Source organism: Ochotona princeps, chromosome 2 (assembly GCF_030435755.1).
Source record: "Ochotona princeps isolate mOchPri1 chromosome 2, mOchPri1.hap1, whole genome shotgun sequence".
Classification (NCBI taxonomy): Eukaryota; Metazoa; Chordata; class Mammalia; order Lagomorpha; family Ochotonidae; genus Ochotona; species Ochotona princeps.
The window spans coordinates 24,626,816-24,744,654 of record NC_080833.1 but is presented as its reverse complement, the minus strand read 5'-3'; the positions used below and the strand labels follow the sequence as shown (position 1 = coordinate 24,744,654).

The window sequence follows — 117,839 nt, the reverse complement described above, 5'->3', positions numbered from 1 at the left end:
ATGCAGACACCATCCAAGGCGCTGAGGTGTCATTCTTGGTGTAGAGTAAGGACTACACACTGGGAACACAGAAAACAGCTGCCACTGACCTTGCTGGAGGGCACTGGGGAAGGTGGCCTGGAAGAGCTGGTATCTGACACTTGCTGGTAAGACAAAAAAGAGATGAGGGCAGGCATGGCTGCGAGGGCCAGGTGGGCTGGAGAAGCTGATCAAACATAGGGCCAAAGTGGAACCTCCATATGGACAAAGTTTGAGGGCAGATGGAAGAAGCAGGCAGGTCCCCCAGTCCTGCCCAGGGCACAGCTGGGCCTCCTGGAGGTGGAGGAGGCAGGTGGGTGGAGCTGGGCATGGGAGAAGGCTGAGAAGAGCAGGCAGCTCCAGGGGCTGCACTGCCTTCAGGCCACCACTGTCCTCTGGGCAGAATGTCTGACAGGGAAGCCTTCTCAGCTTCCCTTGTGCTGTTTTCAGGTCACCTCCAGTTCTGGCCTGGCCCCAGTGAACTGGGAGGCTGGGATACTGCAACTTTGGCCCGAAAAATCACCAGGCCTATTTCTCCTCCGCTCCAGGCTGGATTTCCATGATACCTTTAGAGAAAAGGTTCCCAAGCACTGGGTACCAGTGCTGGATCCAAGCGGTGGCTGCCTTCTTTCTGAACAGTCCAGCAGGACCTGGGCTGCTGCAGGTGACCAGGACCCTGGTCACTGCCAGAGGATGCCACCACATCCAGAGTTTGCATCCTTGATGCTTGTCTTTCTGCAAATGGCAAGCTCAGACTTGGGGCTACAGCAGACAGTGTGGAGGCTACCTAAGTGCCTGACGCGGCGGTGTTCCTTTTCCCAACCATCAGCCAGCAACAGGCCCGTGGTAACATTATAGAGGAAGGAAATGGGGAAGGAAGAATGCCGCCCCCCTCAGCCCTCTACACCCATATTCTGCTCATGAAGATCAAGTGCAGACAAATGCACCGACCCCCAAAGGGACGTGGCAACTTGCACAGGCTCTCTTCACTGGATGCTCCTCCCACATCAGAAGTGTGTGGTATGATTCTGAAGAAGCCCAGGACATGGAGGCTTCTCCAGACCAATTTTCCACCTGCACCTCAGGCAGCCTAGGCATCTGACTAGGAAGCATGTGTTCATGGGTCTCGGCTCTTAATCCAGATGGGCATGTGCTTGCAAAGACACTGAAACTCGAGTGTGTTCTGAGACAAGCAGGGATGTTTGCATCAGGAGGAGGAGGAGGACAGTGGGTGCCAAGTGAGGGCAATGTGAGAACTCCTGAGCTTGTCACACAGAGATGATGATCCCAGTAAGGCAGTACCAGCTCCTTCCCAGTCACATTCTGAGGTTTCAACAGGCTCTGTATCCATGTGAGCTCATGCAGTCCTCCAGCCGCCCTGGGAGGTGGCGCTGTTATTCCCACTTCCATTCCACAGAAAGGAGGCTCAAAGAGCCTAAGAGACAGGGTCTGCAACCTGGTATCAGGGCCAGGAACTTGCTCAGAGCCCATCCTTACAAGTGGCTGTTGTTTCTACAGTAGAAGTATCAAGGTCAGGGATGGTCAAAGATAAGACTGGGGTGGCAGGGAACAGGCAAGGGTCCTGTCATACTGAAGAGATAGGATGTTCACCTGTATTTGAGAAAGCTACAAATAAATTAATGGGCAGGATTCAGGAATGCTTTCTTTAAACATTTATTTTATTTGGAAGGCAATGTCACACAGAGAAAGAGGGGGGAGGGGAAGAGTAGAGGAGAGAGAAGATAGACCATCTGCTGATTCACTCCCCAAATGACTGCAATGACCTGGAGCCAAGAACTGCATCCATGTCTCCTACATGACTGACAAAAACCCAAGTATTTGGGATATCCTCTGGCTGCTTGCCCCAGTGCATTAGCAAGGAGCAGGCTCGGAAGTAGAGCAGCTGGGATGCAAACTGATGCTCTGATATGGAATGCTGGTGCTGGAGGCAGCGGCTGAACCTCGCGCCAGGACACCAACCTGTGCTTTGTAGAGCATGGAAAGAAGGAAGTACACCCCCAGGCCACCACAGCCATCCAGGCAATGAACTGCAAGAGTCTGAACTCAGGCAGCAAGATGGGAAGGAGAGAAGAGGGGACTGGAGTGTTTGAGAAGAAGGTCTGAGTGGCAGATTTGGGAAAGAAGGGGGAAGGCAGAAAACAGCTGATTCCCAGTCTGCCCATGTCCTTCCTCAAGATCAGAGCTTCCCCCTCTACTTCTCATAGGCCTCATGGCCAGAAACACACAGCCTTCTTTCCCATATTATTTGCATTGAAATTTTCTCTGTACCTACTTGGCTGGGACCTTTCCAGGAGCATGGGCGATAGGTAGGTGGCTCCATATATTTAGTGCTTGGTATGACAGTTGGTGCAGTTTCCCCACGGTAAACATGAGCTAGACTGATGCATTAAGTCATGTTCTCTATGCTCCAGACACAGTGCCGAGTGCTGGGGTACACGGTAGCAGCAATAGCCTACATTTGTAAGTCTTGCATTCAAGGGATGTGAAGGAAAGAAACAAGGAGGCCCACCTCGTAGCTGACTGGGAGCACGGGGAAGTGCTGGCGGTGCCCAAGCTCATGGTCAACTGTGGGCAGGCAATGTGTACCCTGAGAGCCCCCTGCTCTGCCTCCAGTGTCTAGAAGAATATCCAATCAGACACCTGTTGAATGAATGAATGTGAATGAATAGTTTCAAGGGGCAATCAGTAGAATGAAGAAAAAGAATGGGATGTCAAGAGACAGAAGGAATATAGAACTGAGATGTGCAACCAGGGAACACACTTTGGAGGAGGTGATGTTTTAAGCTAAAATCTGTTAGCTTTAGGCATGGAGCCTGGGAAAGGCTCTGGCTGAAGGAAGGGTAAGTGAGGGGACAAGTGAAGCCTCACCCCAGGTGGAAAGGCACCCCAGCTTGGATCCCATCTTCTTCCTAATATTGTCCCCCTTCTTGAAGCACGCAGAATAGTCAGCAGATTTCTTTTTCTATAAAGCTGTTTTTATTTATTTGAAAGTTAGAGTTATGATAGGTGGGGAGAAGGAGTTAGAGATCTTCCATCCACTGGTTCATTCCCCATACAGCTGCAACAGCCAGGGTTGAGCTGGGCCAAAAGCAGGCAGGAGCCAAGTGCTTCATCCAGCTCTCCCGTGTGGGTACAGGGCCATCTTCTGCTGCTTCCCCAGGCTGTTAGCAGCGAGCTGGGTTGGACATAGAGCAGCCGGAACTCGAGACGGTGCCTGTATATGGAATGCCATCATGTCAGGCAACTGCTTTACCTGCTGGGAGTATACGGCCCCAGTCAGTTAATTTCTAAAGACACATGATGCAATCCCTGCTGCTCAAATGTTGTTATAAAGGAGAATTCCAACTTTGTATCAGAAATAGAAAAGCCAGGGAAGACAGAGCGGCTGATCACAGCTAGTGAGGATGACACTGGCAGAGGATGAGGAAGGCAGACATGCTGAGTGGTAGAGCCCGAGCCTGATGGAGTTCTGAGGAGCCCTGGATGCTGTTGTCTCATGTTTCCTAGCTTGCCACTTGTAGCACAAGAAGGCAGCGAACAAGCCAGTGAGAGAGAAACACTTGCAGAATAGAATTACATTAAACCAGATAACAGAAAATTGCATGCAAGATTTTTCTCATTATCTATTGGCCTTGCTGCTTGCTCGCATCAAACTTGATCATCCCCTGACCAGAAGAACCAAGACCAGGGCAGTGGAGCCCAGACATTGCTCTGCAATAGCCAGGGGCCTGTCAATGGTTGATGCTGGATGAGCAGTGAAGATCCTGACCAGCACAGAAGGCAGCCATCAGCCCTGTGTACCTCTCTGAAAGGTTCCTCCAAAACTCTCAACAGATCCTGCTCTGTTCCCCCACCCCACCCAATCCTGGGTTTCCAGCCACTTTGTCTCTTGAGGCCTGCTACTACTTTGCCAACTACTTGGCCGAGTGCTCCCTTGAACTTGAGTCACCACTGAGGTCACTCCCAGCAGCTCTCTCCACACCTAGAGGAGTGGCTCATGTGCTCACTCGTATGCTTCCTTCCCTCCTGGTTGTCCCTGTCCCTTTGACACTGTGCTGCCTCTATCCTGCTTCTGTCTTCCTCTCCTTGGTCTTTTGCTCTTTACCCCTATTCTTGCAGTCACCTTGACCTTCTTACTTCCTTTCCACACACCAGTGTCTGACTGTAACAGGTCCTTGTCATCTAGCACCTTGAATTCTATAGCTGCTGTTCAACAGCCCACTGTCCTTTCTGCTCCATCACTCTTCACTGCCTCCCCTACTTCATCATCCTCTTCCTTGGCCTCTCTGATGCTCCATCGCCTTCTATCATTTTCACTCCATCCCTTCTTCCGTCTCAACCCCTTGGATGACAACTGTACCTGCAACCCCTGTCATCCCATATCCCCAAACTCAACCCCACTCCTAAAGTCATCCCAATGGCCCCTTTCTCCACTTTCCTGTGAACCAAGGGACCAAGGGCTGCTGGGATATTACAAGTTCATGGCTGGCTGTCTAGCCAGAGTTTCCACTTGTCCATCCATACATGGCACCTCACTTTCAACCAGCTAGAATGCAGAGGCTGTGTCACCATAGGATGTTCCTTAGCTTCCCATCACCTAATCTGAAAACTCATTGCTACCACCTCTTCACCATTGTCACAAGGGAAGGAGGGTCCCTCCTGGTCTCCAAGGTAGACCCCCTCTAGGAGGCTCCGGGGCTCCTGACCTCTGCCTTCCTGGAGCTACTTGCTGTCATTCCCCATCTCTTCCCTATGTCTGCAGTGAACAGCTCACTCACTCTCCTGACTCTCCCCATCCCTCCCTTGGTCCTTCTCTAGCATTTAAACACAATCATGTTTCTCCCTTCCCAAGCTACCTACTTTCAATTCCTTCACTGCCAAGCAGTGCTTTCTGCGAAAGTTGTTTCCTCATCCTGGAATCCTCTTCTTCCACTGCTTGTGCTCATTCTCTCCTACCAGCCACAGCAGTGGCCTCCTGTAAGCTTCCCTGCAGCATTCAAGGCTGTCGGGGCTGTAGATCTCCTGAGAACTCCTCCTTCTCTAAACTCCTGGGAGCCCCTTGGCCCAGGACTTCCAGCTTGCATTCTGCTTGTCATTCCCTGTTGCATTCTGCAACGTCATTCCCTGTTCACTTCTCCCTCCCCACCTTGCGTGATCTCACATCCCTCTGAGTTTCTTTTCCCATCTATTTCTAGGCTAGATTTTTCTCTCAACCTAGGACCCATGAAGCTACTTTCTAATAGATGAATCCTCCTCAGAGTCTCATGGGTACCTTAGGGATGAGCTTGCATTCAGGCCTGCTCTTCCTGTTGCATTTGGTTTTGCAATGAAAGCACCCTTTAGACATTATGCCCCACCTCTCTTCTGTGACATTTATCCTCAGTTCTGGCATGGTCTGTGATTTCTTTGTGCTGACGAACTCCCAATCTTCCTCCCCTCTACCTGTGCCCAGTCCAGGATACCACCAAACGCCTCCCACCAGGATAGAGTCTCCGTGGAGCCAGGCATGCACCTGCCTTTGTCTCCACTGTGCTCTCCATACCCTGTACTGTGGCTCACACTAAGTAGATATTCAAATGCTTATTGAGTGAATGAATGCTATCTCTACTCCCAGGTTTGTTTGTGGGTTTTTGTTGTTGTTGTTTGTTTGTTTGCCTCACACTATTCTCTATAGACAGTGGTCAGAGGGGCCTCTCTCAAGTACAGGTAGATTATCATCTAGGAAACACTACTGTGATGTTTTGGGTTAATCAGCTGCCTACTGTGCTGGCAGCCCATAAGGGTGCCAGTTTAAGTTCTGGCCATTCCATTTCCAGTCCAGCTCCCTGCTAATGCACCAAGGAAATCAGTAGGGGATGACCCAAGTGCTTGGATTCCTTCACCCGTGTGAGAGACCTGAAAGAAGCTCCTGGCTTTGGCCTGGCTGAGTCCCAGGTGTTGCAACCATTTGGGGAGTATATCAACAGAAAGAAGGTCTCTCTTTGTAACTCTACCTTTCAAAAAGCTAGGATAAATCTCTCTTTAAAAACAACTCTTATCTGATCCCTATCACCTTCTCTCTAAAATCCAGCCTTCTTAGTAGACTTCCCAGGACCTTCCACAGGTAGACCTGGTCCATGGTTGCTTTGTCCAGCCTCCATTGGCATCACCCTGTAGAAAGCACCTGTGCCTGCAGAAAGTCGTGTGGTCCTAGGGCTAAGAGCCTGAGATTTGGAACTGAGACCTTCCATTAACCCCGTGGTTCGGGAGCATTGCATGATGTCTCTACCATGGTCATTTTACCTTTAAAATGGAGGACATTGATAGCTGGCCTACAGGATAATGGTATGAGTGAAATTAGTCAATACCTGTCAAGTTGCTCAGAGCGTCCACCCACAGACTCAGTGTGATGGTCACTGGCTCTAAATAGAAGCTGCTTCTGGTCATAACTCCAGGGCATTTACGGTCACTTCTGTTTGCAGTCCATGGGCTGCCCTGAAGGACTTGGCAGAGAGCCTTCCCATCTTGGGGAGGACCTTTCCTCCCAGATACCCCCTGGCTATTCCTCTCACCTTTGACTCTTCCACACCCTCTAACCTCCTCCACGAAGTGTTCCTTCAACCAGGGCTGAGACTAGAGTAAGATGTGGGAGATGATAATCTCAGGCACAAAAGATAAGGGAAGAGAGCTAAAGACTTGGGAATTAAGTAAGAGTTTCAGGCAGTATTTTACAATAAAGATACAAGAGGGCCCAGCAGCGTGGCCTAGCAGCTAAAGTCCTCACCTTGAAAGCCCCGGGATCCCATATGGGCACCAGTTCTAATCCCAGCAGCTCCACTTCCCATCCAGCTCCCTGCTTGTGGCCTGGGAAAGCAGTTGAGGATGGCCCAATGCATTGGGACCCTGCACCCGCGTGGGAGACCCAGAAGAGGTTCCAGGTTCCCGGCATCGGATCGGCGCGCATCAGCCCGTTGCGGCTCACTTGGGGAGTGAATCATCGGACGGAAGATCTTCCTCTCTGTCTCTCCTCCTCTCTCTGTATATCTGGCTGTAATAAAATGAATAAATCTTTATAAAAAAAACAATAAATAAAGATACAAGTAAAATATTCATGATAGAAAATATTAACATTTTAAGTAAAGATAAACAAACAAACAAAAAAACAAAAACAAGCTGTGACAGGGCCAGGACTAGGAAGAGGGGGCTGAAATCAGTCTTGCACGTGCCAGCTGGGATCCAGTCTTCTTTTTTTAATGTAGGTACTGTTTTGCGTTACTTTATGGATTGGATGTATAGGCATGGATTGTGATTATGGTATAAACATATCTAATGGAACAAGTATTTATCCTGATATCTGAGTTGGTGGTGCCCACTGGAGTTGGTGGCTTAGCCCCTGCATTCTGTTTGCAGCCCAGCACCCAACTTGGAGTTGGGGGCTTCTGCTGTGCATAGCATGCTTATGCAGCATCATAAATGCCTGTGTCCCTATCCATTCACTCTCTACATACAGGGGCTGTGTGCGGATCACCAGTGCACAGCACACACCCTGGTGTGCAGGGCTCACTGCTGTTTGCTGGTGATTCCCCTTGGAGCTCAGCAAGCACCTTGGAGGAGGAGGGACAGTCCTGCCGCTTGCTCCTCCAGGCTGACTAGTCACAGGGGCCCTTCTTCCTTTCCTTCAGATACCTGGAACTCCAAGACCAGAAGCAAAGTGGCCATCTCCCCCAGAATGCCCCGGGGTATCCCCTCTTCCAATCCTGTGTTGGGGCAAAGTCAGCTTCTGAGGCAAACTCAGGTGCTTTCTGCAGGTGTGTGTGTAGAGAGGGCAAGGCCGTGGGATGGGGGGGGGGAGTGGTGGTGCAGCAACAAGCCCTTGAGAGTCCTCTGACCTGGGTCATGGTTGCAAAGACCCTCACCCCCGCGAACTATCGGGATCTGCCTTAGACACACACATCCTGCCATTCCTCAGCAGAGAGCTGGAGGCCAAGATTCTCAAGCTGCCACAATGGGACAGCCAACAAGAGCCCAACTGGATGGGGCAGCCCCTGGGGTCAGGGCAGCGTCACCAGTGTGCCCACAAAAGCCCACCGCTGTGCTCAAAAACACTATTGCAGACTTGTTTCTCTCAGGAAGCTTCCAGGACTGTGGTTTCTGAATACCCTTCATGGCATCCGCAGAAAAGTGAAGGTCCCCTTAACCCAAGACTCCGGGAAGGTATCCAAAAACTGCCCCAGTGACTCCAAGCCGCATACCATTTGGCACCTCTTATGCCACCCTGGGACTCAGTGCCTCCTCCTCCTCCTCCCGTACTCACTTCCTCCTTCATCCCTCACAACACAAGCACAGCACCAAGTGGGGTTGAGGGGGTACCGAAGCATCAGGGCCTGGCTGCCTCTCCGGCAAGGTGGCCATCCTGGCACACCACCAGGTCCAGGCCCCTGGAGCCATCTGCCTGACATCACCACTGTGGGCTCCGAAGCATACGCGTACTTAATGAGTCATTTGTTTCATTTTACCTGCTGCCATCTCAAATTGCATCAAGCCCTATCTTCAGAAAAGTGCGTCCCTATCAGAAGCAGAGAGAATTGATTTTCACTCAAGTGCTGTTTAGTGACCAGCACAATGCCAGCTGCCTTCTCTCGGGCTTGCCTCTGCTGCTCAGGAAGGGACTGGACTTAAGATTTGTCAAGGGACATAGACAGATGCAGGGTCCAGATCTGAGCCGGGTCCATTTCCGTCAGGAGGTCTGAGACATGATGGGAGGTGGAGGCTGGGGGGGAGGACCTTCTGGGGAAGCAACCCTCAGAGAACATAGACCCCAAGAAAATATTCCTGCAGCCAGCCTGGGAGGTTGGGCCCTTGGAGTTCACCCCATGGCACTCAGGATTGTTCAAGAATGCTGCTATCCCTTGACTCACCTGTTCCTCTGAAGAACAGCAGAGTAGGACATGTGGACGTTTAGTTCCCCGAGAGGTACCAAGTCACCGTGTGTCTCTGTTTGTGCATCTTCCTGTCTTTCAGAGATCGAGCAAGGCAGCTGCGGTGACCCTGGGATCCCTGCCTATGGCCGGAGGGAAGGCTCTCGGTTCCGCCACGGCGACACGCTCACGTTTGAGTGCCAGCCTGCCTTTGAGCTGGTGGGGCAGAAGGCAATCACGTGCCAAAAGAATAACCAGTGGTCGGCTAAGAAGCCAGGCTGCGTGTGTAAGTGAGCTGGGAGGGGGGCCGCTGCCCAGTGGGCACCCAGAAGCAGGGGACCCCATCCTCTGGAAACCTCAAGGATCCTACCGTGGGTCCCGCTCCAGTGGGTTCCTCCAAGTCTGCAGAAGCTTGCTGCCTGGGTCCTTGATGTGGACGGTAGCCCTGAAGATAGCCGCTCTTGACACATGGGGCCCCTCTCCTTTGCCATCTCATCCTCCCCAGTGGCCCTTCACAGAGAGGTAGAATCCCTCAGCACTTGACCAACCAAATTTAAACCCCAGCATTTCCTTCTTACCTCCATTCACACCCTGCAACCTAGCAACATGAAAGGGACATCTATGAGCCTGTAGGATCCACCCCCACCTCTGTCTACCGGGGATGGGAACCAGGGCCTTGCCTGGGCAAGCCAAGCATCCTACTATTGCCTCCTTGTGTGTTGGATTGAGGACAGGGTGAGGACTCGAACTGTCTTGCCTCGTTGGTAGTCGGGGAAGGAGCTAAGTGTGTTGCTGTATACTGTGTAGTCATCAAGAAACTCTTCTCTCCGCTTAAGCAATGGCCATACATCTGTGACACAAGTCAGCTCTTGTCTTCAGCCATAGAGGGACTGGGAGCATGAGGGCTGTGCATACCAGTGGGAGGCCAGGTACTGGCTCTGTCGGCAAGTTCCAGGTCCCAGCTGCTTTGGGCTGTCCCCTCTTCTTCTCCCAACCCTTGCCATACCACCTCATTGATCTCTTTCAATTCACTCCTCTGGGGAAGGGCAAAAAGCCTGACCCTGCCCTCCTTCACCCTTGGCGTGGACCTCCTGGAGCTTGGAAAGTCTCCCCTAAGAGAGCATGGTGGTCCCTGGGGATGGGGAATGGGACCCTGGGGGGACAGTTCCTTCTCCATCATGATGAAGAGCTTGCCGTATGACTTGGGCTATACCATAGCAGTTTTATTTCTCATGTGGGAAAGAAAGTTCAGTTTAATGGAATATTTTTGATGATTTGGGAGTTTATTTATGTGAAAACTTAGGAGAACTTAAGGATCACATTACTCTTAAATACACGTTGAACAGATGGCCCTCCCAGTAAAGGAAAAACAAAGTTGCTTCACAGCTGCTCGTCACTGCTTCCTCACATTGTGGTGATTCCATGCTTAACAGCAGCGTCAACCTTGTGGTCCCTTGGGAGCCACTGGGACAGCAGGTGCAGGAAAGGCTACTGAGTCACAGCTCAGGCATGGTGAAAGTGACCAGAGAGGAAAAGCTCTGGCCCAGCAGACAGAGGCAGGCGGCGGATGGGTGAAGGTGTTGGCTGTGGGGATCCTGGTTACTGTGGGGACTCGAGCTGTAAAATTCATCAGGTGAAACAGGGCAGGGAACACTGGGAAAGGGGGACGGGCTTCTGGGGCAGAGAGCTGTGGGAGTGAGTGGGAAGCCAAGCAGCTGGCTACCTCACAAGTCCGGGGATGTAGGTAGCAGGATGCTGGCCGAGGGCTTGGGGGAGCCATCACTCAAGCCCTCCAAGAGTGGCGTTTAGTTCTTGGCTTTCCAGAGTAATCAGCACATCCTTCTAGAAGCTTCAGTGAGGGTGAGGGTAGGAGAACTTGTGGTGCACTTGGCAGACCTTGCATTTGCAGGAGCAGGGCTGGCAGCTTCCAGAGGGCTGGACGATGCTGGCCAGCAGCTGAGAAAGAAAGAGGACTGCAGAGGTGGGCTGAGGCTGGCTGGGGCTTAAAAGAAAGCGTGGGGAGCTGAGGTTTGTTGATGAGAGCTGCGGACCACAGATTCTGGCCGGGGAGGGTGGGAATGATTTAATTATGGACTCTGGGGAGAGAGGAGGATGGCATCCCCAGGCATTTTCATCACTCAAGTCAGTGTGTGGATGTTGGGGCGTAGCAATACCCAGCTGGAATCCCAGAGAAGTGGGCTTCCATTCAGGAGGCCAGGGAGAGCCACAGGCTGCATGCCTGTGTACCCTGTGTAGGCGAGGGAGTGTCAGCTGTGCACCCTCTGCCTAGCACACAGCCCCTGCATGGATGCTTCCAGGAGTGCTGGGCTTCGCAAGGTCTCATTGGGAGTGAAAAAAAATAAAATGGTGATAAGAAAGGCCTATGTACTGTGATCCCTTTGAATTCAAAATATGAAGACCTGTTTCTTAGTCTTGGCTCTGTTTCTTGCCTGCAGCCAGGATGCCCCCTGTCTGGCTGTGAGTTTTCTCATCTTTCTTAGGCAGTCCTCCATTCTGGTTGTATCTATTCTAAGCCTATAGGATCATACTTAGAGCAAAGGGTAATGATGACATGGGCGGCCCCAACATTCTCTACAGTGAAATCTTGGAGACTACCTCTAAAGTGCACCGTTCTGGGGCTGGGTCATACTTTGATGGCAGGAAAGCATTCAGCTGTGGTGTTCTGCTCCTGACCGTGTGATCCACAGAAACTTCTGTGCATGTCCATAAAAAATAGAAAATAGCATGTGTTTTCATATTGTATAAAGTGTTCATAAATTAGTGTCCTAAATCTTGCCAGACATTAGTCACAATAAATACTGCCACAATGCTTAGCAGACAGTGCTGCCTTTTCTGTCTTAGCAGTTGGAGGGGAATGGGGAAACAATTTTAATGGCTCCGATTTCTTTGAATAACCGTCCACAGAACTGCAAAACAGTGCATTGTTCAAAACTAGTGCTTGCTGGGGAGTTGCTGTGTGAGACTGCACAGCTACACTCTTGCTTCATGTTCTGACACGTTTTCTGCAGCAAACGGGAACTTTAGAATTGTGCCTTGGCCTCTGATCTGCCCTCACAGTGGTAGATACTCAATGGATGGTCTTTTTCATCTTCGATTTCAGGACATTGATGTCTCTCACCATGAAAACCGTTTTGAAAGATAAGATGGAGCCAGCTTCTTTCCTCTTACCCTCTTGTCGTCCTTGGTGAATTCTTATCTCCAGGCATGAATCAAAGAGCACCAAATTTCCATCCATCCAACCGTATTTCCGGAGCATCTGCCATGTGCCAAGTGCCATGTGTTGCCATCAGAGCTGTTCATTCTCTGCCTAGGAAATGTGTTCATCCTAACGGTGCTGGTGAGAAAGCTGTGGCCAGGTTGCAGGTCCTATGCCTTGCAAAAGCTCCATGCATCTCCCCTGCTTTCTTACAACAGAATAGAGAGCCTTTTCCACACAGTCCTGTCCAGTCACTGCTCCACCAGGGGCTTTAGAATTGGAAAGAAAGATGACTTGGGTGGTGGTGTGCACAGGACTTAATGCTTTGCTGACAGGCAAGCGCAGCACTTCACACTTCCTAAGGAAGCCAGGAAACCAATTATCAGCCCATTAGCAGCCACTTTTCAAAAGAAGTTTCAAAGCAGTTTTCACCAGAGATAAGCCAAGACAGCACAAAGCACACTCCCCTTCACCATTTCATAAACTACCATGAGGAGGTGTGACTCCTAATTGCTCCATTCTTGATGTCTGTGGCATGTATGGGAAAATGGGAATGCAGGCACTCCCAGGATGAATACAGTTCTAAGTTACAGATCAGCACTTGAAGCCGGAGAGGTCAAGGGAAGGAGAATCGGGAGCTGAAAGCCAGTACTGCAGGCAACAAAGAAACTGATTACCGGGGTTTGGAGAATTGGGAGGGAAAAGGATAAGATTCTACACAGGGATGAGCAAAGGCCCCCTGCTCTGCATCCTCCTCCGAATCCCGCCCATATTTCCCATCTCTTGCTCTGGACACATATGCATGTACCTGTTTACACACAAGGAAGTGGGTCAGTTCATAGACTCCTCAGGAAGGTGATTTCTCATTGGACCATTACCCTGGGGAGGAGTTTCTCAGTCTCAACCCTGTTGAAATTTTAGCCCAGATCTTTCTTTCTGTGGAATGCGGTCTTATGCACTGTAGACTATTTTCGTGGCATTCCTGTCTTCTATCCACTAAATGTCAATAACACCCACCCCACACGACAGCTGTGATGATCAAAATGCCTCTAGATATCACCAAATATTCCCCGCACAGGGAAACCATCCCAGAAGGAACTACTGGTCCAGGAGATCTAAGGAAGGCTGTAGATTTGCCTCTGACACGAAGCTTCAGTTAAAATCTGTGGCAGATGTCACAGTGAGAAAGCATGGGACAGGGAGGGAGGTGATGTTAAGCATTTTACGTCATCAGGAAGATGTCAGTCTTCCCCCAAGATTTTATGGACTACTTGTCTGGATTTATAGATGAAAATAAAGTTCAAGGAGATATCCCAACTAACTCAAAGGCTAAAGGACAGCCTCTCAGTGATGGAGCAATGGTTTGAAGCCAGGCTTCTGCTCCAGTGCCTGCACTCTCTCCATCGCCCACGTGCTCAGAATTCTTTCAGGGTTACCTGTAGAAGTAAGGACAAGGCAAGTCTTAGCATGGAGTCAGAGTAGGAACCAGGGCAAGCTGCTAGTGGAGTTATCTTTACGATGTGACTGACTTACAGAAGCTGAAACAAAAATCGTGCTGAATAGATCCATGGCCTGGATTGGAACTTTACTGATGCCATGCACCAACATGTCACATGCTCATATTGAGACAATTCCCCAGTCTTCAGTGTTCTCTCCTCCCCTGTCCATCCACATATGTATCTATCTTGATTTGTTGAATGCCAGTCATGTACAAATTGAGAGGCCTGGGAAGGTGTGTCTGTGCCTGCGTATCTCTTCAGCTGGAGGGCTTCAGGGCATACTCGTCTCAGGTAGAAGGGTGAATTTTTGGCTCTGTACCACATATGGCATGCCGAAACTAAGAATTTTCTGAAACTCAAGGGTTAACATACAAAGCAGGTCTTTGATATTATTTTAGTACCTTAAATTATAGTTTATGTACATTTAAACGTTTAAGTGAATAAATGTTTCTTTGTCCACCTCTGATCAGTGAAAATCATTTTCAAATTTAGCATTCTTCTTGGATTCTTCAGGCAGCGTTACCATTTCGCATCCACATTATGTCGACTGTCTTGCCGCATTGTCACATGTCTTTCACAGTTGTTATTCTCAACATCTCTGGAGAATTCTGTCTCCTGGTTAGCCCATGACTTTATCAATCAGCTCTGTTCAGTTATTTCATGAAAGGCTGGATGAACACGCTCACATATATAAATTGGATTTTCTTCGCTTAAATTATTTCCTTAGGATAAATTTCTAGGAGTGACACCATTGGGTTAGGATCTGTTTGTAACTCCTTGATATATATTGTCCCGTGACTCCCCCAAATGCTGCACTGTTTCATGCTGCTGATAGCAAAAGCTGTAAGATTAAGAATAAAATGCATGAGTTAGGCACTCAGCACAGGGGTTAAGCTGCCACTCGGGGTGTCCATGTCTCGTATCCAAGTGCCTGGGTTTGAGCGCTGGTTCTGTTTTCTGCTAATGTACACTGTGGGAGGCAGCAGGTGATGGCTCAGGTACCTGGACCCCTGCCACCCCCATGAGGGAGCCCAATGGAGTTCCATGCTCTTGGCTTTGGTCCAGTCCAGACATGCTGGCCATTGAGAGTATTCAAGGAGTAAGTCAGTGGACTGAATCAATCTCTCTGTCTCTCTTAAAATGATGCATCATTAATTTTAAAAGAATGAGGTCTATTTCATGCACAACTTTGCCATCAGGAAACATGGCATCTCTCTTTTATATTCACCTACTTTGCTTTCAAAAGAGAACTTTGTGCTTCTATGTTTCGCCCGTAACCTTTGTGAGCTCTGCTCAAGTCTGTGCCTGGCCTTTCAGGAGCTGCTAATTTAATAAGCATGAGTTGAGCGCACCCCCTCAGCACACCCTTGACGACTGCTGCAAAGTGCCAGATGTTATGAGAAGTGCTACGGACGCTGAGATGAATTGGGCACGGTCCTTGACCTCGAAGAGCTCTCTGGATGCGGAGAGAGAAACAATTATGGAAATCAAAACAATCCCTTGTGGTTTCAAGTTTAGTTTTTCAATGAGAAAGCATCGATGATACAGATACGTGTCTCTGTTACTTCACACATCTCTATGAAGTGCCTGAACCATAGCAGGCATCACAGCAGGTGCTGAGCTCAGGACCAATGGCCTCTCTTCCCCGGGCACAGACCTGACATCGTCTCTGCTAGAACAGTGAGGCCAGATGCATGGTGGAGCAGAGAAGGACCCTGTCTGAAAGGGAGGCAGGAGCATGGCAGTAATGGGTTCTGAGAGGAGCCATAAGCAAAAGGGAAGTGTCCCATGGATTCACGGATACCCAGTGAGTGTGTGTGTGTGCTGGCCAGTCTGGGTCTGAGGTTGAAAGTGGCTCCTCGAGAGGTAGGCTACTGCCAAAGGCATGGGGATGAAGCAAGAAGGCAGTGTCTGTGGGAGCAGTCTGAGCAGATACTGCTGGGTGTCCAGGGGAGGGACTCAACAGATCCCCTATTGGGGCATCAGGTACAAAGGCAGAGTCAGGAGGAATCCAGCATAGCCACAACAGGCCACTGGATGGGAACTTCCATGCTGGTTTTTCTCCAGCCGGCCTGGGTCCTCTGTGCAAGCAAGGACATGGTGCATTAGCTGTATTTGCTGTGTTGTGGCCATCTGTCCCTCTCCATGGTCATCCAGGGGCTGTGTTCCCTTCCAGTTGGAAGGCACTCTTTGTATACTGTGGGTAAGAGTTATTCATGGCATTGATGCATGCATTTCCTAGCTTTAATTTTCTTTCTTGGGTTATTTTGTTTTTCTTTTGTGCTGTGCAGTTATTTTATATTTTTATCCAGACCAATCCCTCAGCATTGGTAATTTCTTTTCAAAGCTGACAAAGTTATCATTCTGCCACAGACCCGAGAAGCAGTAATGTTCTATTTTGGGTTACTTGTCAGTAATTTGATTTTTTAAAATATAATTTGTTAATGCATCCGGAGTTTATTTAGATGAATGCATAATATTGTCCAAACTCTTATATAGTTTTCCCGCATAATTTAATAAGTAATTCATTTCCCTTTTGATTTGAGGGAAATGAATTGTTTTACCACAGCCCGAATCCTCAAATGTAGTTAAGTCTGCTCCTTGAGTCACCCCTTTGTTCTGCTCTTCTGTTTCTCTTCTAGCCTCCGTGTTGACTAATTTTAATTGTTGTTTTATAATATGTTCTAATATCTGGCAGAGCTAGAAACAATTCCTTCCTCCCTTAATTATTTTCTCTCTCAGAATATTCATTGTTATTCTCATCTGTTTGTTGTTCAAGATTAATTTTAGAATTGTTTTTGCCAGAATAAAAATAAAAATCCTATGGGGATTTTTGCGTGTGCACTCCTGTTAAATTATAAATTAACTTGAAGAAAATAGACGTTTCTGTGCTGTTCAGCTTTCCCATCCCCATGCTTCTCTTTGTGTCCATCTGCTTGCAGTTTTCTAAATATAGCAGCTCTCTGGTCAGCTTCACATAGGTCACAAGTGTGGCCCATCACCTCTCTTCTGTAGACACTCCGTTCTCCCTGGATCTCAGTGTCCCATGCGTGGGGGAAACTTGCCTCCATTTTTGCTCTTTTCCACGGCAGAAACCTGATGTTCCCTGTAATCATATAATCCTGGATTTTCCAGAACAAGTGTGCTTTCAAACACCCTTTCCTTTGGCCCAGAAAATACGATCATAATCGCCAAAAATTGCCTTTTTTTCAAATGCTCAGAGCCGGAGTTGGGATCAGCCAAGATTTGAAAGCATCAGCCCGCCGGTGTGGGATTGTATGAAGTTCATGGAGCATGTCTGTTATGGATAAACTATGTGTGGTTAAAAAAAAAAAACACCCAAGTAAGCATAGTTGAATTCTGCTTTTCCTGAGCGTCTGACATCTTGCCCGATTCCTGGGATCTGTTGTGATTGGGGCCAGGGCCATGACAAGGGTTGTGGCATTCCCTCCTCTTGCTGCAGCATTGTTGCTTCTCTAGGCTTCCTTCAAGACCTCATGGACCCCCTAGTGGGCCCTAGGAAATGAGAAGGGGATTTGGAAGGTTCCAGGATGCCCCTCCTCTGTTACCGCAGCTCCCACATTCTGGACAGTGAAGACCTGTGGTCTTGTCTGGCCTAGCAGAGCTGGGGACAGGCTGCCCTGCACAAGCATCCACTGATGCCCAAGGGTCATGGCCTAAAGCAGAGTCTGTGGCCATAGCCAGAGGTAGGCAAGGTCTGACCCTGGTCTTGCCCTGGAAAATTGGCATCATGGTCATGGTTGTGAAGCTCCCCTGAACGGAATAAGCCAGAATAGAGTCTGGGGTTGGGAAAGCTGAGGCCTGGAAGAAGGCATGACTCACGGGAGCTTTCTGCCTGTCAGACCATCCAGGGGTATAGGTGATACTTGTCCCACAAGGACCATCTGGGTAACCTTATGTGACTCATCAGCTTTGGTTTTTGCATTGGAAGACACTTGAAAGTGAAAAGACTTGTCTGAGTAGAAAGAAATTTTAATCAGGGAAATAGGGCCTTCCCCCACCCTGAAAAGGTATACCTGCCCAGCATTTTTTCAAAGCAAGGATGAGAGAGGGAATCAGGAACCAGAGGAAAGGCCAGTGTGAGGAGAGGGGCCCCAAGCTCAGGGGCCCTGTGAGTATGCTGGGCTCCCAAGGCCCACTGCACAGCAGCTCTGTGGAGTCTCGTCATACCTCACCCCACAGTTTTAGGGGAGGAAGGCGCACTTGGTTGGATATGGGTGGAGATCTGGCTGAATTAATTATGAAACAAAGGTCTTCAGTGCACCTGCCCAGGGGTCCCTGCAGGGATGGCTCACCAAGGAGACCGCCCCATGTTTTCCATCAGATTATCTAAGGCAGCAGAGTCAGCTCCTAGGAGGCCAATGTGAGCCTTTCTGTTTAAAGAGGCAAACGTGCTGTGGACTCAAAACCAGACGCTTGCTACAAGATACTTAAAAATCTTGTAAAACATAGAATTTTAGGGGCCAGTGTTGTGGCACAGTGGGTCAAGTCCACTGTGTGCGATGCCAACATTCATGAGGGTACCAGTTCGAGCCCCACCTGTAGGAGGCGCCTATCTCCTGGCTTCAGCCTGGCCCAGTCCTGGGGAGTGAACTAGCATTGGGAGATCTCATTCTCTTGCTCTCCCTCTCTCTGTCTCTTTAACTGTGGCTTTAAATAAATAAATTTTTATTTTTGTTGTTTTTAAATTAGTGTTATTATTTTTCATGGTACGGTTCCATAGACACAAGGGCTCCCTCTTCCTGGCGCCTTTCTCCCCATACCCCATAATTTTTTAAATATGCAAAATTTCATTGCTAGAAATTCCCCTTGAGTAGGTCCAGGAGGGAGCAGGGGAACTGGGCTTGAAAACCTTCTTGGTGATGTAGGAGTCAGATTTATTTTTTTTGTTGTTTAATTAATTAATTTTTTAGAGACCATGTTTTTAATTTACTTTAGATTCAAAAGCTTAATGGTGTTCGTCAAATGCAAAATAAAGAGAGCTAACCCAGCAGGAAAACAGGCCAGGGCTACAAACAATAATCAAATGGAAAAAAAATATTCAACTTTATTCATAGGAAGTAAATTTTTAAAAGTATTTATTTATCTGAAATTCAAAGCTAAAGGCATAAAGATGGAAATAGAGATCTTCCTTCTGCTGGCTTACTCCACATATTTGCAGCAAGACAGATATACATAGGCATCTCTGTCCCCTTGTCCCTCTCTCCTTCTCTATCTCCTCCCACTCTCCCTTTCCCTCTCTTTCCTCCCTTCCTTCATTCCTTTCTTAATTTTAGTCCCCACATTTAAGGGGGAACATATAGCATTTGTATTTCTGTGTATGTCTTATTTCTCTCAACATGCTGTCCTCTAATTCCAGCTATGTTGGTGCAACTGGTAGAATTTTGTTCTTTTTTGATAGCTGATGATATTCCAGCATGTATATGTATCACATTTTTCTTTCTGCATTCTTCTGAGGCCCATATGGATACCTGAGCCCCTGCTATGGAACACCTGCTCCGCGTCAGTCACCCTGGGGTTCATCCTGAGGGGCATCTGGTTGGCACGGGGTTGTCACTCAGGGGGAGATGTGTCGTGGTCCTGAGCTGCCCCTCGGAGGCTGCAGTAACTTGGTGATTATGATCACTGTCCATGGTCTCCTGGGGTTCATGGAATGGTGACCTCTGTGTTGATATTGCAGCAAGGAGTAGGATGCATGCCCCAATGCCTTGGCATCAGCTTTTGGCATCGTGAGTGCCCGCCATTCGGCTGACTGTACTGGCAGCCAAATGCAGAGGGGAAGAGCTACTGTGGATGGGACTTTGTGTTCACAACTGGGCAAGTAACGGGGCGAGTCTCAGATGGTTCTTTCCCACTTAGAATACACTATCTAGTGTGTGAGATAAGCACAAGCTGTCTCTGGATTATTGTTGTAACAGATTTGGTCACGGAATCTACCAGAATGTAGAGGAAGAAAAACAGCTGCAGCTGGCTGGTGCTCAGACCTTTTCCTGGAGGAGTGCAGCACAGGCTGCATTTGGTCCAACATGGAAATCTCTGCAGACCCAGCCTGACCCAAGGCCAAGCCAAGGACCTCAAGTGTCTTGGGCTCAGGTCTGTTAGGACCATGGCTACCTGGGTGGCATATGGACTAGGAAAACTGACCATGCTTTAGGAATCTACTCCGGGGCTGTGACCACTCTTTGGGGCAGGGAGGGGTGAGTAGTGGAATGTCTCTGTGGGTTTCCCTTCTACTTTAACCTTTGAAATGGAGCCGACAGTCATTCTCTGTAGCATGTTGGGATTTGTGTGTGTGCCATCTGTCCTGTGCAGCACGGTGTTCAACTCAGTTTTCAGGTGCAACCCAAAGCTTCACCAACCAGGGTTTTTCATATTGGCTGGCCGTGGAGCTGGAGGTTAACATTCTGTCTGGACCCCTCTGCTATTCTTTGAGCCTCTTGACAACCCTTCATTGCATGTGGACATGAGTGTACCACCGACCCCCCTGGGTGTTACAGGTGTCTGTGGGTGTTGTAGCTCTCAGGGGAGGCACTGCTCTTCTTGTTCTGGACTTGCTTTCTAGGAGAGCCCTGGGTCCCCATCTGAGGCTTGTTGTTCCTTCCTTCAGCCCTTGTGGGTACTGGGTGCTGGCCCTAGGCTTTAGTTTTGTTTCCTCTTGCTTTGGGACTCACATGGGGCTCCCCGTGGTTCTTGAGTTATCCCTGCCAGACTAACTGTGAACTGCCAACTCCTCCAGAAATCCCATGTAGTGAAACCCAAACACTCTTCCCTATTGGTGTGGTGAGCAGCCACTAAGTGCTTTTTTCCTGTGTTCAGTGGTTGCTGTTTTGACATGCCTGGCTTGGGGTTGGTTCTAGACTGCAAGTGATGATGTGTTCGTGCTACTGCAGGAAGTGGAACTCCCTGACAGGGTTTAGGGACTCACAGGAGAGACAGGCCAAAGGGCCTCAAAGGTCTGATTCATAGTCCTGGAGTGATCTCAGAGCCACTGGGAGAGAGAGTCCATGGCCACTGACTCTCAGAGCCACTAGAGGGGGAGTCCATGACCACAGACCCTCAGAGCTGCTGGAGAGGGAGTCCATGGCCACTGCCCCTCAGAACTGCTGGATAGTCCATGGCCATGGCCCCTCAGAGCTGCTGAATGGCCATGGCCCTCAGAGCCGCTATATAGTCCATGGCCATGGCCCCTCAGAGCTGCTGAATGGCCATAGCCCTCAGAGCCGCTATATAGTCCATGGCCATGGCTCCTCAGAGCCGCTGGATAGCCCATGACCACGGACCCTCAGAGCTGCTGGATAGTCCCTGGCCACGGCTCCTCAGAGCCGCTGGAGAGACCATGGCCACGGCCTCTCAGCACCACTGGATAGCCCATGACCACGGACCCTCAGAGTTGCTGGATAGTCCATGGCCACGGCTCCTCAGAGCTACTGGATAGCCCATGACCACGTCTCCTCAGAGCCGCTGGAGAGACCATGGCCACGGCCTCTCAGCACCACTGGATAGCCCATGACCACGGACCCTCAGAGCTGCTGGATAGTCCATGGCCATGTCCCCTCAGAGCCACTGGATAGCCCATGGCCACAGCCCCTCAGAGCCACTGGATAGCCCATGGCCACGGCCCTTCAGAGTCACTGGAGAATCCACGGTCATGGCCCTCAGAGCTGCTGGAGAGGGAGTCAAAGCCGTGGCCCCTCTGGAATTTCTCTGCTTGGCTTTAGGCTTTTAGGTTACACCCACACCCAGCCACCTTCTGCCCGGTTAATGCTTGTACCTGGTTGAACACATCAATGTAAGTGGCTGAAGCTATACCTGTCTAAGCATGCAAGTTGATCAGGAGCTTCCCCTGTGCTAAGCACAGAATCTTCTAGAAGGCCCCATGGCTGGAGTTAGGCCAAGTTGAAGTTAAGAACTCCATCTGGGTCTTCCCCATGAGTGCAGGTACCCAATTACTTGAGCCATCTTCTGCTTTCCCAGGTGTATTAGCAGGGAGCTGAATTTAGAAGTATAACATACCCACACCCCTACAGAGTGCTGCCACCACAATTGTGAGCTTTACTGTGCTGTAATGTTGGCCCCTGGCAACCATCCTTGACCCAGTATATCCCAGGCCATCCAAATCCCAACTGGCATACTATGCATGCCTCCAGGGCAAAGCTGTTTAGCACGAGTGGCCCCTTGCACTGCTAGTGTCTTCCAACCAAGGTGTTATAGCAAATCACCATGGGTAGACAAGCAATCAGTCATCCCTGCGAAGGAAGAATATGCAAGGGTACCCTGGGTTTGGTGCTACTTGTTCATGCCTGGAAGAGAGGGGCTAAGAACCAACAGGCAAACCTTCTGGCCTGGAAAGTTGCCTGGTAGAGACTGTGCTAGGGGAGGAAAGACAGATGCTCTCTGGCTTCCCACTCCAGCCAGCTGATTCTGGGAGACACAGAGAGCAGAAGCCAGAGTGGAGGCACAGCCACCAGCTGCAGGACTGGGACTGGGTTGTTTTTCAGGCTCAGCAAAGATAACCCGTGCCCCTCCCATGTATTGGGCACAGTGCTACATTCCCTGCCTGCCCAAGATTCATGGCACAGAGTCTTTGTGACAAAGCTGCAGCTTAGAAGTCACTCGTCTGATTTTTTTAAGTACATGAGAAAAGACCTGGGGAGCTGATACCACTGGCTGCCCCTAAAAGCGACCACTTACTAAGTGAAAAGTGACATGCCATGGCCTGCAAACACAGAGATTTTGCAAGGATTCATTTTCGTGATGTTTGTGGTGCAACAGCTGAGTCCATATGAGGATGGACTCAGATGCATCCCAGGAGTGCAGATCCAGGTTTGCTTTGCCCTAAGGGTTCTGGATCTCTCCTGTGACCCAGTGACATGAGACATGAGAGCCTCCACTGAGGAATCCATGAGTATCCCAGTTTAGAGCCTGACCTTAACAAGGACCTAGAAGCATGAAGAGCATCTATCTGGGATCTGATGTGAGACCCATGAATGGCTTGGGTGCAGTCGTCATTGTAAAGATGTTGCAGGAATCCACCATGGCTGCAGGATAAGTGCAGGCAGAGAGCATCATTCCCAGAGCTTGGGCTGCCAAGCAGCCAGGTGGGTTATGTCAGGAACCCAACCAGACTCTGCAAGCAGCAAAGCACAGTCTTACCATTGAGGGAAACCTAATGGCACATGTGGGCTTCAGTTTAAGACTCCAGCTCCAAGACAGGATTGGGTTGTTTGAATGAGGACCTGCAGAAGATGGATAAAAACTGCTGTCATGGGAAGGGACTGAAATGGCCACAGGGAAGGGGACCATGTAGTCTTCATTATTGGGGACCACCAACTTTTGTTCTAGGTTATGTAGTGCCACCTTGCAATTTCAAATGCCCCCAGTTGGAGCAATACATTATGTAACCGCACTAACTACTGTGCAGTAGACTTCATGCCAAGAAGGGTATCAGCTGTCAGCTGAATCAGTTGGATGCCAAGTGAGATACTTGACCAACTGGTCTACAAGGCTCTGCATGATCCACTCCTGCTTATGTCCCTCCTTTCATCCCAAGGCACTCTGCCCCTCCACACCCTTTCCTACCTCTACCTTTGCAGTTACAGTCTGCCACATTGGTATATTCCTCACAAGGCTGGCTCCTTCTCATCCCTCGACTGTCAGCTTCCCAGAGAGGACTTCTCTCTCCAGAAGACTCATCCTTCACTTCTTATTTCCTTTACCCCCAGTTCCTATGTGTATTTGTCAACGTCTGCATGGTATCCATCTCAATGCATTGCAACAATGCACATTATTCCTCACTCATATTCCATGAGGGCTGGATATCCACATGGATTAGATGGACTCAAGGAAGCATCCCATTCTGGGACAAAGGGCAAGGATCCAGCTTGTTCCTAGGACGTGCTGCTCTTCTGGCAGAAGGCAAATGAGCCAAACCCCCTAGGTTATATAAAATCTCTGCTTGGAGCCATTTGTGTCAGGTCCACTCTGATCCTAGGGGATCACACCAATCACGAGAGCGAGTTCAAAGTCAATATGGGTAGGGAAGAGGGCTCCACCTCCAGGGATGCATGAAAAAGGCATGGAAGGAACAGGTGCTTGTGAACAAATAATACAATCAAACATAATATGCAGTACTGCTTTTATTCCTTGAATGTTTGGCACCCTCCCTAGACTGTAAGCTCCCCGAGGACAGAGCTATGTACATCTTGTTCAGTATCATCTCCAGTACTGATCACATAACAGATTCTTAGTAAGTATTGGTTTCCTGTATTTGCCATAATTTTTAGCAGCATTAGCGTTGGTGTTATTAAATTGACAGCATCAACAAGTTAGAAGTTGGAGAGGGCTTATTTTGGAATATATTTGGCCACCCCAGGCTAATTAATAGCACAGTATTATTCCATGACCATCAAGGTGAGCTGAGCCTGATGCACATGACTAGGATTTGGAAGGAAAAAGTGAAGGGTGGGAATGACCCACAGCACTCACCAGGAATGATGCTTAGCAGAGTTTTGCTGGTAATAAGGGGAGCAAAACATAGAAAAAAAAGCCCAGACAAAAGCACAGACATGAGGCTGGCCTTGCACATTTGTAGAGCTGCAGGTGATCAAACTGGCTGAGATATAGGGCACAGTGAGGGGAGGGAGAGGAAATAACGATGAAAGAACTTGACAGAGGCCTTAGGTTGTTGAGAGTCTTTTGTGCCCCTTTTGATAGGTCCAGACTGTATCCTGTGTACAGTGGGGAGTCCACAAAGAGTTACAAGCAAAGATGTAGCAGCACAGGGATTTGTGATGCCCAAAATTGACCCTGACACCAGGGTGGAAGATAGAAGGAGCAAGATTTAATATGGGAGACCAGGGAGACTCTTGCCGTAGGAGAAGGGCCTTCACTTAGTAGGCAGTGATGAAGTACAAGAAATATTGAAGAGATAGAATCAACAGAAGTTAGTTACTGATGGGATATGGGAGTGAGGAAGGAGTTGGTATGCTTAAGCAACTGGGCATTGTCATTTTCATGGAGGTAAGGAATGAAGGAGGTTGAGGAAAACAGGTGAAAATTTCAATTTGGGACATTCATCGAAAGTGCTGGGGGCTGTCCAGTGAGGATATACATCAGTCAGAATGGTGTCAGATCTGCAGTGTGGCAGGGGACCTAAAGAAAGCCCCTCTGCTGGGCTGATGCCGGACAAACTCCTAGGTCCTGCAATCTAAGAGGACCTCATTTGGGGAAGAAGATCAAAAGTATAGTTTTGTATATGTTTAGTTTAATTCACTATAATAAAAACTCAAGCTCCCCCTGAAAAAAAGACTGTTGCCTTCTTCTACATGTCATTTTGTGTCATTGCTTCATCAATCACCATGTTTTTTTTAATCTTTTTTTTTTATTTTTTTTTATTCATTAATTACATTGTATTATGTGACACAGTTTCATAGGTACTGGGATTCTCCCCACCCCTCCCCAAACTCTCCCACCATGGTGGATTCCTCCACCTTGTTGCATAACCACAGCTCAAGTTCAGTTGAGATTCCCCCATTGCAAGCATATACCAAACATAGAGTCCAGCATCTTATTGTCCAGTCAAGTTCAACGGCTTCTTAGGTATACCCTCTCTGGTCTGAAGGCAGAGCCAGCAGAGTATCATCCTGATCAATTAAAAGCTCCAACATACCGTCAGCAAAAATTTACATCATTATGGAATTAATTGACATAGTAATGAGTAACCAATATGTTAAAAGTAAATGCAAGTTCTTAACCACCTTCTGTGACCACCTCATTGATATTTCAATTTTAGTTTATACACAACATATAACATACCTAACATGTTATACATAACATCATATCATCTTAAATTAAGGCAAACATGTGGTATCTAACCTTTTGGGATTGGCTCATTTCCCTTAGCATTATGGTTTCCAGTTTGGCCCATTTGGCCACAAAGAACTGCATTTTGTTTTTTTTAATAGCTGAGTAGTATTCCATGGAGTAGATGTACCATAGCTTTCTTATCCAATCCTCTGCTGATGGGCATTTTGGCTGCTTCCATGTTTTTGCAATTACTGATTGTGCTGCTATGAACATAGGAGTGCATGTTGGTTTCTCATAAAACAAGTGTTCTGGATATATTCCTAGGAGTGCTATTGCTGGATCATACGGTATGTTGATTTTGAGTTGTTTGAATGTTCTCCATACTGATTTCCATAGAGGCTGTACCAGCCTGCAGCCCCACCAGCAGTGGAGTAGGGTTCCCTTTTCCCCACAACCTCGCCAACAAGTGTTGTTGGTGCTTTTATTCATGTGGGCTAGTCTTACTGGCGTTACGTGGTACCTCATTGATGTTTTAATTTGGATTTTCCTTATTGCCAGGGAACTTGAGCATTTTTTCATATGTTTATTTGCCATTTGGGTTTGTTCCTTTGTGAAGTGTCTGCCCATTTCCCGTGCCGATTTCTTGAGTGGCTTGTTTGTTTTGACATTTTGGTTGTTTTGTAGCTCTTTGTGTATTCTGAAGATTAGCCCTCTATCACCTACGTAGTGCTCGAAGATCTTCTCCCATTCTGTGGGTTGCTTTTTTACTTTGTTGATTATTTCCCTTGCTGTACAGAAGCTTCTTAGTTTGATGAGGTCCCATTTGTTTATTCTGGTCTTGATTTCTATTGCTTTTGGAGTCCTTTTTAGGAAGTAGGGACCTACCCCTAGATCTTGCAGAGTATTTCCAACATTTTCTTCCAAAAGTTTAAAGGTTTCTGGATGTAGGTTTAGATCTGTTATCCATTTAGATTTGATCTTGGTGTATGGTGAGAGATTTGGGTCTATCTTTTTGTTTCTACAGGCTATCAACCAGTTGTCCCAACAACATTTATTGAACAGACCTTCCCATTTTCCTGGATTGTCGTTTGTCTTTTTGTCAAAGATTATTTGGCTGTATCTGTGTGGGTTTCCTTCTGGTGTTTCTATTCTGCTGCATTGATCTTCCTCTCTATCTTTGTGCCAAACCAGGCAGTTTTGATAACTAAACAATAGCAAACAAAAAATCATCAAAACAAGGGAGGAAATTAATCAGATAGAAATAAAAAAACTATACACAAAATCAATGAATCAAAAAGCTGGTTTTTTGAGAAGATAAACAAAATAGACACCCCACTAGCCCGACTGACAAAGAAATCACCATGTTTCTGACACACTATCCTCTCTCTGTCCCTCATATAGACCACAATCGCTCCCTTTTCAGGTCCTATGCACTCTCAATTCTGAAATTTTGTCCCCTTAGGCTGGCTGGCTCCTTTTCGTCAGACCCCTAGCCAGAGTCACCTGCTCAGGTAGTCCATCTCTGACCCCGTTGTTGAAGGCTGCCCACCCTTGCTTCTTTCTCTTCTCTCACACTCTTTCCCTTGCCCAATTTTCTTTCTTGTTCATTTATTAAAATGAGGACTGGGGACTGGTTTATTCATCTTAGTGACTGCTAATCCCATACCTGGAGCAGTGATGGGCACACAGCAGGTGCTCCATCCCTCCGCCAATACTCGAGCTAGGTGGAGACACTTCAGGGTCCACCTCTCTGGTGGGAACGAATACAATGAGGACACAACCCTGAAACACATCCTTTCATAACCGTGATGCAGAAGAGGAGAGCTGTTCAGTGACTGCACAGGTGTATCCAGGGTGAAAGGTTGGTGCTGGGGTGGGTGTCCTGGGAGGCCGAAGAAAGTGTTTCAGAAAGGAGGAAGGGATAAGCTCTGCTGAATGCCCTGCTAACTGGACTCGGGACACTAGTGCCCAAATTCTGCCTGCCCAAGAGATGGGATTGCACAGAACACAAGCAAATGAAGGCTCAACCACAGCGTGTGTCTTGGGGTCAGATAATTTAAAATGTGCATTTAAGAGATCCTACTAGGGACTTAGGAATACAACCACTGTTGTCCACTGAGGCTTGAAGCTCATTTTTGAATGCACCTGCATTTCGTGAAGGCATCCTCAGTCTCCCTGAGCCCCAATTTGTGCTCAGGATGAGCCCCGCCAGGTGACTGATTCTGCCCCCTGATGCATGTAACCTTGAGAGCTTCCTAGAGTTTCTGTGGTACCCAGGAACTGAAAAGTTAACTTCCACTGAGCCCCATTGCCAAAGATGGCACTCAAGTAACTGACATCAGAGCAGACAAGCTGATGGATGGGTTTGTAAAGCCTCTGCCTGAAGCTCAGCTGTGGTTTCATCAGCAGGGCTACCTCAGTTTACTGATCCAGAGGTAGACTGTGCGGCAAGAACCATATGGCTGGGCCGCTCCTGCTTGAGTGAGTTGAGTGAGCATTGCTCAAGAAAAAAAAAAACATTCAACAGGGAGAATTGGCACTGCTATAAATTCATGGTCGCCAGTCACCGGTCACTGGTCTGCAGTGGGACCTAACGATCCATCAAGTCAGCCTGCCCTCCACTTCTCCATGGAAACCACCCCAGTAGTCATCCACAGCCCCTCCTCTTGACCTTGGCTGGAGAAAAACCAACTCACCCCTACTTCACAGGCAACACCGTAACTTCCAAACACTAAGGACTCCATACCTGTAAATCTGTTCTCAGCTTTACCCTTCTTCTCCTGTTCTCTTCACCTTCAGCAACAGAGAGATGTTCATTCTTTCTCCCATCAGAAGCTAATCCCCCTATAACTCATGCAAAAAGACAAACGTGAAAATTTCCCACATAGGGTTTAAATCGGGCATCTTGGAGCATGGTTAACCTCACAGTGAGACATGCATATTTATGTTGCAGCTTGGCACACACTTGACAGAATTGAACTATACCTGTCACACATAATACTTTATCACCAGTAACAGACTCAGATGTGTCCCGTTCTACTCCTTTTGTTTGTTTTGCTTTTTCCTATCTGACTTAGTACCAATCTTCTACATTGGTCACTTCGTTGGATTGCAATCTACTGATTCACTCATTTTTCTGCAAATTTTTCCTGTGTGTCACTTGCTCAGGACCTCTGCCTCCCAAAACACCTCTTCCTCCTTCTCCTCCTGCCAGCCCATTCCCATCAGCATTTAAGTTCTCTCAGATTGCTTTCAGCATGCAACACAGAAGCATCTTCCTGTGTATCTGCTTCTCCTTGCAACTCCCCTTCTTATTCAGACTTCTTAGACAGGTGTCTGTCCTGGCCACATCCATTCCTCATTGCTCAATGCCCTGGGACCAGCTCCCACATCTCTGAAGCTGCCCTCATTGGGTCATTACTCTGTGTGGCTGACACCCGCTGGAGGCGTTCCAACCCGGATGATACACGAGGCTCAGCAGCCTTCCTGCCCAGGAGACTGCTTCCCATGACTGTATGACACCTGCTGCAGTCTCTCCTCCTCCTTCCTCACCATCTTGGGCTGCCCTGCCAACTCTCTCCTTCTTCTCACAGAGTTTCATGTTCTTCCTTTCCTTAAAGCTCTGTTGTTTTAAGTTTCTGTTTTATAATAGTGTACTTTTAAAAAGCTTATCTGTGAAAGGCAGTGGGACAGAACGAAAGAGACAAAAGCAGAGGGAGATGTTTCACCTACTGGTTGACTCCCCAAGTACCCGCAATAGCCAGTTGTAGATCAGACCCAAGCCAGGATATTGGAACTCAAGCCAGGTCTCTCAGTTGAGGGGCAGGGAACCAACTGTTTGAGCTATGGTTTGCTGCCTCTGTGGGTGCACATGAGCAGGAAGCTGGAATCTGTTCCCTAGCGGGGTCTTGAAGCCGGGCACTCTGACATGGATTGCATCCCAAGTAATGGCTTAACTGCCGAATCAAACCCCTGCCCCCGTGGTGTTCATTTTCCCACATCTTTGTCAGCCAACCTTATTATTTTTTTTGTTTGCTCCCTCTTAATTTTCTTGACCAATATTTCCATTTTAAAAGCTTATGCTTGTACTGAATTACAGTTCTGGAGAGTTATGTTAGGGAGAGTAAGCATTTAACTGTAGTAAACTACAAACTTTTTCCACATTTGCTCCTCACTGTTCAATTTTTGTTTAATAATTTCCCATTGCTTTCATCTAGAATACTGTTTCCCTTATGATTTCTGACGATGGAATTGTGGTTTGACCTTCCTTCTTGTGAAATTATGCAGGTTCTCCTTACATTGTCTTCTAGCATTTCTGTCACACTGTGGAGTAAGATATGGATATAACTGGTTCAATGACCAATGATCCACTGGGCCTGGCATTACGTCTTGGTGAACCAACACTTTTCCTTCTGATGTGAAAAGCCTCCTTCCTGAGTCATATTCCACACTGTGATGATCTCCGGTGTCTGTTTCTTGACTTTTGCAGTCTCATTGATCTCTTATCTGAAGCCAATCCAATATATATTACTACGTTTCAGTGTTTGCTGTCTGAATTAGCCAACTTGAAAGTAGCTGATAGATTGGGTTCAGTATCTCAGCTCCACACTCACAGGCTGTGTCGCTGTAGACCAGGGACTTGAATCTACCTTGGAGGATTGCTGCAAGAGTTAATGAGTTAAGACACTTGACCCTCTTACAGTACAAACTAGCACTTCATGAACTATTATTCTTTGTTGTCTCCCAAGAGCCTGGCTGTTTTCAACAGCTGCATCTTAAAACTGTTTTAGGCTCCATCCAGAAAAAAAAAAAAAAACCGTGCCGGGAATTGTATTAAATTTAGACAATGATTTAAGAATAATTATCAACTCTGAAACATGAACTCTTTTAGGCAACAAGATAGTTTATCTTCCGTTTTAAAATTTCCTTTTTTGCCTGTGTCCCTGAAGTTCTGTTGTTTCTGTTGTGTGGGTTCTCTTAGGGCGGACTTTGTGTACAGGATTGTCCTGTATAAAATGTAGGAGTGTCATGTATGGTGTGGGTAGGTATGAGTATGAGAGCCATATATATACAACCATTAGAAGAGTATTCACATCAAGATGAATTTAACTAGCTTGACTGTTACAAATTTGGTTAAAATTTTAAAACACAGCTCATGAAATCACCTGCCCTCTAAGTATCTTCCGTTTCCCTTGGGTTTTCTCTTTCACATTAAGTTTGGTCATTCAAATTTGTTTGGGAAATCCCTTTAGTCAGGATTCCAGTTTTTATCGGTATGTTGTATTTACTGCTTCTTTTGTAATTGGATTGTTAGCTTCATTTTACTGTAACTTCACATCTCTGTCTCTCATCCGTACTGTTATTTCTAGAGTATGCCGATCAGAGGTTTCTTTTTTACTGGTCTCATGAGAATCCAGTTGTTTTCTACTTTAGTCTTTTCTCAGTGTATTCTTTTCTTAATTCTTCTTGGTTGTTCTTGTAATTTTCTGAACTGTAGCACTCATTTCACTATTTATCTTTAATTACTTAATAATGAGTGAAACTATGAATTTTCTCCTTGCTACAGCCTTGGCTTCTCATCTAACACATGTCTATTGACAATATGTATTTCGTCTTTGAACTCAAGAACTTATTTAAGCAAAGAGTTTTTATAAGTTTTCACTGATTATAGGTTTCTCTTTTCTTTTGCTGTGAATTTTTAATTATTTGCGCTGTGAACAGATAATGAGACCCACCATTTTTTTTCTTTCCGGCAGAATGTATGGCGATTTCCTTGTAACCTAATGTAAGGTCCGTTTTTGTCAAATTCCGTGGGTGCCTGTTAAAAAGACTGTGGTCCTTATTTAAAAGCCACAGGATTTCATATAACATACAATCTCAAAGCATTTTTCAGATTCTATATTTTTAATTACTTTTTTATTCCAATTTAACATATTTTATTTTGTCTGCTCCTGTGCTTTGAGGTATAATGTATCAAAACTGTCATGTATTCATTCTGAAATGTTCTCATCATACTTGTTTTAAATATCATTTTGGGGGGATTTTGTTTTAGATCTTTGTCAGAATTAATGAATACTCTCAAACAATTGAGTTATCACTTTGAAAGCATTGAATCTAGCAGTGACAACACAGAAGAAAAACATAGTGAAAGTGGGGTTTTCAACAAATCCCTATTATTTTCTGCTCAACATCATATTAAACAATGATCTGGTATTAAGCATGGTAACTATAGTTGGTAATGAGTTTCCCACCTTTATTATTTTTCAAGGAAGAGCCAGGTGAAAGCTCTCTGACTCGGCACTTCATCCAAGGTCAAGATCCACGAGCACCGTCTGGGAACGATTTCTGGAGGGGAAAGACACCTGTTCTCCCTCCTTGAGCCTGCATGATTGGTATTGATGAGATCCAATCGCAACTCTCTCTGTGCTCCTCACTTGGGACACTGAGCAACAGCTCTTCTTACTCCCTAATAGAAGCATTACAGTGTGACAGGCATAGGGAATCTTCCAAGGACAGAAAGATTAGTCCTTTGTAGGGCAAGGCACGACTTGTTGTAACAGGTCTGTAGAGCCTCATTCTTCCAGCAGTGTTGGTTTGTTAGCCCATCTCTTTCCAGGTGCGAGAGGAAGTATCTTTGGGCAGCTGTCCAAAAAGCTCCAGGACCATTCAAGAGTCCATTATGAATATTAAAACCCGCTTTAATGCCATTCACCTTTCTTTCTTCTCGTTGTTCTCAAACCCTGGCTACAGTTAAGGGTCACTTGGGGAGTTTTACAATCTCTGAAGCCTTGGGTCCACTCCACCTATTAAATAGGGATCTTGAAAACCCAGGTATTGGTGGATTTTAGCAATCTGCTAATGTGATGTCTGAGCTGCTTGGCCCAATCCTTTCCTTTGGATGATTTAGAGTCACTTTACTTGAAGTCTGTCTTGTTTCAAAGGGAGCATTGTATTTTCTTAGGAGATTAATCTGCGTACATTGATTATCATAATAACATTCTGTCTTTTTTTTACTCTAGCATCGTACAGTTACTCTCTTTATGCTTCTTTGATTTTTTCCTTTGAATTCAATTTTCCTCCTAAACTGACTGCTTTACTTTTTTCCCTTTGGTGATTTTGAAGATAAGCTATTTTATATTCTATTACTAATTACACTTAACATCTTTAAAAACATGCTCTAACCTATATTTCTCTAATTAACCACAGAAACTGAAGAACAGAATTTCTTGCAAAATGAGGAAATTAGCATATCTCTTTGCTCCAACTTTACTCTTTCTATCAGTATAATCTAGAATATTTTACCCTGGGGTTTACACCGGAGTGATATCTTATATGTTCTCTTCCAAAAAATATTTGTTACACTTGCATTTAATTTCCTATGTTAATAGCAACTATTGAGATTGCTTGTGGTATTTATTTACTCATTGTGAATGTTTTCTCTATTAACCACAACTTTCCAAAATTGAAATCTTCATTTTGATTCATCTCTTGATTGGAAAGAAAAATCTTTGATGAACATTACCCAAATATTCTTTCAGATCTTTGGTGTTGGATAGCAATTTTCTGTTGTCTTTGTGGCTTAACAACTGGGCCACACTGTTTTCTGCTGCAAATGCTTTAGGGGAACATATCCACTGTGTCTAAGACAAGAGTGTTAAGGGTCATACTTTCCAGAACAGATGGACATTTGCCCCTATCCTTATAAACTTTGGCTCATCACGTTGGTTGAGGCTTGGAAGAGGATGGGGCTGTGAGAACCACCTATTCATGTTTTCAGGTGATATCAACTCTTAGACACTCAGTGGTTCAATGACCAAATATTGATGGAGCATCTACAAAGTGCCAGGCATTGTGGGAACCAGTAGAAATTCAATAGAATCAAACACACCAGACCACTACTCTCATGAAATACCTGGATATATTTCAGGGAGAGGAACAGCAAGGCAGTGAACAAAAAAATGTTGGGAAATGGTAAGCAGAGTCATCCAATTTAGCTGCTTGCATTCCAAAATGGCTCTCCCTATAAAGGAATCACATGATGAAGTGACAGAGTTGGGGATGGAGACTTGGGCGTTGTTCACTGGCATCTCTCTACAGCAAGTCCCTTTGTTCGTGTTTGCAGTGCCCCTGATCATCTTCCCTCTGAGGCTGTAGACCCATCCTTGTCTTCCTTCTGCTTTGATCTTGTTTGGGAGGCCATGCCACTTATCTGCTTCTGTCTTCAAGGCTGCTGGCTCGGGATTATCACTTGCAGTATCTACCATCTGGACTGTCACAAAGCTAACAATAAGATGGCTATAGATGGGCCTCCCCGTTCAGGACTGAGAAAAAGTTTGTAATTGACAGGTCGATCTCTAATGGGTTGGAGGAACACTCTCAGGCACTCCACTGTCACACATGGCCCGGTGGACAGCACTGTTTTGGTATCAGAAGCTCTTAGCTTACTCCATGGCTATCATCCCACACATATTTGAATCCAGTGTTCCCATTTTCTGCCCATGCAACTCTGACAGGTGACTGAACTTCTCTGTGCCTCACCTTTAAGTGGGGTTAATAACTGAACTGCCTTGCAGTGTTATGATGACAGTCAAATTGAGTAATTAATGCAAGTTTTTTGAATGCTACCTTACTAAATCTTCAATAGCATGTAATAATCATTATTATTAACTATGTCTCGCATTTCCTAAAAGCTTTATCATACCCTTCTCTCCCCTTGATTTGAATTCCTGCTATACCAAACGGTTACAGGGAAGAGACTGAATATGTCTTAGGGCAATAATTTTGCTGGATTTAATGGAGGTCTTTTGGGCAAGAAACTGTCTTGTGCAGAAAGCAGAATATGGGTGAGGTAAAAATTGGCAAGAAACTCACCGTAAGGCATCCCCAAGTCATTTGTTTTGTGGTGCTTTTCTTTGACAAATATGATTTTATTATTTTCCATCTAGGCTTCATTATACTAAGTAAAATATATTCCCTAAAGTACCAATATTATTAACACCAAACGCCAATGGGAATATTACGAAAGGATTTAAAATTTTTATCCTCAATTTGTTCTCAACCTTCTTTATCCTTTGTATATTTTTTTCGGATATTTAAAATGAGTCCCTTTTTCTGTGAGAATTTTTGCAATCACCCAAATACCTTCTACCCTAAAGCAATTTTTATTTTGGGGTTCATGTCTAGTATTTATCCATACATAAACAAGCATTTAATAGCTATAATCAAAAGTACACATATAATTTTATGATCCACTGTTTTACTTAAAATGATGTTTAACACTCTTTCGACAGGGTCATATTTATCACTTTAATGACTGCATTCAAACTGCATCCCATTAAAAGCTATAATTTACCTCACATTATTGGGCTGACAGAGAGGTTCCTCACATGTTTTCTTCTCTGTAATAAAATCATGTCACTATAAACATCTTTGTCCATGTGGCATTTTTTGCCTTTGAATTCATTCCCAGAGATGACTGAGTCCACTGAGTGTTTGAAGAGGTCAGTGGCTAAAAATGAGAATTCATAAACTCTCTTCCAAAGGGGATCTTCCACCTTACTCCATCTGCAACCTGCAATCAATGCACGTACGTGGGAGTTTCCACGAAGCCTCGGCAATATTGGGTTTAGGTGTTTGTCTTCATTTTTCCCCTAGGGAAATGAATGATACTTTTTTGCTTCCTCCATGTTTCTCCCCTCTGAATCCTCTGAGCATTTGCTTTGCTTATCTTGATAATGGTCATGTGCAATTGTAGGAACTTTCATTCAATACTGGTTTTTTCCCCTGTGTTGTGATTGCTGCCATCTTTTTCATCTTGCTATTTTCTCTAGTGAGTTTGGCTGAGTGTCTGTGTGTTTTTCTATTGATAGTGCTCTGCTTGCCTCATGCTTGTTCCAGGGTCTGTTAATTGGCATAAAAAGGCTTTAAATTATAGAAGAGTGTGTCGGTAGCATGCAGTGGGGGAGATGGAATAAGAAGTGGGCAGATGACGTTGGGGAGAAGGAACAGGAAGTGGGCAAGGCCATCAGTCACCTCCCTACCCCCGTCTCTTCATGTCTTTGATCTCTGAACAATGTTGCTCACCTGACGCCTAATCTTAGTGTGGTGTTGTCAGGGTTCCCAAGGCTGCCTGTCATTTCTCCATCAAAAACATTAAGAGAGAAATGGACTACTCACCTTTATTACCAACGGAGGACACACCCTCAGTGTCCTTAAGCAGTGTACTTTCCAACTGCTACAAACCAAACCAGTGGGGAGCAGGGACTATAAGTCAACACTGAGCTAGAGTGATGGGGTTTTACCTGCTCCAGAGGGCCAGGAGCAAAGAGACGCTGCCTGGAATGAGCTTGCTGAATGGGGAAGAGGGGCCAAGAAAACACCAGCTCCACTGTGTCTGCTATTTGCTACGGGGAACCTTGCAGTGTTGGCCTAGCATGGAACCCAACATGTCTCCCGCCTAGAGCTCTGAGCCCAGCCAGTCCAGCCCAACCCTCATGCCAAGCTTCATTTCCAGTACTCTTTAGAATTAAGAAAATGTTCTCCATTCCAGTCCATGGTGATCCGGGCACAGTGTTAGAGACACCTACTGACCTTCACCACTCTTCTCTTGCAGTTTCCTGCTTCTTCAACTTCACCAGCCCTTCCGGTATTGTCCTGTCTCCCAACTACCCAGAGGACTATGGCAACCACCTCCACTGTGTCTGGCTTATCCTGGCTAGACCCGAAAGCCGCATTCACCTGGCGTTCAACGACATTGATGTGGAGCCTCAGTTTGATTTCTTGGTCATCAAGGATGGTGCCACCGCTGAGTCTCCAGTCCTGGGCACCTTCTCAGGAAACCAGCTCCCCTCCTCTATCACCAGCAGTGGCCATGTGGCCCGTCTCGAATTCCAGACCGACCACTCCACAGGGAAGAGGGGTTTCAACATCACTTTTACCAGTGAGTTTTTCCTCTGAGTATCTGCTTCTGAAGATGCTCCCATGGGGATGGTGGGCAGGTTTCAAGGACATTACTGGGTACAGGGCCGGGGCACAGAGTTCCCAGCATGACCAGGAAGAAGCATCAGGTGCTGGCCCCAGAGCAGGTGCCATGGAACTGCTCTTGTTAAAGCAGCCGTTCCATATGTGTGATTTATAATGTAAAAAGAGCCTGGAGCTCTTTCCTCATATTCTCTCTCTCCTAGAAGGCCTAGCAGCAAGCAGAAAGGGCCCAAGGAAAATAAACTCTGATATTCTCATTAGTTCCTCCCTGATATGTACCAGTCAAATCATGAACACCTTTCTCTTGACCTCAGGTAGCTACTGTTCTGTTGAGCTCTGCAGATAATGGGCTGCTCTCAACCAGCTTTGCCTTGCTCCCCTTCCATAGTCCAATTGGAAACCAAGACTTGGAACGGTGTTCCTCTTTGAGGAACATTTGAGAGCCCACTGCTAGTGGTACAGTATCTCTGAGCCATGATTTGAACATGGTCACCTCCTGTTTCACTGCTGAGGCCTTCTCTGGAAGCCCCCTGAAACAGCCATGAGTGTGTTCATTTTTGTGTCTCATGGTTACACTGGAGGTAGGATGGAGCAGAAGCTTGGATATGGAAAATAACAAGCCCCCAAAGATATTTTAAAGTGGGCATCACATCACAACAAGCTATAAAACTGATGAGCTTGGCTAATGACAGAAAGTCGAGTGAGGCTCAAGTTGGGCGTACCTCAGCTGTTCCCAGGGGCAACCTGTAAAATGTTAAGATATCAGTTCAAACCCACCCCTAAACACAAACACAGAGCTCATCTCTCTGGTGCTTTTTTACAGAATTAATCTGCAAAAGCCCACACCTACCCTTGGCAGAGAGGTCTTATTCCCACATCCCACCCATCCTTGAAGCCCAGTTGAGCTGTAGATATTAAATACTATGTGATGGGCCATCTGGGACCACAATTCCAAGGGACAAGCCAGAAAAAAGGCTTGGTCCCTTCAACACCCTTCTTCCAGACACCTAGATTGGAAACCACCCACTTCCTCCAGTTTGTGCTTTGTCCAAGGAACTTCCATTCCCATTACAGATGAGAAGAAAGTGGAGCCCAATTTCGTGTTTGTTAAGCTTGCAGTCTGGTATTGACAGTGATGGTTGTTAACATGTCTGTCGTCATGGTTGCTCTCCCTGTGCAATCCTGAGTTCTAGAAAGGATCAGGTGTAGATTGCCTCTACCCAGCACAGGGCCTTCTGTGTGGTAGGAGTCAGTACGTGCTTGTAGAATGGAAGGATTCACACATCCCTGCACTTTCTCATCTCACAGGGAGTGGGAAGACTGAAGCTAATAAGCACCCCAGGGAGGCTTCCTCAGGGAGGTGAGGACTCAGAACTCCGCAGGTTCAAAGTCAGTGAGGACACCCAGGAGGGACTTGGGGTAGGAGCAGACACTGGTAGTCTCCCAGGAAGCTTCAAGTCTAGTAAGTCTCATTTTCTGAGAAAGGAGTCCTTAGGATGAAGCAGAAAGCAGCCCAGGCCTAGGCAACATACTGACCTATGCATTTCTTTCCAGGATTTCTCCCACTGTTGTAAACATAATAGGCTTTCAATGTGTAAATACACTAAAAATGTCACAGGTCAAAGAATAAATGGTAGCTGCCAAGCAGAAACTATGGCCAAAAATGTTTTTTATGTTCACACAGCACAATTATAGAGCTCACACACTTCATTGTGCATTGATGCTGACAGACAATCGCATGCATAGATGAAGGTATTTTTTAAAAACCTAGACCCCATCCTAGGCCCACGGAGTCAGCCTCTAGAGGGATGAGGCCCCAGAATGTAGCTTTAAAGATGTCTTAGTTAATTTGGATGCAGTTTGTGAAACAAGAATCCAAGTCCAGGGATTTGAGAATGAGGGTGTCTCCCCCAGAAAGATATTAATCTCCATCATCGCAGGGGATGGCTGAGTAGCTCACCTTACCGCAGTTGTCCCCATAGCTGGCAAGCTCTGACTGTTTGCCTTCATCCCTATAACAAGAACCATCAATCCCTCCACGCTGCTGGAGCTCCTGGGAATAAATTTAATGCTTCCCCCATACACAGTGAACAAAGACAGTGTGCTGTTTATTGAGTATATAGTGTGTGCAAGACCTAGCACTGAGCAATGTTCCATCATCACTGGTAGCCTCATGACACAGCAACGCATATGCCAAGATCTGTTCTGTCACACACACAGACCAGGAAGACTGGAGCCTGAAAAAGTACCCAGGAAGAAGTGGGCCTTATTGAAATCTTTGACTTGGAGCTTTTGTTGTCAGACATTGGAAATAGTCCATGCCACCCATGTATGCATGTTTGCATGTCTGTGTGCATGAATGAGTACATGGCCATGTGCAAGTAACATGTGTGAGTGTGTGTATGCATACATGTGGATTGGGGGGCATATATGTGCACATCCAGAATTATGCAAGTATGTGTGTGCATAGGTGTGAGCATGCATATGTATTTACAGACCTGGATTGTGTGTGTGTGTTTGTGTATAGATACATGTGTTAATGGATATGTGTACTTCTGCCTAGACTGTACGTATATGAAGGCATGTTAGTACGTATGTGTCAATGAGTGTGCATATGTGTTTATGGATGTCTGTTGGTGTGTGCATGCATGTGTGTGCCTGCAAGTATGCATGTCTTATATGTGGACCTGTATGTGTACATGCATATGTGTGTACATGAACATGTGTGCATGGACATGTGGGTGCATATGTGTGTGGGTGTGTGCATGTTCATTTGTGCATCCATTTGTATACGTGTGTGTGACTGATAGGGTTTCCTATAGAAACAGCCTTGACTTTTGGGTACCAAACACCACAGGAAACTGAAGTCTGGGCTGATCTAGCCTTTCTACCTCAGAGGGAGGGTTGCTGGGGACTCAGCCAAGGCCCCATGTGGGAGTATCACAGTCTCCCTGGGTCACGCTCCTGCAGCTCCTCTGCAATGGGAAGGAAGACCGGGCTTACAAGCAAGATTCCACAGCCTCCAGGGTCCCTTCCATTTCAGTGTGCATGGGCTTTTATCACTGGAGGCCTGTAAACTGGGTTCTTTACAGTGGCACATGCCCATGTCCTTACGGAGCCTGTCTCCACTAGAAAGGGGACATCCCTTAAAATGGCATGGATGCTATAGGGTCTGGTGCCAGAGACAGTCAGTGCAGGCACTGTGGCACTTCCAGTGGAGGAAGGCTTGGCCTTGTACCTGGTGCCGATGGCACAGGAAAGGAGAGAAGAAGGAGAACTCATACTTAACTGCCCCAAACCCTGGCCACTTTCCTATTCACCCCAACGTTCATGCTATCTCAGCCTCAGAATCACCCTGCTAGGGGAGTGCAATCTCCATCTGATGGCTCAGGAAACCGAGAGCACAGCAGATTACACAAGTTCCCCAGAACTGGCTAACTAAAGAGAGGCAGAGCTCGATGAAACCTGCAGGGCTCTGCCTCTCTGCATTATCAGTTTCCTGCACAGAGAGCAGCAGATCTGACAAGAAGCATGGAAATGAAGGCAATGGCTTCAGACAGGGTTAATTCCAGGGCGCCTACTTTATGGTGCTTAGTGTCTATTAGTGTCACAGGGTTTAGAGCCCAGCTCCCTTGCAGCATAAACGATCCACTGTCTGAAGTTAAGGAAGCCTGGAATGGATTTGACATGGAGGAGACAGATCTTCTTAGCTACACCTAGCCTCAGTTTCCTCAGTTGTCAACTAGGACAATAATAGCCACTTGGTAGACATAAGAAATCCATAGCTCATATGCCTGATATATAAATGTCCAGTGGTCAGAAATCAGGTTAGTTGCTCTGAAAAGCTGGAGATGAAGTTCAAGAAGCACCTGCTCTGTGCTCAAGGTGGCCTTAAGGCAAAGTCTGAGCTCTTGGGTTCTGGGGTGACTAGCTGGCCCTCCCACATGGCAGGTACTGGGGGACATGGACCAGTCCAGGATTTTCCATCCTAAGGCTGTTTGCTTCCTTCGGCACTCCATCTGCCCATCAGCTCTGTCTAATCATGACCTTGACTCCTACCTCCACAGCCTTCCGACACAATGAGTGCCCCGATCCTGGTGTCCCAGTGAATGGCAAACGGTTTGGGGACAGTCTCCAGCTGGGCAGCTCCATCTCCTTCCTGTGTGATGAAGGCTTCCTCGGGACGCAGGGCTCCGAGACCATCACCTGCATCCTGAAGGAAGGTAGCGTGGTCTGGAACAGCGCCGTGCTGCGGTGTGAAGGTACTGGCCCTTGGGCTGGGGGTGGCAGCTCTCTGTTGGAGAGTAAGGGGGCAGGGGACCAAGCAGTCCTAACCATGGTGCTCTATTCTGATTTTTACATTTTGAAATTTATATTGGTATGCATTGTTTCCTTGAAAATTGGTGGACAAGGATTCAGAGAGACAAGGTTAATGCCCTCCCCAAATGCCCTCCCCAAATGCCTGCAACAACCGGGGTTGAGTCAGACCAAAGCTAGGAGACTAGAACTCACTCCAGGTCTCCCCTGTGGGTGACAGGAACCTATTCACCCCAACCTATTCACCCCAGCCATCACCTGCTCCCTTCCAGGGCAAGCATTAGCTGGAAGCTAGACTACAGAGTGGATTCAAGACTGAAGCCCAAGCATTCCAATAAGTGACATAGGTATCCCAGCAGTTTGAACAACCACACAAAACACCCAACTCGAGGGTCCTTTTCTGTGTCCATCTTCTGTCTTCTCCCAGGACCCAGGAACACCCTTTACCCTTGCATGGGATTTTGTAGGACCAACTGGTATAGGACTTGGAATTGCAGGCAGAGATTAAAATGGAGAATTGCTGACTCTGGACTGTCAGGCATCAAAAATGTCTTCTTTGGCCCAGGCCCTCTGTCACTGTCACAGCCATTAGGAGCTCTGCTTCCAGCTCCTGCCCAGGGGCACTCTGCCAGCCCAAAGCGTGTTGTGAGCTTTCAATTCTTGCAGCCTGCCTGCCACTCTTCCCTTCTCCACCTGCTCCCCTAGCTTCAGCCTTTGTGCCCCTGTTAAGTGCTGCCTTGATGTCTTTGTGGCCCATGTCGGGGAGATTCGAGGAGACCACACTTGCAGCAATTGCAAGGCTCACTGATTCCCTGCCTCCCCAGACAGGGCAGCTTTTGACTTGATTTCAGAGCCCAGTCATTCTGTTTCGTCAAACTGTAAATTTCAGACACAGAATGTGGACTCACAGGCCCTGTGAAGGGACAGAGACAGCATCTGGGGAGGCTATGGTTCTCTCCTCCTGGGAGCTTCCCCCTCACTGCCTATGATGGAAACAGAGGTTGGAAACTCACAAGGCTTCGCTGCATAACCCAATCCCCAAGTTCGAATCTGAGCACACTGGCCACCCCAGGAGGAACAGGAGCATGAAGAGAGAAGCATGCCTTAGAGTACTGCCCCCATGCCGATAGGTTGGTGGGAGAGGACACACAGCTGAGAACAACAATGCAACTCACATGAGAGTACTTCCAGGAATTTTTGGGAAATAGAATGGAGAGATACAGTTCTTTGGTACAAAGAGTTTTTGAAAGCGATGTCTAGGTTTTGCCTAATGTGTGTTTTTCTTGAACTTCTAAAAATTCCATAAGCGCTGGGTGTGTGGGTTCTGTGAGGTAAGGGAAGTTTCCCGGCCTCACATTCCACACTGGGCATGTTCTTTGAGATGTGGCAGGTGCTGCCTGATGAATAACTGAATTGCTGGATGAAAGAATGAACTAGGCCAGAGACTCCCTTATGAGAAACATGTGCTTGAAAGGCCCCCAGAGCCTAGCCCTGATGTCTCCACTCTGCATCGCCTACCAGCCATGTCACCTGGGCAGGCAACAAGGACCCTCTGTGTTTCCACTGTCTTATTATAGCGTGGCTCTGAGCCTTCACTGGAGCACAGCCCAACAGACAGGTCTCACTCAGTAATAATGGACTGTCAGTATGATTGGAACTTGGTTCCCACTATTTCTTCATCAGAGCAATCCCACCAGGATGGGGGCTCCACTTTGTAGGATCAGAAAGGCGGTTTCCATCTTTTGAGGCACCTGCCCACACCCTCACATAATTGGATGTTTCTTTCTAACATCTGAGATCCCCAACAGTTCATCTGTTTTTCTACCCAAGTGCAACCAGCACTTGTGGCAGGAATACACACTTTGCAGTGAGAGGAACAACGTGAAACTTAGAGTTCCACTGTCCCTGCTGGGTTAGGTAACTCCCTTGGCCATGGTTCCCCTCACCAGGTTGTGCTCCTGTGCATCTGATGGAGTTGCTTGCAGGTACTCACACAGCCCAGTCTGGAGATAGGCAGGCAGTGGGCATCCACCTTTCCAGCCAGCACTTTAATCCTCCCAGCACTTGTCGCTATCCACTGAGTTCTTTGTTCTTTCTCCTGCTGAACACTCTTGTCCTGAACATCTCTCTGCTATCTCTACCACTCTCCTGGTCTCTTCCTTCTCCTCATTCCCATCATTTATAGGCCATTGAGCTATTCTCTTGGACATTTGATCTTGCTATTCCATTTCTCTTTAAGGGTTCCATGGGACTTGACCTTATCTCCCTACCAAGCTTGTGGGCTGTCCCAGGCCAGAAGGCTAGAACCCCAGGGTCCCTAAACTCACAGGGGCTCTTGTGAGATGACCTCTCTGGGAAAGTCTTGGGACTTAGTACCTGCAGGATCCTCCTCTGTTCTCCACACTCTTCCCTTTTGAATCAGAGCTCCTAGAGCCAAGGTCTGCAAGTGCAAGGAAATGGTAGCGAGCAGGTGTGGACCATGAGGTATTGAGTTTTCGTGCAGCTCAGGACCACATAGGCAGAGTCCTCATTTTGAAATTAAAATGGTCTGACTCGTTCTGTCCCTGGGGGGAAGTGGTGGGAGTTTGGAGGAAATGGGCACCTGAAGCAAGGAGCCACCCATTAGCGACCCAAAAACTTGGTACAAGGGATAGCCAGCTTGGTTCCCTCATGGTGCTGGGGCTTTGGCGCCAGCCTGCTTGGAGTGATCTAGGATATGGGGGGGCAGCATGTCAAAGAACAGAGGAGAGGGCAAGCCAAACTCCACCAAGAACAGCCGAACCCAGCATTAAAACCTCCAAGTGGATGGGCTGGAGCAGTCCCTGGGCCCCCACCTCTCCTCAGCCCTTTGCCCCGCTTCCATCTGCGCCTTGGGAGCACCCTGCGTGATCACCAGCATCTTTGACTTTTCCATGTTTTCCAGTTTTGTTTTTGATTAAGTATCCCCACCTTGTGGACAATTAAATGCAGACGCTAATGGTCTTTTGGAAAATCTTTTAATATATGCTAAGAGCCACTTAGCATTTGAGAGGCTGTAACAGGACAAGGGAGAAAATGGCTTCTCCTAAATATAGAAAGAAGGATGAGCACCTGCCAGAACAAAAGCCAGGGTTGGCAAGCTTCTCCTTAAAGGGCCAGGCAGAAAGTGCCTTGGACTTGGCAATCCCTGTGGCCTCCACCCAACTCTCCAATGCCCAGGGAACTTTAGACGTGGTGTGGATGAATGGGCCAACCCCTGTTCTAAAGATGTGGGAGATCCATAGATTTAAAATCAGGAATGTCTTAGGCAAGCCTTCCAGAGAGTGAAGGCAGCTTTAGAGGAGTACCTGGCTTGCTCCCGCCCATGCTTGCCTGTCTCCTTTTCGTCTCTTTTAAGAATAAAATAGCCTTATCCACCCACCACCCAGGCTAAGGGTCACCTCATTTCAACCTGGTGTAGTTCTGCGAGATTGGAAAGGTTACCATCCCCAGTGAGCACAGAGAGGCCCGGGTTGGTGTGTGAAATGGAGCCAGAATTCACACCCAGGCACTTACCTGCCCTGTCCCTGCAGGCTGCCTGGATGATCTCACTAGGAGGAATATAATATCAGACGTGTTTGCCAAAACATCTACAAATAGGATGAGAAGCAGGTTTGCCTCCTTTGCACATCTCAGTAGAAAATTAAAACAACAGGAAACATATTGCCCTTTTGAAACACAAAGGAAACAGGGCGGCAGGTAGAAATCTCTGCAATTGACAGCATAAAGCAAACTGGCAGAGGCAAGACAAATATAGCAGTTACGATGGTAAAGTCACGAAACTCCCCATTAAATACAAAGACTCTCCAACAATGTTGAAAAAAAAATGAAGATAATTTCTCTGCAATCAGGGTTCACTCATGACCATGACTTGACCATCAGACGAGATCTGAGCTCAGATTCAGTCTACTCTTGCTTGGCTGCAAATCCCTGAGGGATAGCCAATAGTGAGGGTGCAGCTGGGTGGTGGGAAGTGGGCTGGAGAGCACGGGCCACTGTCAGGTTGAGTCACTCTCACGGGAGAGGAATGGGCTTCTGCTGCTTCTGATCACTCTCAGCAGACGGCACCGGCCCACTGGAAGCAGATCATGTCCATTGCAGAAGTGTTAGCATAGGTGCTCTGACACCCACCTGCAGTGGTTAGAACCTCAGGACCTGGAGTCAGACTACCCCAGCTTCAGTCCTGGCCCTGTTGCATGCTTTTTGTGTGCTCCTGGGCCAGACAGCTCACCTTTTTGCACATCCGCTGTGTGTGCTCAGCTATGCACAGACTGGGATCTGTCCTCTCCTTGCAGGTTGCTGTGAGGAGGGACAGGACAGATAAGGTACAGCATATGGCACATCGTGAGGGCTCTAGGAATAGTTCTAGCTTTATTTTCTCTTGTTTTTTGTCCCAATTCCTCATTGCCATGAACAACCTTAGTATCAGTGATCAGGTGTGCTGGCTCAACCAGGACAGGGGCCACCAGCCTTCATGGGAGTCCCAGTGCCACAGTCAGCATGGGATGCCATTACAACACACCACAGGCTGGCTGCCTGCAACAACACAGGTTGTTTTCTCACAGCTCAGGAGGTTGCAACGCCAAGAGGGAGGTACCTGCAGGCCTCCTCTGGGATCCCCCTGGGATCTTACCTGGTCTTTTCCTCCATGCAGGCGGACCCTGGCTGGCTCTTTTAACAAGGGCACCACTGTGGGACCAGGCATCCAACCTGTGACCTCAACCCATGGAAAGTTCCGTCTCCACATGTAGTCATATACCAGGGGTTAGTGCCAACCTATCGGGTGAGGGAAGCCACAGTTCAGTCCCAGACACCTAATATTCCCACTTTTCAGCTGTTTCAATCCCATCACAAACATACAATGAGCACCTACTGTGCACCAGGTCATGGGATAGACACCAGGCCCCTCTTTGGTCTCAGTGGTTTATTCCTGGCTCTATTCAAGGCAGGACATGCTCTTCTTTTGGTGTGTGTGTGTGTGTGTGTGTGTGTGTGTGTGTGCATTTATTACTCCTTTTTTTTTTCTTTCTCTACCATTTTCTGAATATCATTTCAGAGCCATACCAAAGCAGAGAACAAAGTATGCTGAGCCCCTCTGAACTTATCTCCAGGTTTGAATTGAAACCACACCACCGCCCTGCTTGCTCTGGAGTTATTTTGAAGCAACTTTCAGCCTTCGTGCTTCATCCATGACCTTTGAGCACACTGTCTCTAACTGACAAAAACAACTCTCTAAGCCATAACCACAATACTGTTTTTGCAGATTAAAAGTAGTTAAAGCAGCTAAATTTTCACGATCAACTAAGGCTTTGCTTTTGCAATTAGGAAACAATCAGACTCCTTCATAGGAACTATGAGGCTGAGAGGTCTCGAGTCTTTCTGTATCTAAAGCTGTTAACCCCTACATCTTGCAGGGTTTTTGTAGAGGAAGGGAGGATGACCCTTCTGCAGGGTCTCGTGCCTTCTGAGTATTTCTCGTGGCTTCCCTGCAAGGCTGTTTAACATGAGCTCTCCTCTCCCATAATCCCTTTAGTTGGCAGTGCGATCTATACACATAATCAGATCTGGGTCCCATTTTTTTTCACCAGAATAGTTTATGAGCAGAGCTCTGTGTCTTCATCAGAGACACATAACATCTGGCTATCTCTCTCTTTGGGGGACATTAGGCATCACTGATGATCACAGCTTGGGGAATTACAAAGTGGTCATATTCTGTTGTCTCTTCTGGAATACTTACAGAGAGCTTATGCTCATCAACCCTTGGTTCACACTGGAGTACATAACACTTACAAAGAATTGTTTTCCTTTATTTGCCAGTGAGTTACGTGTTAATGAATTGATGCCCTAACTTCTGCCAAAGGTAAACATTTTTAATGCCATTTCAAACCAGTGGATTGAAACATGTGTCCGGCGTCCCTGACTGCTGCCCAGAGGGTCCCATTGACCGGGTAGAGACTTTTCAAAGTGGTAGCTCATCTTGTCCATTTTCTATCCCTGATGTAGAGCCGTTTCCCCAACTCATATAGTGATTTACTGATTGCTTTGGGGATTTAGTGACCCCTCTCATGCCATTTAGAGTCTGCGTACTGAGAGGGGTTGTTATCATTGAGTTGATCCTGTATCTAAGCCTTTCGAGGAACACAGCTGAATTTTTTAAGAAAACGCACCATTTCAAATGTCAGAAGACTGGTTTCTTTTTTATTTAGTTTCCTTGCTATCATGTCTGTATCTTCTTTCACTCTTGCTAAAATCCCAGTTCCCAACACACCCTCGTAACTTTCCATTTCATAAGAGACTGTTTCCAAAAGTCTGCCGAAAATATCTATTATGAAAACACTAGGCAAGGATTGTTTTTTCCTTCAAAATAAGGTTTTAATTTCATTTTCCACAAGCTTTTGAAGTACCCTAATGCATACTCAAGAACCCCTGAATAGTCACAGCAATACTACCAAAAACAATCTGATTGCTGAAAGTAATTTGGGATTTTTCCTTCCAGTTCTTTTTGTCCTTATCTCCTACTTGGAGATGCTCTGTCAGTTGCCAGCATTTTAAAAATCTCTTTAACTGGCTTCTTCATGTGTGATTATACCATCAAGCAGTGGAGTATTGTATTCATTTATTTTATTCTGCTCTTGAGTTTTCAGAAATTATTTATCAAACTTAATCTTTTAATTACATAAAATGTTATTGCTGAATATTAAAATTAAATCCAAAGCACCGAGTATATTCAGAGAAATTATAGTTTTTCTTCCTCTCTTCTCTACCCTACTACTCCCCTCTTTGCTTGAGAAATTCTTTTTTCCACGTTTGTCGTACCCTTGCATTGATTGCTAGTATGAGTGAATACGGCATATGTTGGTACCTAGTGCATCACTTTCTTAGCTAGACAGAATCATACTGTATCTACTATTCTCTGCTTTGCCTTTAATCACTTAACAGTATATTCTTGGACCACCCCATGGCTTTATACAACATACTCGTATTACTGTGCTGTAGCTGCATAAATACTCTCTTTTGTTAGTTACCCTAATTTATTCAGTCACCTCCCTGTTGCTGAACACTTGGCCTCTTTCCATGCTTTTGCCGTGATAAATAATGATGCCTCATATAGCCTTGCATGTATCTGTGTTTTCTCACATTTTTGCTACTGTATCTTCTAAATAGGGTTCTGGAAATAGAATTTCTGGGTCAGAGAGCAAGCACACATGAATTTTGCTGGATATTATCAAATTCCTCTCCCCAGGGGTGATGTGCTGTTTTGCATTTCCACCAGCAAATTATGAAAGCTCCTGCTTTCTTATGACTTCACATGTCATCAGACTTTGAGTTTTGCCAATCTGATGGCTGAGAGATAACACCTCGTTGCAGTTTTAATGTGTGTTTTTCTGATTAAGAGTGAGGTTGAGCATCTTTTAAAATGTCAAACAGACCGTACGCTTAGGAATGTTCCTTCCAAGTCCCTGCCAGGTGATTCCCACTCTGGAATGTGAAAGTGAACAAAAGATAAAGAGAATGGTGAGTGCGGAGGTCGTTTGGCCATCACATGAACACTAGAAGACATTGAGGCAATGTTGGAGCAGATAGAGGAAGCGCAAAGGTGACCACTTCTTCTCTAGGTAGAGACTGGGCATCCCTCCCTGGAGGATTTAGGTAAGGTGTGGTTGATGTGACTGCACTGAGTGCAAAGAGGGTTGGGCAAGCAATGATAACTGAAATCTGTGACTTCCTGGAAATAAGCAGCTCTCAGTCCAGCCACCAAGGAGACTGGGGTTCAGCTTGCTCTGCAGCTAAGAGTTCCCACTCACTGCTGAGACACTTGGCCTGCACAGGAGCCCTGGGACAAAGCTATGGTCACATTAGTGTCATGTATCCATTGAAGAAGCATTGGTTGCTTCACTGAGAGGGACAGAAGAGGTGTGGGAGCCGAGGTTCCCACAAAAGGGAGACTGTTTACACAGTGGACTCATTGGATGTTTGATTCAAGTCCTGTGTAATCACATCATTTCTCTAAGCCTCCACTCACCGAGAACAGGGTACTAACACCTGCCTCTAAAGTGAGCAGAATAATAGGATGTGCCTCACCCTGTTGCTATTGTTGCGCGAATAATCCACACTAAGCCCTAACTGGTTGTAAGGTGCTCTGTGTGTGCCACAGAGGATTTGGAGACAAAGGTCTGGAAGTCCAATCCCAGCTCTCACTCTCTTAGCTCTTGCTTGGATCTAGTTCCTTCAGCTACTCAGCCTTCATTTTTCTCCTCTTATAAAATAGGGACAACAGCTTCATCGATATGTGTCTTTGGGTGATATCATGCATGTAAAGCCACTGGCGTGTAAAGTCATCAGTGCGGGCTCAGCACTAACATTATTTCAATCCTCTGCTTTGATAGATGTCCTTGTGTCATTTCCCATCAAGAATACTTGACCACCACCCTGTGAACTCCAGAAGGTTAGGGAATTGTGAGAAGAAAGGTGGGATATATTTAACTGCAGCTTTTGGAGCTGATTCTCAGGAGAAATCTCCAGAACTCTGCAAAGAAAGACAGGCTGCATAGCTGTTTATCTCTAGTACTGTGCAAGGTGATGAGGGGTAGCTGGTACCTCCATGCTGGGAGACCCAAAGGAAACAGAAGTCTTTGAAAAAATGAGCAGCTGCTTAGCTTCAGATTTATGGATTTGTACTGTCTTGTCAGCTCCAGGATTTGCTAATCCAGAGCTCATTTCTAAACCTCCACAACCCCACATGTGCTTAGGGGGTAGTAACATCACCTTCCTCACCTGAGCATGGTGACATTACCTGAAGTCCAGTCTCTGCCCTGGTCCCTGCGTGGTATGCTCGAGGCAGTATTGATGGTGACAACTGCATTAACAGCATTGGTGGTGGTGATGGGCACTTGGAGGAGCATCATAAGTCATGTGGAAATAGTTATTTAAGGTGGGCTAGGTTAAATCATATTAACAAGCCACCCCCATAGCTCTGTGACTCAGAAGCAGGTCTTAAACCCCACACAGAGCACAAGCCTACATGTTTATCTTGGGTCATCAGGGGCCTGCTCTTCAGTGTCACTTGGAGGCCCAGAAGGCTGAGACTTCCATCAGGACAGCACCCACATGGGTATGTAGCTCACTCCCATTGCCATGCCAGGGCTGCAGCTTGCAGGAAGAAGCGGGAGGGAAAAGGTAGAAGGAGATATAGGTGAAAACGGGAGAAATGCATTGGCAGAGGGTGATCTAGGGGCCGACATGAGGCTTTGCAAGGTCAGCAACAGCAGGAAATGTGCCTCCACCACCCCAGGGTCTTGTGGGGTCATCGACCACAAGGTGCCATCTGTCTACCCCATACCTCTTTCATCATCTACCTGTCCAACAATAAGCAGTGGGAGCCAAGCGTATGCCAAGTGCGATGCTGAATACAGAGGAGGCAGGGCTGTGTACAAGTTGCATAACCCAGGCCCACGTGGAAATGCTCGTGGAACAAGCAGCAGTGCGCTGTGTACCAAGAACACTGGTCTCAGGACCCCTGCTTCTCCAGGGCTGGAGCCAAGGAGCTGGGCTGGGCTTAGGTCTCTGCCTCAGGCCTGACATAGAGTGAGGAACAAAGGAGCCAACCAGTATGACCCACGTATGAACTGTGCTGCAACATTTCGCAGATGGCAAAAGGGCTTTGTTCAAAACATTCTTTTCATTTCTCCCCTCTGGCCTTTAATAAAATTTCCAATGATGTAACTGACTGGATTTGTCCCATAATGGCCCCAGTAAACAAAGCACACATTTGCGTTTTATGTCATTTTCCATGAAAGCAGACTCAATACCTTTCACAGAGAGGGTTTGTTGTTTATTAATTTACCGCACTCCACCATCCCACCCTGCCAAGAAAACAACTTCTTTCTCCTCTTTCCCCAGCTCCCTGTGGTGGTCACCTGACTGCACCCAGTGGCACCATCCTGTCTCCAGGCTGGCCTGGCTTCTACAAGGATGCTTTGAGCTGTGCCTGGGTGATTGAAGCCCAGCCAGGCTACCCCATCAAAATCACCTTTGACAGGTGCGCCTGTAGCCATAGTCTCTGGGAAATGCATGATAAGGGGTAATGTCCTTGGAGCCATGTTGGAGGGAATGTAGGGTGGGGGAGAAAACAGCCATGAAGCTGGACTGTCAGCAACGACTATAGGACACTGGAGCAGACTTGTAAAGGAGTAGAGCCAGACCTCACCAGCTTGGCCTCTGTACTTGGTCAATGCTGTATGGGGAACCATGACTGGGATAGGCTGGGATATTACTTGGGATGTGAGGATCCTTCTTGGGGGAGAATGGGCAGAGATCCTTAGGTGTTTAGGCATTCAAGGGTTCATGAACCAGATATTAATTTCCTGCATGGGAAGGTGGCCTTGCTGACCTCTGACCCTGGTACTGCTCAGATTTCCCACCTCTAGCTTCTACCTTGCTTGTGCCCCTTGGGAGGGGAATGCAACTCCTCCTACCCCCTAGTACAAACACATACTGCTTCCTGACAGGTTGCCTGTGGCCTGCTGCAGCAGGAATTTGTACACTTCTCTGTGAGCTGTCAGATGATTCATATTTAGGGTTTTATGGGTGACTTGCTCTCTTGCAAGTTCTATAATCTTCCTTGCTTCTAATTTTTTAAGACCCCTTGAACAATGTGAAAATCATTCTGAGCTCTCAGGCCATAGGCCAGATTTGGCCTCCAACATTAGTTTATTGTACCCTGGTCATCCCATAAGGTGAGTCTTGGTGCCTGGCCAAATTAAAATGGGTCATGGTGCAGACCCTGGAGAGGATGTGGAGAGCTCTGACCATCCCCAGAAGGAAGAAGGGTCCATTGAGTAATGGAGCAGGTCCCATTGTTTAGCTGGTGAACATGTATAAACTGGGTACAAAGATTCACCACCTGCCCAGTTCTGGTTATGAAGCCCCAGATCTCCCAGGGCTTTCTGTCATTTGCAAATTAATAAGCCATAGATGGCTTGAGACCATTTCCACCATTTGGCAGATTCAAAACCGAAGTCAACTATGATACTTTGGAAGTGCGAGATGGACGGACATACTCGGCACCCTTGATTGGGGTATACCATGGGACGCAGGTCCCCCAGTTCCTCATCAGCACCAGCAACTTCCTCTACCTCCTGTTCTCTACTGACAAGAGCCACTCAGACATCGGCTTCCAGCTCCGCTATGAAAGTGAGTCTCAGTGGGCCAGGGTAGGGAGGTAATGGGGACCAGGCTCAGGTGGCTGGGAAAACCCAGCACTGCTCCATAGTGGAGCCTAGCTCTACACTATCTCATGGGGCTCTGTGTTAGACTGTGCTCTTAAACAGCCTCAGCATCCCTCAAGTGTCGTGAAAGCATTGGACTGCCCATGACCTTCACACTGGGTTCTTGTGTGCTTACCACATGTCCTCCTGTGTGTGCAGTTAAGGGAGTACCACCACCCCATTGGGCACTCTGGGCACAGAGAATTTGGGCAGCGACTATGAACTTGAAGTCAGATGCTATCTCCCTTCACATCCACTCTCTCATGAGCTTCTGCATTTTTCTCCTCAATTTAAAAAGCCAATGTCACTTCAGGTCTTTGAAGACCAATGCAAAAAGTTAGAGTTGAGAGCACCATGGCAACTGGACCATTTTCTTACTTGTGTTTGCTTCTCTAAGCCTTCGAATAGCACCTAAGCCGCACCAGAGACCCAATTAAAGTTTGTTGAATGAATGAAGGAACAAATGATTGAGCCAACTTGTTTTCTCAGCTCTCTAAGCATCCTTTCTGCTACTGATGACAGCTTCATTTCATTGATCAGTAAAGGGTGACTTCAGTTTTGCAAATCACTCTCTGTTTGTGCGTCAGCTGGGGTCACTGTGTGGGCACAGGGATCTCTGTTCCATCTCTGGCCTCTCCTTCCCAGCTATAACCCTACAGTCAGACCACTGCCTGGACCCAGGGATCCCTGTAAATGGGCAGCGTCATGGGAATGACTTCTATGTGGGTGCCCTGGTGACCTTCAGCTGTGACTCAGGCTACACACTGAGTGACGGGGAACCCCTGGAATGTGAGCCCAACTTCCAGTGGAGTCGAGCTCTGCCCAGCTGTGAAGGTGAGTGACACCACAGAAGACCCTTCCCTGCCTCACAAGGGCCACTGGCTCTGTCCACCCCATCAGTGAAACTTGGGGTGCTGGGAGGGGGTGAGGGGAAGGGATCTATGGAAGAACCAAGCCATGGAGGTCTTTACTTTCTCTTCACTCCTCCTGTAGCTCTCTGTGGGGGATTCATACAAGGCTCCAGTGGGACCATCTTATCACCAGGTTTCCCTGACTTCTACCCCAACAACTTGAACTGCACCTGGATTATTGAAACCTCTCATGGCAAGGGTAAGTTTTTAGGGCCAGAACAGGTATGTGACCTGGTTAGGATGCCAAACTCTCCAGGTCAAGGTACTCTTAATGGGGCTCTTCCCTTAAGAGTTGACTACTACATGGGTTGTACATGAACTTTCCCCACCAACTAGAACATTCTCATCTCTGAATTACAGAACTCATCCGTTCAATGTTAAGAATCTCAGATCATCAGCTGCGTGAGATTGTACTGGTTTACCACTTCTCAGATTGTCCCGAAGTCTCCCCCTACTCAATACACACACACACACACACACACACACACACACACACACACACATACACACACACACACACACACAATGATGGCACAGCCTCTGTCTAAACAACTCACTGATGGAGAAGTCAACAACTCACCCACATGTCATTTTTCAACAGATCTGTTCCCTTCTGGCAGTCTTCCTTGTACTGTGTCCTGGAGGAACACAAGCTACACCTACTCTGTCTTCGTCCCATCTTCCCTGTGGATACTACGACATAGCAATCCCCTTCTCACCTGACTCGGCTCTCCATCTCCTTTGCTTTCCTTCCCAGTTTGTGCTGTTGCCTCGACTTCCCTAGCCTAAGTGATCCTTGGGGGCCCCATGTCAAAGTCAGGATGATGGTTACAAATAAGCACTCCTCAGTCTACTTTTTCATTCACCTAATGTTCAGTAAATGACACCCCTGTGACAGATACAAGAGCCGGGGATCCAGGAGTGAGAGGCAGATACAGCCTTGACCCTCAGATGTTCACAGTAAAGTATTCTGAGTTGTGGTGCTTACACCCTGCAGTTGGGCAAGCACACCCATGCTGAGATCCCACCCAGAGAGTTTGGGTTGGCAATGTTGGCTACAAAGACCAGGCCTGTGAGGTTTTCTGGACATTTCACTAACCCTTCTGCTGCATGTCCTTAATTAAGAACCTCTGACCAAGAATTAATGTGTCGAAGAGCCAAGAAAACACTCTTAAGAGGAAAAGTCACTCTTCCAGGGTGTTGTTCTAGGCTCAAATAATGTGAACAAGGTGTTGTGAGTACAGAAAGGGATAAACAAATCAGTGTGGGAGACTCAAGATCCAGAAAGAGATTCCTCGGCATCCTGTGTGCATGTGTGCCTGCACGTGTGTGCGTGCATGTGTGTATCATATGTGTGAATATATTCACTTGCCTGTGGACAAGAGACAGACTAACATATGATTGACATGATATATCTAGATCTATCAAAAAGAGGAAGGGTTATTTATTAAACAGTGTTCACTTAATGGACTTACCAACTGGGATCATCCCCCACTCTATCTGCTTAACAGGTGATTTCAGTGCAGGAAGAGCACAGCCGTCCAACTTCAGGTGGATGTGTGCTTTCAGGAGTCACATGAAAAGCAGAATCCATCAAGGGAAAGACTGTTTGATTCAATTAAATGCAACTTTGAAAGAATTGATGTCTCAGAGAGACTTCACACATAGCTCAGAGCCAAACAGTAAATAGATAAAAATGCTTGTAGTGTCTATGATTGACTAAGCATTCCCGGCCTAACCCATAAAGAGCTCGGAAGAAAAATCATTAGGAGAATCATCCCTGGCCTGCAAAGCTATAGCCTAAGGTTTTGTGGGAGGGAAAATGCAAATGAAAAAAAAAGACACATCAACCCCTCTGATAATGAAAGAAATGCAATTTCCATTGGCGATGAAATGCCGTTTCCCTGTTCAAGTGGCAAACACGGGAGCAGTGCCCTGCTGACCATGTAGGAAGTGGGTCAGACTTCCCAGGGAGTGACTTGAGGATGGCAGTCCAAAACCTTTCAGGCACGCAAGGAAACTTCACAGCTTTCCTGAGAACATGGAACGCAAGTCTTAGTTTCCTTTAGTGCAAAAAAAAGGGTTTCTTTTAATATTTATTTTATTTTTACTTGAAAATTAGATTTACAGAGAGAGAAGGAGAATCCTAGAGATATTTCCCATCCACTGGTTTCACTCCCCAAATGGCCACAATGGCCAAAGCTGGGCCAGTCTGAGGCCAGGAGCCAAGAGCTCCTGCATCTCCCACGGGGGTGTGGGGACTCAGGACATGAGCCATCCTCCACTACTTTACCAGGCACACCAGCAGGGAGCTAAGTCAGAAGTAGAGCAGCCAGGACTTGAACTGCCACCTCTACAGGATGCTGGTGCTGAAGTCAGAGTCTTAGCCAACTATGCCTTGACACAGCCCCAGTGCAAAAAAGTTTTGAAATCGATGCATAGTCTTCACTATACACATTTTCCAAGGATGTTTTGAAAATTGCAAAGGCATGCCTTTGGATGTAGCCATCTCCCCTCCTGGATTTTCCTAAAGAAAAGAAGGAAAACTGCAGCAAGATTTAGATGCAAGGATGTCCTCTGAAATATTTATTGATCATACTGAAACTTAGCAGCTCCTCAAATGCCCATCAATGAGAAATTGTCAAATAGAGCTGTGTCATGATACAGCCATAACATGCAATCCTAGGCAGCTACTGAAAGGAATAATGGGGAGAAAATAAGTTAAGACCTTACAGAGGTAATCCCAGTGCACTGATATAGAACCAACAAATTTGCCAGAATATGTTCTTGTCATAAACAAGAATGTACAGAGAAAAGTCTGAATGGCTAGCATTTGCACTATTATTTTAAGCAATGAATGTCTACATGATATAAATTATGCTGTATAAAAAGGTAAAAGGTGTAAGAAAAGTCATTAATGCCTTACCACGTGCATGCAAGTTCCTCGCATTGACCTGCACCAGGCTACCCAAGCCACAGCTAGAATGGCCTTAAGCTTTGCAGAACAAGGCCTGAGGTTGCCCCTTCCTCCCACAGTATTGTTCCTGGGGTTTGATAAGGATTGGGTCGATGTCCTTATCCATTCCACAGGAGCATTTCTACCAAGGCTGCTGGAAGGAGGCTGCTGGAGGGAGCAGGAAGCTGATCTGTGGCACCAAGCAGGAAAGCTAGGCCTTCCCATGTGACCCTAAGAGGACAGGCTCTTTGGCCTGCATCTTAGTGTGTGTAGTTTTAGGGCTGTGTGTGTGTGTGTGTGTGTGTGGCCTAGAAGTCAACACAGCTTAATAGCTGTTTAACAAAGTCATATTTTACACAAATGTTACTGGTAGGATGCATCTGAGCAAGCCACTGTGCAGTGGCCTGCCCTGGAGAAGTGTGCAGTCTAGGAGTGGGCTAGACAGCCCTACTGGGATCTGCAGTTCAAACAGAGGTGGGGCAGAATTGGTTAGGCAGATGGCATAAGCTGGGAGGAATTTGCTGAGATGAAAGGTGCTCAGAGAACTGACCTGACATCATGGGACATGTCCAGACGCCTTCACCCTAAGAACCTTCTCAAGGCTTCCTGCTTCCTGAACTCTTAGCACAGAGCTCCCAAGTGCATGCTACCCAGTATGGCCTTACAGCCGTTGCTCACTTTCTTAGCCCCATTCTGCACTCTCTGAACAAGGTCTGGCTACGCCAATCTCAGTTCTTAAAACCGGCCAGGCATTCTGCTCAGCAGCTTTGCACATGGTGGGATCACATCTCTCAAGGCTGCCCCCTCTTCCTATGCAGGGGTTAGGAATTCCCACCATTCCCCTCTCTCCTCCAACTCTTGATCCCTCTGCTCTCACCCCCTCTCTTGTGTCTTCCCTGATCCCTTCCTCCCAACATCGCCCCCCTGGTCCCAATCCTGCACTCAAGGCTGCCAAGCAGCCTGTTCCTCTCCAGTGCTAGCCTCCATCCCGCTGCACAGGGCTTGCTTGCGTTTTTGTCATCTGTGCCTGTGACAAGCCTGAGAGAGACAGATGTGTCTTATTTCCCCAACTTCTGGCTGTGTGCCGGACACTCAGCTGGAGAAGTATGTGGTGATAGGAACCGAATTGCACTCAGCACAGAACCTTGTTCAGGGGGCTTAGCTAGGGCTCTGCTTATAACAGTATCTCAGGCTAACAGACCACTAGTGCTTTGGGCTCTGCTGGCTCTGACACAGGCTAGAAAAAGACAAAACTTCATAAAATCTAGAATTACTCAACTTGTCAACATGCCCAGCCCAAAGGAATGGCCAGTTCAGGAGCAGAGACTGGGCCCTGACCATGACCCTGCACTAGCATCTTTGAACCCAGTAGGCTGAGATTTGCTATTACACACCCACTGTGTGCCAGCTGCCCTGCTGTGTGATTCATGCTATTGCAGTTGTTCATGCCTTTGAACATCAGCTGCCACCTGTGAGTGGGATCTTGCCACATGTTAATCTGAGGAAACTGGAACCTTAGGGTGCCAAGCACTTTGACCGTGGCCTCCAACAAGTACAAGGGCTTTGGATCAAGGCCTCCCTCACTCCCAAAGCATCAGTGCCTTTTCCAGGGCCCTGCTCCTGCAGCCCCTGTGTGAATTCATTCGTGCAGTTCTGCACAGCTTACTCCAGTGCAGCACTCATTTGTGTGTGCATCTGTCACTCCAAATGTGGATTCAGACTCCAACGTGGGGCCTCTCTATTTCTGTGACAACGTCTTCATTTTCTCACAATGGCCCAAAAAGCCCCAAGCAATCAGCACAGCTGGGAAACCCAGGATTTTATCTCAGTTGTTTGCTCATCCTTAGACTCCCAGCCAAATGTTGACTCCTCGGGAGGGGCTGTGTTTGCATGCCAGGAGAATAGAGTGCAAAGCATGGTGTTTAATCAACATGTTTCCACCTGTTACTGTGTCTGCCCCACTCGCTACTCAATATGGCATCTTAGGGAAAGGGCGAGGAGATGTGTTTGCCTAGCTCTGTAGACTGAGAACCGTGGGTTTTATGCGTTGGACAAGTTTGTGTCATGTACTTATGCCCACATGTCGCCTCCATGTTTGATTATTCCCTCTGGCCAAGTATCATGTCCCTTGTGAACTTTCCCAACCCTTGAGGCTTAGTCACTTACTCTTCCTCTAGGCATCACTCCAGATCCTTACTACTGTTATATCTGTCTCCTCCGTGATACAAGAAGACCTTCCTCTGGGCTTAAAACAAAGCCTAGCACTTAGTAGTTGCTTCCAGCCTGTGTCTGTAAGCAAATAAGTGCATGGATGCCTTGTAGCTGCCAGGGTATGGGCCCTTGACAAGCCACACACCAAGTCCCAATGCCTCTGCTTGGTTCTATCTTTCCCCTGCCCATACTTGGGAATTCACTTTCCTATCAACAGGGAGGCAAGGGCATAATAGCTTTTTAAAAGGGATAAGATTAGGAGCTTGGGTCCAACCATTGTTTATCAAAAATATATCCGTGATTATCCAAAGAGGTATCTCTCCAACTTCTGTGTGTCTACCAATCTCTCGGGGACCTAGTTAGCATGCAGATTTGGATTAAAAGCTGTAGTAAAAGCTCAGAGTCTGCATTTTTAACAAGTGATGTCCATGGCTCGCACTTTGAGTAGCAGATGGGTCTGGCACTCAAGTCTACCCATGTACCTGCCCTGGCATGACCCACACAATTCCCACGGCCACACTCCCATGTGGGTACTTGCACACCCTGCCCCTTTACCAAACACACCTGCCACCCAGACAGGGTCAGGGGTTGCATTACATGGCCCCACCAGTCACTCCACAGCCCTCCTCACCAGCTGGTCTAAAACCCTGCGGCTGCTCTGAGCTCCTGTGTTTGTTCTGCAGCCTGAGAGGCAACATCCTGGAACTGTCCAGAGCACAGCCTCTGCAGTCACATTGCCTTGGTCCGGATCCCGGCTCCTCACCTGCCAGCTAGGTGCCCTTGGACAAATGCCTTCCTCTCTCTGTGCCTCAGTTTCCTCTGCCACAAACTGGAGCTGATGATCACAGTCGCCGTGACCTGGGGTTGCTTGCAGGATTAGAGAAGTAGAGGAGGTGCCATCTGTTTCCTTCCGATGCCTCGGGGCTGGTGGCAGAGCAGGCGAAACAGGACAGTGGCATCAAACATGGAATTCTTGGTGCCAATGAGTGTTGCTTCATTTTTTTCTAGTTTGTGCAGAGCGCTCTGCTCCTGCTTCCCACCTCCCTGTTAACGCCTGCCCCATCTCCCCTGCCTCCTCTTTCCTCGCCTTTCTGTCATCCCTTCTCTGACACTGCCTCTGCTTTCTCTTCATCTTTGCTATGCTTGTGGCTTCAACAATCACTTCCCCTCTGGCCACTCCCAGACCTGCCTCTGACATCCCCTCCCCCCCCCCCCCCCGCCGCATTCTGATCTTTAACATCCACACATTCAGTTGCCCACAGGTGTCCTTGCTGCGCTGAGCAAACAGGTGCCTGGGGCTTACGTCCATAGCCTCTCCCTCCTGTGCTTCTCCAGGTAACAAAAGCTGCCATTGTCCTTGAGGGCCAGTATCCCCTGCCCACTGACGTCCTTTCACATCTGTTCCCACTGGCAGCTGTCCACCCTACCTCCCTGAGGTCTTGTGTCCATCTGCCAAGCCCCATGCTTGCTCACCCAGGGCACAGCTTTCACCATTGTAACAGATTTCTCTGCCTCTTCTCTGTCTACTCTGTCCTCATTGCCACCACCAAAGTCTGGCTAAATCTGAAATCTTCTCCCTTCAGGATAGGATGGCTTCTGATTGCTTTCAGCAAAATCTGGGGGATGGCCCCAGCCCCCGCTTTCTCACTTCTGTGCAGCCACAGCAAGCCTCCCTGAGCCTCTACTACTTTACACAAGCAGGCCCCCAGCTGTGACTGTCTTGTCTTACCTGGCTTATTCTCGTGCATTCTTTGAGAACCCAGATCCAATGTTCACTCCTTAAAGAAGCCAGCTTCACTCTCCACCTCCCACCGCCATCTGCCCCCTCTTGGGCCCTGTGGCACACAGATCTGTATTTCTGCTCGTGCCCATGGCTCAGTGTGGCAGAGATTTCTTTCATGCCTTGCAGATCCCTTGCACCTCCCCTGGCTCCTAGCCCATAGGAAGCACTCAGCACATACACAGGTGCTTCCTGAAGAAATTAGAGAAAAGCTATGAAGGCTTCTCACAGCCCGAGCCAGACTCCTCCCCTTCCAGGGTTGCTACTGTATAAAGGTGCTCCTTGCCCCACCTGCATCTTCGGGCAATGGGGCGTCCAAGTATCTTCACTGAGACTCACCTGTATGCGTGGAGCCATACCCCTGGGTGGAGCAAGGACGCGTGTGCAGACTGCTCCCTGCAGGCAGGCTGCTCCCTGCAGCCAGGCTGCTCCCTGCAGGCAGGCTGCCTGCATCCTCTCCCCATGCCAGCCTCACCGGTGTGGTCTCTCGGCAGGTGTCTTCTTCACATTCCACACCTTCCACCTGGAGAGTGGCCACGATTACCTCCTCATCACCGAGAATGGCAGCTTCACGCAACCCCTGCGCCAGCTGACGGGCTCACGCCTGCCAGCACCCATCAGTGCTGGCCTCTACGGCAACTTCACCGCCCAGGTGCGCTTCATCTCCGATTTCTCCATGTCCTACGAAGGCTTCAACATCACCTTCTCAGGTAAAGAGCCTGAGGGACCCCGTGGGGAGGAGACTAGAAAGCCACCGTGAGTCTCCTTCTCCCACCAGTCTCGGAACTTCCCAGAAGATGGATATCCATCTACTCCATAATCTGGGACAATCACTTCAGTGTTGCAGCAAGAGATAGTTGGGGTAGACACAAGGAAGAACTTTCCTGCCATGATCTGGGAAGGAGTTAGTAGGTGCGTTGGGGAACTCCTTAGTATTTGTTCTGGCTAGGGCCTACTCAACTTGGTGGGACTAGAGGATTGCCCACAAGCCCCCTCCTGCCCTATTAATCCAACCTTCTCCTGATTCCACTATTTCATAACCCAGGACATTTAAAAAGAAGAGGGGGAGTCTGGAGTTCATGTATCAGAACACTTCAGTCTCATTTGAGACCTTTCTCAACCATGCTGACGCGGTAGTAACTGACATTTATCCTAAAAAGAAAGCTCCTTCCCTGCTCTAGTGTCAAATCATCCTCCACTTCCATCCCCTGAACCTCAGTCTCCTGCCCACCCTAGCCATCAGCCAGGTGCAGGCACACTAGAAAATTTCCCCCAGAAGGCAAGAGGTACCTGGCCTCTAGGAACACAGACAGGGCTCAGCATCAGCCCTACCATTGCCTGGGTTGGGCTGGCCTGGCACGTGAGGAGTTCCTTAGACCCTCATCACTTCTGTGATATCCCCAGAGGCACAAGCAGATCCCACCTTCCAGTGAATGCCGTGCTCCCTGCTGGCCAGCTGTCTGAGTACTGGCTTTGCTGAGACCTGGCCTCAGGCTGCCTAGTTGGAATCTTGTCCTGCAGTAAGAGTCACCCAAGGCTGGGTCAGCAAAGGTGACCCTCTAGATGCAGAGATTGCATGGAGCTGGCTCAGTACACACAGAGGAGGAGGCAGGACTCAGAGCTCAGAAGAAGGGACCAAATGGGCAAGGGTCAAATTCTACGGCACCTCCTGAGTCCCCCCAGCATGTGGTTCTCAGGAACAGGCTGTTCACAGTGGTCAAGCCTCTGACACCAGCTTGGCTTCCCTGCATCTCTCTCGTGGTCTCTTCCTCTTGGCTTCATGCGTCTTTCCACCTTACTGTCTGTGGGCCAGCATGTGTTTCCCAGACCTTCCTCCCCAGCATCCATTTGCTTTCTCTGCCTCGCCTCCACATGACCCTGAGCACACTCCTTCTGGGCTGCCCTTGCAGAGTATGACCTGGAGCCCTGCGAGGAACCCGAAGTCCCAGCCTACAGCATCCGGAAGGGCCTGCAGTTTGGCGTGGGTGACACCTTGACCTTCTCCTGCTTCCCCGGGTACCGTCTGGAGGGCACCGCCCGCATCACGTGCCTGGGGGGCAGACGGCGCCTCTGGAGCTCGCCTCTGCCAAGGTGTGTTGGTAGGTGGTCACGTGCTTTCATTTTGCTTCACTAATGGGGTGGGCCCAATGTTAGTCAGTTGATACAAGGTAGTAGACCCACACATGGGCCTGGGCTTGTGGACAGATGGAACCCCAGAGAGGTGACCTAACCTCCTTCCGCTCCAGCATCCTTATCAGTGAAAGAAAATGACAACAGATGCTCCATGGGGCTGTTTTGTAGGCTACCCTGGCCAGTGTAAAAAGGATGGACAGTGTGCATGCAAATGAAGCAGACATCAGCATTCTCACCTCCTCTTCCCCACCAGGCCCCTGGTTTCAGGATGCCACTTGTGCAGAATTCTGGCTGGGCCCATAGGAAGGAGGTGGGACCCTTGCCCAAGGGGAGTCCCCATCCTGTAGGGTAGGTGATTGTTCCTGCTACCCAGTTGGGTGCTCACTCTTGGAGAATCCCTGAGTAAAACCTCATGCATTCAGCTGGGGAGCAAAGAGGGGATCCAGAGTTGGGTTTATAGATGGAGTATCCTCTACCTGTCAGGCATTCTTCTAGGTCTTGCAAATACACAAACCTGGGCAAGTCTCTCCTTTCATGGCCTCGCTTCCAACAAGGGGACACAGCCGTAAACACATGAGAATGTAATGTGTTGAGCCGATAAAGGGGTTTGGAGGAAAGTCTGCTTCAGGGAAGACTCCACTTGGATCAAGAGTGACCAGGGAAGTCTTTCTCATAAGTGTACATTTCACAAGAAGTAGGAAGGAATACAAGGCACCCAACAGATATCAGAGAAAAGAGAGAAGGAAGTAGAAGGAAGCACCTAGGCCCCGAGCCCCGAGGATACTTGGGAATAGTGAGGGTTTGAGGTAGAGCTTGGAGCCAGCGCTGGGAAGAACAGGTGTTGAGGGGAATGGCGGGTGTTGAATCCAGTCCCCTGCTTGTCTTCTTGCCAGGCCTCCAAAGAATGCTGCCCAGACTCTGAGCCAGAGGGTGGGGCAGATAGGGTGAGAGTCCAGGGAACAGGGCCTGGACTTGCTGCTGTCACTAAGCTGTGAGGTCAGTGGCACTGCTGGCTCCATGCTCACCATGCAGGACTGGGTGCACTACACAATGAATAGATGGGATAGGATGCTCACCCACCTCACTGTCACCCATGGAACTAACTCCATAAAGTATTCCCAGGCAATCAAAGCAGTGCTGCCCTGACCAAAGCCTGAAGCAGCATCTCCAAGCCAGGGAGGCCCGCCTTGTTGGGGACAGCTCCACATGCTGTCCCAATGCACTCAGCTGGACCTTGTTCCCGTGGATGGGGCTGGGACAGACCACTGAACCTCCCACACCAACTTCCTCACCTGTACCACAGAGACAGCACCCCCAGTACTCAGGTTCAATCCCAGATTAGGTGACCACTGCTAAGTCCGTAGCATTGTCATTTTCCCATATGTCTTTTATTCATTATTCACTGATAGCCAAGAAAGAAAGCATGGAGACAAGAGTTGCAGAATTCCATTGTCGACCTGACCCAGGAAATAACCTCAGTTTATCCCTAAAGCACCCCCCTCCACAGCCCTCAAGGGCAGTCCTTTTCTAACCAACCTGCAATAGCTCTTTCTGTCTCCAGAAAATGACCCCCAGCTAAGTGGTTGGGAGGGTTGGGGAGGGGGTCAGGTTTCTTGCATAAGCTCCCGCCTCATTGTTCTCATTACACAAACTCATTCTTATTATTCCAATTACTGTTTATTCATGACACCTCACAATATTTTCATTATTGCATTTGTCTTCCATTTCACATGTTATTAATAACGCACAGCAATTACAATCACCTCTAATTACCACCAGCCCCGCTGCAGAGGCCGAGGCCAGACGCATCACGGAAGTGCCCAGCCAAGGGATGGTCCCGGTCACCACACTCACCCGCACCCACACACCGTAGATGTCAGTGGGATGACCTAGCCCCACACGATGTTACCAGGAACACTCCCAGCTGAGCAGGAGATGGACAGCCTCGAGCTCTAATTCCTGGTGTAGCTCGAGAGGGGTGGCAAAACCTCTGACCTCAGAGGTCCCTGAATTGGATGTGGAAGAGACAACCCTGACCCCCGAAGACCCTCCATCTGCAGCAAAAAGGCACGCTGTTGTCCTCGGGCGCACCAGTGTGACAGAGAAGCCCTAACCCCTGGCCTCGGGAGTCCCAGACTGATGGCTAGGAGCCAGCCCCTGCTCTTTAATAGCCCTCTTCCCATGGGGATGACAGAAGTCACAGACATCTGAATCAGCGGCAGCACTTTCTGGTGCTTGCCACTGTTTGTTTCTCTGGAGCATTTATTTGTTTCCATTTACGCCCGTGTTTGGTTTCTCGGTGCATCTGCTCCTCACTCCTGTTCATTTGGAATCTCTCCCAGAAGTGAGCACCATGTCCCTCCACCTTCCTGCGCCCTCCCTGGTACCCAGGACAAAGGCCCTGGCAGGGAATCAGGACCTGGGGACCAGCCAAGGACTGGCCACATCTGAAGCTGTTGGCCCCAAGCTGTTGAGCAGGTGGGAAAGCTGAGAAGGTCACTTGGGGGCACAGGTGGGGCCTATGGCTCTAACGTGAGAAGTCAGGGCTGGGAAGGAAAAACAGAAATATGCTCCAGCCCAGTGTTTGGGAGAAGTCGCCTGATAGGGACTAAGCCGAGAGCAAGAGGCATCAGGAATGACCAGGGAGTTGTGAACCCCAGGGAACTACTAGATCAGCACCTGGCTTCCTGCCAGTCCCAGAGCCCCAGGCAGTCGGGCTCATATAGAAGCAGAGGAGTCAGGAAGATTCATCCAGACAGATTAAAAGAAGAGGCGTGTACTGATTGAAGACCTACTGTGCGCTACCCCTTCACCATCTGTTTCTCTGTTTTACACCTAAAACCACACCCAGTGATTCTCTGTGGTCTCATGAGGCCGATGTTGGTGTCCAGCTGAAGGCAGATTGAAGAACCTGAAGTTCAGAGAGTTGCAATAACTTGTCCATCTGGCTCCAGAGTCCACACTTAGATCCCACTGTAACATACCTCTTCCTCATCAGAGAGGAAAGGTACGTGAGCCCAGAGATAGTAGAGAGATGCTCCTCAGAGCTGCCCAGGTGCCACTGAGAAGCAGGTATTTAAATGTGCACAACTCTCAGCTGCACCCTCCACACCCCCACCTTCATCTGAGGGTGCACAGGAGACACACAACCTCTGGAGGCCTATGTCAGTGGCCAGTGCCCCATGCACCTATCGACCGCTGTCCTGTGAACCCCAACACAGCACGTTCAGTGTGACACTTGGTTGTTATGCAAAGGATCACCAAGCTATGTCTCTTCCAAGATGAATGAATGAGGGTTCTATAAAGACTTATGAAGCAAAACTGGCCAGGCCAGGGACTAGGGTCTCTGAAGAGTGGGGACCTAAGGGGGACATGTGGTCACCATCTTGGAAGGACCGAAAGTAGCCATGAAGGTGAGAGAACATGCAAGTAGACAGCCCCTGGGACGTCTGGTTCCCAGAGTTTCCACAGGCAACATCTGCATGGGCCTGGGACACCATGGCTTCAGGCAGTTGGGTAGACTACACAGTCCTAACAATGATTCCTCCATGAATTTCAGGGTTCATCTAGGACTGTGCCAGGCATAAAGAATGTTTCAGGGAAAGCAGATTTCCTTCCACTAACCTCAAAGATGGAAGGCATGCTGCAGCCTCCCCACGCTCCAGACAAATCACAGGCCTGCCATCTGGACGAGTGTTCCATCCTCCCAGAACCTAATTATTTTGGGGACTGTACATCTTCTGAGGTCACTGTATGCCACAGCCATTCATTCTTTCACATGGCAAATATTTATTCTGCAGACCGTCTGGGCAACATCTTGGAAATTCATAGATTCAACAGGCAGGATGCTGGCCCTGCACTCCCAACATGGATGTGGGATCCAGGCAAGAAGCAGACAATGGAGGTACATGCTGGTAGGCACTCTTCAAGGGACTTCATGACCCTAGAGAGCCCACTAGGGACCCAGTTCTCCCCTGCCTGGTCCAGCACTGAGTAGGTGATGCAGGGGAAGGAGTGTGTCCAAGCCCCAAGGGATCCTGGGTACAGGGAACTTGGTAATCGTAACAAGTAACAAGTAAAGCAGGATGTCATGCCTACAGCAAATGCAGAAAGGCAGAAATCCTGCAGAGCATAAACCTGTCCCAAGAACGGTGTGATCTCACGGGGCCTGGACTGAGCAGAGTTCCAGTAAGAGTATACCAGAACCTTCACCAGAACCTCAGGAACCATACCCTCCCAGAGGAAGGAGAGGCCGCTCAGGGCCCCCTGTTCTTTATGAAACAGGAAGCTTGGGCTGAAGGTCCGATCACCAAGTTCCTCATCTTTAAACCAAGAACGATTATTATGCCAGCTATTACAGGGACTCTTACGAGGACTGAACAGATTGATCCTTGTCAAGGTTTTAGCATGTCTTCTGTGTAGGAATTGGTGGTTGCTATTCCATTCTGTCTCCTCTTCGTTCCCTGGTACTCAAGGCTGTGTTCTCCTCACTTAGCTGTCTCCTCCCCTGACACCCTCGCAAATCCTTTCTGTTGCTTTGAGCCCTACATGAACAGGCATGAGGAAGGGCTGCTTTATAACACAGGGAAAGCCTAAAGTGCCAGAGTTTGTGAGGAGAGATAGTTATTTCTGTTTCTGCAGAAGAGAACCACAAACAGAAAGAAGAGAGGTAATATACAGTACTATAATCCAGTGGTTTTGAGTTGGACAGATGGATGGATGGACAGGTAGGCAGGCTTTGGCCACTAAGTGGGCCAAGACCTTGCCATCCTTATAAGGTGCTCCCGAGCTGTGAGCTATGTTCTGGATGCAGCTGATGGGGGTTAACCGGGGATTATTGTGATTCTCTTTGCAGCCGAGTGTGGGAACTCAGTGACGGGCACCCAGGGCACTCTTCTGTCCCCCAACTTCCCTGTGAACTACAGCAACAATCATGAGTGCATCTACTCCATCCAGACCCAGCCAGGGAAGGGGATTCAGCTGAAGGCCAAGGCGTTCGAGCTGGCCGAAGGAGATCTGCTTAAGGTGAGATGATAGGCTTCATAGGGTATGTGTGTTACCGTGTGCAAAAGTGGGGTGAGCACACTTGTGATCATTTCTGGGTAAGTAGCTCCAACTTTCTCCTTCCCTCTTGAGTCCTAAACCATTGCCCTTACTCTTCTGGGAGAAGCATGTGTGTGTACCCAAGAATATGGTTCTAGAGTTTGCTTAGGAACTGCATGCTGTCAAGTGCAGGTGTGACTGAAGATGGGCTTATGTACTAAAAAATAGCAATGAATTCACTTAGAGCTGCCCATGGATCAGATTCTCCATTTTGAACTGGGACTGTCAACATGAACAATGTAGAGCTCCTAAGATGTGTGCATGTGTGTAGCCATGTTGTCTGTGAATATACTTTTATATGTGCAGTGCCACATGTGTGTGAATGTATGTCTACGTCTACATATTTATTTGGTTTGGGGAATCTTTTTACTGCGTGCTGGGTCAGTATGTTTGGTGTTGAGTCTGTGTTTCAGGTTTCAACTGGATAGTCGGCCATGGTAGTAGTTGCGGTGTGCTGTGATAGTGGTCTCTGGGAGGCAGCAGGGTTAAAGGAAGTGAATTCACTATGTGCACAAGAGAAAGAATCACGGGGTTTGGATTAGACAAAGGGTTAAGGAGAAGAAGTTGTTAAGACAATGTGTATGCAAATATCTCATATTTTTTCATGCGTGATTAAGTGGATATTTCCAATGATATGTATGTTTGTGTGATCAAAGAACTGACTTGAGATAGTCTGTTAAAAAGCTGCCTTAGAGATCCAGGTCCAGCATGATGACTTAATGGCTAAATCCTCACCTTACAAGCACTGGCACCCCGTATGGGGTGCCAGTTCCTGTCTCAGCTGCTCCACTTCCCATCTCAGCTGCTCCACTTCCCATCTCAGACCCTGATTATGGCCTGAAAAGCAATAGAGGATGACCTAAGGCCTTGGATCCCTGCACCTGTGTGGGAGACATGCAATAACTCCTGGCTTCAGACCAGTTCAGTTCCAGCTGTTGTGGCCATTTGAGCAGTGAACCAGTGGATGGACAATCATTCTCTGTCTCTCCTCTGGATAAATCTGATCTGCCTTTCCAATAAAAATAAATAAATCTTAAGAGCTGCCATGAATCAAATGGGTCATAAGGGAAACCTCATCCAGGTTATAACCATTTTCATCATAGCCCAAAGAGCTTTTACCTTATCCAAATACAGTTGTCTTCCCTGTAGCCAAAGGAGGCCTGAGGTTAGAAAACAGAAAGTTTGATGAAGAAAGAAGAGGAAAGTTGAAATAACCTGAAACCAAGGAACCATTAAATCCTCATCCTGTAGGATCCTTTCTGGGCATGACTGCACTGTCCCTTTTAAGGACAGATGACACCTTGGACATGCTCCCTGGGGCATGTGCCCTCCAGGGTATGCACTGAAAGTGTTTCTCACTCTCCCGTAGGAGGACGCACCTATAAGATGACTGATTCTGGGAGTTCTGTCAATGGGATAGATACCCCAGCTGGGACTGGAGACCTGTCCCTAGCTTCTTGAGCTCTGCTTTTCAACCCCACATAGAGCACTTGTGCATTTGTCCACAAAAGAACCCAAGACAAGGGCTTTCTGAGGATTGTGTCTTCAGATGTAGCCCTTGACTCACTTCCCTATCCACTTACTCATTTTGAAGGATATAACCAGGAAGCAAGCCCAGAGAGGGACTGCCCCCTTCTCCATGGAGGGACAAATGGAAGGAATGTGAGCCAGACAGGCACAGGCCTTCTATGATGATGGCTGTTGGCAGCCAAGGGCAGTTTTGTGGCATAGGTTAATTTGGGGGTTTTAAGGGGAGCATGTGCAGGGTGTCTGTAAACATGTTATGACAGAGCAGGCAGAAATGGCTCCCAGGTTGCTGGAGACCATGAAGAGTCTATCAGCTTCCAAGCTTCCCTGCCAGGATGGTATAGATTCAGATCAGCTAAGACAGAGTCAGCAGGTGTGGGCATACAACTCCACCGTTGAGAGTCTACTCAGGAGGGGAGTTCTGTAGGTAGAGAGAGACTCCGAGGAAGTCAGGTGGTAGAAAGCCTAGATTAGAGATCAGAGGGTCTGACACCGGGTACAGGACCCAGGTAATCCTACAGGTTGGGGAGGGTGGACATTCCTGCCTTCCCTAGGAGGACTCCTCAGGATGCAGACTTTGTCTCTGCAGCGCTGTACCCTGTAGAACAACCTTCTGATATCAGGTCTGACCTTGTTGAGAAGACCCTTCTGCTGCATCCAGGCCTCCTCAGCATCCTCGTTGGCAGATCAGGCTGTGCCTACTGAGCTGACTGAAATGGCCAAGCAAGCGGCCCCATGTTCCAGAACATCTGGAATAAGGGGCTAAAGTGGGGTCAAGGAGCAAAGGGAGGTTGGGATGAAATGGTACATTCCCTCCCTATTCTATCCCCTCCCTCCTGAGAAGGAGCCTGGGGTATGTGTAGCTACCAGACCTGCTTCCCAGCTGGGGCTTTCCAGATGAGCTGCAGAACCTGTCTGCACCTGCAGTTGGTTGTAGAGGCCCTGCTGTTTAAAACTGTTTAAGACTCAGATCCACCTCAATGCAGGTATGTGCAAAAGGAGCCCAGAGCACCTCAAAGAACATCTTTCTCTTTCTCTGGCTACTGGACTATATCCTAGAACCTGCCATATCCCTAATCCCAAGGATTTGCCCATCCCACCAAAGAAACCCTGATATTCTCCTGGACCAAGGAAGACTGTCCCTTCCACTACACCTCACATCTCCCAAGACACAGGACTTAATGATTTAATGCACCAAGCCTTCTAGAGTCTTGCATTCTGACCCTTGAAATGCCTCTTTGCTCACATTTTTATGTAATTTTAAAAATTTATTTATTTTTATTAGAAAGACCCACAGAGAGAAGGAGAGACAGAAAGATCTTCCATCCACTGGTTCACTGCCCAAGTGACCCCAACAGCCACAGCTGAGCTGATCTGAAGCCAGGAGCCAGAAACCTCTTCTGGGCCTCCCAAGCAAGTGCAGGGTCCCAGGACTTTAGACCATCCTCTGCTACTTTCCCAGGCCACAAGCAAGGCCAGGGATGGGAAGTGGAGCAGCCAGGACATGAACCGGTGCCCATTGTTTGCTCACATTTGTAACCCTTGAGCTCTTCCTTAACTACCCAGTAGCCCATCCTCCCTCCCAGAACCACCTGACCTTTGCATCCCTGCCAGGTAGCTCTTGCTGCTACGTTGGCATAAGCAACACAGGAAAGGCTTCTATGTGCAATGGAAACATGGCTTCTAGCTCCAATTGGCAAGGAAGGGCATCTAACCACATCCTCTGCAGATTCCCATTAGAATGGCCAAAAGGACAGCAACATGAGGAAAGGTGGCCTCGGCCCTGGAAATAAGGCAAGGTTGCTTCTCATATACAACTTTAAAAAAATATGTGTTTCTTTGTTTTTTATTTGATATACAGATTTACGAGAGATGAGAGACAGAGAGAGATCGTCCATCTACTAGTTCACTCCCCAAATGACCGTAGTGGCCTGAGCTGGGCTGGCCCAAAGCCAGGAGCCTAGAGCTTATTCTGGGTTTCCTGTATGGGAAAAAAAGAATACCAAGGGCTTGAACCACCCTCTGCTGCTTTCTCAGGCCATAAGAAGGAGCTGGATGGGAAGTGTAGCAGCCAGGTCTCGAACCAGCACCACTATGGCATGCTGGCATTACAGGCAGAGGCTTAACCTACTGTGTACTCTATGGTTCCAACAAATCATGTACAACTGAAAGACATGTCTTCAGATGAATTCCTAAGACAAAGAAAAGGCATAATCAAATTACAGTTGCCACAAGGAAGTAGAATCCTGCCTGTGGGTTAAGTGCCGGAAATCTGCAGGTGTAAGAGGCCACAGACTCATCATTTCCCCACTCAACACAACACTGGGCCTCGTTTTTGCTTTTCTGGTGAGCAAGGAATGTAGCATCCTGCAGTGGTTGATACCTGCAAGAGTGGGCAGATTCAACCCACACACACACACACACACACACACACACACACACACACACACAGGAATAACCAGTGCTCCTGCTGTGACCTCTGCTGGCTTTCCTCTTCTGCCCTCTGTTAGAGATGGTTAGTATCTCCACTCTCCATTTTGGCTCTGTCTCCATGGTGGTGTGCCAACAAGGAAATCAGCAAGACAGATGGAATGTCCAGTAGATGAGAAGACAGGGACCTCTGTGAGAAATTAGGGCTAATTCCCCCCTCTGTCAACAGCAGAGAAAAGAAGCATGCTTTAAAAGCTCCCAATTTGTATTCATAACAAGATTTGAGGGAATATTATATTGGTGGCACAAAACGGGCAGCTATGGAGGGATATCTGAGATGGCGAAAGATTGAATAGAGATGAAAAACACAATCATCCAATTAAAACAGGGGTCGAGGCAACGAGCAGAAGGCAGAACAGCATAGAGAAATGAAATCGGTTTATTGTAAGATGAATTCTAAGAACTCCCACATCTCACAAGGAAATTAAAAAGAAGATTCTTTTATATTAATAAAATGTACAATCAATCCAGAGTATAATTTTATGGGCCAAATAACATAGCATGAATAAATTAAATAAAAACTGCTGGAAATGTAAAAAAAAAAACATTTAATAAAGTTTCAGTCATTGTAGAAGATTTTAATATACTTCTGTTAGTCTCTGACATATCACCTAGGTTAAAGATAAATAAGAATTTTGGTGGTTCAAGTAATATAACAGAATAAATCCCAAGAAAGTAGGAAAATGATCATTTCAAAAACAAAGAGAAAAGGAAGATAATAAACAACAGAAATTATCAACAAAATCAACTCATTCTTTGAGAGTAGTTCATACAATAGATATATCTGGTAGGCCTAATCAAAGCCTAAAGATGCCACACTGTGTAATGTGAAGAATGAAAATAGGAAGATAATTATAGTTGACATTACAAAAATAAGAAAATGATTAACTATCAGAAAATGTTTTTTGAAAGAGACCATCAGATGGAGAGTGTCCTTCTGTTTGTTCATTCTCCAAATGTCTGCCTTGGTCAGGGCTGGGCCAGGACAAAATCAAGAGCTGGGACCTCAACCATGTCTCACCTATGGGGGACGGGAATCCCATAACATGAGCCATGGCCTGTGGATCCAAAGGTTTTAATTAGTAGGAAACTGGAACTGGGATCAGAGCTGGAAGTTGGACCCAAGCATTCTTATGTGAGAATCTGAAGGCCCAGCCAGTGTTGGGAGGTAGGGAGCCTTTTCCGATGGAGAACCAAGTGGATGTTTATGGTGTCATTTCCAAGCCATACAAAACTATCAGCCTAAACATCAGCCTGCTTTAGGTTTCTTGAATTTTGAGTTCCACCTGTGATTGCGTTGGCAAGGTTTGATCAAATGATTTTGTGGACTTTATATGACCCAGGGGCCAGACATTTCCCACTCAAAATGTAAATTTTTACAGATAAAAGATACTGATATTTAAAAAATGAAAATCTGTATAAATCCCTAGCCACTAAAATATTAAAATTCTCCCAGCCTCTCCCTAAAGCCCCAGGCCTAGACTATGTTACAGGTAAAGTTTAGTCTCGGAGAAGTACTTCATTCTCACAATAATCAAACTGTTTCAGAAAAGAGAAAAATAAAGACCCATCTCCAACTCATTGTCTTAAATGAGGTAAAATAGAAAATTTGTTATCAATGAACAGGACAGTGGTTACTAAGGCCAGGGAAGGGAGAGAGGATGGCCACGGGGTGCAAAGCTTCAATTGGACAGGAAGTGTTTTTTTTTCCTTAAGCTCTAGTGCACAACCTGGTAAATGTAGTAACAACATGTTGTGTATTTCATAATCATTAGGAGAGTAAATTTCAAATGTTCTCACTACCAAAGGTGATAGAATTTGAGATGATGATAATAATTAGCTTGGTTAATTATTTCTCATAACATTCATAAACCATCATGTCACTTTGCACCCAATAAATATATGCAACTATAATTTCACAATTTGTAATTAAAACAAGAATTTTAATAGTAGCAGAAAGTAGTAAGCTGGCTGTTCATCTGAGCATTGATCCTGTACAGAATATCAGCTTGAATCTGTCATGCATTGAAAACGAAGATGACAAAGCAGGCTTGAGTCCAGGAGAATAAAAATGTGTCAGCATTAGGAAATTCACAATGGTGTTGGCCTTGAGGTGCAGTAGATCAAAATGCCTCTGGGATGCCTACATCCCATCTCAGAGTGCCCAGGTCCAGGCTCAGCTACACGACTTCTGATCCAACATCCTGCTAGTGTAACTGGGAGGGCAAAAGATGGTGTCTCAAGCACTTGAGTCCCTGTTACCTGTGTGGGAGACCCTGGTGACCCACACAGCAGACCTATGATGAGGTTCCTGGCTCCTAGTTTTAGCCTGCCTTAAGCCCTCCTGATGTGAATCAGTAAATGGAAAATTGCTCTTTCTCTCACTCCCTTTCTCTCTCTCCCCCCATCCTTTCGTGTCCTTTTCTTTTTCTGTGTCATTCTGCCTTTCAAATAATAAATAAATCTTTTAAAATGAAAAAGTCATAATATTGTTGGACAGCCCATATGAAATTGCCATTCTTGTGGAAAAAAAAACAGCTCAAATATTGACAGTTTCATGTGGTTCCAACTCATATCCAGATTGGAATAGATCACATGATCCTACCAGTACAACCAAAACATCATAGAATGAAACCCAGTGTTCATTCATGACTTTCTTGAATCTCATAAATTATGAATGGAACATTCTGTGATTTGATTTTAAAAATCAGTTGCCACCAACAGCTTATGACAATTCTCATACTTAACAACAAAACTGCCTTAAGAAGGTCCAGGAAAGTCAACCATCTCCAGTAGTATTCAGAGTACTGGTACAGAAGACTCAAGCCAGTACAATTATACCTCTTCAACTCCTATACAAACCAGTAAGCAATAGAGAGAATTATTCAGAAAATAAAAAAGAATACGCTAATGAGCTACCAGAACCAGTACCACTTAACACATGTAGTGAAGGAAAAAAAATTAGGTCAAACCTTGAGACACCTAGAAATGAGCTCTGCCAGATGTATGGAATCTTGACTGAGAGAATTACACAAATTTATTCTGAAGCTGTTTCAGTAAAATAAGTGCCAGGAGATTGTGTGCACACGCTGCCGACAGAGAGAGAATAAACAGGAAAGGAGGCTTGCTGATAAATACAGGAAATGAGGCTCAACCCCAGTGGTAATCAAGGAAATGTGAATTAAAATGAGATCCCATTTCACACCCATCAAATTGGAAAACACAGCAATGCCTGCATGTACCGATATTGGCAGAGAGCAATGAAAACTGGCGTGGGTTGTTCTGAGAGAGCATTTGGTGTTGCGTGTGGGAGAGCAGTCTGGTCATAGCCAAGCTTCCCCATACCCAGCTTCTCCCGCTAGACGTGTGCCAGCCACCCTACAGGAACATACCTGTGTGCACAGTCCGTGATTGCATGTGAAGGGCTGCAGTTGCCTTGCTGGCTTTGAGGCCAGTGTCCCATGGACCCGTCTCATTAGGGGCAATGGCTGTGCATGGGAGCTCCTGGGATCCTCGAGGAGACCTCCCCTTCACCTGCAGACAGCAATGAACTGGACGATCAGGCAATATCCTGTTGGTACACGAATATACGCAAAGGTCCACTTCCCAATAGCAAGCAAAAGTCTAAAAATATCTAGGAACAAACACAGAATTTCCCTGAGACTTACTCTTGAAATATAATTTGATTAAATGAAACCAGACACTGTGTGTGGGTAAGAAGACTCCGTGTCCCACAGTTAATTTCTTTTCTGAGATCAATCCATACATTGGATGGAACTCAGAATTGCACAGGCTTTGTTTTCATGGGGTGTGGGTGATTTTGCTTCATTTTTAATTTTTAAAGCTTTTTCTCAAGTTTATTTAGAGGAGTAAATGTGGGAGATAATTAAAGTTATTTTAAATTAATTCTTAAATAATCATTAAATAATTAATAGTTAATTTAATAACAATTTTAAAGAACTTATCTTACTAAATATTAATGTATGGCGAGGGTATAATAGCTAAAACATTGGTGATAACAGTGACTCAACTAGTTTATCGCATACCTGCAAGAACTGAGATCTCATATGAGCATCGGTTCATGTCCTGGCTTCTCCATTTCTGATCTGACCCCCTATCATGACCTTGGAAAGCAGTGAAGGTTGGCCCAAAGCCTTGGGACCCTCTACCCACATGGGAGATCCAGAAGAAGCTCTTGGCTTCAGATCAGCTCAACTCCGGCCATTGTGGCCATTTGGGGAGTGAATCCCCAGATAAAAGATCTTTCTGTCTCTCCTTCTCTCTGTAAATCTGCCTTTCTTATAAAAAAATAAAATTTGAAAAAGAAATTGCTAAAAAAACATTGCTGGTCATGAACAAGAATAGGTAATTGTGATAACCTGACAAAAGCAAATATACACCATGATACATACATTATATCCATACGGGTGTGTGTTTACCCTTGGGACTCCTGCATCTCCTGTTGGAACACCTGGGTTTGAGTCCTAACCCACAGCAAGCCCAGCTTGCCGCTGATGTGTGTACCCTAGGAAGCAGCAGGTGCAGGCTTGGGTGGTTACATCCCTGGCTTAGCCTGAGAGCATCTGGAGTATAAAACAGTAGAAGGCAGGGTGCTTAATCTCTCTCCATCTGTTTTTCTCTCTACTTCTGAAATAAATGAAATAAATAAGTACATTAAATTATGTATATGATTAAAATGGATCTAAAATTGGTGGTGGATGAAATATTTGTAAACAAGTTTTGTTGAAATGACTCATCAGGGAGAAATGGTAACATTTTCTAGATCATATACCATAATAAACTCCAGGTGCATTAAAGGACAAAAATACTAGAAGAAAACATTGATTTATTTGTATCATACATTTACTCAGTGCCTCATATGTGCTAGGGCACAATTCTTGAACACTGATATAGGCAATTATATTATTGATTGTGTTAAAATGCTGTTACATAAATATATGTATACACACACACACACATATATTTGATGACTGTGGTCTTGGTGTAGCAAACCAAGCCTCTACTTGTAGTACCAGCACTCCATATAAGTGTCGATTCCAATCCTGGCAGCTCTACTTCCAATCCAACTTACTGCTAATGACCTGGGAAGGCAGCAAGAGAGAGCCCAAGTCCTTGAATCAGCCCGCCTTCGGCCACTGTGACCATTTGAGGAATGAACCAGCAGATGAAAGATCTCTCTGTGTCTCTCCTCTCTCCTTCTCTCTCTGTAATTCTGCCTTTCAAATAAAAATAAAATGAATCTTTAGAAAAATATTTCATGGCTTCAAAAATATAGATACCCTATTTAGTGAAAGAATATGTTGCTACGTAGTATCTGTACTTAATCTTCTATTTTAAAGGAAAAAAAAACATAGAATCATCTACACAAGAAAAGAAGACATAGCAGAACGAGTGATGAGTGGTGAAGGTTGTTCTCCCTTGTTTGCCCCTTTCTATTTGATAAGTTCTTCTGCAAGGGAGATTCTATGGTAATGACACAAATAACATTTTTATTCTTAAGAAATTAAAATGAATTATGCTTGGAAATTGAAGAAAAATTACGTTCCCATTATACTATGCATTAATTAGCAGTAATTTGTGGGTGCCAACATATATCCAGTGACTCTGAATTTCCAGTTATTCCTTAAATGTCATGGTGTTTTTGAAAATTTTCAGTTTATTTGACTCAGCATCCAAATACCCATGATCTCAGATGTTTTTTACTCTGAATCTCTCTCTTCCATCTCTCTTTTTTTTCCCTTCTTTTTTCTCCCTTCTTTGTGGTTTATTTGTGGATTTTTTTTTTCCCTACACTTCTGTAGTTTGCCTTCTCCCAGGGTATCATTTAGTTTGTTCCTCGGCCTTCAGTTTCTCCTGTGAGTCAGAAATTAGAATCCAGTGTCTTGATCAGATCCAGTTTGAGTTAGCTGCGTATGTGATGGTCTGTCTTCCACTAAAAGGGCACCTGATGCCCGGCGGTCAGCATCCACAGTTGAATAATGCCTCAATCCATCAATTCCAGCCCAGGTTTTAATGGATAAGAATATTGGTGTAACAATGTGTATACAGCACTGGTCTAAACTCCTTGAACCGATGTCATGGCAGTGTCAGTTGGGACCCTAGACTTCTCTCAAACTATTAATGATACACAGCAATTGCACATTGAATCTGGAAACAGACTTGAGGCTCCCAGGAGCCTTCACAAATCTCTGTAATATACAGCACTGTTAGCTTGAAGGATGGCTGCTTTTAGAAAGCTGTGCTTCATAAATGGCGGGATGGAAATATTGTTCCAATTTGCTGGCAGCTGGCACCACATTGTGTGTCATGCACAAATATTCATCACCCACCCATAGATCCTGTCTTTGATATTTACCAAAGCGCCAGGGGTCTTTCACTCAATCACAACTTCTGTTGGTATTTGTACAATTATCTGGAAAGGAGCAGTAACCTCAAAACCTGGGGAGCCAGTTCATTATTTCAATGATTGTTGTGTTTCCTGGTGCGCAGACGTTCAGGGGACAGATGGGAATCAGGGGAACCAGATGCCTGCACGATCCCATCATTGGCAAGCCCAGCATGCCCTCACTGGAGCCTTTATTTGGGGAGCAAAGTGACAAGACTGGGCTTAGGGAAGGGGAAGTTCTGGTCATTTTAACTCCCTCCTTCCTGGGTCTCAGAGGGGCCAGGACAGGCCAGTGCCTCTCAGGGACAGGGATGGGGCCAGGTAGGAGCATCACTGCCTTTCCCTCCTGGAAGGACAGAATGTTTCTAGCGATGAACAAAGCCAAATACGCTCAGCCTGCCTGTCTGCAGAAACAGATGGTCTGGGGCATCAGGCAACCCCCTCCAGGCTTTCCTAGGCTGCAGAGAGTAAGCTAGCACCATATTGGGGTTGAAGGAACAAGTTCAGATCTCCACTAGAAAGGTTCGGCGAGTAGCCAGCTCCCAAGACTAGTGTCACACTAGCTATGACCTGGGCACACATTGCACGCCAAGGGGAAACTTTCCTCTGCCACCCTGCTCCCATCCGACAACTCATTGCTCCCCTAACAGTTGTCACCACTGCTGGGATCTTGGGGGTAGAAGGGATTCCAAATAAGGCCATGCTGATGACATCTTGTTGGGGGCTCTGTCCTGTGTTTAGGTTTATGACGGCAGCAACAACTCCGCCCGTTTGCTGGGGGTCTTCAGCCGCTCAGAGATGTTGGGAGTGACTTTGAACAGCACGTCCAGCAGTCTGTGGCTTGATTTCATCACGGATGCGGAAAACACCAGCAAGGGCTTTGAGCTTCACTTTTCTAGTAAGTCGTCTTTGCATCCGAATAGGCCACCAAGTCCAGCTTACCCATTGTAATCCTGTATTTGAGCTTCTGCTTTTCCACTAGATCCAAAGAATGGATTCTCTTATGACTTTCTTTTCCTTTTTTTTTTTTTTCAAATCCAGTAAGTCTCCATTTACTGATGAATGGTAGGAACATGTGATATCGCCCTATGGTGCAATGCCCAGTTGCCATGGGAAGGAATGAAGGGCCGAGATTTGCAAAGGCAATACCATCAGGCTTGTACACATTACACTAAAGGAGAGATCAGACTACAAAGGTCTGTCTGAGCTGTCCAGAGCAGGCGCATCATAAAGTCAGAAAGTAAACAGGCACCTGCCTGGGATGCAGGGAGTGAGTGTGCATGGTGCTTCCATGCGTGTGATGGGGAGGTTCTACAACTGACGGCAGTCACAGCTGCCCAACTCTGGGAACAGACTGCATGCCCTTGGATTAACTGTACACTCTAAGTGGGTGAATCACATCTCAACACATCTGCTAGGGAGAGCAATCCAGTGAGCATACTAAAGATCCCCCTCACCTGGCCTTGGGGCTACCCAGCGGAGAGGGGTCTCTACTTATCAATGAGCTGGTTCCGTGGAGAGGATTAAATAGAGCCACACTTGAATTCCATTTCCATTACCTGAAAAGTGTGTGAGTTTGGAACAATTTATTTAACCTTCTTGAGTCCACGCTCTCAGTTGTAAAATACAGATAATTAATACCTCTCTGTAAGACTCCTGTGAATAACCAATGAGAGGATGCAGGCAAGGCTCATGGAGCAGGAGCCTGGTAGCAGTCTGCTTCCTTCCCCATCCTGTTTCAACAGGACATAATTGAGCTTTTAAGCACGCATTCAGAGTGACATTTCCATATTACCCTACCCCATCCATGAGCAAAATGGAGGGAACAGCTCCTGCTAGCAAAATGCTCTGGGGTCAGCAAAACAAATGGAAAATCTAGCCCCTAGACCTGAAAAGCTATTAAACGCCTAAGTGATTTACATATATCAACAGGGGATCACGGGCTCCTCAACACGGTCTCAGCTTAGCATAGATGCGTGGAGGGAATCCCCTGAGAAACATGGAGGTGTTCCTAAGCGGTGAGCCCATCAGCACTCAGGGACATGACTGGGGGCATCTTCCTGGAGATGTGGGCTCCAAGGGAGCAGAGGACACAGCCCTTCCACCACCATCGGTTTTGCTCATGCAACCTCTTCTCTCATTCCCAGGTTTTGAACTCATCAAGTGTGAGGATCCAGGAACTCCCCAGTTTGGTTACAAGGTTCATGACGGGGGTCATTTTGCAGGAAGCTCTGTGACCTTCAGCTGTGACCCTGGCTACAGCCTGCGAGGCAGTGAGGAGCTGCTGTGTCTGAGTGGAGAGCGCAGGACCTGGGACCGGCCACTGCCCACCTGTGTCGGTAGGAGGCTTCTTGCTCTTCAGATCCCTCCTCCCCAGCTTCAGCTCTCTTCAAGGCTCTCTAGGGCCTGGGGCCAAAAGGGTAAATTCCCTGGGCTGAATCCCCTTATCAACAGGCAGGGTGGATCACCTGCCTCCTTCCTCCATTTGCTCACTCTCATCCCTCGTTGCACCTGTGCAATAGCACAGTCAGGAGGTGGCCTGCCACTGTACCAAGTCAGCCAGTGGGACCAGAACCAGGCCATGTCCTCAGAACTATAATGAAGGTGATGGAGAAGAGGGACCTCACCACTGGAGGTGACGAAGGGAAGCTTTTGCCTGTGTTCCAGGTTGACTGAGGCACCAAGAATCCAGCTCACTCTGTATCTCAGGCTCCTATGGGAGGGCAGGGTGGGAGAGGACGGGCCTCATGTTCTTCTTCCTGGGGGAGCATTAGAACAAAATAGAAGAGAAGGAATTAGCCTTGGTCTCACACTTTGAAATGAATACAATCATGAACATTGCTCTCCCAAAGCCTGCTGCGGTTCTTGAATGTCAGCAATAAAGTCATCCAGGGACTTTGTGCATGCATCACAGGGCAAGAGACAGAGGCCATGGCAGTCATGGGAAATAGGCAGAATCAGTGGGCCTTGACTGCCTGGACTTCCTACATCCCTACGGCTGAGGACTCACACCACACTGCTTACACCAGGCCCTGTCCTTTCTCCATCCTCTTCTCCACCTCCCACAACCTCAGTGAGTCCATGTAAACCCTGGCTAACCTTAGTAGAGCAGAAACATCTACTGGCAAACTTTTTAAGTGCCTACCAAGTCCCATGTGCCGGAATGGGCACAGGTGTATGTACAATATATGCAGGACAAATACATACGGGAAAAAAAATAAAGCCTGCTCCATGTCCTTGGACAGCCCATATTCGAGCAAGGAGAATAGACAGGGCAGCAGATTATTCTCTTATAAGACAAGTGCTGTGACAAGAGTTATGTGGAATGCGCAGAGCCTGAGCACATGCAGGGATGCAGGTGCCGAGGGCTCATGACCATCCCTGGTCCTTTCCGCCCAGAGGCCAACATGGGAGCAGCCGTTTCAACACTGATATTCTGCAGAGGGTCTCAGGCCAAGAACCTCATGGCCTGAGAGTAGAAAGACTAGAGCAGTGACCTTCAAGTGGCCCCTAGTCTTTTCCTCTGCCCTTGCCCTTAAGGTTCACCCAGGCTGCTGGAACATCTTTTCCCTTTCTCCTTCCACTTCTTTCCTGCCTGTGTCAGGCTCCCTGTCAGGTGCCAGGAAAGCAGAGGGAGAGCATCCAGGCAGACTTCTGCATCAGGAGACCACTGTGCAATGCCACAGGCATACCCACCAGAGCAGGGTGAGCTTCATGTGGTAAGATAATGATTTGCCCTGCAGAAGGAATCACTGTAAGCTGGCTTTGCATAGCAAATGTGCCAGTTGGCCTGGATTTAGAGGACCCACTCAAGCAATGGTTGTAAGAATATATAGACTCTGAATCTTGGAGGCCTTCCCCAGGGAGACTCCCCACTCGCCCCACTGCTGTTTGGGTAGTGAGGCTGTGTATATTTTTACACACGCCATGTGGTGGCATATTTCACCATGGACTACTAGAAGTGCCTGCCATGGCCAAAATATTCAGATACTGCCACCCATGCACAGCAGCCAAAGCTCCAGGATGGGAAGGAGGGAGAAGATCTGAAAGAGCAGCATCTTCCAGTCTTGCACCTTGCCCAGGTTGCTCCTACCCACCTACCAGACAGAGGGACTGCATGGGGAGAGAAAAGGAGGTGTCCCGGTCAAAGAACTCCCAGGGCTGCTGCTTAGGAACACATTCTGGGAATGTGGAAGGAAGTTCTAGCCAAGGACATGCCCCTCCTCAGCCACCTGCTGCATTTGTGGGGCCAGAATCTGTGTAGCTCACAGTCTCACACCCTACTCCATGCCATAGACCATTTCAGCCTGCTGTCTTTCAATCAGATTGACATCCATTCCTAGAAGCAGCAGATAGGAAGGCTCACGGTAAGGAATGAACAAGGAAACTGGTTTCCTGAGCACCCTGGCTGGTAGGGGGCTCTCTCCCCAGCACCTCTTACTATCCCATGAGATGCTTCAGGAGTCTGTGAGTTTGTTCTCTTCTTTAATTTCCCCCCAGAATCTTGCTTCACCACTCATGCCCTTTCCTAAATAGTTGTACAGTACATCTCCTCTTCACTGGCACTTATGCCCCTTAATTCGGGCCCATGTAAGTCACTGTCTTAGGAAGCAACAAACTTCATTCACTCATCCATTCATTCCAGAAAATATATTAGGCATCTGTAACATGCGAACGCTGTGCTAAACAATGTGCAATATGAGAAAGACAAGGTCTGATGTAAGGCAACGCCCATACATAGAATCTTACGGAGGAAGACAAGCATGATTTTGATACCATGTCACTCATATGATAAAAAAATCTGTTCATGTTATAATGGAGGAACAACAACCCAAAAGGACAGTGTCAGCTCACCTGGGTGAGGAAAGAGTGTCACAAAAGCACCCACAAGAAGGATATATGACAAGTTTTCGATCCAGGCAGAGGCCTGAAGAAAGCCAGTTGCCCGGGCTTGTGGAATTCATCAGACTCGGCTGGACCAAGGGGAGGAACCAGGGACAGCACAGGGAGGCCCTCTGGAGGGCTCCGTGGCTCCATGTAGAGTTTGGACTTCACTGCAGCAGATGGTGGCTCTTCCATGTTCCATACACACCTCTCCAGTGACACTGCTGAGAATAGGGAACTGCGTCAGCCTAAAGTAAATGAGGGCCAGAGCCAAGACTCTAGCAGAGTGGATGTGGGAGAAGGTGAAGGCAGCTGGAGGAGCCACCAGCCACACTTGTGTGCTCCACCCTGATGGGGCATGTAGATCTTGTCACTGTTTTCCCTGTCCCCAGAGTCACCCCTTTTGTACCCTTCAAACACTGCCATGGTGATCATCCCAGCACGCAACATTCACCACTATAAAAGAGTTCGTTCACGACTGTAAACCCTGCAGCTCTTTCTTGTAACAAAGGAGCTGTCCAGCAGCCTGATGGACATGCCTCCTCAACGTACAATGCTTACCCCCCTTTCTAACCCTCTCCATAGCTCATGCTCTGTCCCCTAGCCTGCCATGCTGTCCCACACCTCCAGGAGTTTTGCACATCCTCTTTTCTCTGTCTGCAATGCCCTCTGCCTCCTGTCCTCCCTCTAGCCTGGTCAGCTCTTGGTCCTCCCTTGAGGTTCATTTGAAACCTGATTCAATCTGGACTTCCCCATGCTTTGTGCTGGGGGAAGTTTGTCCCTTGTGCCTCTGGCTGCGACTTTCCATGGCTGTGCACCCCCTGTGCAGTCTCCTCCACTGGACAGTGAATCCTTCCAGAGAGGGGGATCTCCTTGACCTCTGTTCTCCTGGCTGTTGGTGAACAACTTACATCGTCTTCCCTGTGAGGCTTTGGGGAGGTCAGTAACAGAACAGGAAGTCAGATCTGAACTCAGAAACTTTTAACTCTTAACTGTCACTCCCAGTGTTTGCTCCCACAGGTCCTGGCAACCACTAATTTACATTCTTTTTCTGCGTTTGCCTGTTTTGGCTATTTCATATGGATGAAATCCCACCACATAGCCTGTTTCGTTCATTTACTACTGAGTTTTCAAAATCCTAGTATGCTGTATCATGTATCAGACCCACATTTCTTCCTGTGGCTGATTAATATTCCATGGTGTCGACAGCACCACATTCCTCAGATGATGGACATTTGGGTCATTGCCACTGGTCGATTATTATGAGCAACAGTGCCATGAATAAACACGATCAAGTTTGGACATGGGCATATGTTTTCATCTGTCTTTTGGTATAGACCCAAGAGAGGGATTGCTGGTCATATGTTAGCTATGTGCAATGCTTCCAGGTACTACCAAATTATAGCCAAGCTATTTTCCAAGGCAGTTGCATCATTTTGCATTTCCAACCATAATGGAGAGATTTCTGCCTTCCCTGTGTCCTCACCTGCACCTGTTCCTGCCTTCTTTATCACAGCCGTCTGAGTGACTGTGACATTGTCATCTCATTGCTGCTTTGATGCACATCTCCTGCACAGCTGATGATAGGAAGCACTTTCTCACGGGCCTGTTGGCCACTCATACGTCTTCTTTTCAGAAGTGTCTATTTAGTTTCTCTGTTCATGTTTTAATTGGGTCATTTATCTTTTTATTGTAAAATTGTAGAAAGTCTTTCTAGGTTCTGGAGCCAAGTTTCATCAGACATGTCTTCACACCCTGTGCTCCATCACGTGGAATGGACAGGAGGGACTCAGGAGCATTCAGGCGAGAGGAGCAACTAACTGGCTGCTGGCAGCTCAGGTCACCCCACCAAGCTCACTCTTTTGGGATTTCTTTCAGCTGAGTGTGGAGGGACAGTGAAAGGAGAGGCATCAGGACAAGTGCTATCACCCGGCTACCCAGCTCCCTACGAACACAATCTCAACTGCATCTGGATCATCGAGGCAGACGCCGGCTGTACCATCGGGTAAGTGTCAGCAGTAGCAGCATTGCCAGGCATGGTGGCTAATGCCCCACCTCGCCCACCTCCCATGGAGGCCTTCAGGGTGTGACCTCAGGCCTGGGCTGGTCCCATAGAAAAGCTGGAAAAGCTCTCAGCCTCACAGAGCTGCAGCCCCAAGCCGGATGGCTCCCAGCCTATACAGGCTGTTATAGCCGAGTCACTGATGGCTTGGGTCTGAACCCCAGCTCTTGTGTTTACTGTTGGTAGGACATTGGGCATCTCACTTCATGCAGTGTGACTCTTGGACTTAAGCACAGAGATGAATCACTGCGTGTAGTGTGCCTAGCATGGTGCTTGGAAAGCATTAAATATTTAATTGTGGTTACGACTTATTACTCAGATGGTAGAAAACCTGTGCCAATTGCTTCCATTTCTCAGTCTGAGTTTCCTCGTCTGTTAAATGAGGACAAAAATGCCTGTGTTTTGGATAACGGAAGGATAGGAAAGAAAATACCTGCAGTGCCTGTAAAGTGATTGTTCCTTCAGAATACAACTTTCTTCCCATAGAAGCACCTGCTTAATAGGAATTTCTTAAAGACTCAGGAAAAAAATTGTCATCTTCTGTTGAGCACAGGGTCTATCCAACTAACTTCACAATGTCCCTATTGATGATCGTAATATTCACAAAGCCTAGCAATACGGATTATCTTCCTCCATTTTGTACTTGAGAGCCCTGAGATTCCAAGAGCATGCATAGCATAGGGAATCAGAAACCTGGGACTAGAGTCTAGGTCCTGATGCTCCACGCTGTGCTGGCAACTCAGGGCCTGGCACTGTGATTGAGGTGACTAATAAGAACAACAGGTCAGGCTAGCAGTGTGAGCAGAGGTGTGAGAAGAGGGAGAGAATCCGACAAGGGAACTGGGGAGGAAACAGCTTGACTGGAGCAGATAAGCTCAGATAAAGCTGCACAGTTAGATGGTAGCCCAGTTACAGAGATCTTCAGTGCAGTAGGTAAGAGGGAGCCAGAGTAACTTCTTGAGCAGAGCCAGTCGATCAGGTTTGTGTGCAGTGTGGAGAGTTCATGGGAAAGCAACCCCCAAGAGTCCATGCAGTGACCCCAGAAGGAATTGTTGAGGGTTGGGAGCAACAAGACGCCACAAAAGGGGACCAACTGTAGCTGGGAGTGTGGCTGTGCCCTCGCAAGTTTTCAATCAGGAAGACCTAGCTGTCTGGGCCTGTTGCTGCCAGCGACAAAGATGCTCATCGACTCACCAGTATATAACATCCTTAGACTCAGTTCAAGTAAATTAAAGAAATGTGTGTGTGTGTGTGTGTGTGTGTGTGTGTTTGTGTTTGCGTGTTTGCTTTTGAGCCAAACCATGTACAAAATGTCAGTAGTATCTGTAGGGGCCTTGCACTCTTGAGGATTAGTTCATATATAACCACTTCTCCTGTACCCCACTACCGGGGTTACCTTCTAGAAGCATATCTGATCTGCCACCATCCAAGCACAGCCTACCCACGGCATGTCCTGCTGTATCTCACAACCCAGCTTGCCAGGGCCACTGTGACTTTAGCTTGCACTCCCACATACCTCCTCACCACACATTCAGATCACGCCAAATTCATCTTTGCAAGTCTCCTCATTCCCAGCACAGGTATTTGAGGACTGAGTAAGGCAGAGCTCGGGTTGAAAGATGCTGACATGAGCACTGGTTCAGAAAGTTTAGGATGAAAACCATGAGCATATTGGGGCCATGCTGACTTTTGCTTTAGTGTGCACAGCTGCAAACTAAGAGATCTACCCACCTTCCTAACTTGGGCCTTCATTCAGTCCTGCATGTCACAGCTGTCCATTTACTGATCATTCACTATGCAAATGAGCAAGACCTTGTCACTGTGAACAAAGAGGAAGTGCGTGTGCACACACACACAGAGCTTGCCTTGGAAGGAAACAGGAATAGGAGGAGATGTCCAGGAAAAGGTGACCCTAGAGTCAAGTCTTGAGGTTTGGAAGCAAGGCTGCAGGGGACCAAGGAGAGACGTGGATGGGAGCAGAAGGTCTCCTGGGAGAGGAGGTTGTTGCAGGGTGCAAGAGAGATCATGCTGGACAAGTCTAGGATATAGTAATGAGCTTATGAACCAAACTTGCTGATCGCAGAACCCAATAGAATTTAGCAAATGACAAGTCCACATGGCAATCCAATTTGAATCAAACCCTGAGGAACAAATGGTTATTACTTTGAAGTCTATCCATTAGACTGAAGACCTATGTGACAGCTTCCCCAGCAATATAAATGATCTAGGAGACAGGCAGTGAACAACTTACAGACACTTACAAAACTGCAAAGATGGACCTTTTCCTTGCTTCTCTGTCCATATTTGATTACTGCTAGGCCTCACCTCTCCTAGAACTCCCAAAAGGACACACATTAGAAATACAAAGCACCTTAGCATCTTTGTCTTCACTGACTCTCCTGAGCAGTGAACTGAGAGCATAGAATACAGACACTCAGAGGCTGCCAGTCCTTGGAGCCAATAGAAGAGGGGACCAACTGGCCATGAGCAGACCCACCAGCTGACCTTGCTGCCCTCAGCGAATGAGAAAGCGGAGTTTTCTTCTCATTCTCCTGCCCCTCTTTGCTTCCTTCTGTGTCTTCTCATCGTCCTTTTCTCTCTTTGTTTTCTTCTGAGTCATTCATGAGCCATGATGCGTTGGTCTTGAATACACTGACCAACCTTCTCGGGGAGAAGGTAGCATAGAGGAAGTGGGCCCCTAAGGGATGTGGCATTGCATCTCTAGGAATCCAGGACTACTAGATTTAGGGGTTGGACTGGGCCCTGTTTCCACTGTGAGAACCCTCCCTTGCCTCAAAAGAGAAGGGCAAAACAGGCACAGGAAGTGCCAGCTCCAGATTGAAACAACCAGAGACGTGAGCTCACAGGTCATGTGTAGTGTGTGTGTGTGTGTGTGTGTACCTGGTCGGGGAGCAAGGCCTGGGAGTGACAATAGTCCTCCTCTGCAAAAATCCATGGGGCCATAGCCACCTCTAAACAGGTAATGATGCTAATAAGGCATCAAAGGGTGCTCACCTGAGAGATACTGCAAGGCAACTTAGGGGACAGGGCCCCTCCCTTCCTCACTCAGTCCCACACCCAGCCTGCCATCCCTGTCAGTGGGCAGCCTGCACATGTGCACCTGCCCTCCTTGGGCCAGTGCCCTCTCTCTCTCTTAACCATCAATTCCTCCCTTCTTTCTCTCCCTTACTTTTTCCTCCTTCTTCTCTTTCATCTCTTTCTTTGTCTTTTCTCCCCCCCAAATGCTCATCTTCAGAGTTCAAAATGCAAGCAACAAATACACCAAGGAGTGGTCCTATGCCCCTGCAGTGTGACTCTATTCTTCCTGCACAGGCCCCAGGTGACATCACCACCAACAGGTCCCAGGTGACATCACCACCATCAGACACTTGTCTTCCTCCTTCTTTGAGCTATTTTGTGTGCTGATGTATACAAATCACATGCAATGAGTCTAATTTCTGAAACAAGGTCGTCCCCATGCATAGCTCAGTAACTTGCCTTTTGTTTTACCACTTCATCATTTATCATCATCTTATTATGTCAACATGAGCAGATCTGCCCCATCCTCCAGAGTGGTGGCAGAGAATTCTACTGTATGCACAGCTGCCATTTATTTAACTAACCCCTGTTGATAAAGCGGATATTTTCCATTTTTCCACTCCAGTGCACATCTGCACACATGCCTCTCTGGATCATTGTGCAATTACTTCTTTGGGATAGTTTCTTAGAAAGAAACTTTTGATGTTTTTAAAATTTTCTCCCCCACAAGTCCATGCCAAGACCTGCTGATGGTCCCACGCGGCATCACCAGATGCTATTGGTCCTCTTAGGCTGTACCACGTTGATGCTCCAAGGCACACAGGGATGTGTCTGTGGCTCCCAGATCACATTCTGCTTGAGCAGAGTCTTTCATATGAATGCTCGGCTGGTCTAATCTGGCATTTCCATTTCCATCTAATGACCCACAGCTATTTGAGAATCTACAAGAAGTTATTACATGGTTACATCTTTTTGTATATTCTTTTACTTATTATTTTTATGGCATTGTGCCTTTTAATTTTTTTTCAAATGTTTGGTTTTATGAATGTATAATCAATATTTGAAAACCTGATGAATGTAGGGTTCTAGACTTCTCGTACTTAATATGCATAATACCTCCTTTCAAACCACATATTTATGCTTCCTTATTGCCATCTTTTATTTTTAAGCTTTTCCTGTTGTTAGTGCGGATTTGATTAACTGATTAATGTGACTTTGTTTGGCTTCTTGTGAGTCGAAAATTTTCTATCCTCTTTTCATCCTGCCAGTGAGATTGTGTTTTCATGACTTCAGTGCTCAGCAGTAATTATCTTGTTATTTACTCCCTGTTTGTTGTGGAAATCTTGTTTTCATTTTTATTTCTAGGAAACTACTGGTTCTGTCTTCAGACTGCTTTGACAGCTCATTTTTATTGTCCTTGGTATCTTATCATCTTGCATCTCTCTGAGAATACTATTTACATTTTGTTGTGTCTCCTTGTGTGGGTCCCAGTATTCAGCTGGGTTCTTTATGTCCCACAAGCTTTGTTGTTCCTTCAGCTGAGAGCTGTTCCCGATAGCTTGGAAAGCCCTTTAAGGTCTTTTGTGCCCCTCCTTTCCCTGGTCTGTAAAAAGATGATTGGAGATAGTTCCTATTGTAGGCTGTTATGAGGAGTGAATTAATGTATACAGGGCTTCCCAAAAGCTCATGGAAAATGAAGTGAGAGATAAAGTTGATTTGGATGCAAAAAAAAAAAATGTTTTTGAAATCATGTGTAGTTCTCAACATCCACATTCCATGAATTATTTTTTGAAAGCTCCTTGTATAAAGCACTTAGACTAGTGCCTGGCATGCCAGTTCCAAATGATGAGAGCTTCCCACTGGAACTAGGGTGCTCCCTGAAGTTGCTGATGATATCCAGGCAAGGCATCCTCTGGGTATAGTGGGCTGTAGGTCTCCGCTCAAGAGTCCTAGCTGATAGACGACCCTATCAGCTGTGGGTGGAAGTGGCTTGCCAGATGGGACATGGCGTGCAGTGGCCGAAGGGAATGTTTCCAATCAACAGACAGGACAAGACTTTCAGGTCTTTTCCCCACCTTGCCCCAACCCTGACCAAGCAGGAGGCATGGCAAGAAGGCTCTGTGGACAGGTTCACCACAGAAAACTGGGTGAGGACAATGCTTTTCCAGGAGTGCCCAGGAGGTGGGATGGGAGAAGAGCTCTAGGAATCTGTAGTCAGGCCCACCCCTGGGCCTGCTGCAAACTGGATGAAGGGGGCGGGGTTTCCAGGGTGTGCCTGACCCCAGTGGGCTGATAGAAAAGATCCTACCCGGAACTCAGGGACCAACAGCAGCAGCTGTTTCTTCTAGAGTGTCAAGAGCATGGTGGGCAGAGTGGTGGACCTCACTGAGGCCCAGCAGCTCACAATAGGAGGACAGAGCTGTGAACTGCACCCACTCATACACACACACACACACACACACACACACACACACCCCTCTTCACCTGAGCTGGGGGGCATAGGGCACAGGAGATCCAGCCTGGATGCTGGGACCTCATGACAGCATCCAGCTTGGAGGTCTAGTTTTACCCTTGAATGGAGCAGCTCTGGTGAGAATGGGGAGAGAAAGGGCAGCAAAGACTTCGGCTCTTGGTCCTGCCCTTCTGCCTAAGATTCACCCTGAATCTCCAGGTTCTGGATATGGGATTGTTTTCCCCCGTTTTACACAGGAAACAGTCGAAGCCCAGAGGGGAGAGATGACCTTCTGGAGGTCTCACCCTTTGTGCTACTGTGGCTTTTGAGCCCCTTCTGCTAGCTGCAGGCTTGGCTAGTTCTAGTCTGCTCTCTGGCCTTGGTCCACATTCACCATCCAGTCACGCTCTGAGCATCTTCTCCATACCAGAGACGTATGCTGCTGCTGCTGCTGCTCCGAGGTGGGAAATAGATGGAGTGAGGGCCCAGCCTTTTCTTCCAAACTTTCACATCCGAGGGAAGAAGCACTCACACAAGGGCCCCAAGGCAAGATGGATGCTGGTGCCAGGTGAGAATCAGGGATTGGAGGAAGGAGCCAGGTCTGCCCACTTGCAGGTGCATAGGTGGTCACTCCAGCTGGGGGTGTTTTGAGTAGCAGTATGAACGTAGGGGAGGATAGAGCACTGAAGGCCCCTCACTGGCTGAGCTGGAGCTGCATGTGGGGACAAGGAGTCTTGAGCAGCTGGCATAGGATTTTCCATGTCCTGAGGAGCTGCGGGAACATTTGAAGACAGTGAGGACATACAGTTCAGTCCAAGAACTGTGAGAATTGACTCAGTGCCAGGCATTCTGCCAGGCTCTGGGAGTATAAATATCAATAAGGAAACAAACTTTCCCCTTGAAGTGTCAGCTTCATAGGAATTTCATCATTTAGTGATGGAGATAGAAAAACTGCTACAGCTGGGTTCAGCAGGTAAGGGCTGGTTTTTCTCTGGTCGGCTGCGCTGAGTACCATCCTCTGTCTTCAGGCTGTGCCATCCTCAGGCTTTCTTCCTCATGGTTACCTGTGGGCTACTGCAGCTCTGGGCTGTGTCTGTATCTAGTTTGAAAAAAGAGGGAAAAGGAGAGGGTGCAGAACTCTGTCATCCTGAGGGCTTGTGTGGTTGCTTAGGAGGCACAGGGGTCCTGGGAGACATTTCCCTCTGTCTCACCAGTAGAACTTGTGTGCCTGGCTGAGGGTATGTGGGAAAGCAGCTGTGTGTTACTGTTACAGTTTCGGTAGCAGAAGCAGAAAAGTGGTTGGGATGTGTAATACCAACCTACAGTGTTTGTCACAGATGTGAATCAAAGGTGACGAGCGCTATCACTGACGTCCACACACAACGCAGTCTAGCCACTTGTCTGTGAATCCAGGATCCTGGGTGTAACAGAGCAGAAGGCTGATTGTAGCTCCAGGTTAAGGAGCAGTGAGAGTTAACCATGCAGGGCTGAGAGCAGAGCCTCCCAGGCCAGAGAAAGACAAAAGTGGCCATTCCTTAAAAGCTTACCGAGCAGGTGAAGTGACAGTGACCAGGAAGACTAGGGGTGGCAGCCCACAGGGTAGAGTGGCCGGGAAACCAGGGAGGAGCCCAGCCAAGCTGCTCCAAGGCTTCTGGCTACATCGAGAACTTGAGTTCTACTACCTGCCTGTAAATCTGGTTGGAGATTGACAGCCAGGGACAGCTGTCACATGGAGGGGAGTGAGGTGTGGTGTAGGGGGGAAGGGGACAGCAAAGATCCTGTGCAGATGGGCTTTCCCCGCAGAGATGGGAGAACATGAAAGGGGTTGAATGTCTTGCTGCTGGACACCTGGGCTTTGGCTCCTGATGTCTGTATAGCCATTGAGCTTGTGTTCATCAAATAGCCCTTGTTGGTTGATGTTAGCTACAGGCATACTGCTCCATGATTAATGCACAGGGCCGCCTAGAGATAAAGTGCATGCTCAGATGTTGGTCAGCACACAGCAGGAGTCCCCAGAGGAGAGGTGTGTTGTTGCTGAACTGGAACCCCTGCCTGGCAGAATTTGTCCTCCTGGGAGGATACAAGGCCAGACAAGATAGACCCCCTGCACCATTCAGATCACTCAGGGTACAGCAGGCCCCCACAGTGGCCAGCATTGCCTCCCACCAAGCAGCAAGTGGAAAATGACCCTGGAAGAGGCAGAAGGCACTGGGAGGGAAGGTGGTACTTGCAGCTCTGGCCAGAAGGCTCCGAGGAGCTTGCTTTCAGAGCAGCCACAGCAAGTTACACTTGCAGCAGGGCAAGTCACTGTAGTTTGCACTGCAGGTGCTGACCTCCTACAGGGAGGGAACAGATAAATGCACACAGCTGGGGAGTCCTTTGTTGGAGTCAAGATTTCAGCAAAGCAAGAAGTAGCCAAGAAGAGCTCAGAAATTGTTTGGAATGAGAGATTGTGGCCATCCTGGTGGGTAGAACCATAGCCTTGTTAAACACATCTGGAACAGGAAACACAAACTGCTACAAAGAATTGGAGCCCAACACCCCAGCAGAGTTGCCCTGCATGGGTGCATTGTCCATCAGCTTGACACTGATACAAGCCCAGAAATAGATTCTGACATCTCTACTGAGGACAGAAAATGTCTCAGCCAAAGCATTGCACTTATTTTGCTGTGTGATCACACTAGACCAGGACGGACCTGTCCCTTTCAAACACAGGTTCAAGTTTGTCTGTTGTCATGCTGGAGTACAGTCTTGTTATGTTTTAGTTGTTGAACTCTTATTTGGTAGAGCCATAAAGTCTGATTGTCATAGAAAGTTTTTTAAATGTTAGCTCAAAAAATAGTGTTGTGAGTTGAAAATATTATACAGCAAACCGATTATAATACCATTCTTAAAAACAAGAATCAAATGGCTTAAAAGAAAGGAAAGTCATATTTTTTCCCTGGGATGGTTTTACTATCACAGACCAAAGAAAGTCAATGGAGAAGTGCATAAGATTCTCCTTTAAATATGAGCAATGTGTAGAAGATATTCAAAATACATAGAAGATGGGTGATGAAGTGGGTGAGGGACGTTCCTAAGAGAAACAGTGCTGGAAACAATTAAGGAATGGCAGAAACTAACCAGATACTAGCCAATAACATCTGCAGTAGGGGCATTTGCCTCCTAACAAATGAAAACTTTGGAGTAGAATACCAGTTGGGTGAGAGGATCTCCCTAAGCCAGCTTTGATTCAAAGCATTAAGCTGTCAAAGTAATGAAAGGAAAGTAGCCAAGCATGGAAGACAGAGTGACACTCAAGCAGCAAAATTAAGAACTGTGAAGTGGAGCAGTAGGACAATGAGACTAAAACTGCTAGCAAATCCCTGAGAGCAGGGACAGAGAGGGGCCAACCAGTACTAAAGCATCCTCTATGATTTGCAAGGATTCGTACAATTCCAGGCAAAATGAACATGATGAGACTTGATGAAAAGTGAAACCATGGCAAAGATAGTAATCAAAATTCCTCCAAGCACCTGGCAAAGGAGCAAGCACATCATTGACTCTCAGCAGATTCTCATAGCCCTTTGCCAAAGGACAGCCTCCAAGACTGATCTGACCATCACAGATTTCCTTTGCACATCCTAAGCCCAAGTCAGTGCATTGGTGAGGGCCCACAATGGTTGATTCCAGCAGCAAATGTCATTCACGCACAAAATTCACCCACTGCTCTCAGAGAGACACACCAAACAGCTGCTCGTAGGCTTCTTAGACAATTCGTAAACCATCACAGTAGGATGAGTGATGACCTTCCAAATATCAGGTCCTGATACCTGGAGCCTGCAAATGTTAGCTCATTTAGAAAAGGTATCTTGGTAGATGTTATTGAATTTCAAAATGAAAAGATTATCCTGAATGATGTCTCTATACACAGTCACTTGTATCCTGAGGAGAAGAGAGCAGGGAGGCTTTTTTTAATAAGATTTTTTTATTCTTATTGGAAAGGCAGATTTATACAGAGAAGGAGAGACAGAGAAAAAGATCTTCCATCCACTGCTCCCAAAACGGCTACAACAAGCCATAGCTGAGCTCATTCAGAAGCCAGGTACCAGGAGGTTCTTGCAGGTCTCCTGCGTGCATGCAGAGTCCCAAGGTTTTGTGCCATCCTTTATTGCTTTCCCAAGCCATAAGCAGGGAAAGAAAGTGGAGCTGCCATGACATGAACTGGTGCCCATATGGGATACTGGGGCTTGCAGGAGGAGGATTAGCTGGTTGAGCCACCATACCAGCCCCAGCAGAGAGAGATTACACACACACACACACACACACATGAGAAAGTGATGTGAAGACAACAAAGCCGAAATAGGAGTAGTGAAGCACTAGCCAAGGAGTCCCAGAAGCGATGAGGTCAGGAAAGGCAAGGACTGGATGGTCCCCAGAGCTTCCGGAGCAAACACATCTTGAAGACACTTTGGCTTAAGTGTAACAGACTGGTTCCAGACTTCTGACCCCCAGAACTAGAAGGAAATGAACTCTTCTGGACTTAGTGATGCAGCTGTAGTTTTTAGAAACAACTACCGAGAGTTGATAACCTTGAAAGGCTGTGCTTAAATTCACGCACCCCTCGCTATTTTGTCAGTAGTGTGATAGTTGGGGGACAGTTTCAGGGAAAAGTTAGACCATTTTTAGATCTATTGTCTTGCATGGGAGGACTGAAATGGAATATTATCTTTCTTTTTTTTTTTTCGCACCCGATTCCCCCCTCATGCGTTGGTATAGTACTTTTATTGTTGTTTAGTGCCGCTTTGAGTCTGTTGTCTGTGATTACCAGATTTGATCTTGATAGGCTATATTGTACTTTTTCCTCACTCTTTTTATGGTCCTGAAAGATTTCCCTGCATTCCCTCCCCATTACAGGTTAACATAGCGTATTGAGGGTATATAGTAGGTTTTACAGTTTTTCGATGTAGATCTTGAGTATTCTGACATTAATTGTTGGTTTATAGATTATATCACGTTATCTTATTGCATTGGATACAGGTTGTTAGAGATTGCACTAATATTACAATATACAGGTACTATCTTCCAAGTTGTCATCTTTTCATCTCAGATTAAGGCAAACATGTGGTATTTAACCTTTTGGAATTGGTTCATTTCTCTTAGCATGATGGATTCCAGTCGGGCCCATTTGACCACAAAGAACTGCATTTCGTTTTTTTTAATAGCTGAGTAGTATTCCATAGAGTAGATGAATCATAGCTTTCTTATCCAGTCTTCTATTGATGGGCATTTTGGCTGCTTCCAGGTTTTGGCGATTGTAGATTGTGCTGCTATGAACATAGGCGTGCATGTTGGTTTCTTGTGTAGGAGATGTTTTGGATATATCCCTAGGAGTGCTATTGCTGGATCATATGGTATGTTGATTTTCAGTTGTTTGAGTATTCGCCAAACTGATTCCCATAGAGGCTGTACAAGTCTACAGTCCCACCAGCAGTGGAGAAGGGTTCCCTTTTCCCCACATCCTCTCCAGCAAGTGTTGGTGGTATTATGTATGTGTGCCATCCTTACTGGAGTTAGGTGGTACCTCATTGTTGTCTTCATTTGGATTTCCCTTATTGCCAGGGAACTTGAGCATTTTTTCATATGCTTGTTTGCCATTTGGGTTTGTTCTTTTGTGAAATGTCTGCCCATTTCCCGTGCCCATTTCTTGAGCAGTTTGTTTGTTCTGGTGTTTTGGTTTCTCTGGAGATCTTTGTATTGGAATATTATCTTTCTTAAATTGGGTACTAGGAGGAAATGCACATTTAGAAGTATTTCTGAAAATGCTCAAAAAGATAACCACTGGTAGAACTGAAAACACAATGGAAACTCTGAATAAATCTCTGAATAAAGCTTAAAACTAAGAAATGCTACAAAAAAGTTAAAAATAAAGGAAATAATCAGAAAATGTCATAGACAAAAAAGCCATAAAACAGGGTAACAGAAATAAACTTGTATTAGTCAGTAGTAATGGCTAGTTGATGGATATAATGAGTAATCCCCAAGTCTCAATGGTTGAACAGAAGAAATTCCCAGCCTGATGTTGGGGTGTAACTGGGTGCAGGCTCTGGCAGTGCTGTGGATGTTCCATGAAAATCATTTAGGGCTCCAGGATCCTACCACATGTGAAGCCATAATCCTCCAGTGCTTCCTCCTCCCTCCCCAATAGTGATGAGACTAAAGGAAAGCATGAAAGGCAGTGACACAATGTCTGTTTGCTTGGAAGCAGCAAGATGGAGAAGCAGAGAACTCTGATTTACTGACTAACTCCCCAAATGCCCACCACAGCTGGGACTAGCTCAGGCCCAAGCCAGGAGCTTGCAACTCTATCAGGGTTCCCCACGTCAGAAACTGGGACCCAACAGCTCCTGGAGCCATCACTGGCTGTCTCCTAGAGTCTGCCTTAGCAAGAAGGTAGAGTCAGAGTCAGAGCAGAAACTTAAAGTCCAACATGGGATGTGAGCATTCCAAGCAGCATCTTAACCACTGCACCCAACACTTGCCCTTGGGATAGAAAATTCAATGTATCAGGCTGTCTCTGTCTATTCAGGCTGCTGGAACAACATGTCCTAGCGTAGGTGATTTGCACACAACCAGCATTTATCTCTCACTTCCAAAAGCTAGGGAACTCAGGTACAGGCATCTGTAGAGTTGGTGTCTGGTGAAAGACTGTTCTCAGTGACCTCATCCAACAGAGGGACAAACTCCCTTGAGCCTCATATGGGGCACTCAGCCTGTCCCTGGCCCAATCACTTCTGCAGGCCTTACTTCCTGATCTGATCACTCCTGTGGGGAGGGGAAGTTGGATTTCAACCTCCTTCCAATGCCCCCAGCTACTAACACATTTCACACTCCACCTGATGGAAAGGGAGGGGCTACTTGAGCTGCAAGAGGAAGTATGAGTTAACTCTTCCACCCAGAATAAACATATCCATTCTGATGAGTATAAATCACCTTCTGCTGGCCTCCATGTGATGAAATACACAGTCCACAATACTGACAGCTGTGAATCGCTATGCACCAAATAACATAGGGAAAAAACATAAAGCAAAATTTGTCAGTGATACAAGAAATTGATGACCATCACAACAGTCTCTCTTAGTCAAGTGAAACAATGAAAGTGGATTTTATTTCACATGCTGGCTTATTACAATGCATCAAGTACCATGTGTGTGATTTCATTGGCAGCACTACAGGAATCTTTCTGGAACTGTGCTAGATAAATGGTGTCACTGCCATTTTACAAGGGCATGAGCTGAGGATATGCAAGGTCGTCCCCCTGGCTTATCACAGAACTCATATTTGAACCCAGGATGTCGACCCCACAACCAGTACATTTTTTTCAATTGGAAAATACTCCTTCCAAGGACAAAGATGCCCCTGCCCCTCACAGAATCCCGATAACAGACAGGGAAATTTCTCTAATCAAATAAACCCCAAGCCTTCAGTGCCAGAGAGAGGATGCAGAGAAGGCAGTGATCTGAGATCACCCAGCCAACATGTTCGTGGAAACACAAAGCAGTAGTTAAGCCAGAATACCAGTTGTCATCCCAGAGTCTCATGCAGCTTTATCAGGGACCTGAAGCCCTATCTTGCTCTTTCACTTTTGAAAATAACCCAAGAATTGTATTTTGTTTTTCTTTTGAACACCATCTGACCCCAGGAAATAAGAGCCTCTGATTTAGCTCTGGACATCAATATCAGCTTTGAGCTCTGGACTATCTTCATGAGTTTTGCTCTGTGGATAGCACAATGCTTTAATTATTATTGCCATTATGATCCTGGTTTAATTGTTGGTTTGCCATTTGGGTGGCTCAGAGAGTATGTGGGGGAAAATTCGATAAAACAAATATTATTTTCTTATTGTCATTTCCAATGTCACGGAGGGTAATTCTGGCTGCATTCTCATTGGGGAACAACAGTGACTTCTGTGCCCTCCAGTCCCCTGGCAGCAGCTGGTTCCTCCTGTGCCCGTCTCCTCTAGTGTAAGAATCCACCATCACGGCTCCTGTCAGTTTCCCGTTCATGGTGACGGTTGCTTGGGAGCCCTTGGAGCCTGCTCATGATCTGGGACTCATCAGAAGGCAAGGAAAATCAACTCATCAAGATCACAGACTTATTTTCCCTTGTTCATGTTTGCACATCTCTCCTGAGTAGAATGGATGCATAAAGACCACCTGTAAGCAGTGGTGTGGGCCATATTCAAAATAGGTTCCAGACTTTTCTGTTTCTTTGAGAATTGGAGAACTGAAGACCCGATTGCATAGCAATCCACCATCCTTTGCCTTCTTGGGCTTATAGACCTGTCATTCCAGTCTCTAACCCTGTCTTCACATCTTCCTTCTTGGTCTCTTCTCTGTCTCTGCACCCACTGCTCCCTCTGCTTAGAAGGCTATCACTCACTGGATCCAGCATGGCCTGTGGTCCTAACTCAATGACATCTAACAAGCCCCTGTTTCAGCTAAGGCTGTAGTCATAGGAATTGGAAATTAGGACTGGAGCATGCTTGTAAATTGCTTGACATACAATGCATCCCCACCCCTTATAAGGAGTGCTGGGAACATCACAGGGATGGGAACCTGCAGACAAAGGGAAGGCTCCAAGCAAGAAACTAAAAAGGAAATGAGTACAGAGAGGGGGGATTAAGAGATGGCACCTGGGGAAGCTCTTGAAGGACTTTGTGTATCCCCTAAGTCTAATTTTATCCTGTAGGGAATGAAAAGAGACTGGATCAGTTGTGGCTCAGAAAGAGAACCCAGCCCTAGTGCAAGGGGTGGTGTGAACAGGTGAGAGAGAAAAAAAACTGGATCAGGAAAGCCATTTATCCTGATTTATAGAGATACATATGAATTTTGTTCATTTACTCAGAAGGCAAGATCAGAAATAGAGACAGAAGCAGAAATATTCCCTCCAGTGGTTCACTTCCCCCAAAACTAGTAATAACTTGGGCTGGGCCAGGCCAAAACCAGGAACCACTCCATCCAAGTCTTCCATGTGGGAACCAGAGGACCAAGTACTTAAGCTATCATCTCCTACCTCTCAGGATGCACTGGCACTCCCATAAGAGATGCCAGTGTCCCAAGCAGCAACCTACACGCTGCACTACTATTCCCCTCCCCAGCTATCTGCACAAACTCTTCCCTCTCTTGTCATCTTCCTCCTCTCAATTTCTTCATACTTTTCTACTGTAAAACCACCTCCTCCTTGAAGCTTTCCTTCCATTTCTGAATTAGAAGCACAATAAGAAGATGATGTAAATGGAGGCTCTTTGATGTCAAACAAACATGGTTTGAAGTCTGGCTCTGATGCTTCTGGTGCTTGTGTTCATCCCCTCGGAATGCCACACCCTCTTCGCAAACTGGTAAGAAGAGACACCAAAATACAGGGATATTTAAAGTGCATCCAGCAGGTTCCTAAAGGAGTTGACACATAGGAGATAGTCTACAAGTACTTCTCTTCTCCTGTATCTGTTTCCATAACACCTCCGTCATCCTCCTTTAGCACCTGTCGCACACCTTACTGAACTATGTGTGTCTCCTTCAGTCAGCAGAAGCCTCCTCTACTGTTTTCCCCTAGCTCTCAACAGAAAACTCGGCACATAGCACACTCAGCTCTGCTTCAATGAAAATGGCCTGATCCATGCCTGTGGCCCAAAGCAACACACACACGAGCATAGCACCATCACCTCTTCCATCCCCCACGTGAGAGCACATGGAGGGGCTGAGAGGCAGTTCCTCAAGTGATTTTCAGTTCTTCATAGTCAGAGCCTTCAAGAAGCTGCTGAGACAAACCCTAAGTCTGCCGTGACCCGGAATCATTTCTGTGGATCAGAGCTTCGGCTTAGCGTTTATAAACTGCTTTCTTAAGATGACAAAAACCCAGAGTCTGCGTAACAGCAGTTGATTTGGAAGCCAGGTCTTTTCTGGTTGTCATCCAGGGTGTGCTTAATGCATGGGGTCACCGTGCTCTGTAGCAAACCCATCCTCCCCAGCTTATCTTCCCACACTCACTTTTGCCTTTGCCAAGCTGACCTCACCCACGCAGCACACGTGATCTCCAAATGTCTATGAAGCCTCAGCAAGAAAATCCTTCACTGATGTCCTTACACTCTCCAAGAGGAAATGCAGGATTCTTCCCTGCCACACACCGGCCCACAGGCCTGGCCTCTGCTACCTCCATGGCCTTTCAGCTGCTGACGCGCTCCAGGACGGTTCCCTGTCAGGGCCTTTGCACACGGTGCCCCTTGATCCCCAGAAGGCTTCACCCCATCTCTTGCCACCCAGCTTGCCCCTGACTTTCTGGCTCCTTTTTCTCCCCTCTCCCTGCCACTCCTCCATATACTACTGCCACGCAGAAGCTAACACTTCAACTGATGGTCTGACTATCAGCCCTTGAGCCTTATGAGAACTGCTGATTCTGGAAAGGGCCTCTCCAGCCCAAGCCCAGCTTCCACCCCGCCTTTCCTGCAAGTGTAGGCAGCATTGCTGGGAAGGGGGTGTGAAGTGGGGGAAGATGGAAGTGCCCAAGTCTGACCTGGATTATAATTATGTGACAGTCATCCCATTCACTCTAACAGCCCTTGACATAGGGCAATTTACTCAACCTCACTGAGCTTCAATATTCTCATTTTTAAAGAGACCTACACGGAGAAGGTGCTTGTGTGGACTGGGTGGGATAATGTGTAAATGCTGTACTCACAATGGTTGTTATAAAAACATGTCTTCTTTCATTTTTGTTTAGTCTCCATGGTCTGACTTTTAAAAAGAGGGACTGATTGATTTACTTGAAAAGTTGAGAGACAGAGATCTTCCATCCCACGGTTCACTCACCAAATCGCCACAATGGCTGCAGCTAAGACACACAGAAGTCAGGAGATTGGAACTGCGTACTGGCAGGACCAAGCACTTGAGCCATCTCCTGCTGCTTTCCCAGGTGCACTAGCAGGGAGCTGGATTGGAAGTAGAGAAGCCAGGACTCAAACCCATGTCCATGTAGAATGCCAACGTCACAGGTGGTGGTTTAACTCACAGTACTTGGCCCCACATGATGTCACTTTGTGGACCCTTATGTCAAACTGATTCTCCTAGGAGTGGATGCATTTGTTCATTCATTGGGTCACTCTCTCATTTAGTTGTTCATGTTCTTGGACTCCACCTGGCCCCTCACTAGAAGAGGGCAAAGTCAGGCTCCTGTTTTGCTTGTGGTGCTCTCATCGCCTTCCCTCTTAGTCCTGCCCTATTCCCTGGGACAGCCGAACACCAAGTGTGGTTTCTTCCCAGTACCTTTACTGCCTCTCTGCCCTTGCTACTACATCCAAAGAAAACAAACTCCCCTTCCTGCCACCTGAACTTCAAGTCACATTTTTTCTGCTCTCTCCTGGCAAACACAGACTGTGCCGGCCTCATTTCTAACAGCAGGTGCAGCCATTCCTCCCTTAGCCTTGGTCTGCTCTTGTCTGGGCGTCCATGTTCAGGGGCCTGGAGGGATGGAGGGGCATGCAGTGAGTGCACCTGTTGACTCCACCTCTTGGGGGGTTCCTTCTCTGCCTTCTCAATCATGTGTGTGGGGCCCCAGCCTCACAGCTCCTAGTCTTGAGGAAGAATCTCCTGGATCTACGAAAGGCCTGCCTGGGAGACCCAGGAGAATAATTTGGGCTGTATTAGGATCTATTGCTGACTGAAACTAAGATGCACGCAAATGTGTGAATCCAATCACAGCCAACTAGAAAATGTCAACATTAAATTTCCTTTAGAGTGGAACCCAAACTCATAAATGTATAGCTGGCCAAAGAATTAATTTAGTACTTCCTAGAACTTTCTAGGAAAATACAACTGAGAAAGAAACCATAATATGTTCCAAAGTACATGAACCAAGGGATACACAGTTGTTACTAGTTGAAGAGAGGAGGAGATTAGTAACATGCAGATATTCCTTCTTGGCCCAGCATGATGGCCCAGTGGCTAAATCTTCACCTGGCATTTGCCTGGATCTGGTTTGTGTCCCGGTTGCTCCACTTCCCATCCAGCTCCCTGCCTGTGGCCTGGGAAAGCAGTAGAGGACTGCCAAGAGCCTTGGGACCCTGCACCTGCATGAGAGACCTAGAAGAAGCTCCTGGCTCCTGGCTTTGGATAGGCTCAGCTCTGGGCATTGCAGCCATTTGGCAAGAGAGCTAGTGGATGGAAGATCATTCACTCTATCTCTCCTTCTTTCCATAAGTTTGCCTTTCCAGCATAAATAAAATATTTTTTTTAAATAAAGATATCCCTTCTCCCAAGGCCATCCATGAAAATGTGTGATTTCAATAAATCTCAGTGGAATTGTTTTGGACCTTGGTAATCAGGAAGTTCATGTGAAAGAATGAATTTCGGAAACTAGCTAAGAGATTTGGGTGGGATGGTAGAACTATGTGAAGGGGAACGTGCCCTTTCAGAATATCAAAATGTGAAGGGAATGGACATTTAACCTAGATGTTAAGATACCTGGGGATGGCGCTGTGGCATAACAGGTACCATATGGGTGCTAGTTCAAGTCCCGGCTGCTCCTCTTCTGACCCAACTCGCTGCTAATGCACCTGGGAAAGCAGCAGAGGATGGCCCAAGTGCTTGATTTCCTGGTACCCAAGTGAGAGACCCAAACAGAGTTCTAGGATCCTGGTTCCATCCTGACCCATGTAATCATTAAGAGCATTAGGGGATGGAAAATCGGTCACTCCATATCTCTCTGTAACTCTTTCAAATAAATAACAAAATCTTTAAAAGCGAAGAAAGTTAAGGTACCTGTACTCCAGATCAGAGGGACTTAGTTCGATGCTCAGCTCCAGCTCCTGAATCTTTCTCCACCATCGGGATAGTGACAGCTCATGTAAAAGGGTTCCTGTCATCTTTGGGGTGTGGGGTGGGTGCCTAGATTATGTTCTCAATTCCTGCCACCAGCCCCAGCTCAGCATCAACGGTTCCAGGCATCTGGGAAATACCAGACATGTAGAAGCACTCTTGCTTTGTGTCTTTTAAAATTTAAAAAAAAAAATTTAAGGAGCATAAGAGACACCAAAGACTGGGGGAAAATATTAGTGTAACTATATATTAAGTTAAACTACTTAAGATATTATAATCACAATGTGTGAATAGAATTCTAAAAGTCTAAGTTAAGATGTATAAAGGATAATGAGAGATATCAAGGTTCAATAAATAAGCACAGTAATATTCAACCTCACTGAATTACCCGAATTCAGAACACCAATGGCAGAGTGCTTTAACCAGTGGGAGAATGTTTTAATAGAGACTGTGTTTACCACATTGTGTTACCTGATGTTGGCGAGGGGACGATTAGACAGAAGTCATTTTAATACTATTGAGTGGTTGTATGCATTGATCCCAGTGACTTCAGAGGACAACTTAGTATTGACCCAAAACTTAAACAAGCATACTTCCCTGAAAAAAAATTCTACAAATAAACGGAAATGATTTCAAAAACACAAAAAGGTACAGAGATAGAAGTGTTCCATGAAGTTTAATGTTCATTTCTGCAGGGAAAAAAAATGAAGTACACACACATATCCATTATGATATTAAGTGAAAAAAGGAAGTTACCTAAAGCTATATCAAATATGCTCACATTTGGGGAGAACAAGCTGTATGAGGTGTCTTCAAAACATGTGTGGAAATATATATGATCAAAAACTAAATGTGTGAATTTCAATAATTGTATCAAATAATCTACCTTTTCACTTCCTTTTCTATGAACTGTTTGAGTTGTCTTGTGTACCTTCAAACACTCTGAAAGGACGTGGGGCACACCCACTACTTGGTGGAAAGCTCTGGGGAGCAAAGAGAGGTTTCTTGAAAATTCAGTACATCTGTGTATTATTTGCCTTTTTTTTTTTTGTCCTGCCTAGCTCCTGTCTCATTTTTATAATTTACAAAGAGATTTTTTAAAAAGAGATTATGATACCTGCATTGGATCCTGGAATGGAAAATAAAGACATCAGTGGAAAAACTAGCGAAACCCAGAGAAAATCTGGCTTCTGGATCATGGTCATTTATACCAATGCAATTTCCTTGGTTTTGACAGAGGACCCATGGAAATGTGCATGGTGACCAGTGGGAGAAAGCCTGACAGAGCCATGGGAATCCTCTGTGTTATTTAGGCTCACCCCAGCTCAGCTGTAGTTGAGTCAGCCCCTCTGGGCCCCTACAGCTTCCCCTGCCCCGTGCCTTTTTGTAGCCTGTAACCCACATCCTTTGTCCAACCTAGACCCTGCTTCTTAGCATCCTGCCACACATCTAGGACAAGAAGGCCTGGGACTGTGAGTGAGGTCTGGGGTCTGTGTACGGTCCAGGTATTACAGTGGCAACTGTAAGCTTCTAATAGTCAACAAGAGGGCCCAGCAGCGTGGCCTAGCGGCTAAAGTCCTCGCCTTGAGTGCCCCCGGGATCCCATATGGACGCCGGTTCTAATCCCGGCAGCTCCACTTCCCATCCAGCTCCCTGCTTGTGGCCTGGGAAAGCAGTCGAGGACGGCCCAATGCATTGGGACCCTGCACCCGCGTGGGAGACCCGGAAGAGGTTCCAGGTTCCCGGCATCGGATAGGTGCGCATCGGCCCGTTGCGGCTCACTTGGGGAGTGAATCATCGGAAGGAAGATCTTCCTCTCTGTCTCTCCTCCTCTGTGTATATCTGGCTGTAATAAAATGAATAAATTTAAAAAAAAAATAGTCAACAAGACAGTGCCAATCCATACCAATTGCCTTTACTCCCCATTGCTGGTGGCCCCAGTGAACCGTGAAGATACTGTCTGATGCCCTCACTCCCTGCTGCTCCGCCTGGCCCTAGGGGCAAAAGGGAGCCCCCTGAGAGAAGCCCACAGCGAGTACCCGCCTCTTGTCTCTGTTTAGGCTCCACTTTCTGGTGTTCGACACGGAGGAGGTCCACGATGTGCTTCGCATCTGGGACGGGCCAGTGGAGAGTGGAGTCCTGCTGAAGGAGCTCAGCGGCCCAGCGCTTCCCAAGGACCTGCACAGCACCTTCAACTCCGTCGTGCTGCAGTTCAGCACCGACTTCTTCACCAGCAAGCAGGGCTTCGCCATCCAGTTCTCAGGTCAGTGCCAGCCCTTCGCCAGCCCCTCGCCACATGCCGTCCTCTGCACCACCCACTCCCGCGAGTCCCTCCCTCCCTCGCTGCGCCTCTCCCTCGGGGCCAAGGTTCTTCTTGAGCATCTACTGCATGCCTGATACACAGAGATCACCAGTTCAGGCATCTGTGAAGAAGGCAGGCTAGTGACCACTTACAAGTTGGTGGCACATCTCTAGATGGAGGCCAATGTGGTCACCTTGGAGCCTCTAGGGAGATGAAACCAAGCTCGGGCCCCAGGGTTGAGTAGCAATGACTCAGGAAAACTGTTCTGGGAAGGACACAGCTAGTTGTTTGTAATCCTTGGAGAGGGCGGCCAAGATTTGCAGACCCCTAAGAGGGAAAAGAGGAAAGAGGACATCCTAGGGGCTAAGAACATGGGGACGAAATGCAGGAGCAGGAAAGGTTCTGGAATGCATGTTGTCCCTTGTGGGTAAGACCCAGGGAGCCAGGGGTTTGGGACATGGCTGTGACAGAGTTGGCAGAGCAGAGCTCAGGAGGGACTGGAAGTCAAACAAATGATATTCTGTACTTGCCTTAATGGAGGAGTGTGACAAGGAGCTCCCCACAGTGGGTCATGCTTCTCCCCTATGTCCCAGCCCTGGATCGTTGTTAGGACTGGTCCTGCCCCTGCACAGGGTTTCACCTTTCCCTGAGGCCCTCTCCCATCCCTACTCTTCCTGAAAAGGGATGTCTGTCTCAGTTTGTGGCTGTGTCTCCTAGACATAGCCATTCCTGTCATCAGCTTCTCACTGCACTGTGTGTCAGGGGCTGGGGAAAAGGCTTTCCTGGCGATTCCGCAACAAGCCCTTGTGGCACCTGTGGCAGGTGAGAGTGGTGGGCATACACTCTGGCATCACTGGAGTTGGAAAGAGATTGCACATCCACTTCCATCTATTTTCTGCATCAGCCGTCTCCCCAGAAATGAGCATTTCACAGCACAGGGGCCAGGTGAGGATCTCCAGGCTCACGTTGCTTTCACTCAGCTGCCCCTCCTATAGCCATGGGCTCTGCATCTGTAAAGTCAGCCAACCATGGAAAAAATGCCTCTGTACAGAACATGCACAGACTTTTGATTTATCAGTATTCCCAAAACAATCAAGTACAGCAAATATTTACATAGCGTTCTCATCATGTTGGGTTTCATCTGTAATCTATAGATGGTCAGAAGTATATGGGAGTATGGGCATGAATTATATGCCTCCACTATACCACTTTATATAAATAAGAGAGGGACTGGAGCAGCTGCAGCTCCAGCTCTCTGCAAAGGCCCTGGAGCCCATCCCCCATGGGCACTGAGGGGCCATTGTGCCATTAACTTGTCCACTGAACACTCAGACGGGCTTCCAGCCTTGCATTGCCGGGGTATTCTCAGGAGTGACATGGCATGTTAATGGGCATTGCAGCTGCAAAAGGTTTGCATGAGCAAGTCATGAGCATCTGGTGAGCTCTGCCTCCTAAGACCCTGAGAACACCAGCTGTGCAGATGTGTGAAGATGCACCAGGCACCTCAGCAGGTTTCCAAGTCCTTTTGGTAGGGATTGGTTTTTTGTTTTTGTTTTTGTTTGGGTTTTTTCTTGTTTTTTTTGTTTTGTTTTTGTTTGTTTTTGTTTGCAAGGCCAGTGTCTGCTGGCACACACTTTGGGAATGGCTAGAACAAGCCACAGAAGGCTCTCCCTGTGGGAAGGAGGATTGGAATGCCAAGGAGACTTCAGGCCACTCTCTGAGCAAAAGACTGTTGTGGATAATTAAAGGCCATTTTTTTCTGACTGTGCCCAAGCTGATAACTCTGGCTCTAATATTTTTTTGAAAAGGCTAAGAGGAGATCCACAATTGTTCTGATCAGTTCCCCCTGAAGATTTGCATGATTTGACCTCCACTGTGTCCTCCACATGGTCACGTGGGACAGAGTCCCTAGCCGCTCTGCCGTGGCTGTATCTTGCGGCGGCTGCTTCCTCATGCATGGCCCAGCTCTTAGGAATCCTATTCCTCCTTCAAGGTTCATCTCAAATGCCACTGCCTCTTAATCTCCTCGTTCAGAATAAATTGCTGTAGGCTGTGGCAGCGCCAGCACTTGACTCTGTTCCTCTAGCACAGCGTCAATATTGGACCTACTGGTCATCTTCCTAGTGTCCCACCCACAGGTGTAGCATGCCTCCCAGATGCTTCCACAGCATATACATGCCGCAGGTGCTCACTCACCACTTACTAAACACATGGACACACGAATGGATAATTGTCTCTACTGCCGGCATGTCCTTGGGCAAACCTGCTCTGAGCGTTTCATAGAGCCATGGAGCATAGAATGGTCAGTGTTAGCCAGCCCAGGCTCCAACAAGCCAGATAACCTGGCCGAGTGTTCCGGGTGTACCCGAGGTTTAGGAAAGGTCACTTTCCCTGTTGCTGTCATCGGGTAGCAAATACCAGGACCCCTCTAGGGAGAAGAGGATGGCTTAGCCTATGTTAACTTTATAGTGTGTGTTTGACAGGGGATTGTGCAGAAATGCCAGAGACGATTAGCGCAGGCTCAGCTTTATTAAGTAAACACGACTGTGTTACATCCAACATCCTGTCTATGCCACGTGGATCAGCCCTTCCTCCAGGGGGGCTTTGCCCAAGCAGCTCAAATTTAAGAAAGAAAATGAGGACAAAAATAAAGGTGAGCGGGAAGCCCAAGTGCAGCCATCTACTGAGTGGGCCCCCCACGAAGCAGTGGTGCATCACCTTGCAAGATTGTCACAGACACCCTGAGCTAGGGGCACAGTCGTCAGATGCAGCTCATCACAGTTGCAGATGTCGGCTGAGGCTTTTCCTGCAGAGTCTCCTAGTTAATAAGGAGCAGAGTCTGAATCAAAACTCGCATGTCTGAGTCTCACACCTAGGCCCTCCATCACTGCGCTCTGCTTCCTCCCACATCCGGGACCCCTCTGAGTACAGGGACAGACAACTGAGCCGTTTTCCTTGGAGAGAGTAATTTACAGGTGTACAGTGTACTGCAAAGTCAGAGAGCAAAGCCAAGTCTGTTTTTAATTGGGGAGGAAGAGGATTGATTTGCACTTGACTTTATAAATTCAGGAGATGTCAGACAGTGATGATGTGTTCATTCATTCATTTAGTCAGCAAATATTTACTGGATACTATTGTGTGCTGAGGACTGCCCTAAGCCCTGGGGATGGATCTAGAAGCCAACAGCCGAAAGCCTCTGTTCTCAGAGAGATACACAAGTGATCTACAATAAAGAGGCAAACAAATAAATGAGTGAGATTATTACAGTTTGTGCTATAAACAGAACAAAACAAAATAATGGGATAGAATTTGATAGGAGGGATAGATTCTGAAGAGGCAAAGCAAAGAAGTCTGTCAGTGGGGCTGAACACGGAGAGACAGGATTGTTCCAGGTAGAATGACAAGCAGGTACCAAGGCACTGGGGGCAGGTGAGGCAGGGGGAGCTAAGCTGACTGTCTTGGGAAAAGATTTTGTAAATGTGGCTGGTACATGATGGCAACCCATCACCGATGGCAGCAATGACTAAAGCCGGATAAAAACAAAGGCTTCAAAACGGAATCTCCAGTGTACAGGGTTTGAAATAGAACAGGATATACTAGATGTCTACATAGTAAATAGTTCATGTGGACCTTGAGGTCTCTGCCATCTGAACTCAATTCTTCCCTGCAGGCTAAATAAATAAATAAATAAATAAGAAGTAGCCATGGCAACCAGTAAACAAATGAGAAACAGCCATGAAGCCGGAGTGGGCAGCAGTGGGCCCTGTAGTGTGTTGCATGCTGCCTGAGGGTTCTTCTGTAGATGATCTCTATGGTAGCCTGTCCCCATGATCACGGATTCCACAAGGAGCAGTTTAATGCATGCCTTTGCCCTCAGCGGGTGCATCTCATCAGACCTATGGCTCTAATGTTGTCTTCATTGCAGAACTGAATGGAGGGCTTCCCATCAGAAGGTCTGGGTGCATCAAATAGCATCTAACCTCTAGGCACATTCATCGCTTTCCTTTGAAACTAGTATGAGTGGGGGCATTCTATTCCAGAACACCTTTGTTTTAACGTAAACAATATTTTTCCCAAAAATGTTTGAGAAAAAAAATTGATCCTCCAAGTAAATCAGCATTATTTATCCCATAGCCCCCCCCCCAAAATCTGCTGCCCCTGGGGTTTGCAGGCCACAAAGCACCCAGGGTCAGTGTTCTGAGGACAAGCTTGGGCTTGAAGGCAGCTATGGGCTGTGAAGGCAGCTGGGCTTGTAGCAGCTGCCTGGAAACCCTCTTCTTCCTCTTACCCATCCTTGCTGGTGTGTTGTGCTTCACCAATGCACTCATTCACTCATTCATGCTTCATTCATTTGATCCTTCCTTCCCCATTTGTACAAGTGTTCCCTTTGAAAACACCTGCTGTCTGTGAGGGACCAGTGTTGTGGTACAGCAAATTACGCCACTGCCTATGATGCTGGCATATTGAATCCTGGCTGCTCTTCCAGTTCAGCTCCCTGCTATGTGCCTGGGAGGTAGCAGATAATAGCCCAAGTACTTGGGTCCCTGCTGTCCACATGGGAGACCTGGATAGAGTTTCTGACTCCTGGCTTCAACCTGGCCATTGTGGTCATGTGAGGAGTGAACCAATGAATGGAAGACCTGTCTTCTTTCTTTCTCACCCCGTCCTATTCTCTGTTAGACAAAATTGATTGCAAGACCACAAACATCTCCCAAATTCCCTGCTCAACTTTGAGGCCAGCTGACTCCCAAACTCTTTTTACAATTTCTGGTGAAGTGTGTGCAGCTTGTACTTGATCATGTTCTCATCCAGGTAGTGTTAGCTACATCCTGCGGGAAGTATGGGGCTTCATCCAGGTAACAGTGCTTAGTTTCTGAAGTCAAACTGCACTCGGTTCCACGATCACCTCCATTTGATCCAGCTTAGCTCATAACCTCGTGATTGCATGGGGAGGATAATGGGAAGGTGACAGGTAGAATGGATGGTGGTGATGGTGGTGATGGTGGTGAGGGTGATGTCAGTGCACTATCACAGTTGCTGGCGGATGCAGCGTCAAGAAGGAGGGTGACAGCGATGACACTTGCAGCCATGAGGGTAGGGAGAAACCCGGTCACAGCAGTAGCCCTGATGAGCTGAGAGCCGCGTCAACTGCTGACTCCTGGGCAACCTCACCCTCTCTTCTGTTTTCATGTCCCAGTGTCCACAGCAACATCCTGCAATGACCCTGGGGTCCCACAGAACGGGAGCCGGAGTGGAGACAGTTGGGAGGCCGGCGACTCCACGGTGTTCCAGTGCGACCCTGGCTACGTGCTGCAGGGAAGCGCCGCCATCAGCTGTGTGAGGATTGAGAACAGATTCTTCTGGCAGCCCACCCCGCCCACGTGCATCGGTAGGGGGCAACCACAGCAGGTGGTCTTCCCTCAGCTCTCCCAGCTGTGCACTCAACCCGCTCCCTGTGAAGGACACCTGCCTCTTGAGCCTGGGACCAGAGCAATTGAGATAGCTCAAAGTAGCAGAAAATCCAAACTTTACTCTGTATACACACATACACACTCACAGGCATGCATCACACTCCATACATGTGGAATACAATCGATTCTTCATGGGCTAAAATGGGCCCTCCCCAAGAGCTACAAACCAGTCAGGTCTATCTCTCTCTGCAGCCCAGGCCGTCTCAATAGGAGGTCGGGAACAGTGGATTGCCTTGGGTAGAAGGAACCACAGGGACCAAAATGGTCCCTCTTTTCTGAAGTGCCAGAAGGGCACTCAATGCCCAAGGTGCATAAAAGAACTTCATTCTCCCCTTCTCCGCAGTCACTGGGCACCTGGATTTGGGTTTGTTAGGTCCGTCCTCAGTCTCACACCCTCCTCAACTGACCAATGAGGAAACAGACTCCAAGGCTTGTCCACAGCCATGTAGCACCCAGGACGAGAGGCCAGAGTCCACCTGCCCCTAAGCTACTTGGGACTGAGAAGAGGAGAGACTGGTATCTCACCCCCCAATGGCAAGGCCAGGGTACAGCAGAGGTGAGACCTCAATTCCCTCCCTTCTACACCACCTCCCCTATCTGAGATGGGATCCAGAGACGTCCCGAGACCCTTTCCTCCCTGCAGCATGCACCCTGGCCATGCCGACCTTGCTCCAGGTGGAGAAACAATCTTCTGGCTTGCCATCGCTCCAAGACCTGGCACTGTAAGACACTGAATGGGGTTTCTGAGTCCCCTGGGTACACGGGATGGAAGCCCAAAGCCAGGCAGCCCAACGCGGCATCCCAGAAGCCAGTGCACCATCACATACACGTGGAATATTGAAGCAGGCAGGTCCAGGCTTTGTTTCCAGCTTGGTAACCTCATCTGCAAGGGTAAACCTAGCCCGCCGATGGCACAGGGCAGCAACACAGCTGACCCTCATCTCAAGAAATGCTCACTTCCTCCCCTCCTCTCTGCTTCCTTTTGTCCTTCCAGAGTTTCCTGCCTTTGTTTCCCCTCCCTGAGGCAGGATGCATGTTGCCAAGGCATCCCGGGAGGGATTCAGATGACCCTCGCAACCTCTTCCAGTGCTCATCCAGACTCGATTTCCAGAGCAGCGGTCCCAGCACTGAGGCTGTTCTGTGGAAGAGGAGAGGAGAAGGAGGAGGCAGGCCACATGTTCTGGCCATGAGAGCAGTGAGCAGGACGGCCAACTCAATCCAGCCTTCATGACCCTTTCTTTCTCCTGACCTGGGCACTGGCACGTGCTACCCAGGCAATGGTCAACATCTTTGCCTTGCCCACTGCCTGATTTGCCTCCATTTATTTCCAGGCTGGCTGGGGCTGGGTCACAGTTGTGGACTGGCCATCATGTGATCATCACTCTGATCATGCAGGTCCCAGTCTTTGCTGTTCATCCTGGCCTCTCTCATAGAAGCCCCATACGCTGGAGTTGCGCCGACCCTGGGATTTGAACATCAGAGTGACTCCTGGCATATTGCCTAGCCTCTCTGAGCCTCAAAACCCTGCTTCTTAGTGGCCAACAGGCTCCATAGTTTGCTGCATTGCAGAGAAGACAGAAGTGGGGTAATGTATCCCAGATGGAACGTGCCGTGCCAGACATGCAGCAGCTGTGTTCATCAGAGTAGCTGGTACTCAAGGTGGTCCCTGGGATGTAGCTTCCCAGGGAAGAGCACCACATGGCTCCTGACTCGGGTGTCAGTGTGACATTCTGGGGCCTGAAGACCTGCCACTTCCTGGCCCAATTCTTTTTTCTCTCTCCCTCTTTTTTAGGATTTATTTACTTTTATTGGAAAGGCAGATATACAGAGAGGTGGAAAGACAGAGAGGGAGATCTTCTGTCCACTGATTCACCCCCTGCCCAAGTGGCCACAGCAGCCAGAGCTGAACCAATCCAAAGCCAGGAGTCACGAGCATCTTCTGGGTCTCCCACGCGGGTGCAGGGTCCCAAGGCTTTGGGCCATCCTCACTTACTTTCCCAGGCCACAAGCAGGGAGCTGAATTGGAAGTGGAGCCACTGAAATTAAAACCGGTACCAATATGGGATCCCAGCACATGCAAGGCGAGGACTTTAGCCACTAGGCTACTGCGCCAGACCCACATCAACTGCTGTGATGAGCACTTGAGTGCTCAACCGTGGTCTTCGGTTCCCACCTGCATGTCGCATCCTGTGGCTCTCTCCCTAAGCTCCCTGTGGACTCACTCTTTGCTGACCTCACCACCAGTCTCCCTGTGGTTTCCAGAACAAGCCATAGGTGTAGCTTAAATCGTCATCTGCTGCAAACGAACCCACACACTCCCCAGCTCCCGCTCTATCCAGCCCTCCTCCCTCTGAACAATAGCCTTGTAGGGGCAGAACTGACTCAGGATCTGGGAGTCACCCTGCCCACCTTATACCCCTCTGCCTGCTTGAGAGGCTCTGAACTCAGTGGGAGCTTGCAGAACCCGCCCCCACCCCCCACCATCCATCTGAGGTCCATGCACACTTGGACAAGGCATTCGGGAAAGTTGGAAGCTGACCGCGACCCCAAACCAGTGCCAAGAGGCCTGGCAGGGCAGGAGGCCAGCCGTGCTCGGCACGTGAGCATGAGCATGATTCCCACTCCCCTGACACCGAGTGCCTTGGAGTGCATGTCAGCTCACGCCAGAAGCTTGGAGCCGGACTGTGAGGCAGGGGATGAGTACCACTGTGTTTTCTGTGTTTGGAGCACAGCGGTAGTTCCATTGTTACTGCTGCCTGTGCCAAATTCTTTACCAGACCACTCCAGTAGTTTGTACTGCCACCCACAAAGAAGATGTTAGCTCTTTTCATTCTGGAGCAGGGATCCTGAGTCCCAGAGGGGTTACTGGAGTAAAGTCATACAGCCAGGAGGCAGGAGAGCCAGATGTGTTTATCTTCTGAAATGCACACAACACACACACAATGTAAGGCTCATCACCAGCACCTTCCCCGGGATGTGTGACCCCTGCTGCTCTCTGCTTCCAGAATGTTTCCATCCCTCTCCCCCGTGGGATTCAGCCCCCCGCCTCCCTCACCTTTCTTCCTCTCCTCAGCTCCCTGTGGTGGAGACCTTACCGGGCCATCAGGAGTCATCCTTTCACCAAATTATCCCGAGCCCTACCCACCAGGCAAGGAGTGTGACTGGAAGGTGACCGTCTCACCGGACTACGTGATCGCTCTGGTGTTTAACATGTAGGTACCCCTACACACACACACACACACACACACACACACACACACACACACACACACACACCGGGTTGGTGGGAGAGGGTTGAAGGGCTGGGGCCTGTCTGGGTATCCATAGCCTGCGGATAGAACCCTGGCTTTGGCATCCGAGAGAGAGAAACAGATCACATGTCTTAAATATCTCCTGCCTGCTGCTGGTACTGCTTAGCATTTGCCAATGGATTTCGGCTTTTTCTGCCCCCAAATAAATTTGCCCTTTTTTTTATCCCCTTCCCAATTTGCCTTTTTAATGCCATTTTCCATGAAACGTTCAAAGTCCCTTCTCAGCACTTATTTCATCCTTATTATAATGTATGTGATAGCTCTGATTATTTCTTTCTACCTTGAAAGCCATCAAGATTCAGAGAAACCAATAGAGCTTTTATTTCAAAGCCGTATCTCATCGACACAGTAAAGTCCCAATTTTTGACATTGGGTGCCCGTCCGCAGGTGTTTGCACAGTTCCTCTGTTCTGGTCTCCAGAGACGACAGCTGTTCCTTCTCTTGCCCCTCCTTGCTGACCAAGCTGCCCTTCTCATGCATGCCTCCATCCCATCTCTGGCTCAGCCTCCTCAGCTACCTGCCCTGCCCTTGCTCTGGGCTGCAGGCTTCTGTAACCAACTCTCAAACACTCCTGGTGCTAGCAGGCAGCCAGATGACACGTGTACAAAACTCAGCCCATTGCTTCTGTTTGCTGAAAACCTGGAAATAGCACCTCACTCACCCTCCCCTGCATCCCCTCAGCCTTCCTCTCGTGTTCCCCTCTTCTCCATCCTCCCAGCTCTTGTCCTGTTCCAAGCCCTGACTGTTCTCCTAAATGACTGTTGCAGTCTGCCAACAGGTTCCTCTGCCCCCGTCCTGCCTTCTGTGCCAGTCTCTTCCTCAGCCAGCTGTCAGAGTAATCCTGTCATTCCAAATCACTAAAATGATCCTGTCCAGATAGTGTCCAGCAACCAGATAGAGTGAACTGTTGATACACACAGCAGTGGGTGTGAGGTCCAAAATATCATGCTATGTGAAGGAAGAGCACCCCCTCCCAAAAAAGGATTTATTTATTTTTATTGGAAAGGCAAATATACAAAGAGAAAAAGAGACAGAAAGATCTTCCGTCTGCTGGTTGATTCCCCAAATGACCACAACAGCCAGAGCTGGAGTGCAGGGTCCCAAGGCTTTGGGCCATCCTCCACCCCCTTCCCAGGTCATAAGCAGGAGCTGAATAGGAAGTAGAGCAGCCAAGACATGAACCAGGGCTCATATGGACTGCTGGAGCTCACAGGCAGAGGATTAGCCAATTGAACCATCATTCCAGTCCCTAAAAAGGGGTTTAATGTGTGAATCAACTAAGATAAAATTTTAGGATCAGCAGGAGTCATCTGTTGTAAGCAAATCAGTGAATGGTGGCTTCTCGGGGCATTTGGGCAGGAAGGGGCAGTGACATGTTTGTGATGCATAATGGACATCTGGATTTAAAAAGCAGAGAAGTACACAGATGTTTTATTTTAGAATCCTAACATGACCCCTCTTACTCATAAATATAAGTCCTGACTTTTGGATTTCATTGCAAAATGTTGTGGACCCTGCCTGCAATGCCAATCAAATCCCTGCCCCATTCCCTGTTAAGCCCTGGCTGGATTCCAGGCAGCCTGCACATGGTCTGATTTCCAGGTCTCTCTGTCTATCTTCTGCTTCTGTGCCTTTCCTTTGCTTCTGCCTTCCCAGCAGCTTCCTTATCCCTCCCTGTTGAGCCACTAAAGGATGGGACTAAGTTTCAGTTCACCCTCTCCATGAAAGCCTGATTTCCAACCCCGCCCCTGAAGCAGTGCCCCATGCCAACTTACACAGACCTCATACTTGTTTGTCCACAGAGCATTCTCTTCTTGCAGTGCCCGCACCTTCCTGTAAGGATGGGGCGACTAGACCCACAACTGACACCAGAACAAGGGGATGCCATGAAGGGGGGGAGGCCAGTCTGCATCCGGCTCATGACCCCTACCCTATCTGTCTTCCAGCCTGGCCCTTTATGTCCTGGTGATGTTGTGGCCCCCTCTCTGAGCCATGTCCTCGCTAAAGAGCATACTAGCCATTTCATTCTCAGCCCAATGAAGAATCAGAGCATCCCAGCCCAAGATGTTGCTCTGCAGACTGATTTACTGCCTTCTTGTTTTATCTCAGCACACTTGACTAGTACCAGTCACCTCCTCTGGGTATACACACAAGGTGGAGTGGCTGCGAAGGAGGCAGCAGGCAAGGCATAGTAGACTTGGTAGATACAGCTCAACAGTTTTCTGACATAGTCGAACCAATTCAGCTCCAGATTCATGGGCACTGACTTTGGGATTGGCCTCCTTTGCCCCTGGCCTGACCGGGACATCACTGGGGCTCCATTCTCTCATCCCTCACCAGTCTTTTGGGGTTGGAGGCCAGTGTTGGGATGGAAGTGGGTGGTGGCTTGCTCTCCGGGAGGCCCCGTCCTTGGGTTGAGCCTAAGCCCCCAGCACGAGCCTGTATTTGACCATGGTGGGGTGGGGGTGGGATGTTTTTGTTCCCCAGCTTTAACTTGGAGCCTGGCTATGACTTCCTCCATATCTACGATGGACGGGACTCTCTCAGCCCTCTCATAGGAAGCTTCTACGGCTCCCAGCTCCCAGGCCGCATTGAAAGCAGCAGCAACAGCCTCTTCCTTGCCTTCCGCAGCGATGCGTCTGTGAGCAATGCTGGCTTTGTCATTGACTACACAGGTAAGGGCCCTAGTGCCACAGAGCACTGAGGGCACAGCCATCAGACCTGGCAGAGAGCCCGTAAGAAGCCCATGCCAACCTGGGCTCTGTGACCACCTGCAAGAACCCCAGAGCCCTTCCATCTGCAGGTGGATTTGCCTGGGGCTGGGGGATGGGAACAGCATCCTAGCTGCAGGCCATTCCTGTGTCCACACCATGCTCTTCTTGAGGTCCATCCTTCTAGCTCTGTTTCACTCTCACAATCTCACCCCATGCCTGTCAGCTGATATCCTCCTGGTCATTCCCCTTGTGTTAAGAAGGGTTCTGACATGAGGCACAGTCTTCCTGTCCATCCCAAAGCTGCCTGCCATCCTGAGTAAATAATGTCATTGCTACATTCACAGTCCATCCAACCCTAGGGTCACTGTGCTTCAGCCTGTGTCCCAAGGACACTCCTTGGCTGCACTTAATCACCATGTGATACACTGGTCATTTCTTTGAAAAAAGACCTTATTTATTTAAAAAAACAGCTACAGGAGTAGGAGAAAGAGTTAGAATCAAGAGATCTGGCATCTTATGGTTCACTCTCCAAATGGTCATAACAGCCAGGGCTGGTCCGGGCCAGAGCCAATATCTCAGAATTCCATCGCAGTCTCCCATGTGGTTAAAGGACCATAACACTTGGGTCATGTTCTTCTGCTATTTTGGACACATTAGCATGGAGCTGGATTGGCAGCTGAGTCTCAAACCAGGCCTCTGCTATGGGGATTAAGCATCGCAAGTGGTGTCTTAAGCTGCTGTACCACACTACTGGTCATTTGTGATGCTTCCAGATCACCTTTTCTTATCCTTCCAGCCATCTTATTCTTACTTATTTTGCATCTTTGAAAAGTAAGGCTGAATAGTGGAAGGGTGAAGAGTAGAAGTTAACAATCATTTTTTTTTTCTTAAAGATAGTGAGGATTTTAGGTTTACCATCCCAGCCACCTAATTCTGCCATGGTGGTGCCGAAGCAGCTATGGCCAAGGGCTATAGGAGATGATTGGGTTCCAATAAAAACTGACTTGCAAAACAGGTCACAGTTGCTGCTGGTTGAGAACATTGGCTGTCAGATGAGCTGGATTCAGAGTCCATGTTTGCTGTTGAGCGGTTGTGTAACCTTGAACAAGTTACTTAACTTCTATGTGATGATGAATGATAATGTTCTGCCTCCAAGAAGCAGAGGCAAAGATCAAC

General features: G+C 47.5%; 1 protein-coding gene across 1 annotated transcript; it reads left to right on the top strand.

Annotated features, from left to right (window-relative positions):
- The first annotated feature begins 51,557 nt into the window (after positions 1-51,557).
- On the top strand, positions 51,558-117,594 carry LOC131479658 (CUB and sushi domain-containing protein 2-like). The gene is made up of 15 exons (XM_058661033.1): positions 51,558-51,631; positions 51,799-51,986; positions 52,706-52,894; positions 53,054-53,170; positions 60,413-60,628; positions 61,829-62,017; positions 66,907-67,076; positions 78,319-78,475; positions 79,725-79,916; positions 84,340-84,466; positions 104,926-105,128; positions 110,365-110,556; positions 113,712-113,850; positions 116,437-116,624; positions 117,557-117,594. The coding sequence occupies exons 1-15, from the start codon at positions 51,558-51,560 to the stop codon at positions 117,592-117,594; spliced, it is 2,379 nt and encodes a 792-aa protein (XP_058517016.1).
- Positions 117,595-117,839: the final 245 nt, after the last annotated feature.

Excerpts from the sequence above, each read along its gene's own strand:
- LOC131479658 (XM_058661033.1), top strand. The coding sequence starts at position 51,558 with ATGGGTCATGGTGCAGACCCTGGAGAGGATGTGGAGAGCTCTGACCAT. Across the intron at positions 79,917-84,339 it reads GCCACTGCCCACCTGTGTCG|CTGAGTGTGGAGGGACAGTG; the intron begins GTAGGAGGCTTC and ends GATTTCTTTCAG. Across the intron at positions 116,625-117,556 it reads CTTTGTCATTGACTACACAG|ATAGTGAGGATTTTAGGTTT; the intron begins GTAAGGGCCCTA and ends TTTTTCTTAAAG.